Here is a 144,179-nt window from a genome sequence, read left to right as displayed (position 1 = left end):
TCTAAGCAAGAAAATGTAATTAATATCCAGTTTGATTCATTGAAAGTGTTGTTAGCAGGAGGCATGTTTAAATGTCTGTCAGGAATGCCCCTTCAAAAGTCATGACTGTCATTTCTTAAAGTGCCTATAGAAGATAATGGGTTAATCAAAGAAGTAATTTTGTTATTCTAGATTGCAAACATGTTTTTTAGTTATGAAAAAAAAGCGCATTAGTTGATCAAAGTTCCCTCTTATACTTTTGATAGAATGTTGCATTGATTCTGTTAAGTTGGCATCTTTGATTTCTATCAATGTCCGACACCAAACCTATCTAAAGGTCACTTAGTCAAATTTGGTTAATTAAGGAATTTGTAATGTATGGTATATGCAGCTCCTCCTGCCTCATATAAAACCATATTTCTTTACTTCTTAATGTGGATTACTTAAAACAAATACAAGGGCAAAGATTCAACTTCTATCCGACACCAAAACGAATATTTTGAAATATGCCCTAATAGAGATAAATAAAACTTTATTACAGTTTCATTTGTTTTTGATGAGTTAGAATAATTGAGCTGACCACCAAACAATATTTTCGTTTTCAAAATGGAAACCATCTTGGATTTGATCATGATAACATCACCACATCAAGTTCTTCCATAGACAGCAGTAAAGGCTAATTATTTTTGTAACTTCTTGCCAATTTTCATTGACATAGATTGACTACAAGTGACCAAAACCTTAAATGTGTTAGCCCTACCTCGTATCCCAGTGAATTTTAGATAGGTTTTGAAGCCCTGATGTCAGAGTACTGTGAAGACAATTCCCCAAGCCCCAGACATGGGAACTGTGCTTTTTGGGACACTGTGGGGTGTACTGATTCAGAAAAATCAAGAATAATTGTCCATTAAGTTTCGCTCAAAGTATGTTCATTTTGAAATGCTACAACCAGACTAACACGGCTCACTCAACCTAGAGCTTCTCAGCTTAGTTTTGGTTTTACTTTTAACACTGGGATTTACGGCTGCATGTTCTTGTATTATGCCCAAACGTATAATTTCGTTCAAGTGATTTACAGTCCGTTTGTGCGTCAAAAGGGGACCGATGAACTGACGTGTGATGTGATAACGAATGACGTTAAGATTCCTTTAAAAGCGTATTATTAAATTTTAAATTCTTACTAACTCCCAAAATAATTTTTACTTCAAAAAATCTCTGTGCAAATAATTTAAAATATGGGGGGGGGGGGGGGGTCTTAAATTACATTTGTGCTATCAAATTTTAAATACGTTAAATATATCCTTTTTAAATAGAGAGATGAAGGCATCTAATAGAACAGCCTTTAACGCAATTCCACGTGCAGTTCTACTACTGTGTTATTGATTACTAGAAGCAATCCGGGTGAAACTGCATAGCTTGGCTGTTTGCACCCCCGTTCACAAAATAGCTGCCTAGGATTGCGCTCGCTTGATGCCTGGTCGGTTCGGGGTCGATCCTCGTGAGTGGGCTCATTTGTTTTATTTCTCGCTCCAGCCATTGCACCACGACCAGTACATCAAATGTTGTGGTATGTGCTATCCTTTCTATGGGATGGTGCATATAAAACATCCCTTGCTGTTAATCGAAAAGAGTAGTCCATGATGTGGCGACAGCGGGTTTCCTACCTCAATATTTGTGTGGTCCTTAACTATATGTCGACGCCATATAACCGTAAATAAAACGTGTTTCATTTCCTTTCTTCTTTCCTACCAATATTTTACAATATGAGTATTTTTTTTATAAATAATAAGAGAAAACTTAATAATTGTAACTTATTTTAACCTTCCTAGCAAATAGGGTAAATAAGCGGAAGAAAGGTTAAGATGATGTAATGGTTTTCGCGGGGGGGGGGGGGGGGGGGGTTCTGTACGTCATTTAGAACATAATTAGAATAGTTAAAATAGAAAAAAAAAGTAAGGAAGTGAGCGCTCAATTGATATCAAAACGTGTGCTATTAATCAAATGGTTCTTGTTCACTGGTTTTAACGTTGTTCGTAGAGAGTTGCATACCAATTCATCGGTTCCCTGTTGACGCAAATGGACTATGTCGCTATTTTATTTAAGTGGTTTATCGCATTTTGTATTAGACGCTGCATGATAGAAGCTGGGTTCGTGTCGCGGTACTGCCTTTCCGCATTGTATCACCATTTACTAATGCAAAAACAACTAATTTTAATAATCTTGTCTTACGTTGATGCCAACGGTTATCAACAAGTGCTTTATTAAACCATTTATGTCTGTTGTCATGTTTAACGATACAGCAGTATAGAGTCTAGCTATAGCTTCTGAATGATGAATGGCAAAAAAGTGTAACGAAGAACGGGTCATCTATTGTAAGTGATTAAATAATAAAACTATTCTAAATAAAGCAGCTTCAATATACCTTATAGTCGGACAGCCCGAGTAATTGAGGTGCGTGTGCCCAGAGTAGCGTGCTTGAATCTTGATTAACAGTAAGTATGAAAATATACTAATCAACACAAGAAACACGAACATTTTAATATGTGTTTTTGCATGATAAAATTAATTAGGTAAATAGTAAAAATAGCCCAAGCGCTTTCAATTATTCTCAATATATTCAGGGTCGGAATTCAGTTCATAGACTCAGTTTTTCGCCTCTTAGTTTGTAGAGTGACATTGGTATTAAAAAATAGTAACTCATGTGGAGGCAGATGGCTTCTTTTTTACGCTCTAGAACACGATTTTTAATTTCTGCACTTAAGAAACATAACGGATGATGATTTACAATTTGCTAAATGTATCATTTAAAAAATTAAACAATAATTCATTTCCGTTATGTTTTTATTTTATTTTGGGAATGGTTGGGAAATTGCTTGGTTGGTTTTGCTGTTTTGATTGTTCGGGGTTAGTTTTGGCGTTTATTTTGTTTGTTTTTTGTTTGCTTGGGTGGGTGTTTTGTGTGTTTTGAAAATTGTACTGCATTAGTGTTCTCTGTGTAGTGCTTAACGTATAAATTGCACAGGTTAGTACGAGCACACACGTGTGTGTGTGTGCGTGTGTGTATGTGCGCGCGCGCGCGTGCGTGTGTCAATATGTGACCACTGATTGCATGTTTATTTTAAACTCATTTTTGTGGTGTTTTGCCTGCAATTAAATTGGTAGACATTATTGCTTTCTATTACATTAACATTGCTGTGCTGTTATAATGTATCGCAAAGGTGGGTGTATTCTACTTAAACCTTAATGTACTATTTAAAAAAAAAAATACATTTTTAAAATTTGAAAACGAATTGTTTTATCTTTACTATCAGTGTATGAAACTGTGTCATATTATATTATATTACGTTCATTGTCGTGATATATAAATATACCAGTATTGTAAAACACATTCATTAGAGAGGTAATATTTTCATAAAGTTCGAACATTCCATTCGTATGATATTCATGTAAAACTCGTAATATAAATGCTTGAAATACAGTGTATGTTATTAAACGGAATGAATCAGTAGTAAACTAAAATAAATGTATTTTCTTTTATAGATATGTAGAAATTGTTAGATTTATACAATAGGCAACGCTCTTCCGAATTGGATTCCAGAAGGCGTAACTCGTAAATTGTTCATTGTTCTCTATAAATGCAAACCATTATGTTTTCAAACATTTCAGGGTCGTACCCAGGCAACAATAACATGCCGGGGGGGGGGGGGGGGGGGGGGGGCAGCAAAGAAAAGTATTTGGGTACTTTAACGTGCATGTTCCTTTTCATTAAAAAATGGCATATCAAAACTGGAAGGTCACTTTTCATACACTTCTTCCCACACCCCTCTTTTTACGACCCTGTAAGCAAACCTAAAATCGATCAGTATTTATAGCCTACATTTCCATCATAATGACAACTGTATTCGGGGTTTTTTCCAGAAGCACAACCAGCTTGTATCGACCGTGCAGAATGGGCACGTGCAACCGCTACTCCGATACCCGCTCACGAAGCGAACGAGCGCCAGCGCCAGCATCCGACGTCAGATCTACTGGGACGACACCATCGACGACACCACGGTGTGCCAGGCGGCGCGAAGTGACCTTGTTTCAGAACAGCAGATATAAAACATATTAGTGCACTTTGGCCTTAGACCATTGGCGCCTGTGTCTAAGTGTAGGCCAAGGACGCCTGTGTTTAAGTGTAGGCCATTGGCGCCTGTGTCTAAATGTAGGTCAGAGACGCATGTGTCTAAGTGTAGGCCACATATGCCTGTGTCTAAGTGTAAGCCAGAGACGCCTGTGTCCACGTGTAGGTCAATGGCGCCTGTGTCTAAGTGTAGGCCAGAGACGCATGTGTGTAAGTGTTGGTCAAAGGCGCATGTGTCCAAGTGTAGGCCAAAGGCGCCTGTGTCCAAGTGTAGGCCAGAGACGCCTATCAAAGTAGGTTAATTAAAACGCCTGTTTGTCGGCCTGGGCCAGGGTAAGTTGGGTTAAAGTACGCATTCAGCATTAGCCTTGATTGTGAACAAGAAATGTAAAACATGTGAGGACTCTGGTTTTAGATCATATGAAGCCTGTTTTTTGCGAGTGAAGGTCAGTGAAAAACATCATATGACATTAACGCCTGTTTGTCGGTTTGAATCAGTGATGCTTTTATTGGTGTAAGTCGGTGCACGCAAATCTGCATTCAGCTTTAGCATTGTTTATGAAGGACCATTGTAAGAAAATTGTGGAGGCGTAGCACTACTGGAACGCCAGTCATCAAGAGTGCAACATCAGATTTCGATCAGTTCTACCCTGGTGTTGTTGGAACTCCACGTCATCTTTCAGTGATTTCGAGCGGCTACAGGTCAGTGGCAGGTTACGACGTTCAGTGATCGGTACAAACCTGTAAACGCAGTTAATGTTAATAATCAAAGAGGAATAAAATGGCATCAGTTGTTTCCATGGTGATATACTAGTATTGTAGCTGAATTAAGTAAAGTTGTTATATTGTTTTGTAAATTCTGTTGCTTTCATCTGTGGTCTAACGTTAACAGCGTGATCATGACAGTACACCGGGGCTGTTTCAAATGAGGACATGGGTGTGTGGATGAGGGACAGATGATTAGTTTTTTAAACAAGGTAATCGTAAACAGCCTGTTGCGTTGTTGCATCACGGTTATCGACATTACATGTAGCGTGTTTGTGGCAACGCCAGCGGTATCGTCTGGGCCCGTACCCAGTCTAAATTAACTAGTAAAACAAGAATCGGGACACAAATGATATTTTAAAACTGCCATCCCCCTTCCTTCCGTTACGTATGACCCTGTTGACAGTGCGGGATTGGTGTCCGGTTGTTTATGTTAAGGCGGTTTCCGTATAATCTGTAAGTAAAGTAAAGTTTATTTTGTTTAACGACGCCACTAGAGGAAATTGATTTTTTATCTTATCATCGGCTATTGGACGTCAAACATATGGTCATTCTGACAGGTTTTTTTAGAGGAAACCCGCTGTCGCCACATAGGCTACTCTTTTACGACATGTAGCAAGAGATCTTTTATTTGCGCTTCCCACAGGCAGGATAGCACATGGCCTTTGTTAAACCAGTTATGGATCACTGGTCGGTGCAAGTGGTTTACACCTACCCATTGAGCCTTGCAGAGCACTCACTCAGGGTTTGGAGTCGGTATCTGGATTAAAAATCCCATGCCTCAACTGGGATCCGAACCCAGTACCTACCAGCCTGTAGACCAATGGCAAAACCACGACGCCGCCGAGGCCGGCAATCTGTAAGAAGTCGTCAAGTGACAGAGGCTGAACTAGACGAGGACATCTTTAACGGGAACACAACTCGGGCCAGTGTTCCACAATTGTACGGTCCTGTCTGTGGTATGGTTAGGTTTATATGAAAGAGGCCCTGTTGTTAATCGAAATGAGTAGCCCGTGGCGTGTCGTTGTGTGGCGACAGCGGGTTTCCTCTTTCATTATATGTGTGGTCCTTAGCTGTATATCCGACGTCATATAGCCGTAATTAATGTGTAGACTGCCCCCCCCCCCCCCACCCCCACCCCCACCCCCACCCCCGGATTGTCGCATAATCGTAGCCGTTGCCACAAAAATATTACATGTAATTATTAGTCTTTAACAGACTAACTTTTAATAACATAATTTAATATCATTATAATAATGAATATCTTTCATAATGTAAAAATCGGTTTCGGAATATAAGTAATGTTTATATGTATGAAGTTATGAAGTTCTGTGTTTTAATATGCATTTATTTTTCTTTCCATGTCGAAATTGTTTTAACATCAGTTGGCACCACAGTTCATACATCTCAACCTTCTTTCTCCAATCTGTCTCTCTCTTTCGTTTTATGTCTCTCCCTGTCTCTGTGTGCCGGTCTCTCTCACCCATCTCGCCTGTGTATATCCCCCCTCTGTCTCTGTCTCTGTGTATATGTATGTAACTTCGTTTCCCTCTTTTATTGATTTTCGTTGACTGTGATCCGAAATGCCAATATATATGTAGTCCACTGAATTGCTCAATGCATTTGTATTTACTCGTTGATCATTTTCCAAGTGCTATGTACATTCTGTCTAGAACTCACATGTAAGTGTACGGTTTGTCCCAAACGGTGATATATTGAACTTACTGATACGTGTTGTAATTTTTGTTAATCTATTCACTCTCACGTGTACTACATTCCTATGTAAGCAAGTATGGTGATATTTGTATATCCTTGTCAAACTAAATGTATGTTGTCCGTTTAAAAGCAAGGATTAAACTACCATGTTTTGTTATGTACAGATTATCAGTTTACGGTGAGACAAGCAAACGCTGGATTTACTTTGGACCCTGTGTACAAAGATGATCATTGCACAGTGGTCAAGTACAGATCTTTGGTCGTATAGTGCTTACCTTACCGGACTTCGCATCCCGGAGTTCGATTCCACAGGCCCGTAGGAACAGTATCGGTGGGTGGGGCATAATTTCTAGTGCGGGGGTGGTAAACCAGATTTGTATCTTTATTTATATAGAATAGGTGGAACTTATATTTTCGTCCTCAAGTGGGTACAGTCCCTCTCCACCCCCCATCCCACCCCCCACCCCCCACCCGTTCCTACAGGCCTGTCTCCTCTCAGCTTAAAATGTACAGCCACTACACCAACATATCTCTCACTAACCACAAACAACCACAAACAACCACAGACAAACACCCAGATAGCCACGTGTGTTCACAACAGTGAACTAGAAAAGTTGACAATAAGTTCAAAAATGAAGGTACGGAGTGAATCCTCATCAGTGATGTCAATATAGGTTGCTAGACTGGAAACATACCTTGCTATCCAGTGGTTGGTAGACTGGAAACATACCTTGCTATCCAGTGGTCGGTAGACTGGAAAAATACCTTGCTATCCAGAGGTCGGTAGACTGAAAACATACCTTGCTATCCAGTGGTCGGTAGACTGGAAACATATCTTGCTATCCAGTGGTTAGTAGACGTAAGGAAGATTGTTTTTTCTCCAGAAAAATTGGTGATACTTTACTCGCCAATAAAGCAATAAAACAATTATCATTATCATTATCTAGCATATTCATTCCTCGGCACAAGCCTGATTCCAAAAGACGTTATTATAGAGTTGTGAGGGTATTTAGTCATGACTCACTGTCAGGTGCTTTGTCTACAAATGAGAGCTTATTTTGTAGGAGGACTGCTACTTTATCACCGGCCTCGGTGGCGCAGTGGTTAAGCCATCGGACTACATGCTGGTAGGTACAGGGTTCGCAGCCCGGTACCAGCTCCAACCCAGACTGAGTTCTTAAGGACTCAGTGGGTAGGTGTAAGGCCACTACACCCTCTTTTCTCCCATTAACCACTAACCAACTAACAACTAACCCACTGCCCTAGACAGACAGCCCAGATAGCTGAGATGTGTGCCCAGGACAGCGTGCTTGAACCTTAATTGGATATAAGCCCGAAAATAAGTTGAAATGAAATGCCACTTTCTTATTGTTGTTGAACGTGTATATGTGACATTGATCGGTAATGCCACTTTATCTTATTGTTGTTGAACGTGTATGTGTGACATTGATCGGTAATGCCACTTTATCTTATTGTTGTTGAACGTGTATGTGTGACATTGATCGGTAATGTTTATAGACAGAGAGTTGTTATTCAAAATGGTTGTTATACCAGGTTTTACTGTTAAAGAATGCACAAATACATTCAGATATTCTAATGTGTCATTTTATATTACTGCATTCATCCGTCCTAGCATAATTTAAATATAAATTCTTTAAAAATACACTTACGTTTTATAAATAAAGATTAGTATCAGAATGGGTTTCTTTAACGCTACAGTTATGTATTGGGAATAATACATATTTTACGCAAGAGTCTGTCGCCCTTGACATAAATTCGCTTGGATTTAATATTTAATGCGCAATAATCACCAACATTATACGTCAGGTATTCCTCGACACAAAATGTATTTTGAAATGAGTAAATTCTTACGTTCGTGATCAGTCCAAGAGTCCCGAGGTGTCTACAATTCCCACTTCAACAGAGTGTATTTCTAAAAGAAAAAATGAAAAAGAGGAATCCACCTACAAAACTCGGGATCATCTACATTTCGACATGTCAAAGAGGCAAATAAAACTAAATATCTTGAACATTAGAACAACTCTGTCATGGCGAAAGCAAGTCGACATTGGGTAGGCTGACTGAGATCGAGGGCGAAAAGCAAATTTTTTAGGGGGTTCGGGTGTATGACCCCCCCCCCCCCCCCTCCCCCTCCTCTAAAATTAGCCATGCTTCCTGCAAGAGAAGAATGCAGCTTTAAAACTCGTTTCGTTTGTTAACTGCATTAGAACATTTATTTTAGTGATAGTTTCTCCGTCCAGTCAAAGTGGTCATTGTTTTGGGGACTTTTATCATGTTTTTATTCACATAAATTTTAACAAAGTTTTTTTGTTGTTAATGTACTGTTACTATTCCAGATCGAAAACTGAACAAATCTGTAGAGTGTAGCAAGAACGTTATGGTAGATTCCGCCATATCAAGCAAGCAAATCCATATTCAAAAGTGTTAACTAGTAATATTCACTCAACATTAGTTCAATTAGCGACTTGAATTTGTGGAATTTTGTATTGACCAATCGCAGCCACGTACATGACACATAACACATGATTCATTATGGCGGAATTTGAATTGACCAATCGCAGCTAAGCATATATCACTTACCATCAGATTCACTGAATGGACCAATCACATCCATATTTATATGTTATTGTTCAGACTGAAATCTATGTTCTTAGTGTTATTGTCCACTACAAAACGTGGATACTGTGAATCCGAAGAAAAAAAAATGTATATATGTTTGTTTTGTTCTTGTGCGAAGTAAATACTGCAGTTTGTTTTGTACAGTTTCGAGTCATTGGAACGAATACCTATACTGAAGATGGTTACGTATAATGTTGTTGCTATGTATACAATAAATAAATAAAAATAAACTTCTATTTGTTTCTTTTGTTTGTTTTCATTTGTTGCCACCATCTTTTCTTTAATTTTTTTCTGGTAAATAAAATGTGTTGAGTGCGTCGTTAAATAAAAAATTTCCTTCCTTCTTCTTTTATATATATATAGATAAAGATTATTATACGAGCTTGTGTGTCGTACATATTTTACGAAACGAGTGTCAGGATTATTTTATTGCCCAATCGAGAGCGAAGGTAATGCATGAATCCTGACACGAGTTTCGTAAAATCAGTACGATTCACACGTGAGTGTAATAATTTCTTTATTATCTACATTATCCAAACTATTATTTTTATGAATAACAAGCTAGGGCCATGTCAAAACGTTTCAAACGTAACTAAAGAGAGATGACGAAACGACGTCATTTTGATAAGCGTTTACACAGATGAGATTGGGGAGGCCGCATTAAGTTATGACATCGCTTCACAAAATTACGTCATTCGTTGTGCACGTGAAATCATTATGACACGTGTGGGTCATACTGGTTATATTTGAACTATGTGGATAATAAACAGAGATTATTATACGAGCTTGTGTGTCGTACTGATTTTACGAAACGAGTGTCAGGATTATTGTATTAGCCGAGCGAGAGCGAGGGTAGGCCTAATACATGAATCCAGACTCGAGTTCCAAATATTATTTTCATGAATAACAAGTTAGGACCATGTCAAAACGTTTGACACCCAATAGCCGATGTAATATTCGTGCCGGGGTGTAGTTAAACATTTATTCATTCAACCGCTTAATTTTTGCATATATCATAGTATGACACCCAATAGCCGGCAATATTTTTAGTGCTATGGTGTCGTTAAATATTCATTTATTCAGTATTCACACTCTGTTGGAAGCGCAACTAAAAGATCATTTGCTGCTAATCGGAAAGAGTAGCCCATGTAGTGGCGACAGCGGGTTTCCTCTCAAAATCTGTGTGGTCCTTAACTATATGTCTGACGCCATATAACCGTAAATAAAATGTGTTGAGTGCGTCGTTAAATAAAACATTTCTTTCTTATTCACACATAGGATAGCACGAACGACGATCTTTGATATTCCAGTCGTTGAACATTGCCAGTGGCTGCAGCAAAATGGTACTTGAGCAACCAAGACTTAACTGAATAACCGAAAACGAGCTCGAGTGTACTTCACGATGTCGTTCGTATCAATCTAGCGGTGCTGGAAAATAGCGCACAAAAATTGCAAAACGTGAAATCAAAAGAGAAAGCCTAATCAAGCGTGTCGCGTTCAGATGGAAATCGATAATCGTCTCAGCTCCCAACTCGATTCCCAGTTACGAGATTACTTGTTGGATCACGGCGGTGATTTCTGGTGAAAACTCATTTACAGCTATAGACACCCGCATTTCCTTGCGATTGTTCATAGCGTTCAGTTGCCAGCCACTGGACTTCGTACGAGTGTTCATAGCGCTGAGTTGCCAGCCACTGGACTTCGTACGAGTGTTCATAGCGCTGAGTTGCCAGCCACTGGACTTCGTACGAGTGTTCATAGCGCTGAGTTGCCAGCCACTGGACTTCGTACGAGTGTTCATAGCGCTGAGTTGCCAGCCACTGGACCTGTGGTTGGGTGCGCAATTATTAATTCGCTTTTCAACTTGGGGGCAACGTATCTTCTGGCCACATCAAGTTGACAATTGGGGGTTTAATTGTTTGGGATTATGGAATGTCCCGTACTCTGACTGAAATCAAATTTTTACAGGGTTCCAGTGACCTCATTGCACACTTCATGCATGGCCAGGTTTCATTTCCATAGTTAATGTACAATACTGGCAAGGTTATTAAATGGTTTCATTCATTCTTTATTATCCAAAGCCATCCTGGCTATAGGCGCGACATAAACATCAATATTATTATCATAGTAACAGTTGTGCATATATACATAGTGTGATATTTAACAATCAAAATTACATGAATAGAGTATATAAAATGTCAATAGGAGGGTAAACATAATATATTAATTTTTAATGAACATTTCCCTTCTTAGAAAAGCCTTGTATAAATATTTTCCAAGATTGTTTAAAGTTTTTATATTTTCCGAGTTCAATAGTTTGATTAACTTAAACACGGAAGGTCTGACGTAGAAGTATTTCTTTATGTAATTTATTCTTAGATCATGGTAAAAAGGACAACTCAGAATAAAATGGAATTCGACTTCGATTGTTTCATTATCACATAGTGTACATAATCTGTTTTCTCTTGGGGTATTTTGGCGTCTCCCGACTTCAATACAAAGGCAATGGTCAGATAATCGTATTTTGGTAATCAGTTTGCTGTATACAAATTCAAGGCGTTTTTTTAGATAGTTCTTAAATGGAAAACGTAATGGTTGTAAATATTACATCAGTGTTTATGAAACGTCAACATTTTTATAACATTTTATAAATTAAAAAAAGAAGTTTGTTTTGTTTAACGACACCACTAGAGCACATTGATTAATTAATCATCGACTATTGTATGTCAAACATTTGGTAATTTTGATTCGTAGTCAACAGAGCAAACTCGCTATATTTTTCCTAATGCACCAAGGGATTTGTTATATGCACTTTCCCACAGACAGGAAAGCAAATACTACGGCCCTTGACCATTTGTGATGCACAGATCCACTGAGGTGGTTCGATCCTGGGACACAAGCACCTCACGCGAGCATTCATCCGTTTGAGCTAAATCCCACCCCATCATTTTATCACTACCACCACCACCACCATCATCATCATCATTAGTCATCATCATCACCGCCATAATCATTACTATCGCAATCATCATTTTTACTGATCACTTAGTCTGCAAAACAGAAGATGGGCACAAGTCGAGTGGATATCGGAAATCAATGGCAAATAATTACGATGTAACACGAACACGAATAGGTTTATTTGGATTGCCGATCCATTTTACAGCGCTTCATACCAAAATACATTACAATATACATCTAATTAATAAATAGTAATGATAATAGTGTCAAAGTAAGTAATACAAACTAAATGACAACTCTTAGAGACGGAGAGAGAGAGAGAGAGAGAGAGAGAGAGAGAGAGAGAGAGAGAGAGAGAGAGAGAGAGAGAGAGAGAGAGAGAGAGAGAGCTATAGGAGACAGACAGTGCCTTTGAAGTAAGAAGAGAGACATATATTAAACATGCTGCAGACACACATTCTAGGAATATTTCATATACACCATGGGCGGATCCAGGAAATATTTTTAGGGGGGGGGGGACCAAAAAAGAAGGGCACATTGACTCGTCAAAAGGGCACCTTACTACAAGTTTTGATATTTACAATTAATATGAATTCCTACAGTTCTACGTCATAATATACTAGCAATAATGAAGTAAATTGGCGTCACTCGCGTTAGAACCTCAATGGGGCCCCATTGAGACTCAATAACACAGACACATATCTGCAAGCTTGCGCATGTACACGAAAATCTTGATTTCATTTATCTACAATATAATTATTGTTTACTTAAAAAAAAAAAAAATTCTACAAACAAAAAGGGCACTTGGACATTTTGAGGGCACTTGAACAATTTTTTTGGGGGGACGCGTCCCCCTGGTCCCCCCCCCCCTTGGATCCGCCCATGTACACTATAAAAAAATTACAGCTTTCGATTCTGTCTTGTAGTTGGTCTTTAACAGACGGTTTTTGTTTGTTCGTTTGTTCGTTTTTGTTTTGTTATTATTATTGTTGTTGTTACTTTCGAGTAGCCAGCATGCAGCACTAAAAACCTTCCTACGCGCGACTGTCATTATTCTCAAGTGACATAATGCAAATCTATCGCTGCCGTTTCCAGCCGTAATGCATCATCATGACAGCCGCCTTCTTCAAACTATCATCTTTCAGTCCACAGTAACTCTTAGCTTGTCGTAAAGGAACGCAGATCTCTTACAAAATTTAATAGTTAGCGTAGTTTCATCTAAAGGTTAGTTTCTTGCTTGAAACAGTAAAAACACATTTACATTAAAGCGATCACATTTATGTCTGAGTGTATAATCAACTACGGATTATTTCAATACTCCACAACCTAAAACTTTCAAATCGTAGCTGCCACTAGCGTAGCTAGGAAGGAGGCCATGGGGGCATACCCCCTCCCAATATAAACACATACACCTCCCTCCCCCTTCCCACGTCTCCTTTTGTGTTTGTCTTTTGCCCCATAACACGACTTATAAAACAGTGTGGGTGTCCACCGCCCCCTCACCAATATAAAATCCAGTGATGTTTGTTGACTAGTAAATACTTATGTTCGTGGTTAATGAAATGTTCCGAATAGTCACACGAAGCGATCTTAGTGCAAAGATCACCTCCAGTGAATAAGGTAGTTAGGCAATTAAGGTGTTATTAGGGCTAAGATTGTTTCGTAGAACGGAGCTCAGGGCCCCGTTCCACGAAAGAATTGTAGCTAAGGTTAATTGTAGTGACTTACAGTGAATTTTACAACTGGCCCGTAAACTTTACAGCCGTTCCACAAAGCAACTTTAGGGTAGTCGTAAGTGCCCCTTTAATGATTAAAATATTCTTTACGAAGAAGTACGAATTAGTTAAATAATGAATTGGTTACCGACTTTTCGGAACATCTTAGATGTATTCATTGGTATCGGACATCCATGAAGTAACTTTGTCAGTTTATTACATTTTGCATAGCGATAATTGCCGAATGCATAAGACATGAGAGTTATCTCCAGTATTTTCGTGTAAAAGTCGTATGGCCTAGAATGTTTTTTAATCGAACGCCGCGTTTTATAAAAGTTATTTGCTATATATTAGATTCACTTTTATACAAAAAGTTAGTATCCTTCTTAGAAAATGACAAAATCATCGTTTAACTGCCATTTGACAGCTACGTTAGTGGCTTACAACTGCCTTGTACCTATTGTAAATTTTCACAGTCAATTGTATTTTCATATTCGCATGTTGTATGTAAAACAAAATACTGGTTAAGACCATTTGTTTGGAAATTAATACAATTACTGTCTGTTCGAATAGAAAACAACTTTATAACATTGGAAAATATTTGAAATGTGTATTGCATTTAAGATCGCAACATGCATACATGTAACTGTCCATTCTCCAAATACACATCCACGTGTTTATGTTTATGCTGATGATTGTTTATATATGTTTAACAATATTGTATATACGTGTATGCTTATGAGCTACAAGGTGCTTTCTCAAAGCCAGTAGCATCAATATTATGGCACGTGCTAACAGATCACAAGAAAATGCTTCTGTCTTACGCTTCTGTCTTACGCTTCTGTAGAGATTGACAACGACGGACACACCGGATGTAAAGAAATGACTATTCTCAGCAAGAACCTGTGAGTTTCAACTACTAGGGCCATATAATAAATGTAGGGGGCCATATACATGTACCGCTAATAGGAATACTAACACGTATAGGTTTGTTTGGATTGTCCTGTTACCGGCAACGGCCGGATGGCTGGTACTCCCTTGCACCTGCCAGTACTGGCGGTCCCCCATCCTACCCACCCCACGCCTTACCTGTCCTGGACGGAAGAGCCGACCGAGGTCGACACTTGTGCCAGGACAGGCGTGCGCTACAACTGCTTGCTCTGAATGTGCACGTTAAACACTTTGGTCTTGATCTTGGATTGCCGATCATTTCACAGTTGTGTTCAATATAAATATATATCAGTTAACAGTAATGTTAAAAGTGAATATAAAATCAACTTGTACCAATTAAATTACAGCTGTTGTCAAATTAATGATGTATACTATTTTGTCTTACTATATGAACCTTAGAAATAATATTTACTTAAGTCAGTACAATCGTGTATATTTGAAGGTTTAGCATTAGTGAACATAATTTAAGTTCATCATGTATGGCAATCGTTTGTGTATGGTTATATTTAATGATTAAGTCTTTTAAATATAATATTTCTTAATTCATGAAATTTACTATAATGTAGTAAAATGTGCATTTCTGTCTCAATCATATTTGGACAACCGGAGCAATATCTTTCTTCTCTTGGAATTTTGGGATTTTTATATCTTTCAGTTTCAATATTTAAATTATGTGAGCTTGTTCTTAGTTTTGCAATTGTAGAATGTTTATATTTTGTGGGTAGTAAGTAAATAAGTAGCACTTGTAAAAGTAGTATTATATAGGTTGCTACATATTGTCAACTTTGTATTTGGTGCCGCCTTTATGTAATACGTTTTGTTTTAAAATTCCTTTTGACAGTATTGTTTAGTTTTGTCATCAAATAATATTATATTTTTGTTACAGTTAAGATTAATGTTTATGTATTTTTCAACTTCAAAATACTGCCATATCACAATTTATAATCATTCATATAGTTATTTTCATCAAAAATAAAAGCTTTTTTTAACAGAATTCTATTAGAATTCTAATTCAGCGATGTAGACAACAAATGGGATGAAAATGGCGTCATGAAGAGAAAACCAAAAAGGAAACTATATGGAAAACACACTCATAATATTGTGTTCGTCCACCGCTGTTATGTGTCTAGCATATAGTAATTGCGACAACTATACTTATATATTAGAGAAAAAACCCGCTTTGATGATGCATGGATGTCACGGGGATCCTATAATACCCGTTACTGAATGAAACACGATTATCAAAATATCTCTCCTAACTGTATATCTATTAGATCTCTCTATAACGGGCGGTTATACCCTAGTGTGGCTCGTCTAGGTATGATCAGAGATACGATCTTATATAAAGTATATATAATATAGCACGTTTAGTTCACTAGAAAACACAACAAAAACACAATACACTTTGGAATCTGTATTAACCTACGCTGACAAATGTACTGCCGCAGTAGTTAATTAACAACAACAAATAATAACAACCCAGAACTGATCACTTAATTAGTTAATCTCTAGGTGTCTAGTTTACACAATAAGCTAATCACTTCACCGTGACACAACACCCACACGTGTGATAATTGAGAAACGCTTCGAGGAGAACTTAATTAATAAAGGAATTACAACTCTATTCCTAACTGGTTAATTTTTAATTAACCCTTACTACTCGTTCAGTAACGTGTGATAATTGAGAAACGCTTCCAGGGGAACTTAATTAATAAAGGAATTACAACTCTATTCCTAACTGGTTAATTTTTAATTAACCCTTAACTACTCATTCAGTAACCTTGTAACACAGAATTAATACTGGTACCTATCACAATAAAGACAATAACCTACAGTTTACCTAGGTCCTCTAGGATGACTGGATAAGCTTTATATATATAGAACAGTGAGCCTACAGTATTACTGCGTCAGATGACCGGCAGCACCGTCTAAATAATATTGGTATAATATGGTATTAAAATATTTAAAGTCACATCAATCACATCAAGGTTATACAACAGAGCAGAAAATATATAATTACCAAGTCCAAACGGACTAACGTTCCCCCTGGACGCCTTCCAATATGTTTCTCCCCGATATCTCTAAAACCCTAGCTATTTATTTTTAAAAATCCAAATATCGCCTGGGGGTACAAGGCGGTCCTCCCCCTATCAAGTGATATTCCACAGCGACCAACACGGCATATCTTTCTCTTAGATCGCCAGACTCAATGACGCCTAGTCGCCAAAATCACGTTTGTAAAAACCGCACTCGCGGAGGTATTACGTAACTACTGGCCACATGGCCTCCACACCTGGACTAAGTGCATATTGGGATGCACGGTCGCGCGAAGGTATTACGTAACAAGGTGCCCACCTGGGCTAAGTGCATATTGGAACTGCACACGGCCCTCTAAAACAATTAATATCGCCACAGGCGAAAAGAAATTAAGAGCATGTACCGTCACAATGGATTTTATCGTTTGAATGAATGAATGGATGAATGGATGAATGGATGAATGAATGATGTCTCAGGTGTTGGGCATCATACAAAGGTAAGTGTATGAATATGACTATTGGTTTTTTTATTGTTATTTCAGGGGCGTAGGCTGGGGGGTTCGGGGGGTTCGGACGAACACCCACCCACCCACCCGCTGAAGCAAATGGTCCTCTTTCAGAACTAAAACATACAGGTTTTTACATATGGAGTTTCTGGTGGTGCAAAATCAAAATAGAAAAAGGGTCCACTTGGTTCATATTCGAACCCCCCCCCCCCCCCCCCCCCCCCCACACACACACACACCAGGTCCAGGTCCAGATCACGCTACGCGCCTGTATTTTGTTTATGTCTGCATCCCAACTGCGTGTTTCCATGCACTTCAGATTTCCCTTCAACATCGTGTTTATCATAAGTCCTGTTAGTTCATTTCAGTTCACTTGAGAATGGCCAATACAGCACAAAATTTAAGTTTTGAGTAAAATTCAGTATCCGTAAAATTCTGTGATATTTGTGTTTTTGCACAGTTCTTTACACTGTTCTTTACACTGTTTTTGTTTAAACCTTGAATTTTTATATTGATGTTGATCATTACCATAGTTTGACACCCAATAGCCGATGTATTTTTCGTGCTGGGGTGTCGTTAAACATTCATTCATTCATTCATTCATTCATTCATTTCAGTTCACTGAACTTTAACTGCAGATTCTGCTGCATGTTCTTCTGTCATCGCTGTTCGTGAAATGTATCGTCTCTCCGCAGGGCACGTTCACCTGGGAGTTTGGTTACATCACAACTACTTCATCTAAAGACGCATTGGCTTTCTGCTCGTCTGCGACCGATAGCGCAACACGCGGCCACTTTAATTAATGGCAAATGGATCTTTGCTTGGTGGTCCTGCATTAATGGGGCCATTTTACGTTGCCTCTTGCCACAGACATAAACCTCCATTATGCTCGTCTGTAACAGGCTGACACGTTAAGACAGATGCATTTTATATGGAAATCCCGACGACGTCTGAGCGCGATATTTATTGTTGACTGTTCGTGTGAAAATGGCAATCTATAACTATAGCCTTTAATGGCAAAGGGGTATGTATGTATGTACTATTGTTGGCTGTCCGTATAAAAAAGGCACACATGTCAGGCGCGGAACAAAGAGGCCTAAAGTTAAAGTTTGTTTTGTTCAACGACACCACTAGAGGACATTGATTATTAATTATGTCATATACAGGCCTTTCTCCAGGATTTTTTTTAAGGCGCTTACATTTTTAGCATCAGTATAACACAAATCAAGCCAAAATAAGTGGGTAATGGGATGAAAAGAGTTAAGTGTTTGCCTTCAATCCAGCTAATCATGCTCTTTTTTAAAAACTTTCTTTAAAGTAACCCATCAATTCCCCACCCCCAACAATTTCATAATTTGGGCCATGTTGTTGCTGTTGATTTCAGCGTCGTGTTAAATGCTTGTTGTGATTTCTGCTTGTAAAATACCTCAGCTAAGATTGCCCGACTTCACAGTATATTCCACTTATAAAAAATAAAAATAAATAAATAAAATAAAAACCGTTAATAAAATTAAAATTTACGGTCTTTTTAAAATCCAGCTAACTTATTAAATGTCACCTCACAGTCTTACAAATATATATCAAATATTATCTAACAAATATCATTATTGTAAATTAATTCAGTGTACGTTTAACTGCAATTTGTATGAAAACTGCATGTTCATTTCCCGCGATCTCTCAACCATATATATAGTCTTTATTCCTCTAAACCGAGAGTTGTAACATATAAATACATTTCATTACATACATACAAACATACAAGAATACAATAAGTTAATAAATAAAACTATGATAAATGTGGGTTAAGTAGAGCATGCATCGAACCATGAGTACATAGTGATTCAAATACGAGCACATAAAGTTTATGGGGTGATACAATTATCGCTTGCTATGGTAGCTTCAAAGTATTGTTTGCTTAGTAGATGAATGTAATAGATAACGGTTTCACAGTAAGTACTTTCTATCGAGTCATCAACATTAATTGGAGGTTTACAAGATAATATCTTAGTAATAAAAACAGAATCGGGAAGATTGTGAAGAACGACACTGAGTTCTACTGGTCCGATGTCCAGAAGAGATATCCAGAATTCGTCTCTAATTTCAGATATAAATTGACAATGACATATAACATGTATCAGCAAATCAGAATAGATTAAGTGACAGAGGGGACACACTCCTTCACATGACATAGGTCGCCACGAAGCGCATACATTAATTACATGATGTGCGTGTTCTTTTAACAATGGGTTCACACGAGAAATTTGTCATGGAAAATGGCTGATGTCTGGCGAAGACGAGATTTGTGTTTGCCACTTTAATTCTTCAAAATCAAACACGCTTTTCTTAACTAGTCGTTTCCATATATGTTTCGATGGAAATATTGACGTATTATAGAAATCAATCAGATGATTTAAAAGTTTGTATTTACACATAATCTTGTGTATATCTGTTATAAAACCTAAAGGAGTTGTAACACATTTGTTTTTTAAAACATAGCAGCCTACTGGTTATAACTTTATGTACCAAGGTCCAAGTTGGGGTCCGTAGGAGGTGACCTAGAAAATATAACTTGTGCATGTCTATTATTGCTTCAATAGAAGTGATACCAATCAATCCCAGGCAGATGTCTGTTTGAGTTCGTTTAGGCAAACCCTGAATATTCTTAATAGAGAACCTAAATGCACGTTCTAATGCTAACAATTCATTCCTTGAAATATCGTTCCATAATTCGCATCCATATAGAGATGTTCCCAGACATAGTACCTTTACGAGTTTTACACTTGTGATTGGGCTGAGACCAGATGGATGACAGCCGAATTGCAGGAGGGCCATGCTTGTAGATTTTATTGTTTTACATGATTCCATTGTCCTTTCCCAGTCATCAAAGTGTTTTTGGACTGTTATACCAACATGTTTAATAGACGTTGTATTTGGAAGTTGTTTATTATAAAGAAAAAACACTGGATCAGGTTCTTTGGCAAAGTTGATGACTTGACTTTTCTGAGACGAGAATGTAAATCGCCATTTGGAACTATACTGTTCACACATCAGAAGCATGTCTTGCATGTTACGAGGGGAAGGAGAAATGAGGGCAATATCGTCTGCTTGTGTTGGACACGATATATAAACATCCATAATCATTGATCCTTTCTTTGACTTACTTAATTTCTTTAGTAAATCATTTATATATAGCACATACAATTTTGGAGCAAGCATGCTACCCTGACACAGTCCCCTAGATTGTCTGAATTTTCTTGAATAAATATTGTTTACCAGGACAGAGGATTTGGCGTTACTGTATATACTGTCCAATATTATCCAGATTTTAGGAGAGAGTCCAATTTCGGACAATTTAAACATTGTCAAAAGCTTTCGAGTTATCCAAAAATGCAACACTAGTACAGTCACTGCGTTCTCTGTAGTGATTAATGGTTTCTTGAAGCACGAACGACGTGTCCAGACTTGAAAGACCGCATGGGAATCCGCATTGATGATTAATAGGATACACTCTAGTTGCTTTTAACTGCGGCATTAAGGAGTCCAGAACACTTTCGAATATCTTAAAGATCACAGAAAGAAGTGTAATACCCCTATAAGAGTCACAGTTTAATCGGGACTTGTTATGCCCCTTGAATATGCAGACAAGGACACCAAGGTGCCATTCATCAGGAATACAATTGTTGTTAATAATAAGTGAGAAAAGTCGTGCCAGGCAAAAGAAGAGATAAGAGCCTCCGTGTTTGATGTGTTCATAGAGTATTCCGTCGGAACCACAGGCTTTATTGTTTGGCAGGTTAGAGCATATTTTCTTAACTCGAGAGGCAGATATACAGAATTCTTCATCTGAGGTTAATGCGTGCCGTTTAAAATCGGATACCTTTTCTTCTAAGTACGATTTGAAGTTGTCATCAAAATAGTTTTCTGTCGTATCACTAAATACATTGCTAAAGTGATCTGCCATGGCATTGCAAATATCTTCGGGGTGAGTAATTGTTTTGTCGGCAATATTGAGAGACATGATAGAACTACTTTTCTTTTTGTTCCTCAGTTTAGCCCAAAGCGACTTATGATTGAGATTACACGCCTCATCTAAGGTAGCATATGTTTCTGTCTCGTGGCTCAAGTACGCCTTGTTTAGATTTGATCGAAATATGTCTTTTGCTTGCTTGTACATCTGAAAGGTGGAGAATTGCATCCCACGAGGTCTGCCTTCAGCTAGCCACAGCCTCATACGAAAAGACATTTCAGCATGGCATTCTTTAACTGTCTTAGTCCAGTAGAGCTTGGTGTGTTTATTAAATTTGACAGTAGGTATGGTTTCTAAAGCTGCACTTTTTAAAATATTAATAATTTTTTCATAAAAAATAATAATTTCAGCTTTGGTAGCGTTCTGTTTTGGAATATTTAATGGCCATAACATATGAGAGACGGCGAAAATATAGTCACTTATAATGTTTAGTCTCTTGGTCTTTTCCCACGATGGTTTTCCTTTTTGGTTGGATTGAATGCATGGTAACGTACTGGCTGATACTGAACATATAACTGGTTTATGGTCTGACAATGAGAGAGAACATTCATTATCTACAGTAGCATATATAATTAATGGAATTAGGTCACATGGAACTAAGATGTGGTCAATTGCCGACGATGGACCACCGGTATATGACTCGTTTGTATAAACGGGCCCTTTGCAAAACGTTTTGGACGTTGACAGATAATAGGTTATGTTTGCTAATAAACGTTTTGAAATTATCACTTCTTTTGTCTACTATGAACACATACTTGGGTCCTGCTATTTTTACATTCATATCACCAATGATCACTACAGTACCAATTAAACTGTATGCAATGTAAAGCTCCTCCAACATATCCAAATATTCACGGAATAAATCGTCAGATAAGTTGGAAGAGGGGAGATAAACATAGAATACGTAAACACTTGTAGAATCACTAAGCACAACTTCAACACCTATTATGCGGTCACTATCTATTTCTAATAAGCTTGTGCAATGAATCACGTCTTTACGAATAAGAAGAGCTACGCCGCCTTTGTTCACGTTGCGGTATAGCGTGGGGTCACGTTCTGTGGCACACTTTGTAAATGCACAGTAATTGCTATCTATTGTATTTAAGAAGTTACTGTTATAAAGCCGTAAGTGGTGCTCACTAATACCGCAAATATTAACGTTATATTTATTTAAGCAGTTGACTAAATATGGAGTGGCTGACATTACACCACGGCAGTTCCAGCACATAATGTTAATATTCTTCTGAACCATTGTCTGAGTGGTAGTTGAATTTGCTGAGAAACTTTTGTTTCGACAGCCATGGTTTAACATATACACCTTTAGGCCAGAAGTTTTTATTTTCGATAATTTCGCGATATTCGATATTTATTGTTGACTGTTCGTGTGAAAATGGCAATCTATAACTATAGCCTTTAATGGCAAAGGGGTATGTATGTATGTACTATTGTTGGCTGTCCGTATAAAAAAGGCACACATGTCAGGCGCGGAACAAAGAGGCCTAAAGTTAAAGTTTGTTTTGTTTAACGACACCACTAGAGGACATTGATTATTAATTATGTCATATACAGGCCTTTCTCCAGGATTTTTTTAAGGCGCTTACATTTTTAGCATCAGTATAACACAAATCAAGCCAAAATAAGTAGGTAATGGGATGAAAAGAGTTAAGTGTTTGCCTTCAATCCAGCTAATCATGCTCTTTTTTTAAAACTTTCTTTAAAGTAACCCATCAATTCCCCACCCCCAACAATTTCATAATTTGTGCCATGTTGTTGCTGTTGATTTCAGCGTCGTGTTAAATGCTTGTTGTGATTTCTGCTTGTAAAATACCTCAGCTAAGATTGCCGACTTCACAGTATATTCCACTTATAAAAAATAAAAATAAATAAATAAAATAAAAACCGTTAATAAAATTAAAATTTACGGTCTTTTTAAAATCCAGCTAACTTATTAAATGTCACCTCACAATCTTACAAATATATATCTAATATTATCTAACAAATATGATTATTGTAAACTAATTCAGTGTACGTTTAACTGCAATTTGTATAAATACTGCATGTTCATTTCCCGCGATCTCTCGACCATAGGTACAAAATTAACAAAGACAAAGGAATGAATGAATGAATGAATGAATGAATGTTTAACGACACCCCAGCACGAAAAATACATCGGCTATTGGGTGTCAAACTATGGTAACGCAAATAAATAAAGTGATGATCAACATTAATATAAAAATTCAAAAACAGTGTAAAGAACAGTGCAAAAACACAAATATCACAGAATTTTACGGATACTGAATATTACTCAAAACTTCAATTGTGTCCTGTATTGGCCATTCTCAAAGAGAATGTTACACCCCTGCACCACGGTGAGGTTACAGCACGCGCAGGGGAAAGACAAAGGAAATAAATACAAAGGAAATAAATGAAACTGCCGTTAGATATTCATTGATGGAAACAACTATTGTGTTTCTACAAATTTACATCAATATTTACTTCTGTGTAATCGTATTGCTCACCGGCCTCGTGGCGTCGTGGTTAGGCCATCGGTCTATATGCTGTTAGGTACTGGGTTCGGATCCCAGTCGAGGCATGGGATTTTTAATCCAGACTCCAAACCCTGAGTGAGTGCTTCGCAAGGCTCAGTGGGTAGGTGTAAACCACTTGCACCGACCAGTGATCCATAATTGGTTCAATAAAGGCCATGGTTTGTGCTATCCTGCCTGTGGGAATCGCAAATAAAAGATACCTTGCTGCTAATCGGAAAGAGTAGCCCATGTAGTGGCGACAGCGGGTTTCCTCTCAAAATCTGTGTGGTCCTTAACCATATGTCTGACGCCATATAACCGTAAATAAAATGTGTTGAGTGCGTCGTTAAATAAAACATTTTTCTTTCTTTCTTTCGTATTGTTCAATGTCCGCAACGAAGCCTCTTGACATGTGGATGTAAGCTGACTCTGAAGCGTGACGTATATTCGCGTCGAGAGCTTTCCTCGGTTCAGCCATCGAACGTTCTAACGTTCGCGAACTATTTGATTGGTGTCCGTCATGTCCATTTGGTTTAATGTGAAGCGCACAAACCAATGTAGCGAACGTTTTGTTTTCGCTCGATCTGGCTGAACTCATCTCTTGGGATAGCCTACATGTCTATCGGCCCTTAACTGGCATGTGCATTCAAATTGACACGCATTGTCGGTTTGTTTTTATTACTTTAGTTCAAAGACTTTACAAAGTTAAAACAACAAGTTACAGATGTTCCAGACATTGAATTACTGTCACGTTGCTGTCATACATGTCGAATGCATGCCATTAAAACTAATAACAATGATTATTAAAATAAACTAACATCATAACGCCTACGCTGTATTCTGGATTTTCTCGTTACCGGTCGCGAGATCGCAATTACGCTAACTGAATATTTGGTATTATTATTATGTTTGAGCTGTCGGATAGATTATGTAACCGTTTGTTCACATCAGAAGATAAAAAATGATTTAGCAAAAATTTTAGCCACTTGCAAATTTTATTAGCCATTTTCTTAAAAACAATTTTTAATTAGCCAATGGCTAATTTGGCTACCGACAGCGCGAGCCTTAGATGTTTTCAGTGTGTGGGAGTTTTGGGAAGGGGATGTTAGGATAGAAATGATTGATTGCCAACTTAACTGTACTTTTAAAAAGTGCTTCACCTATCGCTTATTCAGTTAAATGGTACAGTTGATTCTGTCAATGGGCATCTTCTTTGATCGGCCTTGAAGCTTGATTGCTCGGCATGGGAATCCCGTTAGGCGTAAGCGCCTTCCTGACAGATTAGCGGTCCCAGTAGATGTGGTAAAATTACTAAACAACAGTTGTGAGCAGACGACTGGTCCATTGTTAGGTATTTAGGAAGTGTTTTACCTGTCATAGTAATTAGGTGTGCTTGATATACTGGTACAAAAGTTGTATGCAACAGGTAGTCGACTGCCACGCTCGTACTTGTGAAAATTGTTTTTCTAAAGCACTTCAAATTAAGGCGTAGCGGCAATTGATTTAAGGCGCTCCCATGCCGTCAAAGCGCTTACTTTACGGACCAAGGCGTGTCGGGCCGCTACGCGTAACGGCCCTGGGAAACCCCTGATATATAGTCTTAGAGAGAAAACACGCTACATTGTTTCATTAGTAGCAATTGATTTTTTTATATGCACTTTCCCGCAGACAGGACAGCATACGTCACGGCTATTGGTATACCAGTTGTGATGCACGGGTTGGGACGAGAAAAAATTAATCAGAAAATGGGTCCACTGAGGTGATTCGATCCTATGACGTAAGTACCTTAGGCGAGCGCTCTAACGCCTGAGCTAGATCCCGCCATATAAGTGTAATGTAATCAATAATTTATTTACTTTTATTTGTGACATGTAGAGTTTTATTTGGAGCCGGGTGTATGCAGCATGTTAGTGTACTCTGGACTAATGTAAGAACCGTGTTCTTTAAATTGCACAACAGTCTCTGAAACAACTCTATACTCGCCTCTGCAGGCTATGACGTTCAGTGACAATAGAAAACAAATGAATGTATGTTTAACCACATTTTATTCAAGTAACGGGTGATCATTATTTTTAAACACTATGGCGTATTTTTCACTATTAGAGCCATTTTTTATCATTGAAATCTGACATTTCTTAGATTTTATTATTTATATTATCCATTTCCGTGCATTTCTCGCTCCAACCAGTGCACCAAAGAAAAAGAAAGAAAGAAATGTTTTATTTAACGACGCACTCAACACATTTTATTTACGGTTATATGGCGTCAGACATATGGTCAAGGACCACACAGATTTTGAGAAGAAACCCGCTGTCGCCAATATATGGGCTACTCTTTCCGATTAGCAGCAAGAGATCTTTTATTTGCGCTTCCCACAGGCAGGATATTACAAACCATGGCCTTTGATGAACCAGTTATGGATCACTGGTCGGTGCAAGTGGTTTACACCTACACATTGAGCCTTGCGGAGCACTCACTCAGGGTTTGGAGTCGGTATCTGGATTAAAAATCCCATGCCTCGACTGGGATCTGAACCCAGTACCTACCAGCCTGTAGACCGATGGCCTAACCACTACGCCACCGAGGCCGGTCGCCGGTGCACCACGACTGGTACATCAAAGGCCGTGGTATGTGCTTTCATGTCTATGGGATGGTGAATATAAAAGATCTCTTGCTGCTAATCGAAAAGAGTAACCCATGAAGTGGCGACAGCGGGTTTCCTCCCTCAATACAGGCGCGTGCGGGGGTGGGGGTGGGGGTCGAAACCCCCCTGCTCAAGGCGAAAAAAATATATCTGTGTGGTCCTTGGCCATATGTTTGACGCCATATAACCGTAAATAAAACGTGTTGATTGCGTCGTTAAATAAATCATTTCCTTCCTTCCATTTCCGTGCATTCGAAGTGTTTCTAATCACCCTAGTGTTTCTTATACCACAAAATGCATTTTTGTTTTTAAAACCGGAGATACGTCTAAGAAGTAACGGTTACGAGTTCTGGTCTAGTTTAGGGACATTTCCCCATTTGAACGTCATAGACTCTTGTATCACTTTATTGCAACCTTATTCAAATGTGTTATAGGTTTGTAGATTAACCAAACTTAGTGTTATTTTAACGGATTGAAACTTTAAACTACCTTTTGGTACCTAACATACGATCACCGTCTGCAACCCATCACACTTCGGGCATATTGATCTACCACTGACCTATAGTTTTTTTTATGCCAGATGGCATGGCCTAAAGTTAGTGATAGGGGTTTTAGTAAATTTATTTTACTTTATATTTTTCTTTATAATCTTTCTTTCTTTCTTTTTATTTATTTTTTCTTTACAATAAATCAATAATGTACTGGAATCCGTTACAGTAATGATGTATATTTCAATCATACAAAAAGTGACTTTGCAGACATAGTAACGCGGTAATTGAACAAATAAGGAATTTTAAAAATCTCCACTACGGCATCATTTACTGAACGCAAAAAACAATCTGATTAAAATTAGCTCTACTGGTCTCACCAGTAGATCTAACAGCATTGCGTGGACTCCCATGTCCAGGTGACATTTCATCTATAAATAACAATTTAAATATCGACCAATTACACTTCGCCTTTTATAACGTTATTCGGGAGCATACAAAGTCTAAAAATATCGGTCGAGACTATTTATGCAATAGGCGAACTTGTTGGTCTATTTCAACATTGAAAACACAGGGAGGAAAGTGCAGTAATAAACTCTGGATTGTAAACTAGTATAAACAGATTTTATGGCTATACCATCACGGTGTGGGTTTTTTCGTCTTAAAACTAATTTTATATAAAATGTTATATTGAAATTAGTTTCCGGCATACTTCGTAATTCACCCGAATCATTTCGTATACCCTCGGCATAATCCCGAATGTTTTCAAATTCTTTTCAAATCACTGGCATGATTTTGCAAGTAAGGTTTTGATTGGTTGAATGAAAAGTCAACTGGACATGAGCTCCAACGGACTGCTGTTAGATCCACATGTATTAGTGGAGCAAATTTTAATTAGATTGCGCAAAAACGACATTTCAACAACGTAATCCATGGCAGGAACGGATATGATCTCCACCTGTGTTCCTCGCAGCAGTGTGTCGTCATCTGGTGGTTCTTCTGATGACACCCTGTACAGGGGTCTCCAGTTACTGGGGGTTAATGGGCGGGGCTTCATTACAAGTCACCGGTCATCTAGTCTGAATCATGTTCGACAGGCGCTAGATATGGGAGATATGGTGGCGATGATTGGACAGGATAGTAGGGCCTCCACGAGTCCATAATATTGGACTCGAGTACTCGAGGGTCAAACTCGACCCGGACCCGAGTACCCGACACGTACACTAGATGATGATGAGACTAAGGAATAAAGTTAAATAGAATTATACATTTTAATTCCAGGGCTGAACATGGATGCCAAATCATGTCATTGTATTGCATTTAGAAACCGGTTGATATATTTAGTGTTATGGTGGATGGACGGCCAGTTTTAAAAAAGAAACTAGCGCATGATCTTATAATTATTGTGTCACTTATATCGTTGATTATCTAAGCCTGAAATTATTGTCCTACATTGTCCAGTGTATTATAGTTGATTCCACCTTGTACGGGTACTCGGGTCCTGTGAACGGACTCGAGTCTTGCTAGACTGGACCCGTGCCCGAGTACTCGAGTACTCGTGGAGACCCTACAGGATAGTGTTTTGCCGATGTTTGAAGTTGATGCTGTATTTAATGGTCTGATCTCGTGCATGATTACGTCATGAGGTTGCAACGCCACCGAGTAAGGAACGACTGTTTCGGGGCACCATATTCACGTATGTCTGAGTTGTAACTCGACCATGAAAGACGTGTAGACGTATTTTTCCAAAAAAATAGCGGGGGTGGGGTGGGGGCGTCACTTCCCTCTGTTTGGTTCTAGACCCTGAAATTGTCTTACACTTATATTTGTCAAATAAAAGTATATGTTAGTACTATATATTTAAAATATAGGCAATTTCCAACATTTGCCATGATGAGTTTTACTTGTAGAAAGAAGAAAAGTGCATTTTAGAACATCGTCTTCATTAAACATTGGTGAATCAACTTGTTCCGCGGATGGTGGCCGTTTTCCATACCGGCCTCGGTGGCGCAGTGGCTAAACCACGGACTAGAGGCTGGTAGGTATAGGGTTCGCAGCCCGGTATCGTCTCCAACCCAGAGCGAGTTCTTAAAGTAAAAAGTAAAGTTTGTTTTATTTAACGACGCCGCTAGAGCACATTGATTTGAGTTCTTAAAGGGACACACCCTAGTTACGGCTATTTGTTAACCATTACGGCGTTGTTTTTCGCTATTAAACCCCATTTTTCACAAATAAAATTGCAATTTACTTACATTTTATTATTTAGAATACACATTTCCATTCACCTGAAGTGCTTTTTGGTAATCCTGATGTTTGTAAAACCACGAAATGCATTTTTTTTCATAAGACGTTCTGTCGAGAAAAAACCGTTAAGCAAGCGAGGTCCAATCTATTTTTAGAGGGGATATTTCCATTTCAATGTCACAGACGTTGGTATATCATATTGGTTCGGTTTGTTTTCTCGTGCACGGTTCGCGCAATCAACATCCGATTTGTTGTTGTTCATTTGTGAGATTTTTCTTCACAGTTCGTGAACATTTTCAGTAACAATAAAGTTCAGACAAGTAAGTGTCTCAATACAAAACGTTACAAACCCTTAAAACCAATAATTTTGTTAAGTCTTACGATATCTGGAGAGGGGATACAACCAGGACAGAACAGTTGGAACATGTCCAGGAGAGGTAAAACGAACGCACCCCAAGTCTGTGAAATTTGTCGTGACGTAGGCATTGTTGTGCTTCGAGCGACATCTACCGGTGACATCAGAATACTAACTTTCAAAATTATTTCAAGCAATTGGGACATGGGGATTCCCATGGTATTTATCGATATAAAACCTGCTTTTTCACTCCATTTGATAAAAACGTGATCTAAGTGTGTTACAGGTTTGTAGATTAACCAAATTATAATTTATTTTCGCTGGATGGAACTAGGGTGTGCGGCTTTAAGGGCTCAATGGGTAGGTATACGGCCACTACACCCTCTTCTCTGTTACTAATCACTAATCAACTGTGTGCCCAGGACAGCGTGCTTGAACCGTATTGGATATAAGTTGAAATGAATTTTTTCCCTTGGTGTTGGATTGAACGTGTAAATTAAATCAGACGATTTCGGTCTGGGGTTGTGACACGCCATTGTGACAATTTAACTTTCTCGTCGCTAAACGTGGGAGCAATCAAAACAGTGCAATGCTAGTGTCCTGTCTCTCCCAATAAGATATAAATTAATAGCGGCAACATGAAAGTTATAGCATCCACTACATGAAAGAAGACGACGAAGACAGAGGAGGGAGAGAAAGTTAAAGGACAAAAGGGAAATAACTTTTACAAAATACATAGAATAGCAGTCTAAAATGAATTACATCCCTTGAATTACACATCGCAGCATCGAACTTCGAAATAACAGTGGGAAAATGTGCGACTAAAACACACACACACACATAATGATCGGCCTTAGATCCAACCAATGATTCAAGACAGGTTTAACGCTAATCATTAGCACTGGTTGCGGAAGCTCTAGTTTTGTTGTTTTCTTTGGGTTTGCGTTTGGGGGAAGCATTAATTGCACAATGTGCTGGGGGATATGATAGTATCATGACATTAAATAGACAGACTGGAGAGGAATATTTCTGTAACAAAACCTCTGCAACATTATGAAAATGACTATTTGACGTCCAAGATAGTTAACATGCATCACCACTTGAACATGAGATGAGAGAGAAAACTACTGCAATGCGTTAGGTTTAGCCTATGTGGGGGGCAGTTAAAGTATCTTTCACATGCACATTCCCATCCCCATTCACAGTACATACCACAGACTCTGAAAAAGTCCAGACAAATTATACAAGCCGTATCCCCAGCAAATGGTCTGTCACCGAACTACTCTTTTCCCTGTGTCATGATACTATCATATCCCCAGCAAATGACCTCACTGAACTACTCTTTTCTCTGTGTCATGATACTATCATATCTCCAGCAAATGATCTGTCACTGAACTATTCTTTTCCCTGTGTCATGATACTATCATATCTCCAGCAAATGATCTGTCACTGAACTATTCTTTTCCCTGTGTCTGTCACCGAGTACTCTTTTCCCCATGTCACGATGCTATCATATTCCTCAGCAAATGATCTGTCAAGTATTCTCCCTTTTCCCCCGTGTCATACTATCATATCCCCCAGCAAATGATCTGTCACTGAACTATTCTTTTCCGTGTCTGTCACCGAGTACTCTTTTCCCTGTCACGATGCTATCATATTCCTCAGCAAATGATCTGTCAAGGACTACCCTTTTCCCTGTGTCATGATACTATCATATCCCTCAGCAAATGATCTGTCACCGACTACTCTTCCCTGTGTCTGTCACTGAACTACTCTTTCTCCTGTGTCATGATACTATCATATCCCCCAGCAAATGACCTGTCATTGAACTACTCTTTCCCGTGTAATGATACTATCATATCCCCCAGCAAATGACCTGTCAGTGAACTACTCTTTCCCCTGTGTCATGATACTATCATATCCCCCAGCAAATGACCTGTCAGTGAACTACTCTTTCCCCTGTGTCATGATACTATCATATCCCCCAGCAAATGACCTGTCATTGAACTATTCTTTCCCCTGTGTAATGATACTATCATATCCCCCAGCAAATGACCTGTCACTGAACTACTCTTTTCCCTGTGTCATGATACTATCATATCCCCCAGCAAATGACCTGTCACTGAACTACTCTTTCCCCTGTGTCATGATACTATCATATCCCCCAGCAAATGACCTGTCACTGAACTACTCTTTCCCCTGTGTCATGATACTATCATATCCCCCAGCAAATGACCTGTCACTGAACTACTCTTTACCCTGTGTCATGATACTATCATATCCCCCAGCAAATGACCTATGACTGAACTACTTTTCCCTGTGTAATGATTCTATCATATCTCCCAGCAAATGACCTGCCACTGACTACTCTTTTCCCTGTGTAATGATTCTATCATATCTCCCAGCAAATGATCTGTCACTGAACTACTTTTCCCTGTGTAATAATTCCATCATATCTCCCAGCAAATGATCTGTCACTGAACTACTTTTCCCTGTGTAATGATTCTATCATATCCCCCAGCAAATGATCTGTCACTGAACTACTCTTTTCCCTGTGTAATGATTCTATCATATCCCCCCAGCAAATGATGCTGTCACTGACTACTCTTCCCGTGTAATGATTCTATCATATTTCCCAGCAAATGATCTGTCACTGACTACTCTTTTCCCTGTGTAATGATTCTATATCTCCCAGCAAATGATCTGTCACTGACTACTCTTTTCCCTGTGTAATGATTCTATCATATCACCCAGCAAATGATCAGTCACCGACTACTCTTTTCCCTGTGTAATGATTCTATCATATTACCCAGCAAATGATCAGTCACTGAACTACTCTTTTCCCTGTGTAATGATTCTATCATATCACCCAGCAAATGATCTGTCACTGAACTACTTTTCCCTGTGTAATGATTCTATCATATCACCCAGCAAATGACCTATGACTGAACTACTTTTCCCTGTGTAATGATTCTATCATATCTCCCAGCAAATGATCTGTCACTGAACTACTTTTCCCTGTGTAATGATTATATCACATCTCCCAGCAAATGATCTGTCACTGAACTACTTTTCCCTGTGTAATGATTCTATCATATCCCCCAGCAAATGACCTGCCACTGAACTACTTTTCCCTGTGTAATGATTCTATCATATCTCCCAGCAAATGATCCATCACTGAACTACTTTTCCCTGTGTAATGATTCTATCATATCTCCTAGCAAATGACCTGTCACCGACTACTCTTTTCCCTGTGTAATGATTCTATTATATCTCCTAGCAAATGACCTGTCACTGACTACTCTACCCTATGTAATGATTCTATTATATCCCCCAGCAAATGATCTGTCACTGAACTACTTTTCCCTGTGCAATGATTCTATCATATCTCCTAGCAAATGATCTGTCACTGACTACTCTTTTCCCTGTATAATGATTCTATCATATCCCCCAACAAATGACCTGTCACTGAACTACTCTTTCCCCTTTGTCATGATTCTATCATATCACCCAGCAAATGACCTGTCACTGAACTACTTTTTCCCCTTTGTCATGATACTATTTAATATTTAGTCCAAAACCTTACACATTGTGATTATTGTATGGCAATCTAATTAAAATTAATAGACCAGTAGAGTTAATTTTAATCAGATTGATCATGTGGCCAGGGAAATTGATGTATTGAAATTATATACAAAAGTGAAATATTTTCTATTTAAACTTTATCTATTGATATTATATATATTGTACATAAGGCTAAGCAAATACCTCTCTGCTAGGCCAAATACCCTCAAATGGAAACATTTACTAGTATTTATCCAAAGCGTCAACTGTTTTTTAAAGATTAGGAACTGGGACATAAGAAAATCTGTCAACCATCAAATTAATATATACAAAAACTATTATTTATTTTCTCTTTAAAATACAATATCAGTTTTAATAAAATTTATGTCACAACAAGTAACCAAATGAAAATTAATTAATATTTAAAAAGCAAAATGATTACATTATGCTTAGGATAAAAAATATAATCCTTTCATTTGGAGTACAATATAAGCCAATTTCAGACATTTTTATGATACATGATAAAGTCTTGGAGCCTGTATGTAGTATTAAAACAAAATGGCAAACAATCCTGTTACACTAGCTTCAGAACATTAAAACATCTTCATTACAGGCACCAAGACTCACAAAGAATATAAATTCAGTGCATATAATAAATATAAAATTTTAAATTATGTACTGCAGTTATAGAAGAAAAACGAAATAAAAATGAAACTTTTCATCCCAGCAATATAAAAACTCATAATGTTAATAACTCATCAGTAACTCATACTAACGCTAAAAAAATAATGGTTGGGTCCTGAGTTCATTACACATAACATAAAACATCTTTATTATCTGGCCCACTCTTTAGACATAGCCGCACGATCATTTTAAGTTCTTCACTGTATGTTTTTTTGTGTGTTTTTTTATGGATGTGGTAAAATGTATAGAATCAGACATCTGTCAGTGTTTATTTTGTTTTCATCACATAATATGTCAATTGGTTAACTGTTGTGGGGAATATTGTTCCACTCTTTCCAGCAGGGCATCAGAATATCCAGGTGAATAGTATCTGAAATAAAAGAAAACAAAAAAATGTAACTGAAACGTTTATTAAAATAAATAACACTGATCCCAACACTTTTTATAAAATGCACTGATTGGATAGGCAACCACACAAACACAGACACTGATAACATAGTATGTACTGTAGAATGGATGAAAGGACTTACACTAAATGCAACATTATACAAGTAAAAACAATATCACATTTGAAAAATATGTTTTTAAAAGACCCAGAGTCTTGCCTGGCTGGATATTCACAAAAAGCCATAGAAAGAAAGAAATGTTTTATTTAACGACGCACTCACCACATTTTATTTACAGTTATATAGTATCAGACATATGGTTATGGACCACACAGAGTTTGAGAGGAAACCCGCTGTCGCCACTACATGGGCTACGCTTTCCAATTAGCAGCAAGGGATCTTTTATTTGCGCTTCCCACAGGCAGGATAGCACAAACCATGGAATTTGTTGAACCAGTTATGGATCACTGGTCGGTGCAAGTGGTTTACATCTACCCATTGAGCCTTGCGGAGCACTCACTCAGGGTTTGGAGTCGGTATCTGGATTAAAAATCCCATGCCTCGACTGGGATCTGAACTCAGTACCTACCAGCCTGTAGACCGATGGCCTAACCACGACGCCACCGAGGCCAGTCAAAAAGCCATAGGTGCATTTTCATAGATAGTTTTTGAACATCAATGATGTCCCTTGCTCATATATAGATTCAAAAGTTCCATTCACAACAGGATCGAACTCTGCGCATCCAAAGCTAGTCCCGTAAGCCATCCATTTTGCAATATTACACGAAACCCACTTCAACTATTATCATGATGATCAGGGTTTAAAGACAGTAACTGCGAAGCCGTACAATAGGAGTGCCTCTTATGAGAGTAACCATGAGAATAGCCGATTGTGACAAGATAACATTACAATTTCATCAGTTGCTATATCTCGTAGGAGGCAGTTTTATCGTATGGTGTTGCCTTAGTGAACAGTGTACAGCTACAGAGTGTACATACTTTACGATTTCCTCTGGGTAGCAGTTGTTGATTGTGTTGATATATTCTGCAAGGGCTGATCCGGCCTCTGCCTTGATCTCCTGTATCTTCTTGAGCCCCCCACTGGTGACAAACAATCGCCTGGCCTTCGAGTCATGCGGCAACACCTTGCTAAACTGACCGACCACGTGCTTCAGGATGTTGGGCGGGGCGTCGTGTAACAGCGGCTCCAGGGCCGGCAGGTGCACACACTTCTGTAGGATGTTCTTCAAAGCTTTCTTGCTCTGGAAACAACACAAACAGTTTAAATGTTAAGACGGAAAAAAACATGAGAACTACGACATGGAATTGTAACTTTGCTGAATTTTATAAATGTTTAATTTAGTATCTCCTTTTGGAGTCTATAACAATGTGTTATTAATAATTGTTTTAGTTAGTTATGGATGGATGGATGGGATGGATGGATGGATAGATGTGGGTTCTTGGGTGGGTAGATGGATGAAGGATAGATGGCTGGATGGATGGATGGATGGATGAATGGACAAGTTAACGAACAAATAAACAAATGACTAGATGTCAAACAACAGGGCTCTGTGTTTGCAACATCTCAGGAAAAGAAACAAATATTTGTTTAACGACAGCTCACCATGTTTTATATTACAACTATTGGGTGTCTAATACATTGTCATTTCATATTTGGTCTAGATTGTGACAGAAAACCCTCTGTTACCACTCAAGCTACTACTACTAAATAGCAGCAATGGATCTTTTACATGCACTTTCACAGATAGAAACACTCATATGACAGACCATGATGTACCAGTCGTGTGACCATGGGCTACATTTCAAACACCCTCGCCTTTTTACATTAAAGTATGTGAATGTTAATGAGTACATCAGTCTGTGTTGCAATGCCAATATGATTTAATAATTTAGAAAAACATAAATGTTATTAGCGATCATGAATAATATGAAGAAAACCTTAAGTGTCAATCTTGTACAAAATGAGTTAATGCCTTAATTGTGGTCTTTTAGAGCACACATCAATCTAATATAGCTAGATATCAGAGCAATGCTTTCCTGGTTCCTTGACTTTGAGACACAAAAGAGTTTAACAAAGCCTTTACTAAACAAATATAAGACACAAAAAAGTGATTTCCTCAAAATTGTTATTTCACCAAAAATGCATTTTGTATTAGCAGGGCAACAAAACCCATAGATTAGTGACTGAGGTTAAAGTAAGACAAAGGTCTATAACACACACATAATCTTCTATCTGGAGTTCGCCAGCACCTACCTTTGTCTGTAAGTCCTCGGACACATCGGCTCTCAAGTAGCACTGCAGTAGTTTGGGCAGGACGTTGGCGACAGCAACGGCCTTCGAGTGTTCGGGCGTGTGTCGACCAATCTGACCGAGCGCCCAGGCCGCCGCTGCCTGGATGTGGTCCTCCTGCTCCTCCGACAGCGCGATCGCCAGCTGAACTACTCCCTGCAAGACAAAACAAACTTAACATGCACTGAAATAATCACATTAATAAAACCTAAAAGTATGTCTTAACACATACATGGATGGATATGAACATGTCTAGAAGTACATCTGAGAAATGTTCATACCCTGACATAATATATCAAATTGTGAATTGAACATAATTCTGTGCTTCTGCAATACTATAATATCTATATTACATGTATATTATTTTAAGGTTCTGGCAGAATCCTAAAAACAAATCTCTAAATCCAAAGCCTGTATATTTAACTGGATGGATAGCATAATTGCTGTATCATATTTTTCTTTCCCCCAGCTTAAATCCTGATCCAAAGACTGTTCTATATAAAACTGTCAAATTCTGAGTAATGGTAATAACAGAAATATATTAAATACCTTTGACACGATAACAGCCATGGCCAGATTTTCCGAATGAGCTGCCACATATCCTAGCATCATGATGCCCGGTAGTCGAACGGTTCCCTTTGATTCTCCAACGTAGTCGACAACCGCAGCCACCCCACCAGCATTCACGATCAGCTGAGCAAGCTACAATATACAAAACAATACACATCAATTATATCTTTACACAGATCTAAACAAGCATATTTTGTGAAAAAATATTGTGATGATCTGGGTAATTTAATTTGATAATTTAATTAAATAAGATATCAATCAAGCTTCCATTTTTTATTAAAATGTATGTCCACTAAGCAGGTACATGAAATCACTTTTATCTGTCATAAACTTTAGAACATTATTTCATGAGGCACATAAACTTGATATCAAACAGCAGTTTAATATCCTAATTATTAACCTGTCATTTGTCTGGTGATTGATCATTACAAAACCTCAGGCAATCGCTCTATCCTAATCCATCCCCCCGCCCCATATATGTAAAACATATGTTCTTTAAAATGTACATGTACTCCACCTAATGTACCTCACTTTTATCATTTTATACATCATACTATTTAACAGCATTAATAAGATGATACCTCTGGTGTGTGTTTTGCTATTTCTCTGATCAGTGTGGCCACGTTCTTCTTAACGTATTCGTCAGGGTCTTTCAGACACGTAAGTACAGCCGGGAAGATTTCTGCCTCCACAACCATCTCCGCTAGATCCACCGAGTGTTTGGCAATCTGGCTCAGAGCTGAAAACACTTGTCGCTGTAAGAACAAGAAAAGTCACTTATATATTTAGCAAAATGCAAAATACAAAGATTTTAATTTTAATTATAATACACAAAACAATGGTAAACTTTATATTTCGAAAAGTATCGGGATACTGTGACCCTTTTCATCAAAGAACAGGGATAGAAAAAAATATCCTGAAAAACATGGGAGGATTTTCGTTTCTGGTAAAGGAATACAATAATAAACCAGTACGTTTCTTGTTTTGCAAGAAATCACGATAGACTATTCAAGCAGTTTTGACATCGGTTATTAACCATCAAATTCATCAGATGGAAATTTTAAATGGATTTGGAGCCAGTGACATACATATGAATTAAAGTTTTAATTGTTGCAAAAGGAAACAACAAATTACTAAGGGGTTCTGGGAACAAAGAGCTACCGAAGATATTTTAATTCTAGATGCTGTTAAGCACATTTTGGAACATTTCAAATTCACAGTTCCAGGTGTGGTTCTGAAAAATTTGTATAACTGAACAATAGACTAGAGCAGAGAAAATACACACATTCAACCCCATTACACAGATGAAATTTAAAGTCAACATGATGTATTTAACAAGTAGTTTTAAGTCAAAACAACATTAAATTGTTACGTCTGCTTCAATGACAGACAGCATCTGTATGGCGTGACCTAAACACTTATAACACTAAGTTCTGTGATCACCTTCAGCTTGGCATCTGGGTTAAGTATCATCTGTGCTAGGTGAGCTATGGCCCCAGCATCAACCACGGTCTGGGCGAGTTCCGGCGAGTGCTTACAGATATCGCTCAGTGCTGAGGCCGAGATTCTCTTCAAGGACAGTTCCGGCTCCTGGATGCAGAGCACAAGAAGTGGAACTGCCCCTGCATCCACCACAGCCTGGGCCAACTCTGAAAACAGACAGAAAACTTCATTACTTTACTGGTGACATGGTGTTGCTCCATAATTCACATGGTATGCTAATCAAGGCCGTTCCTAGCTCTGAGGGCAGTAAAAAGGCAATCAGGGCTCAGTAATAAGGGTTTTCTCCAGCTACACAAAAAGGGTACTCTTAAACCAAAAACACTATTGCCCATATTTTTCGGGGGGAGAGGGGGGGGGGGAGACAACTCACCCACCTCCTCCCGGTATTTTCTCTTTTGTGTCGATACTCTAAAATAGATCTTAATTTCCTTACCATTGGATCGAATCAGCTAGCTTTTATATTGGAGTAGAAAATTACCTTGAATCTTTCCAAAACAATTCTCCTTTACAAGTGTTGGTCTTGGCCTTATCTTTATCTTACAACAGTAAGAGATTCTATTATTATTACTACTACTATTATTATTATTATTATTATTATTTACCTGCATTGTGTCTGGCGATATAACCTAATGCCCATGCTGCCGATTCTTTTACACCAGGATCAAATTCTTCCAAGCAAATAACAAGGGCATCAAGTGCACCACAATCCACCACAGACTGAGCCAGCTGGGGAGAATGTTTGGCCACTGCTCGAAGTACAAAGGCAGCTGCTTTCTTGTAAAACCGCTACAGAAAACAATAATATCAAACAGGTCAGGAATACATTCAAAACACACATAAACATTTTGTTTTGCTGTTTTACAAAATGACGGACATATAAAACCAGATTTGCTGTAAACTGATAAATATCAAGTTGAAGATTTCTGTAACTGTCACTTGTATTAAATTCTAGGTCATGTACTTCTTTATGTTTACTTAGGTCTTACTACACAGATCACTTCCGGGTGAGAGTTCATTCATCACGGTCCTCTATAGTTCCTAATTGTGACACAAGTTGTGGTTCACATATTCACTTCTAGGAAATGGTGAAGAATGAGAACAATATGTGTGTTTAATGGTAAGCCTTCTGGCTGTATTTTGCCCATGTTATTTTGTAATATTGTGCATTTACCTTTTGGGACATGGGTGCAAGAGACAACCGGAGTGAATCAGTTAATGAACCACCTGTTCGGACCAGTACTACAGCCAGATGCGGTCATAACAAAAAAATGAGATGGAAATGTTCTCAATTTTGGAGTGAAAATAAATGCTTATATAATGTATGTTCACAATGGTGTATGTTGTTAGTGCCAACGAGAACCCGTTCTATTGGCAATCTTCATTTGAAGTTGGGCAATTTAACATGGGTTTCAATGGCAGATGACATCTGTGTAGTGAGACCTTATTTTGAAAACATTTCAGTGAAACTGAATCAATCAATACTGCATGAGTCAGTATGTTCTATAGATTTTATCCCGCTATGAAAGCCTGAATAATACGAGATACTGGTCAAATAATCATATTGGTAATTCATTCATTTCTTTTCATTATAAATGTTCATGTTCAGGTATGGTTTAAGCATGCTGTTCTAGGCACACATCCCTCAGCTATATGTCCAGGACAGCCGCTGAAGGGTTATGAGAGATTCAAGGTGGTATAGGAATCTTAAAACAACGAAATGAGACATGCACTCACTCAACACTAAATGTGATGAGTTAACCTTTCACCGCATCATCAGGGTCATAAGCATACGAGACAGGGGGCAGAACCTCAAATTAGGACATGAATAATACAGATATTTGGGGAACATAAGACCGTTTAACCATGTATTTCATTCATTCTATCCTCAAAATTAGTTGTAATCCATGCGTAGTAATTTGTTTGCAACCATATAGGGCTTACAGCTGTTTGGTAGTAATGCTAATATGAATAAATTCAGATTCAGGCATTTTCATCTAATTCTGGTAAAAGCCAGCCTGCCCCCCTACAAAAATGGGAGCCTGTACGCCTATAGTCAGGGTTGGGTATAGAGCTGGGCGGTATTGAAATTTGAGATTTGATATCAATATCGGTATTTTTGTGGTGATTTACCCCGGTATCGGTACGGTATTCGGTATTGACACGATTCCGATATCGAGCGCTATTTTTGGTATACTCGGCTTTAAACGCATGCCTGTGTTAAAGCTCCTTCGCTAATTTCATCTAAATACAATTAAATTCCATACACAAGGCTCTCGTCTGATTTATACCAACCCATTTTGCGTTCGTCAGATATATTATTAGTGCCTTCCGGGAAATATTTTTCAATTCCGAAATTTCGGTATTTTGAAATTTGCTCGGTACGGTAAATCGGTATTAACATAATACCAATACCGAACGGTATATACGGTATACCGCCCAGCTCTAGTTGGGTACATAAATTATAATTCAGGGGGGTTACAGTTAACATATTAATTTTAAAATCAATGACTACTTCCCAAGTTGCATTCAGTTTTTTCTTTTGCTTACAACAAATATGGAGTTACTACAAACGTAATTTATAATGACCAAAACTATAACGGAATTGCCAAAATTAACAATTAAAGTAAGTTTTTTCAAATAAAGTGCCATATAATAAAAATAAAATGTTTTAATAGCTGAAAATATTTTACACTGCCTAATAACTATGGTCAGTACTTTTAACGCTGATCTGAAAGGAAATATATAAGTATATATAACCGGAAACTAACGTTCTGTTCAGCAAGCGAATACACCAGTTGTGGCAATATGTCTCCCTTGACGACCGCTTCAGCCAGGTCATCATTGTAGTTGGCGAGTCGACCTAGTGCTAGTGCAGCTGTCTGCTGGATTGTGGGAACGATGTCCAACAATAATGGCCGAAGTAATGACATGACACCAGCATTTTGAAGAGTTTCAATGTTTTGTGGACGTGATGCCAATTCAGCCACAGTCTGCACAAACTGTGTCCTACTTTTCTGGTATTGTTCAAATACTGAAAGTGATAAACAAAACATTACACAGTACATACATATGTACATGGGCATACAAATGGTCAACACTCCTCCATTGTTATTGTTAAACAGTCTAAATTAGATTCAAATCCATAGCCGTTGCTAGATGGTGCCCCATTGTCTGCCTGAATACTGTGTCCTAATACTAGACCAAGCATTTGCATCATGGATAATCACAGATGGACATTAAGCTAGGTAAACACTAATTACCAATATTCTATGTCTTATTCTGACTAGTGTATGGTCAAGATGAAATGTGTCTTGTTTTGAAATGTCTCCAGTGACGTATAAGAACCATTTGCAGTTTAACTGAGAAATTAAACAAAATCACTAGTCTACCAGTTAGGTCTTATCTATCATTGATGCAACGGAGCCTGGCGATCTCGCCCCGTGTCGATCTCGCCCTGGTGAAGTCGCCCGAGGCGAGTTCGCCAGGACTTATTTTCATCGTTAGGCGAAGTTATCATACATATTAGACTTGCTAGAAGACATATATTACAACATATATTATAGTATATATCTACTGTCATTATCAGCATGTTTTTGTGCCAAAACTACAGGGATATACCACTTATACTACTAGTTTTGTGTTGGGACACGCTGTGGCGAGATCGCCATATTTACTTCCGTGTTGCATGTCTGTTTAGCGAAGTCGCCAGTACATTATAACTCAACAATATTCAAGTTACAAGCTGTTTTATGTTTACTTCATTAAGTAAATACATGTGCAGTAGTCATGGTTGGATTTTCTTGTTGTAAAATGTAATACATTGGTAGTTTACATTTCTGACGATTTCACTTGCAAGCCGGGGCGAGATCGCCAGGATTTTTCTTGTTTAAGTTTACAGTTTATAATAATAAATACACGTAAAGTACACATTTATGGTTTGTTTCATCATGTAATGTAACATTTTTTAAGTTTACATTTCTTATTATATCACTTTTTCAGGCTGTGGCGAGATTGCCAGGATTTTCTCAGTGTAGCATTTTTATGTTGGGTGAAGTTGTCACACGTTACTACGCAACTATTTGTCATAAGTGCACACTTTAACGATTATTTGATATATACTAAATATATATATATGTGTGTGAGGTATGTCCATGTATGATGTCAAAAGGTCGGGGTGGTATTGCCTCCAGTTGAAATTGATTTTCAACTACGTAAGTAGCCTGTAAAAAAACGGAACTCACAAAACATGCCTTGTTCTATTAATTACACTGCTGTTTTAATCAGTTAACGTTGTTAACCTCTTAATCCATTAACTTTTATAAAAAGCTTCTCACAAATATGCACACATAAATGTGTACTTTACGTGTATTTATTATTATAAACTGTAAACTTAAACAAGAAAAATCCTGGCGATCTCGCCCCGGCTTGCAAGTGAAATCGTCAGAAATGTAAACTACCAATGTATTACATTTTACAACAAGAAAATCCAACCATGACTACTGCACATGTATTTACTTAATGAAGTAAACATAAAACAGCTTGTAACTTGAATATTGTTGAGTTATAATGTACTGGCGACTTCGCTAAACAGACATGCAACACGGAAGTAAATATGGCGATCTCGCCACAGCGTGTCCCAACACAAAACTAGTAGTATAAGTGATATAACCCTGTAGTTTTGGCACAAAAACATGCTGATAATGACAGTAGATATATACTATAATATATGTTGTAATATATGTCTTCTAGCAAGTCTAATATGTATGATAACTTCGCCTAACGATGAAAATAAGTCCTGGCGAACTCGCCCGGGGCGAACTCGCCCGGGGCGAGATCAACACGGGGCGAGATCGCCATACTTCGATGCAACTAAACAAAAATTGTGGATTAAAATTTAATACAAAGTAAATATTATTGGCAAATATTAAAAGAGCTGTTGTTAGCAATTAAATGTTAACAATTCTGGATGGCCGAATTTTAAATAATAATTATTATAAATATTTAGGAATCATGTAAAGTGTCTGTGCTAAACGCCTTAAAAACAAAAAAGATTGTCGAAGTGAAAATCAAAATGTGCCTTTGGCTTCACGTTCGTATCGTGATTAATTAATTAATTACAAAAATACAAATTCATGTATATTACCTTGTAGTACTTGTCTTTGACTCATTGTGTTTTTGTGCACTTCCAACTAGGCCTTTAGAATATTTTTGACACGTTTCCCTGTAATATTTTCAACACTGATTTTCCAGAGAGATGTTGTTGCTATTGGCAATGACAACTGCCCTGATCCGCACTAACTGACGTGATCATTTTTCATTGGCCATTCTTTGTTGTAAACATAAAACCAATAATCATCCTTAAACCAAATGATCGTGTCATTTATTATTTTTATAATACTTCAGAGGCATACATATAATTACAATTTGTTTTATTTTCAAAAACAAAAATAATTGTCTTTTGAGCTAATGTCCCAGACGACACCGGTGACTCCTCGGTCGATTCCATATGAATCATATCATGGATAAATCTATGTATTTGGCGCATCAATACCATGACAGCTTCTGACGGATACAAGTCAAAACATACCCAAATCAAAAAGTACCTAACACAAACGTATCCATATTTGGTCAAAACGTACCTATACAAAAAGTACTAGGAGGGAAATCCTTTAGACCTAGGCCCTAATTAATTTATCCGATACAGCAACATGGCGCTTCCCATGAAACTGAAATACTTTAGAAATTTGCAGAAAAAAGCTAGTTCATTTGTATTGATACAGGTATTTACTATAGTTATAGAAAACGTATAGTAATACAATGTGACTTGGAAATACTGAGTATTTAAAATATACCATTCTCTTTAGGAGTATGCTAATTATAATATACTACTCTTCGTATACATGTATCTTCGATAGGAACCTATAATCGAGTCATTTGACAGAACTTTACGGTTAGACCAAAGATTCAGTCGCTGCAGTTTCCAGACGCATGCTAAAGAAATAGTACTGACCAACGTTTTTTTTAATATAAATTACACATTAAAATAAAATGTGTTTCTTCCAAATAATTTTTCTTATGCTTGTTATGTCAAGCTAAATAAAAATTATTAGCTTTTATTAGTCTGGAGGGACGTAGTAAGTGTGGTTCTTACTACATCCGGATCTTGTTACATACCCAATATATAGCCTGTATTCAAAACTTGTGGCACCATGTTTCAAACTGAAATAGTACAACACATGGACACACAAACCCAAAATTTATAACGTACAGTACTCACAAAACCCCGATTGAAGTACTTGCATCATTATTAACAAAATAAATCTTTAACGACAACCTTAAAAAATATCCCCTCAATTTTAAATTGGCAAAGTAGAGGGAAGCAACTCGCCGTGCACGTTAAGAAAAGTATTGACTTAATGTGCCCCGTGCACTATAACGTTTATTAGTTTTAAACTTTTAATGGAGGCTGATTGTAGTATTATTCTTAGTTTGGGGTATCATTGACGTCCCTAACTGTTTTAGGCTTTAAATTCCATTAGTTTTGTTTCTACATGCACCGATCTCGCAATCTTCCAATATCACATTTGTTGTCTCAGGGTTTCTAACAGAGGGTACAAAGGGTAAAATTACATACCCTAAGTTAAGGTCGCGATGGTGCATGTAAATATTTGTGATGATAGTAGTGCAAAGATTGTTTCAGCTTGACCCAAAACTGATTTTGTTTTCTAACAACTCGCCCAAACTCTACTGTCCTATAAAAACTGTTTGTACATAGTTAACTCACATACACACAAATTACTAATCCACTCAAGTGCTTAGTTATGGCTGAATTTTGTAGAGAATGACCATATGTTAAAGCATCCCTAAATTTAGCAGCAAAGATAACAAAACAGTTATTGCAATTTAAATATTCAAATTGTAAAAAAAGAACTAAATACGATAGTATACATGTATGTACAAGTGTATGTATGTAAACACATGTATGTAAACTTAGGTGGTTTTGTTTAACGACACCACTAGAGCACATTGATTTATTAAACATTAGCTATTGGATGTCAGACACTTGGTAATTCTGACATATAATCTTTGAATGGAAACCCGCCTACATTTTACCATTAGTAGCAAAGGATCTTTTAGATGCACCATTCCACACACAGGATAGCACATACCTCAGCCTTTGATATAGCAGTAGCAGTTATGGTGCATTTGCTGGAATGAGAAAATAGCCCAATGGGCCAACTACGGGAATCGATCCTAGACCGACCGTGCATCAGGCTAATACTTTACCAGTGGACTTCAGTACTGGCATGTGTGATAATGTTAAAGAAGTTGTAGTATACCTGTTCACTTTGAAACAATGACTGCTCCATGTTATAACTAAAAGACAATGACAATTGTTCAAACACATGTTTATGCAAACTTTTTTAATGATTTGTTGAAGAAAATTTGAGGTAACAAACACCACATATTAAGGATGAGAATGGGAGATATTTCAGTTCAATATTTTGTGTAAATGTGTTCTGTTCATTGCTTACATACTTTTAAACCAAACGGCAACAAAATTTGCCATTACCTATTGTGGTATTTTTGTATCCTAATGGATTATAGTCAGCTGTATATAGTGAATATGTTTTAGCAGACCCAGGTCATACCAAGAATGTCCAGGTCATGTTATTTGGGGGAAAGATTGGTCTTCAGTAGTAAAAAGTATTTATAAAACAGAGTATGTAATAAAGTAATATAGTACATTTAAAACATTTCCATTCATATTCTAGGGGAAGGAAGGTGTATATATTTGTATATCTATACAATGTATAGACATTCACTGCGTCTTTAGTAGGTACAGCCTTCTGTTATGCATATATACATATATATATATATATATATAGCTTTAATTTAACATTAAAAAAATTGTCTAATTTTTACAGCGTAGGTTTTTAACTCCTGATGACTTGGCTGACGACCCAAAGAGGAAGAAGCATGTAGAGGAACCACAGTTTCCCGATGAGTACTCCCTCGATGGACCTCCAAAGGGAAAGAGCTATGACAAGAAGCCATTTAGCATGGAGCTCACTGCTGGGAAGAGATATTCATGGTGTTCTTGTGGCTACAGTCACACTCAGGTATAGGCATCTGATGATGACATGGTTTATACGGATCACTGACATTAGGGGTATCATAATATATCTACCTCATAACATGTAACATATCACAATACATAACTTTTGATACCGTACATGTCATAATACCAGATTCACAGTGTTGGTCAAAATATAAATCATCGTTTGATACACATGCAAAGGTATCATGTATAATATTATCAGCAGTGCTATCGTGATGCATTGGTGTATCCCCTAATGCAGGGCACAATATTTCATGCGAACCGCCGTTCTGTTCGCGTGTCGGTTACGCAAAATTAAATTTACGCGAACCGCAAATCGGTTACGTCATGACCTGTAAACGTTCAGAAATTAAAACTTGCAAACTTCACGATTACAGGAAGTTTATTCATGCAGACATACTATTGGTATTCCGACAAATGTTTTAGACTGATTTTTAGATACTTGATGCGCAGCAAACCAGTAAACAACGTTATATTGCAACAGTTGTAACTTGCGACCAGTCTACAGTTTAAAAAACTTTTAAGAAATGTGCTCGGACCGCTTGGGACGGCTAAATTTTCTGCTGCTATTTTATTTCTAAAGGAATATATGTAGACATACTATTGAATTGGCTATAATTTTACATATGTTAAAAATGGTTTTAACGTAAACAGGAATCCAAAAGTGTCACAATTTTTTTTAAATACTAACATCGCATAATGAGCTTTAAAAAAACAACGTTTGGAACGTCACTGTAGTATATAAGTACCATCGATGAAGTGAAAGTAGAATAGCCACCGCAAATCGCAAAAAGGAATCCCTACAAATGAGTATTTATCTATTTCAAAGGCGTAGCGCCCATTACGCACAGTACGCATGTGCGTAATGCAAAAACTAAATCCGGGAATAGGTCGAGGCTGTCTGTAATTGTTCTATAAAATATCATCTTAAAATTGACTCGAAAACAGATTTTTAAAAATGCATCTACAGCTAGGGCACGCCTTTGGCATGCGTAATTCTAAGAAAATGTCTGGCTACGACCCTGTATTTTGTTTCAGTACTGGGGCTAATATTCAGTTCTTTTCTAATATTGTTAACTTTAGCAAGCATTAAAGACATTTTTTTATATTATTTTTTGTAAAATGTTTTCTTTTGTATTTGTTTTAACTTTATGTTTCAGCTAAAAACTATGTATTTAAAATATAATTTCAACGTAATTTTGAGGTAACCGATCAGATAACCCATGGGTTACGCAAATATAATTCACGTAACCGAACAATTGGTTACCTAGGTAAAAAACACGTGAACCGACTTCCGGTTACCTCAGATTTCAAAATATTGTCCCCTGTAATGGACATCGTCCTGGAATTTTCCAGTGTCAGTTTCCAAGCCTAGAAAGTCATGGAATTTTGAATTGGGCCGTGGAAAAAACTATTGGTTGCTAATTTATTTTACTCATTACAAATAACCCAGCAAGAGGGTCAGATTACATCAAAATGTTGAAATATGTTGTTGCTGATCACAGGAAATCCTTTTTAAGTTTAAACCATTGGAAGTCATGGAATGTGGTTCATAAAGAAGCTAAAGAGCAGATTGATTTGTTAATCATCAACTATTGGATGTTAAACATTTGGTAATTTTTATATATAGTCTTAGAGAGGAAACTACTACATTTTTTCATTAGTACACTATCCCACAGACAGGATAGCACATACCATGGCCTTTGATATTCCAGTTGTGTTGCACTAGCTGGGAGGAGAAAGTGGTTCAAAAAGTGTATGAACTGTGTACGTATGTGCTGATCTTTATTCGTAGACTACAGGTTTAGTGATTAACAGACCTCTGAGAATGGAAATTGGTGTAAACTAGACTTGCATCAGTGATATATGAATGAAACTATCATTCTTACCGTTTTCACACGTCTGCACTAACAACTGGTATATCAAAGGGAATGGTATATCCTATCCTTTCTATGGGAAAGTGCTTACAAAAGATCCCTTGCTGCTATTCAGTTGATGTTGCCTACACATGTATATGGATGCAGCTGTCTACTTTCACATTCTAGACTGTCATGCCATGAGTGACCGAGGGCAGTTAATTCTGTTATTCCCCAACAGAAATAACAAACAACAAAATAACTAACGGTATATGTATTCTCAGAATTACAAATAGTGATCCCAAGGCCAATTTAAGGTTTAAAGTAAATTGTAATAGTGTTCTTTGAGAATTGAATACGAAGCACTGGCACACACTACATCATGCCTGTACGCAGGGGGGGGGATGCGTCTGCCGAGGTCCGTCCGTGGATGTGTAAAAAATATATTTGACATATTTTGAGACAAAGAAACATTTCAAATTTACTTCCCAGAATGCAGGAAAATGCATCTCCTGCATTCTAGATTTAAAACAATTTCGGGGGGCATGCCTCATGTCGATTACGCACCACCCCATATAAATATTTGCGTATGGGCCTGTACATACAGTTCAGTTTCAATCACATCAATCTTGAAAGTTACTACACCACAGAATTCCTTCACATAAACACTTGAAACATCAAGTAGATGTCGAGGTCTTTACAAAGGTCGCTCAGCCCTTGAAACCTGTTAACAAGGTCGTTCAGCTCTTGGAACCACCGTCAAGGTCACTCTGCCCTTGAAATCAACAAAGTCGCTCTGCTCTGCCAATGAACCATTAGAAAGGTAGCTTGACCCTTGAAACCTCATCACAGACGACACCATAGCCCCATTCGATAATCGGTCATCCATCTCCAAGCTTCGGCGACACCAAAAGCTACTGGTAACCCTCACACTATGTACGTCACCAGCTCAAACCCACAAAATTACCTATTAATAAAAAATATAATAACCAATACAATTATCAACATATGCCACACTGACTATGGCTGACTGAACAGCAGCCATCATGACTTTCTTTGCCATTCATAATACAATATACATATCCAGTAACATTAAATTCATTGTTGCTGCATATATAACATCAACAGTGTACAAATTCCAATCAGTATAATTACTTATACTATTTTTTTTAAATATTAATCGATGTTAAAACTGCTATATCCCCCCCCCCCCAACACTATCTATAAGCATGTCTCAACAATTAACATTGATAATATAGTCTACCTATAAAACTTTTCCAAAAGTACACTTTAATTTACAACAGTTTTCATAATATACAAATTAAATAAAATATACTTACAATATAATGCAACTCCGAGTATATATCATGTAACACTGAACATTCACAAATAACCCAAAACAAACTTACCCCAGTTGTTCACGGCAAACCTTTTCATAGCTTCCAAAACCAGTGTCCACTCACAGTTCAGCTCATGCATTCTGTGTGACGCAGTTCTAGGTTTCACATTGACAAATTTCATTTCATTTCAACTTATTTTCGTGCTTATATCCAATTAAGGTTCAAGCATGCTGTCCTGGGCATACACCTTAGCTATCTGGGCTGTTTGTCCAGGACAGTGGGTTAGTGGTTAGTGAGAGAAAAGAGGGTGTAGTGGTCTTACACCTATCCATTGAGTCATTAAAACTCGCTCTGACTGGGAATCGGTACTGGACTGCGAACTCAGTACCTACCAGCCTTATGTCCCACGGCTTAACCACGACACCACCGAGGCCGGTTCTGACAAATGGGAATGGGACATTTTTTAACGTGCACATTCAGGGCAAGCTTTTATAGCGTATGCTTGTCCTAGGCACAAGTACCGGGAGTACCAGCAGTCCAACCGTAGTTGGTAACAGGTGGGGGGGGGGGGGGGGGGGGGGGGTATGGTGCTATGTAATTTGGAATGTCCCATAGGATTACGCCAAAGGGAAATGAGTGCGCATTTTGATGAAGGAAGTTTGGTGCAATTTTGATGGTCATTCTAAAGAATAAATACATGTGTAACCATGTGCAGAAACCAGATAACCTAGTTTATGTAGAAACCAGATAACCCTAGTGTATGTAGAAACCAGATATCTCTAGTTTATGTAGAAACCAGATAACCCTAGTTTAAGTAGAAACCAGATAACCTAGTTTGTGTAGAAACCAGATATCTCTAGTTTATGTAAAAACCAGATATCCCTAGTTTATGTAGAGACCAGATAACCCTAGGTGATGTAGAAACCAGATAACCCTAGTTTATGTAGAAACCAGATATCCCTAGTTTATGTAGAGACCAGATAACCTAGTTTATGTAGAAACTAGATAACCTAGTTTATGTAGAAACCAGATAACCCTAGTTTATGTAGAGACCAGATAACCCTAGTTTATATAGAAACCAGATATCTCTAGTTTATGTAAAAACCAGATAACCCTAGTTTATATAGAAACCAGATAACCCTAGTTTATATAGAAACCAGATATCCCTAGTTTATGTAGAAACCAGATAATCCCACTTTATATAGAAACCAGATATCCCTAGTTTATGTAGAAACCAGATAGTCTTAGTTTATGTAGAAACCGGATAACCCTAGTTTTTGTAGAAACCAGATAGCCCTAGTTTACATACAAACCAGATAGCCCTAGTTTATGTAGAAACCAGATAATCCTAGTTTATATAGAAACCAAATATCCCTAGTTTATGTAGAAACCCGATAGCCTTAGTTTATGTAGAAACCCGATAGCCCTAGTTTATGTAGAAACCAGATAATCCTAGTTTTTTTTATAGAAACCAGATAATCCTAGTTTATATAGAAACCAGATAACCCTAGTTTAACACATGCTGAGATGTCATTAAACAAAGGGGGGAGGGGTTAGAAAAAAAAGATGTTTATACTTTGAGTAATTTTTGTTATTCATATTGGGTTTTTTAACTTTTTCAGCCCATGTGTGATGGAACACACAAGACTCTGTGGGGTACGGCTGAGAAGAAAACGATGCCCAAAGCCCGGCCAATTCGCTTCCAGGTGGATGAGACAAAGAACTACTGGTTGTGTAACTGCAAACAAACATCAAAGCGCCCGTTCTGTGATGGCACCCACAAACGACCTGACATACAAGAACTAAAACTCTGACCTTTAGTCATCATGGAATTATAGCTTGTAAATAGTGACATAGTGTTATATAGGTTTTAGAAAGATGGACTTTTACATCCACATTTTACAACATTGCTTGCTGATACAAAACACAAATATAACCAGTTTTAATCAATTTGAGTGTTTTCGTTATCAGTGGATTTTGCTATTGGCTTTAAAAAAAAATTAAGTTTGTTTTGTTTAACGACTCCACTAGAGTATGTTGCTTTATTAATCATTGGCTGTTGGATGTCGAGCATTTGGAAATTTTGCATATAGTCTTTTGAAAGTAAACCTGCTAAAATTTTTCATTATTAGCAAGGGATCTTTTATATGCACCATCCCACAGACAGGATAGCATATTTGATATACCAGTCATGGTGCCCTGTCTGGAATGAGAAATAGCTTATAAAAGATCCCTTGCTAATAATGGCAAAATGTAACAGGTTTCCTCTCTAAGATTTGTATGTCAAAATTACCAAATGTTTGACATCCAATACCCTATGATTAATAAATCAATGTGTTCTAGTGGTGTCGTTAAACAAAACAAACTTAAACTTTAAATTATGATGGAGCAGTAAAGTATTTCTTTGTTTCTAGCCCCTGATAGGAGATACATTCTTTGAGACCCGGTGAGACCCGGTGATGACATGTAGATTGCATTAAATGACTATACACCTAGTTCTCTGATAGTTCACTGAATGGTGCATTATGAAGTACCATTTAAACAAAGTGTTTCACATGTATGTATCTTACTCGGTTTATCAAGTTATGTACAACTATGCTTTACTTTACTGATATATTCATGGGAGTGCTATGCTTGAAGGAATCTCAGTATTAAACTGTTGACAAAGGTAAACGGACTTGTCGTCAATCAAGAATTAACTAGGTCTATTCTCCATATTAAATACATTGAAAATTACTTAGTTAATTGTCGTTCAGCGTTGTCTGAGAACTTAGAATACCAGGGGTCTAATTCACAAAGGTCTTTTAGGCTCTGCTAGACAACAAAGTATCCTCTTTGCAAGTCTTTTAGCATTGCACTACGAGATTGCAAAGTTACGAGAGTTTAGTGAATTAGGTCCGGTGTCCTTCGCGACATCACTGTATCAGAATTAAAGTTTAGTTCGGCAGATATATTTTATTATTAAATTGCCAAAGAGCTGTTAAATATAATGTTTTCAAAGAGGTTTTTTTATGTAGTATTTCGTCTGGCCCACTGAAACATTAATTTTGCTACAGTTTTTCTTACCATATTTGCCAGTATTATTAATACTTTTTGGGTATCCAAATTAATTCACATGGTGGGGTCAAATTTTAAACCATGCTGCTGCATATATATATATATATATATATATATATATATATATATATATATATATATATATATATATATATATATAATGTAATAAGGAATGGCATTTAATTAATTTTTTGTGTGTGGATGATTATTTTGAATTGTTTGGGGGGGGGGGGGAGAGTTGGTACTGACAAATGAAGAAACTGGACTATACAGACATTATTGAATATACCAGCTAGTGAGCGAATCGTAATCGTCATTCACGTACTAGTATGTGAATTACGGCATCCATCACACGTTTAGACTTTTATGTATATTTTGGTGTATTACTGGTGAGAAGGGCTAGATTAACGCAAATTTCCGGTGGGGGAGGGGCTTTCATGTCCTGGGTGAATAGAAGTTCATTTTACTGTTGACACAGACCTAACGTTCTCGCCACAGAAATCACCAGACTACTGGTACCACGTATCCACGCCAGGCACGTGTCTAGGAAATTGTGAGGAGGGTGGTCTGTACTTTGGCGAGTGAGTTTTTAGAGGGGGTTGTAGTTATGCAACACAGAAAAATATATATTGAAAAATGAAAATTCGTTTGGACCAGGGGTTTTCGACCCCGAACCCCACCCCCTCCACGCATACACACAATTAGAAACTAGGCCTACCCTATTGAAAAGTGCATTTTGTAAATTATTCCTAAAATCATTTCAGACCGACTTCAAAATAAGTGTACTACTACACTAATTAAATGTTGGGCTTTTTTGTTGGGGGGGGGGGGGGGGGGGGGGTTCTAATTATTTTTTATATTATTATTATGTTATTTATTTACGAATTATTAGTAATTATCGGCTGCTGGGTGTCAACCATTTAATAATTCTGACATAGCCTATATATTATAGTCTTGAGGAAACCCACTACTTTCTTCCATTAGCAGCAAGGGATACTCTGTCAAAAAAGAAACGCATAGGTGATAGGGAAAGAAGAAAAGTGTTTGATTTTACAGCATGCCCAAATGCACCCTAAAACAAATTTAACACACGCTGTGCGACAATTGCAGGAAATCGGCGTTAAATGGTCAGATTTTGGCAAATGCACGTGAAACTCGGGGGAAACGATTGGGGTAGTGATGGGTATTTAAAGCTCGCAATGATGCGTCATTTCCATTTCGACGTAGACGAGTTACAAGATCCCAAGACTAAGCCTGCCGAATCGAAACATTGCAATAGGCCGCCTCCAGTTAGGTGACTTACAGTCAGCAGTCGCACACCACATGAACGTCCATCAGAGCACCATTTCACGTCTCTGGGACAGGTACCAGCAGTTTCAATCAGCTGAAGACCGGCCCAGAAGTGGAAGACCTCGCATAACAACTGCAGTACAAGATCGCTACATCTTGGTTCTGCACTTGAGTCACCGAACTGCCTCAGCAACGAACACTGCTGGACGCATACCTGGTTTGAGAAGGGTGTCTGCACAAACCATTCGGAACCGACTTCGAGAAGCTGGTTTACGGGCTAGGAGACCGTATGTTGGCTCTGTCCTGCGACGTTAACATCGACATTTACGTGTTCGCTGGTGCAAGAATGTACAGGGGTGGAACTTGGGGGAAACTGGCGGCGAGTATGGTTCAGCGACGAGTCACGTTTCCTTCTACAGTGACGTGATGGACGACAATGTGTTTACAGACGCCGCAATGAATATTTTGCCAGCAACTGCGTCGCCCAAGTTGACAGATATGATGTGGGGAGCCATCTCATACACCGGCAGAAATGAACTTGTGTTCGTACAAGGCAACCTGACAGCTGTACGCTACCGGGATGAAATTCTTCGCCGTCACATGCTTCCCATTTTGGATCGACAGAGAAAACTCTTTCAGCAGGACAATGCTAGGCCGCATACGGCACGTGTAACAATGGATTTCCTACAGAATGAGAACATTAATGTGCTGCCATGGCCATCAAGATCGCCAGATCTCAACCCCATTGAACATCTATGGGACGAACTGGACAGATGTGTACGCCAGCGTGACCAGGAGCCTCAGATGCTTCCGCAATTGTCACATGCACTGCAGGAAGAATGGACTAGGATTCCACGTGCCCGGATTCAGAGACTCATTCAGTCTGTGCCAAGGAGATGTCGCGCAGTGATTGCTGCTGCTGGTGGCCACACAAGGTACTGATTTCAGCGCCCTCGTGTGACGCTGTTTGGTGACGAAAATGCCTCCATTGCCGTCAGTCCATAGCAAGAACATTGTCACATACTCATGTCACATTGACTGTGATAAGATCATAAATAACGAAATTATGCCACTTTGTATTGAAGAGATAATTCCATGAATATTTCGCCTATGCGTTTCTTTTTTGACAGAGTATATATAGTTTACCCACAGACAAGATAACATACCAGAATCAGTCATGGAGCTGGTACGGACGTGGAGTTGGGGTGGTAAGGGTCTACGGGGGTGTTCGACCCTCCAGCCCAAGCAATTCTAGCTAGATCCAGCCCCAGGTCTGTACTGTATAACGCCCTCCGAGATAGGGTTTACAACCCAGATATAGCTTACAACCAATAAACACAGGACAATTATTAGGCTAACGGGATATGTGCTGTCCTGTAGGTGGGAAAGTGCATATAAAAGATCCTTTCCTACTAAGGAAAACAATATAGCGGGTTCGGGCCCGTACGCGGTCTAATTTTTATTTTATCATTATTTATTTATTTTTGTTTATGCGTTGATTCTTATCTTCAGAATTTAGTAGAGACTGTCTGAACTCAGAGCTTACAAGTTATACTTTACTTCTACAATACTGCGCTTTAGTCTAAAAGAAATTGAGTCTTAGCCATTGTTGGTCCCATCACGAGGAATTCGCGCGTGCGCGCATGCACACCGTTAAAAATCCTTCGTGCGGGTCTGAGGTTTCCTCACCGGGATTATGTTAGAATTACCAATGTTTCACTTCAAACGTTGTTTTCTTACTACATATTTGGTATGTATTGTAATCTTATATACGGGCGGGACGTAGCCCAGTGGTAAAGTGCTGGTTTGATGCGCGGTCAAGGATCAGTCCCCGTCGGTGTGCCCATTGGGTTATTTGTCGTCCCAGCCAGTGCACCACGACTGGTACATCAAATGTTGTGGTATGTGCTATCCTGTCTGTGGGATGGTGCACATAAAAGATCCCTTGCTACTAATGAAAAAATGTGGCGGGTTTCCTCTCTGTGACTGTGTCAAAAATGACCATATGTTTGACATCCAATAGCCGATGATTAATAAATCAATGTGCTCTAATGGTGTCGTTAAACAAGAAACAAACTTTTTATTTATTTATTTATTTATTGTCTCCTATCACACGTCTCATTGGGTTATTTCTCGTTCCAGCCAGTGCCCCACGACTGGTATATTAAAGGCTGTGGTATGTGCTATCCTGTCTGTGGGATGGTGCATATAAAATATCCCTTGCTGCTAATAAAAAAGAGTAGCCCATGAAGTGGCGACAGCGAGATTCTTCTCTCAGTATCTGTGTCCGACGCCATAAAACCGTAAATAAAATGTGCTGAGTGCGTCGTTAAATAAAACATTTCCTTCTTCTTCCTATCACACGGAAATAGACGAAGTATTCCGATTGACAGGTGCTTGGAGTTATCGTTCCTTGGCGGAAATAGTAATCTTTTTGTGACGCAAGTTCCAGTCATCTGTGTTTGTAAACATTGGGGGAGATTTTCATCAGCAAACAAAGACGCTGTTATTGATACCAATACTGCATGAAGTGAACTATTCAGATGGCAGTTGTGACTTTTAAAAAGCAAAAAATATATATATAGCATGACTTTCTTTTCAAAATGTTATTTGATTGAAATATTGGACGTATAAAATGAGCCAGTTTTGGTAAATTTCTAAATGAGGCCAATGAGTGAATGACGTACCAGTGTCATTTGCGTACTGGAAATGACTCGTTACTGAGTTAGCTGTTCTGATGTCATGATCACTAGAAATAGCTGTTATATAATTGATGTTGGAATGCAAGGCTGATCAATCCAATGTTTCTTTTGTGGGTTATCGCTCTATTACAAGATGAATGCAAGATCTCAAATTTTTGAATTGGTAAGATGATATTATTTATTCAGTTATTGGTATATGTATGTCACCTTAAATTTGTGCCATGCCATGATTTTAAATCAATGTTTAAAGCATTATTGTTATTATTATTATTATTTTAATTCTTAAATCTCAAACAAATATTTGTTACTGTGTGAATTATGAATACAATAAATGACTTCATTATGATCTTAATTATCAAAAAAAGAAGAAGATTAAAAAAAAATTATATATATATATATATATACTTTATAAGCAAGCATGTAATACAACAAACTAATTTTGAGTAAAGGTTTACATCAAACTATTATCAAATATATATTCATTTACTTACTCAAGCAGATAATTACACGTAACACTGAGCTCCAGTTTTTCTAATTAAATGAGTTACCCCCAGTCTTATTCTAGCACCAGCAACAAATTTGTCTTTAAGAGTCTGTATTCGAGTTTAATTTAAAAAACTAATCAACACAACTTTTACCCTTATACACAAATACTCACTCAGAGAAATAACAAGCAACATGATAAAAGCAAGGGTTATAGTTAATCAATTGCCAACCAATACACAAAGACTAAAAAAGAATGTAGATCTAATACATTAAATGGAATAAATTGCCTGGTTTTATAAATAACTTTAAAGAGAAATCAGGCCCTAATCAAGAATTGAAAATGTAGGAGAAATGACTTCTCTCTTCCAAGAAGAAAGGGGGAAAAGTTTGATAAAAATAGGTGAAGTGAACATTTATCAGTCATGGCTCACCCTGTATATTGCCAGATTAGCCAATTGATCATTTTTATCCAAAGTGGCTACAAAATTTTGATTTTGGCTAATAAAATTGTCCTCAAAGTAACCACATTGTAATAATTTTCAAGGAAATGCTACTTATTTCTGAAAATTGGCTAAACCAAAAAATATTTCCAGCGTGAGTCCTTGATCAGTACATTTCGTAACATTTCACCAATTTCCATGTTCAATTGGGAATTATTATTTTTTTGCACTCTGTTCTAATCATAATATTTTGATATAAAATACTACTTCGGAGTTCCGGTAATAAAATTTAAACAAAACAGTTGTATGCTTCATTAAAAACCTGATATTATTAAGTACTTAATAATGTGCCATTATGTTAAAATCAAAGTATTAATTAGTATTTTCTGGTATTACTGAGATGAATGTGGGCGAGGATTAACAACGCTTGACTGGTCACAGAAAACAGCGCAACATGTGTCGATGTACAGTCTTGCGCCAAAGTTAAAATACTGTGCCAAGTGAGCTTTGCCACTAAACAAGTCAGAGTCTTAACATCTGTTGTGTGATTTCGTTTTTGAAATCAGATTAGGTCCAAAATATTCCGACGACTGTAGTGGTGTTGTTAAACAAAACAAACTTTAATTTTTTAACTGCATTATGCCTAGGAATAATGACTAAATTACGGTACATAACTATATCATTGTTTTAGTTCTAAAATTACTTGTAATGAGCAGAATGTTCTAAATGGGGAACAAATTATAGCTTTATTTGACATTATTTGTGTAACCCTTTGTGTTTACAGTCTGTTGAAGGACGCCAGATAGAAGAAGTTGTTCAGAGTAAGTAGACCTACATGTATACACAGATTATTTCATTAAAGGGACATTCCTGAGTTTGCTGCAATTTTAAAGATGTTATCGACTAACAGAGACTTTTTAACGATTGTAATTACATTTCAAATATATTGTTCTGCATAAAACATTAGTGGCTGTATATTAAACGTGTTTCTGATCATTCAAAAATTTGTACTAAGTTAAATTTAATTTTATTTCCTAAAATAATTTTTTTTGTACGTTCGTAATTATTTGAAGACAAAATCCAGATTGGGCTTCTTACAAATATTAAGACGACCAGAAACACATTAAATATACAGTCACTGATATTCTAAACAAGAAAATATATTTAATATGTAAGTTTAATCGTAGAAATGTTTTATTAGTCGGAAACATCTTACAATGCAGCAAACTCAGGAATGTCCCTTTAACTTCTGGCCTGTATACTTGTATATAATTTGTATATTATACAATATAATGTGGATTATTTTATTTCTAAAGAAGAACTCATGAGAGAATACTACATGTACATGATTGACAGATTATTTTTTGAGAGTCAAAACTTGGTTTAAGCAATATTTATTGCCATTCAAAAACAGTAGAAGCCTGGGGATTGGCCAACAGGTGTTAGGCTATATTAAGGCCTCTCCCAACATTTTACAACATGAATATATTAAAAGCAATAAAATAAAACATGATTATAACTTGTTCCAAATTTACTAACAAAGACGGGGAAATAGAAGGAAGAAAAAGTAAAGAGAATGAACAGGTTATTACCTTTAAGCGTTTTACTTTACCAGTATTTAGAATTAGATGTCTGAAGAGAAAACGAATGTGACTGGTTAATTAATCTGAAAATGTTTGCTATTTATAATGAAGTTCTGGACACATTTGAATATAGCATTATTTTCTAGGAGACTAAGGTTTGGGTCACCAAATAGTAAAATATTACAATTAAGATTATGATAATCTGACAAATGGGCATTTCGAACAACGTTGTGTGGTGGACAAAAACATAAGAAGTGTTCAGCCTCTTCAATTAGGTGTCTGCAAAAACAAGATAGATTGTCACTTACGTATCGTGATAATTTTTGACCATTTAAGTTACTATTACCCAGGGTCAAAACTTGATAATAACTTAGTAATAATTAAATATGCAAAAAGCTGTCTAATATAATTTTAATTTAAGACTTCAGTACTGACACGGTCAGAGCTTATTTATGCATACACTAAATTGCCCCGGAACATGGTATGTTATAGTAGGTGATACTTTCTCAGTGATAAAATGTGTTTTTAAAACATTTGTTATGGATTCCTGCTTGGTTAATATAATAAATTAATATGCAGTAAACTGTAAATATGATGCACAGAAAGTTTGTAAAAATGTTATGCATGAATCACTATGTTAATATCTTAAATAAAAAATAAAAACAATTCTTGTTTTTTATTCCCTGCAGGTATATTCCACACACTTTTGATGCACAGAACTCTTGGAAAGGTGAGATTTAATTCTTCAACTCAACATACACAGTAATTTGTTAACCTGAAAACTAGTCTTTGTGTGTTTTTTAAAAAGCTAACTTCAAACCCATGTTGTGAACATGAAAGACATGTATGGTACCTGTGGCTGCATTTGTGTTCAAATAGGAATATTCAATGCACTATAGTACTCTTTTGGTTAAAAAAGTTCTGCCTTATCAACGTGCAGTATATAAAGCATATGACAAACACTATTATTGATATGTATTAAGCATGGTTCTTGGTTAAATTGGTTAATGCCAGTTACCAGCAAAGTTGCAATTGTTTTAGCTCTTTAACGAGGTCTCAGCAGCCTGATTTCTATCACTGTTTATGTTTTGCTAATGTCTATTTTATCGCCTGTACTTTCATGGCTTTTTGTGGGGGTTTTTTTCTGTTTTAGACTTTGAAAACAAGGTTCTGTTCAACTTTTGATTTAATAATACTAGTATTTTTAAATTCTGAAACTGACTGTTCTTGGTGTTACAATGTGTATATATATGTAGTCTAGTAGTAGTAGTAGTAGTAGAGTTCTGCAGTGTGTACCGTATTTGTTAAATATTATTGTCTTCTTTCTTTCAGTTTCACTACAAGCAAGAACATAGCTATTCTATTGGAACAGTTGGAGTGGTTGATGTGGATTGTGATTTCATTGACTTCACTTATGTATGTTTGTTTGTTTGTATTATCTGTTCATTCACTTACATAAAAAGGCAACTGTTTTCTATATCATTACGTTTTAGAATGAAATTTGTGTGTAGTACAGAGTACACTATATATATATATATATATATATATATATATATATATATATATATATATATATATATATATATATATATATATATATATATATATATATATATATATTATCAGCAACAAAAAAACTAATATGTAGTCTATTTGTTGTCAAATGTCACACTTTATTTGCTCTAGGTCATGTATACAGTAGCTACTAAGCTAGAGTTTGTACCTTTAAAGAGTACTAAGGGTTTATAAGGGTCATGGAAATCCTGGAAAGCCCTATTAATTGCAAATGTTATTTTCCAGGCCTGCATAGTTTTGGAATTTGGAATTTGGTCATGAAAAGTAATAGAAAATAAATATTGCTAACTAATATATTTTTTTTATCAATGTAAAATAACTCTTGAACAGATTGGCAATATGCATTTTAAAAGTCATACTGTTAAATTAATAGATGGCATTAATGATTGCATGAAAGTCTTTGAAAATTCTGTTTTTAAAAAGGTCAGGAATAATGTCATAGCAAGTCATGGAATTTAGTACACAACAAAGTGTGTAACCTGACAAGCTGCTTCTTAAAGATGTCTATTAGTACAATTATTTGCGCAGTATGTGTTTAACCTACCACATCTCTTTGATTGTCAGGTACGCGTGGCATCTGAGTATCTTGAGAGCTGTATCCGGCGAGATGTCAGTATGTTCCGCGATGCTCTCAGAAGTACGGAGGAACCACAGTCTGGCCAGGTAATGTAAAAACTGATGGTCATTTTATTGCTGAAGGGACTGTTAAACAATAACATAATGGTCTAGATGCGGATGGGGTATCTTGGGGGTGTACCCATCACCCACTGTGTACCATATTTTCTCATGTATTATGCACACCGGTGTATAATGCGCGTGTGCACCCCCCCCCCCCCCCCCCCCCCCACCCCCACCCCCGCACCCCCACTATACACACACACACACTTTGAACGTTTATTCCAAGAAAAAATACATAAACCATGATATAATGTGCACCGTTTTTTTAAATCACAAAATGGACGGTGAATGCAAGATGTACTGTTTTCCCCGTCACCAAAATTCACGAAAAACGAAAGCAGTGGTATTTGTCAAGAAACAAAACTTAAGTTAGGTACTTGAGTACATAGACCTACATGTCACATTAAATATAGGCTAGTACTTTCTTACTTACATGTCACAGACTCACACATGCATAAATCAAAACAAAATTATATACCCATACTCTGTAAATGACTAATAATTAAATGAAAACAAAAATATAGCATATTACATTTGTTTCTCATGGCTAATGTGAATGCGCGAGATTTCTAAAGTTATAGTAGTGTGGCACATTTCCGTTTTGACTGATTGCTGGACATTTTTAAAAGACAAGTTTTTTCTATTGTTATGTATAGTGCGCACCCCCATTTTTAACCTGTATTTTCTGAAAAAAAGTGTGCATAATACATGGGAAAATACAGTATGCAGCAAACCACTTGGCATAAATCAGTAGTTACCATACCACTTGCCTCTCCTAAACACCCACCTTCACCCACCTCCCCCCATGGTGAATTCTGGAACATTCAAACAAATTACATTGGAATAAGGATGCTACACTATGAGGAATACTAAAATAAATTTTTATGACAAAAAGTTAAATCAACTGTTTCTATATTTTAATTTCAATTATGTTTGCTAGACATTTTTATCTCTATACCTGTGGAAAATATAATGCTTTAAGTTCCATATTTTGAAACTTGACTGCAATACAGAATTCAAAAAATGTATCTGATAGATTTCTCATCCAGTATATCAAGTTGGTGAATACTAAAATAAGTGTTTTCTAATCACTCTTGCAGTGAGAAATGCATAGAAATACAAAATCCAGTAATCTTTCTTAAAAACAGATTGTTAGAATGCATTGAGTAGATAACTGAAAATAACTCTTTATTTATATTTGTGTTGTTATTGGAGCAGATAGCTCTGGAGTTTTTCCAGAAGAAGAGAGCAAGATGGCCGTTCCAGGCTGAATGTATCCCTTGGGAGGTGTGGACGGTCAAGCTGGACGTTCTCACACTGGCCAATGAACATGGTGAGCTATATGTCATTATTCTCTGGCAATCTGAAAAGGTGATTTCCGTAATCTATTCCCATAAATAAAAATCATAAAATCCAGTTATATTTCTATAACATCAATCTTAAAATTACAACAAGTATCAACCTGTATTCTGACATCCAGTGTTCAGACAGTGTCTCTTAAAAATGTATAAATTAATTGTCTAGACAATATTTTAATTATTTATTAGCATTAGATTTTGTTTTATTAAGAGTATTGTAAAAAGTCCATGGAACAAATTAGATTCTCCTCGAGTCCTGTGGCATAATGTGGAAATCTTGAGTGGATTCTGGTAAAAAGTGACTAAAATGGATGCCCGTCATCATTATTGTAAGCAATTGTAGAATACACCTTTAAATATAAAACAATGTTTATTGTGTGTTTTAAACCATTTTCATTTATTTGTTTTGTTATAACAACACCTAAACACCTAAATTTATGTAATTTATTATTGTAAATCGAATGGGTTAGATTTACAAGAATGGGACATATTTACAACATGCAGCAGAATGTTGAGAGTTCAGACTACAGTGTTCGAGAAATGTTGCTTATAAACAGCCATAATATAAAATGAAACAGCCACTTCACAAATGTACTGCATAGCACAATATTTGTTTTGAACAGAGGAATAATGCATCAAAAATGAAAAAGAACGGCCTTTCAAAAACAAGTTAAGCATTAGATTTAATATGATTTTAATTTATAACTTTTTTTCTCACTTCATTTAGTCACCATGGTACAAGAATGACAGATGGAAAATGCTAAATATTATGTTTTTTGTTTGTTACAGAGCGACAAGTGTGTCGAGAAAAGGTTGGAGAAATGCTGGGAGATAAAATCATGTACATTGCCGAGATGATGAATCGACACGAATATGTGCCAAAAATGCCTGATCAGTCCGATTTGGAGTTAATCTTTGATACTGTCCAATCAGATGTACAACCATACCTGTATAGAGTGAGCATTCCATTGTGTATTGATATTACAAGCAACAATCACACTTCAGACAAACACTCTTAACACTTCTCACTTCCATTGTGTACTGGTATTACAATCAACAGTCACACTTCAGGCAAACACTCTTAACTCTGTGCTCAATCTCACTTCCATTGTGTACTGGTATTACAATCAACAGACACATTTCAGGCAAACACTCTAACACTGTGCTCAATCTCATTTCCATTGTGTACTGATATTACAAGCAACAGACAAACACTTTAACACTGTGCTCAATCTCACTTCCATTGTGTACTGATATTACAATCAACAGACACACGTCAGGCAAACACTTTAACACTGTGCTCAATCTCACTTCCATTGTGTACTGGTATTACAATCAACAGACACACTTCAGGCAAACACTTTAACACTGTGCTCAATCTCACTTCCATTGTGTACTAATATTACAAGCAACAGACACACTTCAGGCAAACACTTTAACACTGTGCTCAATCTCACTTTCATTGTGTACTGATATTACAAGCAACAGACACACTTCAGGCAAACACTTTAACACTGTGCTCAATCTCACTTCCATTGTGTACTGATATTACAAGCAACAGTCACACTTCAGGCAAACACTAACACTGTGCTCAATCTCACTTCACCAGGCAGATACTTTACCACTATGCCATACCCACTAAAGACTTCTGCAATAGAACCAAAACCAATACTGCTACGATTTTTATTTTAATGTCTTTAATTATCCATAAACTCATATACATGTATATATTAATTATGAGACTATGATTTGAATAACATTTTGTCATTCTTTCATATAGAATAAAACTAGGTTATCTGGCAGCAGTTTTTTCTTTTTTCCATAATGATGATTGTGAAAACATTTCAATATTTTTACTTAAACATTGTTTAGAGACAAGTTGTGACATCTGGGCTATTATACTCTTCAAAAAAAGTAGGGGAACCTGAAATATTAATGTTAATGTCAACCATTAGACCGAACATACGTTTTGACCACAGACATCCTAGTAAAGAACGTTCAGGTCCGTTTATCAACACACTAAAACACATTCCATAGTTTTCACATGCATCACGCAGTTGCCTCGTACACGTGCGTGGGGTGTCATTTTCGATTTCGACAATTTCCAGGAAGGTCCATTAATCACTGTGGAACATTATTTCTGTCAATCTTTTTCATTCTGTTGATCATACAGTTTGCGATTTACTAATAAAAAAAAGAGTCAACTTTCAAAGTTCACTTCTGACCCCAATCGTCCTTCAAGATCTTTGGTGGTCATATAACCTACTGTAATACTGAACTACCGGTTGTAATGTTTGCCCAATTAATTCACTATTATCATATAACCATTCCCCACAGCTAATATACGTTACAATTTTGGCAATTGTAAATTCTTATGAGAGTTCCCCTACTTTTTTTGAAGAGTATATAATAATCTGAGCATATTTAACACAGTTCAAAAGACAAAATTCACTTTGGTTTTGTTGTGTATTTAACAGATTTCACATCAGTCAACGGGACCGTCTTCTGCTTCAGTTGGAACAACGATGCGAAAGTTCCTCAAGGATACTCTGGCTTTGTGATACACGGACTTGTCAGATAGATTGATGATGCCCCTAGAGACAGACAGATGTGGAAACCATTGGTGGATACCTCTTTTATATCATTGGAATGGCTGTTGCCGGTGGATGCCCACTTTGGTTGATGGATTGGGTTTTCCAAAGTGTTCAAAGATTGTGATAAATGAATTTTAAACAATTGATCATGATCATGGAAAGTGTTCTGAAAGACATTGGGTTGTTTCTTTTCTATGTGATGCAATTTTCTGCAAGATGTGTTATTTGTAACCATGCAATAGATATGTGCAAAAATGTGTGTTAGATTGTCAAACAGGATAGACTGCAGTGTTCGACCGACCAATGTTTGAGAACATCACTAGCCTTCACAGCAACTTTGGCTGGTGCCTTACGTATCATAGTAAAACAGTTGATAATTTTCTCTAGCCCAAACCATAAATTCACAGCCTGGACATAGAATTCAAATTGGACTTCAGTAAGTGATTGTAGCGTCATCCGGGGACTGACAGTCTACCCTGCATCATGTAATACTCTAATCAGAAGGATTTTCATTTGATCAGACTAAAAGCAAACCTTTAATAAACCACTCACCTCTAGTTAAATACATTAAGTGGTCTCTTAAAGCAGTTGGTTGTTGAATACAGGCCTAGTTGTGGTGTGTTGGATGATTTGTCAAAACTACAAGGCATCCTGTCTTTATCAAACCATTTATTTGCTTAATACATACAGTTTGTACTATATTGAGAGATATGTGAGGCAGGTAGGGTTAATCATTATAATAAATTTCTGCTTTATAGAGTGCTTGTTTTAACATGTTTGCTTAAACATCTAAAAACATACTAGCTGCAAAATGTGTTAGAATATGAAGTAATAATGTGTTTAGGCTACTGAAGTTCATTTTGGGATACCAAATTCCCATGGTCTACTAGATTTTCACATCTGCAAACTAATACACTACGAGAGACTAGATTTACCAGTGTCTAAAATTCACATTTCCTGTTTAAATTATATTCTCGAAAAATACTTACATGTGTAAAATACTACCTTTCCTATAATGCTTGCCTTTGATCCATTAATTGTAAAGTTGTATAACATCTTAAAAAGAAAAGTGAAGGCCATTCAACATTTATGTAAAACAAAAATCTGGCCATTTTGGTACCTCCATCCTCCATATATAATCATTCGTATTCACCAAGCACTTTTCTTCCTCCTCATTGTGACGTAACTGATCAATTTTGGGTTCAATATTTGTATTTTTAATTTGTTTCTTTGATACAAGCAATGATAAATATTTAATACTTATTATCATTATGAAAAAAGCAGCATTTATCTTAAAACAATTAAGGGCTACCCCCCAAAAAAGATGGCTACCACTGACAAATGTTAAGGTCAAGGCGTATATTAACCTGTTAGTTAAAAGATTGTTTAGTTAATTAAATGAATGCCAAAGTAACCAATAACTGAGCTTTGTACTTTCGTATTGTGTTCATGGAATGTGCTCTGGTGTTGAAGATCATATTATGTTTAATTTGTTACTAGAGATTGGCATTATTTTAAGTCTTCCTTTTGATCAGAAAGTGAGAACCATGCAGTGTGTCTAACTTGTGTCATGATGGTAATGTTAGTGAAAGATGCAGTAACTTTGTCCCGTAGTGATTCATATGGTAGTTCACTGGTATTAGGATTATAATGGTTTTGTTGGTTTCTAGTTTAGACTGTTGTAGGTTTGTGGAGATCTCATTCTGACTCTCCTGATATGATTTAAGCAGATTAATGTTTAGCTTCCCTCAGCATGTTAATAAACAAAATGGTACTACAATATGATTAACTGTCAATGCTCAGTATGATAATGTCTTTAATGGCTGCCCATAATCTAAGTTAGGGGAGCAGGTAATCACTGTAATCACAGGGTTTGTTCACAGTGAGGTCTGTACTATGGGATGAAGCTAAGCTAGCTATAAACACGGTGTTGGGAGACAAATATTATGTGATATTTTATACTAAAGGTTGAATTACATGTATTTCCAGTTTACAATCATAACATTTAGAATCCTAATTTGAAAATGTGACTAGAATTAATGATCAATTGCATTCATTGGATGATATCTTGTGCTGGATCAAATTAACATCTAAATGATGCATCACATTTAATCATTCATATCAGTCATCCACTGATACTCCTTATTCAGGATCCTGAGGTACTTGTAACTTGATCTAAATGGAAATTCTTATGAGTGTATATCTATAAAAATACGATTCTGCGTGCTATGATCATTTTGACTTTTAGAAATTAAAAGAAATGATAGTTACAAGAAGTTCAGACTTGTGATTATGTACCTCATTCGGTTGCCATGATTTAGCTACCAAGTAAGCGGTCAGTGGGGAAAGTGCTGAATTATGCTTCAACTTAGTAAGTGCTAGTTATTAACAAGAGATTCAGACTTTGTGGCTAAATAACTTACTGTTTAACAAAAACTATGAGGAGACAGCTTCCAAAAAATACTAGTTGGAAGTGGATTTATGATATATAAAAAACAGCATGTTTCAGGACAAAGAGTGAATTGTTTTATGACCAATGTTGTTTCTCGGAGTGTTTTTTTTTTTTAAATTAGTTGATTGGAGTATTTGCATGCTTTGATGAGTATGGCAAAGAGTGAGGTAGGATAACAGGTTGTGGCTTGTTTTTATAATTTGTGTGTTATTTTATGCTACATATAGTGCTTAGGTGGAAACTTGGATACCCTACAAATCGGATTCATTCCACTTCCCAAGTAAAGTGCCATACCATTTGACTGTCAGAAGTTGCTCATGTGTGATCTGGGCTTTTGTAGTCAATCTGAATGAGATATATCTCTTAGACTCTTAACAAGCTTGATGCACGACTAGCAGTCGGTAAGATTTTCTTTGTGACACCCTGGCTTAGGGACCACTAACTATATCTACTGATAATATCTTTGATGTTTGGAGGATAATTTCCAAAGGAAATTAGTATAGTATTTTACCCAGGATACATTGCCAGCTCTGTCTACAGGAAGGTTTGGTTGTAGTTACTTTCAGTAAGCAGCAACACTTACTATAAAACATAATAAAGATTTGTGGAGGGTTTTTCTAATCTTTGAGTTGTTTTATTTCCAGTTTTGCCACACTGTTTCTTGCCATCCAAGTCCACATCCCTAGTCCTTGTTTATTGTGTTTCACCATCACCAGCTTGTTGCTAATGTTTTGTTTTACGTTCTTTTTGTTGTTTGCCTCTGACAATGATTGTGACTGTTTGTTAAATGATTGTCAAAATCTGTACTTTATTATAGGTAGATTGTAGTTGTCTTTATTACTGACAGTATTTTTGTTGGTATTTATGTACTGTACTTTAAATTATTTACTAAGAAAGGCAACGTGTGCATAATGTAAATATTTCATATGGGGTTTTTTGTGTGTTTTTAATGTGATTTTTTTACTCCAATCATGTTGTATGAATTATGGCAGTTATTTTATTGACATAACCTTCATTTAAAATGTGTGTTTGTTGTTCAGGTAACTGTAAGTTAATGTTAGAATAACAAATAAGTGGACATTGTTACATTACTATTGATGCTTATGTGTTCAGGTATTTTGATATTTAAGTAACTTTCAAATATGAATGTTGTATATAGAGGATCATTTAGTATGTTTGTTTTATGATATTGTGGTGGAAGCAGCAGATTGGTACCCTGTAATCAAAGTGGAATTATTGATTTGAAACCATGTTGAAACTCAAAAAAATTAATTATATTTAATTTGTATTAGGTTTGTTACAGACATATATAGTATGTGTACAATGTGCCTGACCCAGTCCGTTTTAAGTTCAAAGTGACACACTGTATTTGAAATTTATTGGATAATGGGTAGTATATACATAGATACAATTATAGTTTTTTTCAAAACGTTGAAACCACCTATTTCCACATTTAATTGTCAGATGTATTTGATGAGAAAAACTAAACAAACAACAACAAAAAAACCCAGTAAATAATAATATACAATAACAGGATTTATTTTTCTTGGACTGGTTCCATGGTCCATGATTTATATGATGACATGGTATCGGTGTATTCCTTAAATTTTAATGCCCGTTGAAATTAAAACAATAACTAAAGACATGTACATGTAAAGCTATGAACACACGTTTTATAAACTGAGATTGTCAAATACTTCATGTATATGGTTCGCTTGAAAACAAAGCAGCAATTTTAAAAAATGAAAACATTGACAATAGTTGCTGAAAATGCATGTTTGAAGAACAGGATAGATGAAAAGGAAACTTTTCCCGTAACCCACCATATTTGTGGTTTTTGTTGTGATAACTGATATGTCACAGAATAATGTTTTTAATTACCTTATCAAACTGCAGGATTTTATAAGTTATAGAGATGGTTATTATTTATAGTCCACATACTAATGTCAGAGTTTCATATATAATATGTTGTATAATTTTAGCTGTACTAGGTAATGTTTCACATGAATTAGTCTGTGATTTGCAATAGTTTATTATACTAGAGGAAAGTCAAGCACTTGTTGGAAGTTGGAAAATACTCTGCTTGAATGTTTGTTTTGCATCATCATCATTTGATTGATATGTCCAAGTATAAATAAGTGGACTAGACAATATTGTATTTTATTGTGGATATTGTCATCTGTAAAATAATTGTGTTACAATAAGCTTTCTATATTTATTATTGTTTGCCAGATGCAAAGTAATGTGTATTTAGTTTTTACAGGATTAATTCCGTTATTTACATAACATTTTGAATTTGTTTGAATGTTATTGTGTAAGAAGTATGACTGTGTTTTGGGTTAGGAAAATCGGATTTATAATATGATGTTGTGTGTATACGTACGACGGGAGTGAGAAAAAATAAACCATTTTAATACAACGTTTTTATTTATTAATCACTATTAACAGTATGTAGACTGTGTTTACCTACAAACTGACAATCATCAGTGTCAGGATTTTATATTTTGGATAGGTGGGCAACCACATTGTCTATGAGTTATGGGGCGACAGGATATAATATATAACATGGTATGGGGAAAATGTGTGATTGGGAGGAAGGGCATTACTATTTTGCCTCCCCCCCCCCCCCCCTAGCTACGGCCCTGAATGTATATACAAAATACTTCATACAGATTGTGCATTCCATTATCGTTTGGAAACTATTTTCTTTAGTTTTTATATTTGGAGAAGGTGGATTTAAGAATGCAACAAATTTTAGCATAATAGCACCAGTTTGTCATATCATTCTTATTTCTCACCAACATTTATACTATTCTTCTGCACATTTCAATACAAACGTTGATTAACATGATCAAATATGTCTTGGCACCTGTGTTTGCTGGCCAGAGTGACCCTGTCTAAACCGCCAGCGTCACCATCTCCGTTAATGACCACACTCCACAATAGAAGGACGGGTAGCGGCCCCACTTACTCCAGCTCTATCTGCAGTTTGCACTGGAGGCGTCGAGACGGGGGATGGTTTAGCGGGTGGGTAACGTGATCACGGAGAGCCCGGATTGTCGTAATTAAAGGTGAAAGATCCGCCAAGATGGCCAGGTACTGCCTCGCTGATTGTCCTCGTGTTTACCAGATGAAACGAGGACGTCCCATTGCTTTGAAGTGTCGCAGTTTCGAGCAAATAGACTCCACAAATACATGCAAATGAGCAACTAATTGAGGGATGATGATGGTCAGCTAGTACGAAGTGGAAATAGTGGTTTAATTCCCTCGTTCTGGCTTTGTGTACGGTTAACAGAAGACATGAAGGGGAAGTTCGTCTGCTGTTTTCTAGGTAAGTTGTAACTGGCTGACTTTCGGTTTTGAAAACATTCAGTCCTCTGCGATAAATCGCACTACTGCCAAGGAGAAAATCGTACTCCTAAAAATAATCGGTGTTAAGAGGGGAAAGCGGGGAGGATTCAAATACCCTTCCCAAGATACCCTGACTGACCCTTCCCAAGATACGTATATTTTGTATTCCGTATGTGCGTAAAATGAAATCCGAACTATTACAAACGCCAAGACAATCGGAAACGCATTGAATTTAAAAACGAAAATTGATAATGTATAATGACAAGATACTTTTACTTTTATGGTAATTGATCAAGTTGACGTGCCTATATTGAATTCTGATTCAGTTCATGGTGCCCTAGGGACACGGCTAGTCCAGCATCATGGGTTGCCTCTCCAGGACAGAAATGGGTGGCTTTAATTGTTGATTAAGGCAAGCGAGCTTTAGTGGATAAGACCAAATTTATAAATGTTAAGTTTATATTAACCGTTCGAAAACTTATTGTAATTGATTTGAACGACAGCAGAGATATTAATACAGAAATCAATTAGGCCTAAAGAAAAATGTTTGCTTCCGGAGAACGTGCCGAATTTTTTTTTAGGTAAGGTAGGTAGGTTTGTTCTTTTATTTATTATTATTTTATTTGTTTAATATTGTTATTATTCATATTATTATTATTTTAATACATTCATCCCAGATGAAATGTTATGTTTCACCTACGTATTGATGAAAAAAAGAGAAAAAAGAACCAACAATATACTGAACTTTGTGTTAGGGTCATCTCTTATATTTCTAGGTTTGGTCGGGTTCCCGGAAATACATAATTTTGAGGGGCCATATTGTCTTTGTAAGTTATTTTCATTTAATAGGCCTTTCAGACCCTGGCTTTCAATGACTTCTTAACACAGATTTGACTTATATATATTATCTTCAGCTGTGCTGCTTCAGTTGTTGTCTGTCCGTGGACAGAACAACCCGTGCGTGGACACAACTGGCATGGTAATGATGGCGGGCTCACAGTGCGGACAGTTCCACGCCTGCTACAGCGGAATTCTCTACAAGACCGTGCTATGTCCGGAGGGTATGGCGCTGAATTCCACCAGACAGAGATGCACAGTGGACGCCTTCGACAAATGTGTCGCCTGTAAGTATCACAGGATAATAAGCCGACGTCTGTATCATATCAAGTTTATGTCCTTAGCGAATAACGACTATTTGACGTCATATCATTCAACTTTTGTTTCCCAGCGATACTGAACCACATAACTACAACTAGTTATACCCCCATTGACGGGAGTAGGTGTGTTGCATACATAATGGGATATTGTCATGAATCATCTGTAATAAATGTTAGACACAGAAATACCTAATTCTCGAACAGTGCTCATTTTACTTTTTTCCTCTCTGTTCTTTTTATTCATTAGCTATTTACCTGAACCACAAAATCGTGATGAGCAGGGTCCCGTTCCACAAAGCGATCTTAGCGCTAGGATCACCGTAAGTGCATATGTTAGCTGTGCTGTTACGGTGATCTTAGGGCTAAGATCGCTTCGTGGAACGGGACCCAGGGCCGTATCTCTGCACAATGCAGAGTCGAATGGGCATTTCACAAAATAGTGGATGCTTCCATGAATCCCTTATCTAGTGCCTTGTCTGTAAGAGGACAGCCACTCCCGAGGAGATCCTTTTCTGGAGATTATATCCCTTTTGCACAACAAGAGAGGACTGCCACTACCGGTCTAGTTTACTAAATCAAAACTAGCACCGGACAGCTATAAGTATAGCTGTGATGACATGAACTTATTAGTTTTTCTCCTGGTCAGACTAAGACGAGTTACAATGGACTTCAAGTCTTGAATAAGTGGGTATAAATACAAAAACAACTTATCTCTGATTGATCATTATTTCTCTTACAGCGATGACCAGGTCGTTTCAGTATCCGAGAGACCTGGAATGAGCATTCTACACTGATTATTCTGATTGATCATTATTTCTCTTACAGCGATGACCAGGTCGTTTCAGTGCCCGAGAGACCTGGAAAGAGCATTCTACCCTGATTATTCCCTCGGCTGCCCAACACGGAACTTCTTCTCGTGCAGGTATGGTGAGATCGAGACAGGCCACTGTCCGTCTGGGAAAGTTTACGACGAAGGCACGGACACTTGCAGCGCCGAGGTTACATGCAGCAGAGCCGCCCAGTGCGACTCGACGACGACGTTTGCCATATACGCCGACTACAACTCCGGCTGCCCTCCAACGGGATTCTTCGTCTGTTTGTCTGGAACAGTGTTCGCCAACACCTGCCAAGAGGGACTGTTTTACAACGAAGGTGTGAAAAATTGTGACTATGCGCGCAATATTCCCTGTGCGCAAAATGTGAAACACTGAACCTTTTTGGTATGTGCGGATATATCAGCAACCAATGTCTATTTCGTCCTACTTTGTTGACTAGGTCCCACTAAGAAGTGTTGGCAGCCGTTCGTCACTTCAAAACCTAGCTATCGTTGGATATGAATATGTGCGTTGTCAATTGGCCATATTATTTAAATTAATATTACTGGTGATAATTAGGATATTCGTGAAACATGCTACCATTTAATATGAAGTGTAGCCTATGTCTCTGATTAAATATTTTTCATTTGTCACGCGATAGTGAAGCTTGTGAAATGAAAACTTCGACATAAATTTGATACGAAATTGAAGCCTGTTAATTTAGTTCACAGGCACAGATTGTTGGCGTGGGTGTTAAGGTTTTACACCCATTCACCACTTATCTTGGAAATATCCCCAAAAGCTAGCGGTTAACGGGTGAATATTTAATGAATGCATAATATGCACAGTGTAATTTAAAATATTATGAGGTGTCTCGTTGCGAGTCACTTTGGTTAATGTCATGTTGATGTTTTGTTTAGTTCACAATCTGATTAAAATTAGCTCTACTGGGTCTACCACCAGTAGATCTAACAGCATTGCGTGGACTCCCATGTCCAGCCGACATTTCATCTATAAATAACAATTTAAATATCGACCAATTACACTTCGCCTTTTAATAGTTTATAGAGTTATTCGGGAGCATACAAATTCTAAAAATATCGGGCGAGACTATTTATGCAATAGGCGAACTTGTTGGTCTATTTCAACATTGAAAAAACAGGGAGAAAAGTGCAGTAATAAACTCTGGATTGTATACTAGTATAAACAGATTTTATGGCTATACCATCACGAATTTTATATAAACTTTTATATTGCAATTAGTTTCCGGCATACTAATTTACCCGAATCATTTCGTATACCCTCGGCATGATCCCGAATGTCTTCAAATTCTTTTCAAATCACTGGCATGATTTTGCAAGTAAGCTTTTGATTGGTCAAATGAAAGGTCAACTGGACATGGAGCTAATTTTAATTAGATGTTAAGTTCATATATGACCACATTTGCATTTGTCCTTTGTTTACAGACAAAATTAAATTTGTGTGATGTATATGCAGAATTCTATTTAGTTTAAGCATGGTTAAGCTGCGTTATGTTCGGTTAAAGTTTCTCTATTTGCCCATAACTCTTGAATTGTTTAATGAATAACTTTCTTTATTTGGCAAAGAGGCGACACGTAGCCCAGTGGTAAAGCGCTCGCTTGATGCGCGGTGTCGGTGTGGTATCGACCCCTGTCGGTAAGCCCATTGGGCTATTTCTCGTTCCAGCTAGTGCACGACTGATATATCAAATGCCGTGGTATGTGCTATCCTGCCTGTGGGAAAGTGCATATAAAAGATCCCTTGCTGCATTAGGAAAGATGTGGGTTTCCTCCGATGACTACGAATCAAAATTACCAAATGTTTGACACCCAATAGTCGATGATTGATTAATGAATGTGCTCTAGTGGTGTCGTTAAACAAACCAGAACTTTATTTGACAAGTGATAGTGTTTCAAAATGCATACTCCCAGCCCCATGAATGTGACCCCGGGGCAGGTTCAAGGTTATTTAGAGACTGATTAATGTTTTGTTATCGAGTGAAAACAACCATGTCTATTAGATCCCATACTGGGACGTGCCAGCTGCCGTTGCTGTGACATTAACACTGACGTGATCCTTAAAATACGACCAAAGCATTTTCACATCTCAGGAAAACATTTTAAATTTTACAAGCACTGGTTGCATGTTTTCTTCAAGTAGTTATTACATTGTTATAACGCATGTATACAATGCCAATAATAAATAGTTAATTACAGTGGTTGGTCTAAGTCCCACCCACTCCCAAGGGGTTGGGTTGGGGGGTTTTTTGGTTTGGTTTTTGGGGGGTTGTTTTACGTTGGAGAATCTGAGGAATCCCTTCGAGAACGTTTGTGGCCTTTGACTACATGAAATTGACCCGCCCCTCCCCGAATGGATTTTCTTGATCCGCCACTGAATTATATTTAGACTAAATTGTTCTTGGAGCCTATACTTGTGGCGAGTTTCAGTTATATGTTACTAGAAATAAATAAAACCACAATATTTACTCTTCGTTTTGTTTTGTTTCATTACAGAACTTTAAAATATACTCTCCTTAGATGTAGACCGTAGCAGTGCATGGAAGAAGACCGATTACCTAAATCCACCTCTCACAAATATTGTATTTCTATCACTCGCTGAACATTTCAGTATATCTATAAAGTATAAAATACAATGAATCATAACAATACAGTAGTTTTGTATAATCTGACAGACTCATAAAAGTAAAACCGACATCCCCACAGCCAACAGATGTAATAAACCTATCAATATACTCCTCGCTGTAAGATACCGATGTCCGTTGTTTTAACTTACAATATAAAGTAAAGTAAAGTTTGTTTTATTTAACGACGCCGCTAGAGCACATTGATTTTTTATCTTATCATCGGCTATTGGACGTCAAACATATGGTCATTCTGACACCGTTTTTTAGAGGAAACCCGCTGTCGCCACATAGGCTACTCTTTTACGACAGGCAGCAAGGGATCTTTTATTTGCGCTTCCCACAGGCAGGATAGCACAAACCATGGCCTTTGTTGAACCAGTTATGGATCACTGGTCAGTGCAAGTGGTTTACACCTACCCATTAAGCCTTGCGGAGCACTCACTCAGGGTTTGGAGTCGTTATCTGGATTAAAAATCCCATGCCTCGACTGGGATCCGAACCCAGTACCTACCATCCTGTAGACCGATGGCCTGCCACGACGCCACCGAGGCCGGTAACTTACAATATAACCAGCAAATATTAGGCATTAAGCCTAGTCTACACCCCCAATAACATTTTTTTTTTGTTTAACACCATATTGATCAATTAATCATCGGCTATCGGATGTATTTTGTAATTCTGACAAAAAGTCATCACAGGAAATCCGCAATATTTTTCTATTAGTAGCAAGGGATCTTTTATATGCACAATCCCACAGACAGGATAGCACATACCACGACCTTTGATTTATCAGTCGTGGTGCACTGGTTGGAACGAGAAATAGCCCAATGGGCCACCAACAGGGATCCATCTCAGACCGACCGTGCATAAAGCCAACGCTTTACCACTGGGAAACGTCCTGCCCACCCCCCCCCACCCCACCCCCCTCAAGAACAATTATTAATGACAGTGCCAACAGACCAGCCCTGTGTTTACATTATCAGTTAATGCCATCTTTATTTAATCTCTGCTTTCTTACACACCAGTTGGAGGAACAAAAAGAAAGAAAGAAATGTTTTATTTAACAACGCACTCAACGCATTTTATTTACGGTTATATGGCGTCAAACATATTGTTAAGGACCACAGAATTTGAGAGGAAACCCGCTTTCACCACTTCATGGGCTTCTCTTTCCGATTAGCAGCAAGGGATCTTTTATTTGCGCTTCTCACAGGCAGGATAGCACAAACCATGGCCTTTGTTGAACCACTTATGGATCACTGGTCGGTGCAAGTGGTTTACACCCATCTATTGAGCCTTGCGGAGCACTCACTCAGGGTTTAGAGTCGGTATCTGGATTAAAAATCTTGCCTAACCACGACGCCGAGGATGGTCAGTTGGAGGAACACGTCAGATATCTAGTATCACATAACCATCTCACTAATGAGATATCAATTGGACATCAGATTGGCTGCTTCGCGGTGATGACACGGTCTGACGGCCAGTATGCAGTAGTGCTACATTCAAGAAAATTGGGTTTGAATGTATGGTCCCACTGGTTATCAAACGTGTACCATGCTTGTAACATGTATACTTAAAACAAGAATTCTGTGCAATTAAGTTTCTCCCATCATATATTTCTTTTATGTTGCCGACAGTTGCATGCAGATATTCATCTCAATACACTTAAAATTAAAACAATAAACTAAGTTTCATAAACGCAGGACTTAAAAAAAAAAAAGGTGACTAATGGAGCTAAATATGAGACATTTTCATCGAACTAAATGCAAAAGTTGACACCATTGTTGCCAGAAAGGTTAAGGACAGACAAGTATGGCTGAAATGACAAGAATGAGCAAGTTTTAGTCACTTATGTCAATTTTCCTGGCTTTAAAAATCTTATCCAATTGGCTTTGGAGTAATGGTTCAGGCTGTGAATGATATTCTGTCCACATTATCATGTGTAACTAGTCTGCATTCAGCCAGTGCACTATACTAGTCAACGTGCTTCAAGTTAAACTATATTTAACCACACCAAGAAATCAGGTTTTCAAATGTTAGCGTTGCTTGCTGTCCGTATCACAATTAACATCGTGGAAAGCAAATCTTATAATGGAAGAAGTAAGGAAATGTTTTAATGACACACTCAACACATTTCATTTACGGTTATATGGTGTCAGACATAGGGTTAAGAACCACACAAATATAGAGAGGAAACCCGCTGTTGCCACTTCATGGGCTACTCTTCAATTAGCAGCAAGGTATCTTTTATATGCACCATCCCACAGACAGGATAGTGCATACCATGGCCTTTGTTACACCAGTTGTGAAGCACTGGCTCCTAATAACGGAAACTAGCATAAAATATGACAAACAAAACTGTGTAGTGTTAATTACTTTTTCAGTTTATTTAAACAAGTACAAAATTAATAAAGGTGTCATGTTATTTATTAAACATCATTCTTATCGCAAAGTATTTAAAGTGTGAATAACACCAACCAGCAGCATCACATTTTTTCCACAGTATTTTGTTATTTTAAAGTTTGACCACTGAATGCAAATCTATTAAAACTGAAAAATGTAAGAAAACCTTGAAAACTGAACAGATTCAAACTTGTCTATAAATACAGGTCTCTTGATTTAGAATTAGTAGAGGAGCAATCCATTACTATTCTGATAATTCCATGCGAGAAATTTAAAATGAATAGTTCCAGAAAGAAATGAAAAAAAAACAGAAGGAAGATATATATTGTTAATAAAGAAAAATTATTAAACTGATGAGAACCTTTGGAGAAACAACTTTTTTTATTTATATATTGTAATCACTGTTAATTTTAAGAAATATTAACCAAAAAATGTTTTAAATGACAAATAACAGAAATATTATTGAAGCAGTTCAATAGATTAAAGCACATACCCTATCATAAAAGGGAACATTTCCCCCCTCAGACATTATAGATTTTTTAATAAGATCTTTTCTACTCAAATTACTAACATAAAAACTGAACCAATTATAAATCAACATTAAATTGGTTTTCCATTATTCAATCTTTTAAATCAATTTTAAAATGTATTTTCACAAAATTTTGTGAAAACACATTTTAAATTTTTGAAAGAACTTATGTAAACATTAAATGAGAGCTCAGCTCCGTAGTCTCACGACTTGACTGAAGCCACCCAATGATCTACTCAAAACCGTTGTAAAATAAAACCCTGAAATGTCCATTTTCTCCAAACACATTTACACAGTATATGTACAGATTCTTAGCACTTTTCACTTTCTTTTTATCTCAAGTTAACATATTATACACCGCTCAAATGACCAACTACTCAAAGTAATTTGTATGTCAAAAAAATAACCATCCAACTGACTGCCCAGCACCAATATATGAAAAACAAAAAGGTTACAGCTTAAGATATAGGTTTTATCATGCAAAAATAAGGGTGAAAACCATGGTTCTTTTCCAAATGATACTAGAACATATCTTAAGATACTAGTCACAAAGTACATTTCATAAACATATTTTATTACATTCAATACTTATTGTTTTACATTGTTGAAATTAAATTAGCTGATAATGAGTAACAAAGTCTATAAACATCAGCTTTTCCTTCACATCATTGTTCATCTAAGTAACTGTAACAAATATTAACAATAAACAGTGTTGTGCGCTTTCATACATACAATCAACTATTGACAAAAGCATTAAATGCAAAAGTGAGGTTTTGTCATGTGACAACAGTAATTTCAATTGTTTTCATCTAGCACCACATTTCAGTGAACACACAGTGGTATGGCAGTGAGAAGATAATTGCATAGATACAAATTCGAATCCATGTCCACACAAACTGGATACCCAAGTTAAGCACATACACACACATACATACAAAAATATACTTGAAAACTGAAGCAATTAATTTTAGGGGATAACAGTTTCATCTACCTTATGCACTTAAGGTGATCCTAGTGCTAGGATCGCTTTGTAAATGGGGCCTTGTATTACAAGTTCAACTGTTACTATTAATTATTAACCCCCTCCACCGAAAAAAGAAGAGGATAAAAACACCAACCTAACACCTAAAATGCTGCTTATTGCAAAACAATATTGTATTAAGTGGCTAATCTGAGAGATAATGGGGGTTTTCTTATTGTTATCAATACTCATTCATTGCTAGCGTACATACCGTTGATGAAATTATGATTGGTTCGTATGATTTAATCATTCTCAGTATTAGTTTTTGTCTTTATACAGTCAAACACTCTGGGTATCTGTTTCCAGTTTTTGAGCATTCAATATTACAATTCACCATACATGACATCATACCTGGAACACATCAACTTTTGACTTCAATAATGAACATGCCATTTTACAGTATTCTTTAATCGTATTAAAAAATATAGAATATATATGCATTATTTTCCAATAGCATGTGTTTACTCCCATGTTTCATGGGTAAATAAAATACCAAAAAAACCCTCATTGTAATAGAAGATGTCAGTTGAGAAGACAAAAATCAGGAATGATGTTTGTGTGGAACAAACTAGAGAAGAGCACTAAGTGTGTTATTTCGAGTATTCTGCTGAAGTAACACCACCATGTTGGGTTTTCCTGCGGAATGATTCGTAAGCACTATGATTGACTTCATCACAATAAATGCAGGACGAGCGAAATCACAACTAATCTTCTTCATCACTGGCCGCATCAAACATCTGAAAAAAAGTGAACAACATTCAGTTAAATAAAAATATTAAAACAATATTTCTACAATATAATATTACAAGAAAGAAAACACTATGGGCTCTTTACATGATCATAGCAACACACAAGCCAATGACCGTTCAAACTGTATACGTATGTGACAAAAACAGCCAAATTAAATGCAGACTTTAGACAAGGAATACAATCAGAATCTGTGAAAATCACATCAAACATAAGGCACAAATTGAAAGTTGTCAAAGTGAAGATCGGTTCTTTGCTGCACCATATCGCTGTTGTTAAAATATCCCTTTTATATTTATATAACGGTAAACATTTACTGTGGCCGCTTAATACAGGTATTTTAGCAATTTGGGATCCGATTTAAGTGGCCAATGGCCGCGCTAGACAGGTGACCGCTTATTACAGGTGCATTTATATTATAAATCATTTAGGAAGAAAAAGTGGCCGCTTAAGGCAGGTGACCGCTGATTACAGGCTTGACCACACACACACACACACACACACACATAGAACACACACACACACACACACACACACACACAGATATACACATACACACAGATACACACACGCACACAATCCATAGTGATCACATACACAGACACACTCATGTATGGAGAAACATAAATGGAATCTACTCAATCTATTTGCATAGAAAGTGACTGACCAATTACGTTATGTATTACATATACGTATATGCATATAGATTATGGACAAATGGAAATTGCGTTCAATGGAATGTTACAAGCTGTTATCAAAGCTAAAATTCTGGTGATCCTATGTTTTCAACTTCTAAAGATTTTAATTCAACAGTTCACCACATAATCCCTTGGTGGTTTCGGGTCAAGATTTAAAGTTAAAACAACAAGCAACCAGAATATGCGTTTTAAAACTACTGGACACCGTTGTACACCATCGACTGACATGCAAATGGAATTTTTATACTTTTGGGCATATTTCGTCATTTGTTGTTGACAATGAGCTAGACTATTGAAATATGATTATTATGAAACATAAAACTGCATGGGTGACACCGTATAACATTCCATTACCCCTGATATGATATTTAAGCCCTTTTTAAGATTATGGGCTGAATTTACAAAGCCTGTTTACAACTTACATGCATGTAGCTACACACTCCCATCAATCGAATGTGGTGCAATTGTTTATGAAGAGGGGGAAGATATTGTGAATATATTGAATGATTATTTTATTACTCAAGCTAGAGTTGAAAATCCGGATAAAGATGTACCAGATAAATATAAAGCCATTAATAAATTGAGTGATATTTCAATAAAAGAAGAGTCAAATGATATATTGAAGTCATTAGATGTAAGAAAAGCTAACGGTCCAGATATGATTGGTAATAGAATTATTAAAATGTTCGGAAAACATTTAATCAAACCACTTACAAAATTGTTTAACATGTCTTTAATGTATTCCATTTTTCCTGATGTTTAGAAACAATGGTTTATAATTCCAATCCACAAGAAAGGCAGCATTCACTTGTGTAATAGTTACAGACCAGTGGCTCTCACCAGTTGTTTATCAAAAATATTCGAAACGTGCGTCTTAAAATATGTATCCAATTTCTTCTTGGACAACACAATATAATATCTAATTTGCAATCTGGATTTAGGTCTGGTGATTGTACATTGTATCAATTGACTGATCTTTATAATTTTATTTTACAAACATTGGATGAGGGCAAAGAAGTCAAAGCGGTATTCTATGATATTAGTAAGGCTTTCGATCGTGTGTGACATAAAGGATTATTATATAAATTACAGACTAAGGGAATTAGTGGAAGACTTTTACTGTGGTTTGAAAATTACTTAGGAAAACAAATGCAGAAGACTGTGATCAGTGGGTTTAAATCTGATAATAAGCCTATTTTGGCAGGAGTGCCTCAGGGATCAGTGCTAGGGCCACTTTTATTTCTAGTTTATATAAATGATATAGTGGAGAATATTGAGAGTGATATTAAATTATTTGCAGACGACACTTCTTTCTATGCCAGTTTTAGATGGTTATCAAGTGGGGTGTCGTACAATAAATTCAGATCTTAGTTTGTTATTAAGCTGGGCAGAGAAGTGGCAGGTTAAATTTTCACCAGAAAAAACAGAATCAATCACATTTTCTAGAAAGATCCACACACAGATCCAACCAGATATATTCTTAGGGGATTCAAAAATAACTGATGTAAACAATCATAAACATCTTGGTCTTACATTCCAAATGGACGGCCAGTGGCATTGCTACATAGAACAGCTTGTTTATAAAGTTAGCCCAATGATAAATTGTCTCGTAGTTTAAAGTATCGTCTAAAAAGGAAAACACTGGAAACATTATATAAATCTGTTATTTTGCCAGTGTTTGACTACTTGGGATAATTGTATAGAAGCCCAAGCAAATATATTAGAAACACTTCAGTTGGACGCCCTCCTTACAATATGTGGTGCTGTTAGGGGAACAAGCCATGAACAAATTTATAGCGAAACTGGATTCAGTCCTTTACACCAACATAGTGTATTTCATAAAATATGTATCTTTTATAAAATGGTTAACGGCATAACTCCACAGTATTTATCATCGTTGGTACCCAACAGTTTCTGAAAATCACTCAGTCCGTAATGCTGACCAATTGCAATATATTCAAGCTAGAACAGAATTATACAGGAAATCGTTTTTACCCTTAGTAGTTCGTGAGTGGAATAATATTGATGAAAATATAAGACAAATAGAATCTTTTTGAAAATTTAAAAATTGTATATCCCCGCTGATAAATGGGTTAACTAAGACATTTTTAGAATTCGGATCACGCTTAAATAAAATAATTCATTGTAGACTTCGTTTAGAATGCAGTGACCTCAATGCTCCTAGATATACAAGACATATTTATGATAATTCCATTTGTAGTTGTGGGCACCCATATGAAGATACATTACATTTGTACAACAATGTATTTTTATAATGGTGGTTTTGATCTCCATACAGTGCTATATGGTAATAATGATTACCCTCTGGACCTTAATTTACGAATAGCAGAATCTATTCATAACTTTTTCGAATTGTCAAACGCTTCACGTTTTAACTTTTTAAAACCATTTATCCTATATCACATTGTCACTTGGAAGTTTGGCTGCTGTACTGTGGGCAGTGGGCGAGAATCACTGATGTAAGTTAACCTTAGGAAATCTGGTATATTTATGTACGTGGGTATGTGTACGCATGGACAAGTATATTAATTTAATGGTCTTTTAAGACTTGTTTTTATGTTTGAGTGCAAATTATGTAATTGTTTCTAATTCTCTGAAGAACATATCAACTGATATATGTGTAGATTATAAATTGTATGTAACAAAGTATGCGTGGATAGGCATTAAAGGGACACGCCCTAGTTGTTAACCATTACGCCATTGTTTTTCGCTATTAAACCCATTTTTTCACAAATAAAATTGCACTTTACTTACCGTTTATTATTTAGAATATACATTTCCATTCATCTGAAGTGTTTTTTGGTAATCCTGGTGTTTGTAATACCACAAAATGGATTTTTCGTATTTCTAATCTATTTTTAGAGGGGATATTCCCATTTCAATGTCACAGACGTTGGTATACCACGTGACCGTTATCATTTTGGTTCGGTTCGTTTTCTCGTGCACGGTTCGCGCAATCAACATCCGATTTGTTGTCGTTTGCTTGTTGTTCATTTGTGAGATTTTTCTTCACAGTTTGTGAACATTTTCAGTAACAATAAAGTTCAGACAAGTAAGTATCTCAATACAAAATGTTACAAACCCTTAAAACCAATAATTTTGCTAAGTCATACGATATCTGGAGAGGGGATACAACCAGGACAGAACAGTTGGAACATGTCCAGGAGAGGTGAAAGGAACGCACCCCAAGTCTGTGCGCACTCTGTGAAATTTGTTGTGACGTAGGCATTGTTGTGCTTCGAGCGACATCTACCGGTGACATCAGAATACTAACTTTCAAAATTATTTCAAGCAATTGGGACATGGGGATTCCCATGGTATTTATCGATATAAAACCTGCTTTTTCACTCCATTTGATAAAAATGTGATCTAAGTGTGTTACAGATTTGTAGATTAACCAAATTATAATTTATTTTCGCTGGATGGAACTAGGGCGTGCGGCTTTAATATAGGCCAATGGCCTGTTTGCCAATCCATTTCTTTTGTGAAATAAATATTGTTTAAACAATGTAGCTACACACGTTTACAATGCTTAAATACCTGCATTTAAAAAAAAACAGGCTTCGTTAATTTAGCCCTATATTTCTAGCAATATAGTATATTCCAAGCTTTGATCAATATATTATGTAGTTATTTGGGGGTTTTTTGTTTGGGGTTTTTTAACTTCACATTTTAAAGACATTTTAATCATTCTAATGACAAAATGAGTTGCTAGTAGTTTACAACAGAACTGATGATGAAGTATGATGTGTACGAAAAATGTACAAAAACTGGCTACAACAACAGAATATAACGAACTATCGTACCCCAAGTAGATTTTTCGGTTCAATGTTGTTCTTAGCTTCGTCGTCTGTGAAGATAATCTGACTCGGAGAGTGATCGGTCAGACTATCGATACTGCTGTCAAGTATGGGTTCCGGACTACATTTTCTACTAAAATCAAACAAATTAAATTCATATAGTTAAAACCTGCAATGCAATTAAAAGGTCATACACAGCTGATTAACACACGTTTGAATATCTATGACGACACAAAATCCAAGACAAAAAAAAGAAGAGGTTGACACATCCTTGTCACTGATAATAATTTATAGAACTAAAAATACTTTTGTAATCTTGATGACCTTCATATACAACAACAATGTTAAACAGCCCCACAGTAACCTGATGCGATGAGAAACCAATATTACGGCAGGTAAAAACCTATTACTTACAGGTTGATTCCTGGTAGAACGGGCGACGAACTCATGGGAAGTGGCAAATTTGGTGGCCGTTTTCTTATAATAGGAGTCGTGAAGGCTCGTCTTGGTGGAGGTTTGCTGAAAATAAAACCTTCATGTCAACCACAGGGCTTTAACGTAGCGGCAGCAATTACCGTCGGTGAAATATAAACTGCTGTCGGTCAGGGGCATCACCCAAGGCACTTTTGTGCCACTGGATACAAATTACTGCCATCAGTAAAGCTCCTCACTGACGGCAAAATATATAAACATGTATGAACATTATTTGCCAGTATTTAACACGGGCGTTTGGGTCCTGGTTGGAGTTAACGGTTGTTTAGTTAGTACCATAGTGGCACTCGATGTTTGAGCCGTGAAACCAAATCCAAGTGTTAGAAGCAGGGCCTCTTGCTGCTGCCTATTGGTCGTAGTGTTAGAAGCAGGGCCTCTTGCTGCCGCCTATTGGTCGTAGTGTTAGAAGCAGGGCCTCTTGCTACCGCCTATTGGTCGTAGTGTTAGAAGCAGGGCCTCTTGCTACCGCCTATTGGTCGTAGTGTTAGAAGCAGTGCCTCTTGCTACCGCCTATTGGTCGTAGTGTTAGAAGCAGGGCCTCTTGCTACTGCCTGACACCAGTCATTGTTACATCCAACATCTAGACCTAGTTATCAATCTTTCTAGTAAAATCTGAACGGATCCATGCAGTTTGTACTCCACTGTCACACATTTAAAACTCCAGTCTTTGTTGAATCCACACTTAAACATTATGACAAGTCATCAGAGGCCAGTTAAAACAAATTGTTACTGGACATTACCAAAGTTCACTAGCCTCAATAAATTGCTTCAAGCATTTTCATTATTGAATGTAATTTATATTGAAAAGATACATTTTACTAAAAGTAAGTCGCCCAGTGACCAATCTTTGTAAAAGTCTGTTGTCGTGTCTGATTATGGCACCTGCCAATTTTCAACCTTGCAGTACTATTTTACTGCTGTTTTATAAAAATCTAATTTTTACAGACAAATCAACTTAGTTCACTTATGCAAAATAATGGAACTACTAGTTAACTGCATTCACCATTGTTATGAGATGGATTTGGATATACCAGTATACTTACAATGGTATGGCAAAATCGTCAGAAGACGAGGACGTATCCAGTGGAACTCCAACAGAATTATTTGTGATACTGACATCATCGTCAAAGCAATCATCTGGTAGGGAAACAAAAGTTAAAATAATAAAAATACAATTATATTTTAACTGATATGCCCACCTAATCCCTATATACTGCAGGGGTTCACGAATTTTATAAAATTCACTTGCCATAGGGCTAGTTGATTTGATAACTCACTGGTCATGGTGAAAAATTCATGTTTAATCAACTTGTCAATTTACACAACAGATAGGTTCATTGGGCATACTTTATGGTTTGCATAGAAAAATATATGTAAATAATTTTCATCAGTTTCGAATAAAGTTACCTATTAAAATTTTTAAATAATTGTTTCCATTAAAACGACCTAAGTTATGAGTAATTGTTCAGTGTAGGTACTTTGTTAATTTATCTATTTCATGATATTGTGTTCCTAAATTGTTGTTTTTTTGTGTGTTTTTTGCAATTTATGTGATATTTTATAAATTAAATTAATAACTTACATATTTAAAGTTTTACAAATGTAAATGGTGACATGCAACCTTTAAAACTAATAAAAGACTGGATATCGTTTTGCATATTATGCTTTCACTGTACTACTATTAGTATTACTACTATTAGTTTTGTTTACACTTTACAACTTGAATAAAGTTACATCGGTAGGTATACTGATGTCATGAATGGGTAAAAAATTACTGGTGGCCAACTATTTGTTAGTGAAATATTGAATGTGACAGCAAATCGAAAGAGGTGACTTGTAGATTGCAGTCTTGTAGATTTGTGGGTTTTTTTTACCACTTTTTGGATTGTTACTTATAATTACATTTGAAACATACTAATAATAACACTAAAAGTTCATATTTCATATGACGTTGGTTCTTTTTTTTTAACGTTCAATGAAAAATGAACAAAATTGCAGTGCTACGGCTGGACCAATGGGACGACGTTAAATCGTAACGAATGTAGCTGAAATTTAATTATTTACATCTGATGCAACTTTGTGAAGATGTCATTTGAGTGCAAGTTTTACTGACAATACATGAAGTGACAAGACTACCATCAGAAATACTGTGATCCCCGGAGGTTGTGGAGTGACTGGTGTCGCTAGGCAGACACATGCGAGAAACACTTCGTCTTTTCCAGCACGTCACCGGATACAGGAATACAGCCAAGATGAGGGTGATAAAGTGCACTATAGACCATAACGTTGATCGGACCTGAGATATCTGTCAAATAAAACAATACATATTAATGTTACTGTCCAGTGTAGTAAACCCAGACAAGACGAGGGTGAGAAAGTGCACTATAGACCATAACGTTGATCGGACACGAGATATCTGTCAAATAAAACAATACATATCAATGTTACTGTCCAGTGTAGTAAACCCAGACAAGACGAGGGTGAGAAAGTGCACTATAGACCATAACGTTGATCGGACACGAGATATCTGTCAAATAAAACAATACATATCAATGTTACTGTCCAGTGTAGTAAACCCAGACAAGATGAGGGTGAGAAAGTGCACTATAGACCATAACGTTGATCGGACACGAGATATCTGTCAAATAAAACAATACATATCAATGTTACTGTCCAGTGTAGTAAACCCAAACAAGATGAGGGTGAGAAAGTGCACTATAGACCATAACGTTGATCGGACACGACATATCTGTCAAATAAAACAATACATATCAATGTTACTGTCCAGTGTAGTAAACCCAGACAAGATAATTGAGAAAGTGCACTATAGACCATAACGTTGATCACACACGAGATATCTGTCAAATAAAACTATACATATCAATGTTACTACCCAGTGTAGTAAACCCAGACAAGATGAGGGTGAGAAAGTGCACTATAGACCATAACGTTGATTGGACACGAGATATCTGTCAAATAAAACAATACATATCAATGTTACTGTCCAGTGTAGTAAACCCAGACAAGATGAGGGTGAGAAAGTGCACTATAGACCATAACGTTGATCGGACACGAGATATCTGTCAAATAAAACAATACATATCAATGTTAGTCCAGTGTAGTAAACCCAGACAAGATGAGGGTGAGAAAGTGCACTATAGACCATAACGTTGATCGGACACGAGATATCTGTCAAATAAAACAATACATATCAATGTTACTGTCCAGTGTAGTAAACCCATACAAGATGAGGGTGAGAAAGTGCACTATAGACCATAACGTTGATCGGACACGACATATCTGTCAAATAAAACAATACATATCAATGTTACTGTCCAGTGTAGTAAACCCAGACAAGATAATTGAGAAAGTGCACTATAGACCATAACGTTGATCACACACGAGATATCTGTCAAATAAAACAATACATATCAATGTTACTACCCAGTGTAGTAAACCCAGACAAGATGAGGGTGAGAAAGTGCACTATAGACCATAACGTTGATTGGACACGAGATATCTGTCAAATAAAACAATATATATCAATGTTACTGTCCAGTGTAGTAAACCCAGACAAGATGAGGGTGAGAAAGTGCACTATAGACCATAACGTTGATCAGACACGAGATATCTGTCAAATAAAACAATACATATCAATGTTAGTCCAGTGTAGTAAACCCAGACAAGATGAGGGTGAGAAAGTGCACTATAGACCATAACGTTGATCGGACACGAGATATCTGTCAAATAAAACAATACATATCAAATTCAATGTTAGTCCAGTGTAGTAAACCCAGACAAGATGAGGGTGAGAAAGTGCACTATAGACCATAACGTTGATCGGACACGAGATATCTGTCAAATAAAACAATACATATCAAATTCAATGTTAGTCCAGTGTAGTAAACCCAGACAAGATGAGGGTGAGAAAGTGCACTATAGACCATAACGTTGATCGGACACGAGATATCTGTCAAATAAAACAATACATATCAATGTTACTGTCCAGTGTAGTAAACCTAGACAAGATGAGGGTGAGAAAGTGCACTATAGACCATAACGTTGATCAGACACGAGATATCTGTCAAATAAAACAATACATATCAATGTTAGTCCAGTGTAGTAAACCCAGACAAGATGAGGGTGAGAAAGTGCACTATAGACCATAACGTTGATCGGACACGAGATATCTGTCAAATAAAACAATACATATCAATGTTACTGTCCAGTGTAGTAAACCCAGACAAGATGAGGGTGAGAAAGTGCACTATAGACCATAACGTTGATCGGACCTGAGATATCTGTCAAATAACACAATACATATCAATGTTACTGTCCAGTGTAGTAAACCCAGACAAGATGAGGGTGAGAAAGTGCACTATAGACCATAACGTTGATCGGACACGAGATATCTGTCAAATAAAACAATACATATCAATGTTACTGTTCAGTGTAGTAAACCCAGCCAAGATGAGGGTGAGAAAGTGCACTATAGAGTGAAATATGCTCCTCTAGTTAAAAAGTTTGTTTTGTTTAACGACACCACCAGAGCATATTAATTTATTAATCATCGGCTATTGGATGTTAAACTTTTGGTATTTTTTTTACTTGTTGTCCTAGACAAAAACTTGCTACATTTTTACCATTTGCAGCAATGTATCTTTTATATACACCCCTTACAGGATGGCACATACCACAGCCTTTGATATACCAGTCGTGGTGCACTGTTTGGGGGTCTCTGCAAGAGTAAGAAAACTTCCAAATCAATACAGCAATACTGATGGTAACCTTTAAACTGTGTGGTGCACTGTAACCCGATCACTGTAACTCCGTTATCTCAGACACACGTTTTTGTGAAGTATTATCCTCCATCAGTTCAGTTTTCACTTTGACCCTTATTTCACGAAACCACACTTAAAAATTTTAACTTTGCCATTTTAATGATTGACAAAAATCTCAGTATTCAGCACGATGTAACTCTGTACAGTTTTATACACTCACAGCATTCTTGATCATGTATTCACGCACTCTTCGTTTCCAGACTTTGCGCACACACGGAAACGCCATCAGCTGGTCGACAGTCGGTCGGCTTCTTGGGTCTGGGTCCATCATTTGCTGAATTACGTACTTTAAGTCAAATGACTTTTCTACAAATTATAAGTACAATGATATAAAATGATATAAGCTATCATTAAAATGTCAAGTATTTGGCAATACATGTATCTTAACCTTTAATATTACTCAACAGTGTAATGGAGAAAAAATTAATAAAGCAAATTAATTCTGAAAGTTTAATACATTTATAAAATGTAAGTGTCAAAAACAGTGTTACAGGAATTTTTCCCACTTATTCTCACTAACAAATTTTCAACACCATTAAACAATAAATGCATATATTCACAAAGATATTCACAACTATAGATAAATCTTTCGGTTTTATTCACAAAGAACATTAAGTGCCTCGTCTTGCTAAAGGGGCATTCTCATTATGTGATTAGTTGCAGACTTGATGGCCTTACAAAAATCGGAACGTATAAGACTAAAATTGTTCCCAATTAGGTTTTCCCATAGTACGATTAAATCGCATGCGACAAGTCATAATGAGAATGCCCCTTAAACGTAATATTTATGTTGACTAAATTATAACACTTGGTCTCCTTTACTACTACAAGGTAGAAATGTTAGTTTTTGTTCGTGAAATGGATACCTGGGCCCATATTTTCGAAGCCATTTTAGCGCTACGAAATCGTAAAACCGCTGTAGGTTGTGATGTCACTACAGCACACGCCATAGTGACGTCATAACTTACGATGATTTTACGATTTCGCAGGCTAAGATGGCTTCGAAAATATGGGCCCAGGTTATGAAAGACGTACTTCTGAGAAATTCCTCTGGTATTTGACCCCTACGGAGGATGTGCCACCCTTCGCCACCGCGCGGCAGGTCAAGGTCACTGGCCAGTTCCAAAATAGTCATCCCCAAACTGAAATTTAAACAAGGTACATCATTAAACTAGGGAACGGTGCACAATACTCCTGCTTAAAATACAATGTTCAAGTTTACATTCATAAATGACATCAAATATGAAATTACTTTTTAAAGTCTTTATTGTAAGGAGCCATAGTTCAAAATGAGAGTTGTTAACCTAAACTAATATTCAGCATGCTATTTCATGGATGTGCACAGCAAAACTAATATATGCATTTCAATTTACTCTTGCAATATTTAAAAAAACAAAAATAAAATAAAATTATTGATATGTATACACTCAACAGATTTATGCACAGAATACAACTTGTAGCCAGTTGCACGCAGTTGAAAAAGATAGGGGAAAATAGACGGAGGGAGTACAAAATCTCCCATACCTGAATATATCGGCCGGTTTGCCAAACTTTCCTTGCATCAACTCTGGAGCAAGGTATTTCGGATCTCCTTCCTGGGCTTCAGACAGATCACTGGACTTCGACAAGTCCAACACAAGACCGAAATCTCCAAGTTTACAGACCCCATCGATAGACACGAAGATGTTGTCGGGCTTGATGTCCATGTGTACCAGATTATGGTCATGAAGGTGCTTCACGGCCTAAAGTAAACAATTATCATTATCATAAAACTCAAACGAAATGATGTATATTTTTCTATAATATTGTGGAAAAAGAATTTGTTTGAACCGAGTCAATTTTACATCTGAATGAAACAATCCAATGATTGTTACTATTTGAAACAGAATTGCAGTCCTCAAAATTAGACTATCTTGTGACAACAATTTGGTACAAAAAATAAAGTAATATCAGATGATAATAAATATGCCATTGCAAATACATTTTTGGCTTCATGAATTTTTAGGGCTGAAAATGTGATTTCAAAGGATCTGATAAATCAAAATTTAGTTTAGATAACAATTTAATTTATTCCTTTAAAATAGAACCATCTATTATTTAGAATATAGGAGATGATAAATAAAACAGCTTAAACTAAAACATCAAAATATAATTTTGATAAATTTCTGAGGAAGCAATAAAATCAATAGAAGACATTTGTTCAGGTTCACGTGGTAGTTAAATCACCCGCACTCCAGTGTAATGTGATGTACAATGACTTACCATTAACAAATCCACCAGATAGTTCCACAGAGTCGATTCAGAGAAATCATGGTAACTATACGCCAGGTCACACAAACTGAAAATAAAACATTCCACATTTAAAGCTTTGACTTACACATGCTATCACAACCATCGCAATGCTGACACATATTACTGAGAAAAAGCCTTCGACTGAGGTGTGTAATGGCAGTTCTGGAGTTTAACTTATAATAATTGGCTACTTTCGGTGTACATTAGCATGCACAAGTATTTTTATTCTGAATGCCACCTACTGGCATAATTCATAAAATGGTCATGAAAGTCACACAACTTTAACAACACCTCTAGAGCACATTGTTTTATTAATCATCAGTTATTGGATGTTAAACATGGAAATTGGTCATAAAATTCTGAATATAATTGTGCAATCTCCATTAACATCAGCTTTTTATATTTTAAAAACCACATTCTTTTGTTTTCAAAGACTCACACAAACCCTTTTTCTGAAATATGATTGAAACTATACAGGTTTAGGACTGTACACACCATGACTGGCATAGTTCAGTTTGAATATAAAGGTGTTGTCGTTCCTCCCATGCTTTATACAGCCGCACACAATTTGGATGACGAGGTAAAATTTCATTCTTTGCCACTTCTTCCAGTTTACGTCTCCTAAAAATAAACAAAATATGATCAATAATTATATTTAACACTAATGGTTCAATATGAAAATACAATAATAAAACAAGTTGAACACATTACTCAGAACCCCACCCCAACAAACTGACATTTTCCTTTGAAGAAAAAAGAAGAAAATGAGTTATCCATAGTAGTAAAAGTATTCTTAGATTTAAAATCACATCAATGCTTGCAAAATAATGGAAGAAAATAACTGTCGCAAAATCATATGGTCAAGAAACCAAAGTTCCTCTTTATCTCCTGTGATGTTTGTTTTCTAACTACTGCAACAGTATAAATTCAGCCACCTGTCCGACTCTCCACGAAATCTTTCCTGTGATTTTTTAACTGCATATAGCTGGCCATCTTCCCGGCTGCGAACTTTGAAAACCTTAAAATACAATAAAAATTTGCATTTATTTACCCAATAATATGGTGGGTTTTTTTGTTTTAAGAACTGCAACATAAATTTTCTGAAACATTAATTACTAGTTGCTAATTTTCAAAATGACAGCAAATGTTGCTAATTAATTAATTAATCAATTTTAAAAACAAAATATTCTCCGAAATCAATAGCCTAATTAAACTTTCAGGTAGCCAAACACACAGAATGGCGGTTGATCTAATAGGATCACATTTTTGATGAGCTTTTTGGCACATTTATGATGAAATATATTAACCACATTTTATCACACACATAGCTACAATACAAAAATTGCTCATTTGACCTCTAGGTCATCGTACAATGTGGCTGAAATAATAGATATAATAGCTTTCCCCCATATTTTTTATGGTCTGCAGGATAAAGATAACAACTAGTTAATGATGTTGGATATCTGCTTTATCCTGTTCAGGCCGAATGAGAAATTCCGCTCGGCAGAATTTCCCATTTTTACCATCACAGGATAAAACCGATATCCGATGTCATTAACTAGTTACTGTCTATTTAATTTTAACTGACAATTGACCAACAACAGCTTAAACCCTGATACATGTACGAGCTGTGCATTGTTAATAAACGATCATCAGACTAAAGCTCACCTCGCCGAATGATCCTGCTCCAAGTTTACTGATCACCTCAAAACACTGATTGAAGTACAGGTCTCGACTTTGCTCATTGTATCGCTTGCTCAAAAAGGCTTTTCAAAATTTAAGGAAAGCTCAAATGTTTTGTTATAGGACACTGGATACAGTACTTACATACATACATGTACATGCATGCTAAAATGTTCCAACTAGTACATCCTGAACACCAGTAAATTTGTGTTAATATGTGCATATAGTTATATGTGGAACTGCTTGGATCCGATTAGTTACTTAATGCCTTTATTTCTGGTTATATATTGTTACCACTAGAAGTAGAAACAGCATGTTTTGACAAAATGGAGTTCCGTAAACTTTAATTTGATCATGTTTTATGACATTCTAACTAAATGAAGGATACAGTTTTCCGAGCTCCTGAAAGACACCACTTGAGCTCTCTGTATTGGCCGATGTGGGAAAATTCTACTGACAGGAGGAGCACTCTTTACAGGTGGCCGGGGTGGTGCCGAGTCTCGCGGTGTTCCTCTTTGCTGCAAAAACAAACACACAAAAATCAGATATAGGTAAAATAATGTCCCCCAAAAAGCAGTAATACATGTCGTAACAAATTAAACACTTCCAATATATATATATATATATACAGTATTGGCCAACAAGCATACCGTATACGCAAATATGTTCATGAATAAAAAAATTACATTTTGCATTAATAGAAACCATGTTAGAGATGTTTACTTCACCCAAGAATTTTTTTTTAGACTTGTATTTTTGGATACATGTACATATTAAAGAGTGTGATGGACGTGACATCATTTGGACACATGAAACTTTTTTTGCAAGTTCAACCTATAAACTCTGCCCTCCTATAACTTCTATTTTATATCCCAACAATTATTTTGTTATGTCACTATGTTGTTTTACAATAACATGCAGAGAAAATAAATAGACAGTTGATATAATTTAATAATCAATTATTAATCAATAAAGGTACTGTGAAAGACGTGACATTTTGTCAAGAATCAAAGTTACCTCATAAAATGATAGAAATCTTGATACAAAACATGATGACATATATTCTGATTAAACTTTATAATGTACAAAAAATCATAACTATACATTATACTAGTAGAATATCTCCTACAGTGTAAAGACAGTCTGGTTGAAATTTATTATTCAGACCTAATTTTCTGAAAAAGCCATGCTATAAAGTAAAATTAAAATGAGCAGAAATCACATATTTCCTGTAGTCAATCCATGCACATTGAAATGAAAAACTGTAAATGAAATCACCCACTTTTACAATGAATAATGTGACTAAAAAACAGTTGTACAGAGGATCGTAATACATTGATGCATTTGGTGTCAATGTAACATAAATTTGTACAATAAAGCCTTTTTGATGACTAAATAACATACTATTATTAAAGATATTTTCTAGTTTGGAATATTAAACATACACAGTGTTTGTACAAATTGTAGTAGCCCAAACCATATTATTATTTTATCTTCAAATAATTTTGTATACACAAATATATATTATGATGTAAAATAACTAAATAGTAATTGATACTTGTAAACATTAGCACATGAGTGCAAGCATACTGGAATTCTAAACAAGAGCTCTGATATAGTCAGTTTACTTCTTACAATGACTGCAAATTCAAGACAGTCCCTTTAAATACCTGAACATCAATAATTTTCTCGAATTTGCTGATACTATAGTAACAAATATTTTATACATTAATCACTTCCTTTGAAAAAAAAGTGGGGATCCTGTCAGGTTTCTTCCTGTAGTGTGTGCACATATCAGTGATTAATATGTGAAAATATATGTTATTAGCAAACTTGAAAAGGACTGATGTAAAGGTATTGAACATTAGTCATACATTAGCGTTCGAGATTTAAAATTTTGGGCAGTATCCCAGTTGGATACTAACATTTCAAAATCTGGTATCCCACCTGAAAATTTAGTATCCGACTTACATGAAATTCATAAATAACATCGCAACAAACTTGGATGACACTGTGAATTACTTAACTTCACCAGTAAATTACGATTTTCACTGTTTCAGCGAAAAATAAAAATGCAGGATTAAAAAGAAACAACAACAATATATGGTATATCGGTGGGATATTGGGCTATTGAAGTTTGGTATCCAAAATTAAATTCTGGTATCCCCGGGATATCGGGATACTGGTAATCTCGAACACTGTACATGTATATATAGTGTGGGAATTCTTACCTAATTAAATTGGCGATTATTCTGTGTTTTCATTACAGAATTGTCAGACCATAAAGAGAAAATCCTATTTACCGTTGGAATGTCAGTCTACATTTAGCTCTCTCTACGTGGGCTACACATACTGATAAATGTTAATTTCAGTTTTCACCTATTTTTAATTAAATTTCTGCCATTCTCCCGGGAATGAATCTGGGTCATTTCAGACACACACACCCGCCCCACCCAGAGTAGTTTTCCCTTTCTCTTAGGTTGTTTCACTCTAGTTTTAATTAACACCAGGGTGTGCACTTTACGGTCGCCCGATCGCGAGTCAAAATAGCATCGGGCATATCGCCCGTGGCCGAAAATTTCCACATATTGTATTATGTATCAAAATGAAAATAATTAATGTTCATAAGAGATCAGAAAGTTATTTTGTATTTATTGTTTTCAACTGGTTTCCTATTAATATCTGCGTAACCAAACCCATACAAGACATAATAGCGACCACTTCCCCAGTATATGGAACAGTCTAAAACCATTCGGAATGCCTTAGCCGGTTTTGATTATGTATACGTATTCGGAAAACCTTGGCCACGTAAATGTATTCGTAGGTTCAATCGGAACACCTTGGCCATGTCCGTCTTTACTTTCCATTTAATTACAATTGGAACAACTCGTCACATTGATTTCAACAACAGCAATCATTGCCTGTGCATGTGCGAATGTTAAATAGAAATGCTGGTCAACTTGCCCGAGTGTTTGGACAACTCGCCCCAAACTTTACTGTCCGTAAGCAATTGTGACAAAATTAAAAATCAATGTCTACAACATTGGTGTCATTTTATTTATTAATATTACAGTGAAACTCCGCTATTAGTATTACCACCGCTTATTAAATAGTTTTATATTGGGGAGATCTTAACATCGGATAAATAATATTCTATTACAATGAACTGTCAACCCTAATTTAACGACGTTTGTGAGTTTGTCCCTTATTTCCTTAAAGGAATGATCAGGCAACTTTTGAACTCCCGACTGGTGTGCATATTCAACAATATTTAATGCACATTACCTTAAAATGTTGGTATATTAATTTTTAAAATGGTAAATATACGAGTTGACTAAACAGTGTCTGGCGAGTTGACCAACCACGTTGGTTTTGCGGCAAGTTGACCTGCTCCAATTAAATAATGATAATTATGCCTTCAACTTGTGTTGTATGTTGATTTCTCCAGTGGATGTTGATCGTTTGTATAGATTGCTGTCAGCGTAGCAATTTTTTTAATTCCTCGTCATACGGTCATAAAAGCACCTTATTCATTCAAAGACCTAACCTTGGTAAAACATTCTGGATGTTTGATTGTGTGGGTCCTGTGACAACATAATAATTAGAATTTAATTACAACAGTTTGTAATAAAACTAAAACAAGTTCTGTTTCCTTCTTTTGTTGTTACTATTGTTTGTATAATATGATAACATGTTTTTAAAGTGCAATTTAAGTAAGTTCATTTGAAAAACGAATTTCGGTCACGGGCCATTCAAAAGTTGTACGGGCGAGTCAAAGTGTAGCTGTGAGTGGCCCGATTGGCCAGTCAAAAAAAAAACCCTGTAACACTATATATGTAGAGGTGAAATGACCTGACTTTTAAGATGGAACAATGTGAACAAATCAGGCCCTAATGTTGCCGGTGAAATGAATGTTTTCTTTGTTGAAAGGTGGCTCAAGTCGCAGAGTTATTAATAGACTAGTAGTGAGAAGTCAAAAGTAATATTTTGGACCGAATATGATTTTTAAAAAATCACACAGCAGACGTCAAGACCCAGACTAGTTTGGTGTCATAGCTCACTTGGCACTGTGTCACTGTATATTAGTCCGTGTTTTTACTTTGGCGCCAGAATGTACTGTGACCCATGTCACATCATTTGCTGTGACCAGTCTAATATTGTTAATCCTTAGCCACATTCATTTGAATGTGGAACATGGTAAAATGTTACAAACTGTACTGATAAATGTTCACTTTGCCTGATTTAATAATAAAAACAATCCTGGGAGTGGGAAGGAACAAGTCACTTCTACTTTTGCGAATGTAGATTAGTACCTGGCAAACTGGTAACAATGCCAAAATTACCGTATGAGAATGGATACTTGGTCACTTCAACTTTTTCAATCTGGACCTGTACGATTTAAAAAATAAATTTAAAAATTCTGGAGCAGTTGAACGGGCATGAGTTCGACCTGTATCGTCAATGTCCCTAACTGCGTTATGCTTCCAACTCCTTTCACTTTGTTTTCTTGTGCACTGTTCATGCAATTAACATCCGATTTGTCTGCTTGCCATTCATTTGTAAGGTTTTTTCTTCACAGGTCTAGAACATTTTCAGTAACAATATACTTCAAACAAGTATCTAAATACAAAACTTTACAAACCCCAAAAACTATTAATTTTACTACGTCATTTTTGTTTATTACTTAAAATTACCTATATTGGGTCCTATATTGACTTGTAGAAATCAACTTAAAATGGAGGAAGATAAATTAACATTCGATGCGTGTGACATGACCTCACATGTGCCAGATGAACAAAGCTAAATCATTTAATTTGTATGATTTTTAAGCCTCCTGATGTTAGAATTGTTTTCAATTATTATATTTGATTTGCAAAAGGTATGCCACATTTTTGTGCTTCTACTGTAGGGAATAGTATTCATAATCCATTTTATAACAATTGTAAATAATTTTCAGTGTATAAATTGTGTTAATTAAGAATCAATTCATTAAAAAAATTACATTTTACAAACTATTCACTGGTGTCAGTATTGACATCAAGTGTTAGCGTTGGGTGTTGGTAAAACGTGGACTGGACCAGAACGCTTGACAAATTGATTTTTTCCTTTTAAAAAAACATTAAACAAACTGTTCGTCAACTGTGCATAGTTAAGAAATATATACTTTTTCATGTAGTGGCCTTAAAAACAGAAAATGATGATCGCAGATGCGGTACGATACTTTTTGCAAATGCATGTGCCTGAACGCAGTTACTAGTACTACTGAGTTAGAAACGTCGCACTCTTTCCTGTTTATCGGAGGATGTTTCACTTTTATTTACTAGAATGGATTTGTTTTACGTCCACATTGTTGATCTTTTATGTTAATTGATTGCAGTCTATTTTGTTTCACGTATCGTAGCTGGAAAATGTGGAATATGATAATATTTCCGTAAATATCATATTCGTGTTTTTGTTGTTAGGTGAACACAGTGAAGTATGTCGATCTCGCCCCGGCTTGCAAGTGAAATCATCAGAAGTGTAAACTACCGATGTATTACATTTTACAACAAGAAAATCAAAACATGACTACTGCACATGTATTTACTTAATGAAGTAAACATTAAACTGCTTGTAACTTGAATATTGTTGAGTTATAATGTACTGGCGACTTCGCTAAACAGACATGCAACACAGAAGTAAATATGGCGATCTCGCCACAGCGTGTCCCAACACAAAAATAGTGGTATAACCCTGTAGTTTTGGCACAAAAAACATGCTGATAATGACAGTAGATATATACTATAATATATGTCTTCTAGCAAGTCTAATATGTATGATAACTTCGCCAAACGATGAAAATAAGTCCTGGCGAACTCGCCCGGGCGAGATTGACACGGGGCGAGATCGCCAGGCTCCAACACAGTTTGGGATGTCGATGGTACCCACTTTCAATGGTTAGGGTTAGTTTTAAGGCAAGGCTTAGTCTTACAGACTTTGATATAGAGGGGTACAGGTCAACTCTTTCCGTTGAAAGTCTGTCCTAAAATGTATATTCCTGGTACAGTGGTACCGTAGGCCTACTATTCATTTCCTTTTTGGCACGAGTTTTATTCATTTCCTTTTTGGCACGAGTTTGACCCGTAACCCCCTAAGCATGGTTAGGATTAGGGTTAGTCTTTAGAGCCTTTGATATACTGGGGTACGGGTCGAACTCTTTTGCTATTTTATTTTTATTTATCAATAAAACAAACCTTTTTTGTGGAAAATGTATCCACATCTTTGAAGAAATGGGGTGTTGGTCGAGGTGTTGATAACGAAGAAGCGTCCATCTTTAGAAATCACGTATTTCCTTTAAACGAGTCACTTGGTAAAAATACCAAGGACATTTTGCTAGATGCATTAAAATGACAGATCAAATCATGTTATCGGAGAACAAAATAAGAAAATGTAAGCTGTAAGTGTAACGCACTTGTCCAACCAAACTGACACTTTGGCGGTCTTTTTGTCTTTTATGTATTGTGCCTTTTGGTTGGTTAATGAAAAATAAATACAACGAGACCTTTTTGCAATTTATAAAGAATTAGTTGCACAAAAAGATGAACTAATGTTTGAGGTAATAATACTAATGTCACCCTGGATTTACACTATATCAACTTCTACGTCAACTAAACAAACAACAAACAACAATTACAAATCAACAAAATGCAATAATGCGATTATCCAATCAAAACCACTGTTACATTTTAGCGGTTTGTACGCAAATTAGATACTATTGCACTATATCCGGGACCTAATACATTCGTGAAATAGGATGCAGTTGAAATGAAATGAACGTTGAAACACAGCGTTTTAAATAAGTAAAGCAGACGTTTGTGTTCGAGTTTAGTGGCCCGTAGAGGTTGTGTGTTTTTTTGTGTGGTTTTTTTACTGCTTTGCTTTTCAAATAATTTTATTTCTCATAATTTGAGGCTAACTGGGACCATGTTTAAAGTGCGTGGTTTTTTTATGATTGGGTGGGTGAGTGCGGTGGTATGCTATTTTATTCACCAAATGTCAACGAGGCAGTGGTTGTACATTGAACTTTTGGAATGTGTTAATAAATAATCTTGCTGTATGACAAACGAGTAGACATCAACTTTCAACAGTCAGTTTTCCCTTTATGTCGAGCAATATACATTCTGTTCCAGCTTCTGGTGTCTACATATCACAACTTCTTAGATACCTCAGGACATGCTCATTGTATGCAGATTTCAAATAACGCCATATCATTCTGGCACAGAGACTCCTGAAGACATTCAGAACGTTTTATGGTAGACATTTGGAAGCTAGATCTACTCAATACGGTGCACCACTGGCCAAAATGATGGCTGATGCTATTCCATATTTTGAACGTTTGCATACGTTTTCATCTCTTTGGTGAAACTCTTTGACATTTATTTTTTCATTGTTTTAGATGTCAAAGTGACATATTTGACAGTTGTGGTGGCAGTACGCATAACGGGTGCCACCGGTAGGGCAGAATATGCTCAACTTCCGCGAACACCTGCTATCATCACTATTTTGACAGTGATTGTTGAGTGCATGTGATCACAGCTGTACTTATTCCAATATGAGTTTTGTCTTGTGCTAGTTTTGATTTAGTAAATTAGTCTGGAATGGCAGTCCTCTTTGTGGCGTCCAGGGATGAAACCTCCAGCAAAGAATATCATTGGGAGTGTCTGTACTCTTAGACGCTCGATAGAGATTCGTGGAATCAACCACTATTTCGCCAAATACCCATTCCACTCTACACTGTGCAGGAGGCGGGACGTATCCCAGTGGTAAAGCGTTCGCTTCATGCGCGGTCGGTCTAGGATCGATCCCCGTCGGTGGATCCATTGGGCTATTTCTCGTTCCAGCCAGTGTTCCACAACTGGTGTAACAAAGGCCGTGGTATGTACTATCCTGTCTGTGGGATGGTGCATATAAAAGATCCCTTGCTGCTAATCGAAAAGAGTAGCCCATAAAGTGGTGACAGCGGGTTTGCTCTCTCAATATCTGTGTATTCCTTAACCACATGTCTGACGCCATATAACCGTAAATGAAACGTGTTAAGTGCGTCGTTAAATACAAACAACAACAACCAACAATAACAACCAACAACAAAAATCATATTTTAATCCGAGGCGTAAATGTGATCAACACCGTTTTCAAGGGTGAGAACTCTGTACACTTTATTTTCATCCACATGAAAAAAAGAAGAAAAACAATGTGAAAGAAAAGTGTTTTGTGGTTTTAATCAGTTATCAGCTTATTTTCATAATTGAAATAAAGACACTCTACATCTAATAATTTAAATTACGGTGATATAAAAGGTATGAGTTAAATTAGAACTAATTTAATAGTTTCGTTGTTAGGAAAACAGTCCAAACTTATTTTGAGTCAAATTGAGTTTGCCTTCACTAAAGTCTACCAGATGCAGGAGCTGTCAGCAGATATTAGTGATGGCTCTCATGTGTTGCATGTTTTCTGCCCGGTCTCACTGAATGTTGATACATTTACCATCGACGTCCCAAACTGCGTTCACCTAATGACAAAAACATGAATACGATATTTACGGAAATACTATTCTACATTTTTCAGCAACAATACGTGAAACAAAATAAACTGCAATCAAGTAACGTAAAAAAAATCAACAATGTGGACGTAAAAGAAATCCATTCTAATAAATAAAAGTGAAACACCCTCCGTTAAACAGGAAAGGGTGCGACGTTTCTAACTGCATTCAGGCGCATGCGTTTGCAAAAAGTATCATACTGCACATGTGCGGTTCATCATTTTCCATTTTTAAGGCAACTACATGAAAAAATATATGTTTCTTAATTATGCACAGTTGCCGAATACTTAATCTATTAATTTTTTTAAAGGAAAAATTATATTTATCAAATGTTCTGGTCCGGTTCGCGTTTTATCAACACACATCGCTCACACTTGATGTCAATACTGATAAGCATTACGTTCATACCTGCGAATAGTTTGTAAAATATAATTTTTTTAATGAATTGATTCTAAATTAACACAATTTATATACTCAAAATTATTTACAACTGTTATGAATGGATTATGAATACTATTCACTACAATAGGACACAAAAATGTAGCATACCTTTTGCAGATCGAATATAATAATTGAAAACAAATTCTAACAACAGGGGTCTTAAAAATCGTAAAAATTAAATTCTTTGGCCTTGTTGATCTGGCACGTGTGAGGTCATGTGACACGCACCGAATGTTAATTCATCTTTCTCCATTTTAAGTCAATTTCTACTCATGTGGACCTGATATCGGTAATTTTAAGGAATAAACAAAAACGACTTCGTAAAATTAATGGTTTTAGGGATTTGTAAAGTTTTGTATTTAGATACTTACTTTTCTCAAATTTATTGTTTATAAAAATTTTCCTGAGACAACATATCGGATGTTGACTGCGCGAACCGTGCACGAGAAAACAAAGTGAATGGAATTTGAAGCATAATGCAGTTAGGACGTTGACGATATGTCTTACAATTTCGATCAACATGTTTTCGATACATTTTAACTGCATGTATTGCGAGATATTATGTTACAGTGCTATCCAGTGTATCAGCACAACTAAGCATTCAAAGAATCCATGACGTTTTTCCCCCAAGGCAGTTCGCCCCAAGTCAGTTCGTCCTCAGTTTGACCTGTTCGTCTCATGTACCAGTTCGCCCCCAAGTCGATTCGCCCCCGTTTGCTTGTTCGCCCCCAACTATTTGTCAGTTTGACCCATAGGGGTTGAAATTTAATTTTTTACCACTATCCCAAAGGAATAGTGAATTTCAGAAAACACTATTCCGTCTAAAAATGTACTATCCCTTCAATTATTAATGTACCACTAGTTTTCCTGACTGTGCTACGTCGCCCTGTACAACATTGTGTAACAAACAATTGTTTATATACCAGTCTATGCATTACTGCGTACTAGCTGGAATTACAAATGCACTGACTCCAAACATTAGTCTCGATCAAAAAGATCAGGGGTTCAAAAATCCCGTGCCAAGTGGAATTTCCATGCCGGGCAAGTAATTATGTTAACTGCATATGCCCGATGACAAGTGACTAATGTAACACCTAAAACATTTTTAAAATTTTGTTACAAATCTTGGTAAAAACTTTGGAAAGAGTTCCGACCGTACACGTATTTATATAGCTCTGAAGAGAACTAACCCTGACCCTAAATGCTGGAACTATCGGAACTCTTGCCAATGTGTTGACACACCAAAACGGAAAACAATGTGTTGAAAAGTTCGATAACAACTTTAGAATTATTCCCCTTTTACTATCGACTAAGATTGGTAATTTCAGCAACTGAACGTTCAACTGAATTCATACAAATAATCGGTTGATGATCTTCAGAGAAATAGCGTTCAATACGCTTTATAGCTTATATAAAAATAAAAGTATACATGTACATGCCGTGAGTGTGCAATCATAATGTTTAATCCTTGCAAACATGGTAACTGAGGTGGGATACAGTTTAAAATTGTTATATTCAAATTAAATTAGACGTTAACGTGGTTCCGGAATCTGCTCTTTGCAAATGAACGGGGACGTAAAGCAAATTTATAATTTCCAAGTTCACTTGAACAGAGCATACATATTATGAACTGTATTTTTATAAAAGTTGCAAGACATTTTAGTTTAGATATAATAAATCTTGTAGCAGAACATACTTAATGTTTTTTTCAGTACTTTATAAATTTAAATCTACGTTCATGTAGGTGAAGTTATTTTTCATTAGCCCTACGTAATAATCGTGATAAGTCAGATTTCACGTCATAATCGTGATGGTGCGATGCCCTCTAAGCATACATGAATATATTCATTGTTTCTGCTTTATTAATAGTTTTTAACAAATAAATTATGCTCAATAAGTTAAAAATACAAGGCTGCAATCGATGTACACCCCCTCCCCGGCTGTTGTTTACCAAGCCTGCACTATTTAAAAACATTTCCAAAGTAAGAGCTCATGTTTACTTTGAGCCCAGCTACGACTGTTTGCAAGAGACTTTTCTCAGCTATGAACAGGGTAAAAACACCTCAGAGAAGTGTTTTGGGGCAAAAATAAATAAATAATATATACACAATGACACATGGGCCAAAATCCCTAAACGTTTTTGAACCAATGCCATCCATAAAAGGATGGCTCATGAGTGGAAAGGGATCTCACCACATCCACGACCATACAAGTGGTCACCAAGGCATACATCAACACAATAATTATATTTAGATGAACAAGTGGACACTACCAAACAAATAACAAACTTTAAATCAACAAATAGACAATATTTAAAAAAATAAAGTTTAAAACAACAAATAAAGAAGACAGTTGATACTACTGAACAGACATATACATTTAGTACTTCCTGGGTAAGTGTTGTAACCTATTGGCAAAATTCTTTATTTGTGCAATTGAACCAATTACTTTCAAGATTATTACACTATTAAGCACTGTATTAAATTAAATAGGAGTAACACAATTGGTTACCTTAAGAAGTATAGGCAAGTGGAAAAATATATAGGGCAAGTGAATATCTGATTGGCACTTGCTCTATGGCAAGTAATTTTTTGGAAAATGTTTGAACCCCTGAAGATGTTTATTTTGTACAGGTAAGTGCATGAGAAAAGTCTTAGTAGCGCAGAAAAATGTAGCTGAACAAAAAGCGTAAGGAATAGTCGCAGGCGATTTTCGGTATTCCGTGCTTTATTTTCACTTTCATGATGGAATATTGGAAGAATTGTTTTACTATTCCATTACAAAATTTACTATTTGCGGAATAGCGTAAAATTCGACCCCTGACCCAACTCTCAATTATTTGTTACTTTTAAACAATTATTGTATTGTTTCTTTAGAGACATGTTAAACCGTGTGTGTGTGTGTTTCTTTTCTTAGAGGGGAGGAATTGTTGTCATTCCACGATTTGGACGGATCATGAGTCAGTCCGGTCACATTTGATATACACACCAGTTTAATTAATTAATTAATATATATATATATATATATATATATATATATATAGAGCACTTTTACACACATAAATCACATCATCAACATTTATTAAAACATCCATTCCTACCAGAGATAGGATCTGTTTTAAGAATAAAGAAATAATTTGAGTAAAAAGAATTATGAGCATCTACAAACTATCACAAATAAAACAATATAAACTTCCACCTTATTTGATTTTAAAACAATGGTTAATCAGCTACATAACATTGATGCTGATTGTGCATCTTCGACTAACACCTAAGAGGGCTTTGAACTGCAATGCCAATTCGATATGGCCTTTTCTGATGAGCGTTATTCTAACTGAGGGATTATCTTTATGGTGGTGAACTGGTACCTTTGTGGGGGCTAACTGGTTAAGCACGCGGGGGCGAACTGACATCTAATTTGGGGTCGAACAGACCTGGGGGTGAACTGACTGGGAGCGAACTGGCTTGGGGGCGAAACGTCTGGTACCCACATTCAAAGACCATTTTCTGTGTGAACACTGTGAAATACTTACCAGGTAATAGAATATTTCTCTAACCAATGAAGCAGTGCATAATCTGAGATACACTACACATTATTTTATGTCTGTAGTAAATAAACATTTTAAAATTGTCCATAAATGTAGACACCCCCTTGTATCCAAAACGATTTGCATATCCGGTGATTCGGCACAGCTAGTAGATGTGGATCGGTGACCCCACTATTTATAAACTACCCATGACCTCACTTTGTAGCCCACACAGACAACATGACAACTTCCAAAGCATACTTAAACTCTGGGAGAGACCTTAATATAGGCATCGCCTGTTGGTCAGTCACAAACGTTAAACGTTAATAAATATTGTTTAAAAAAAATACTTAAACTAAAGCGGCATTCTCATGTTGCGATTAGTCGTACCGATTTGTCATATGCGATCGAATCGTACTGTGAGAACGCCCAAATAGGAACCACTTTAGTCGTATACAACAAGATGTGTCAGAATCGTACCAATTAGAACTTGTTCTATTTCTCACGACAAATCGTATGGTTTCAACCAATTGTGTTACAGTAAAATAAATGAGAAGAGTTCTGTCCCTTGTTATCTCTTTGCCTTCATGTTGCGGAAACGTTTCGACTTGAATCAAAGTGAAACAGAAAGATTTATTGGGTACTACTTGTTACAGGAAAACTTGTGGAATATCGTCACTAGAAAATCCATTACAAGAGTTTAATTGAATGAATGCGAGAAGAAATCGTAAGTGATACAAAGACCCTAAATATCTTATCGTTCCGATTTTTGTAGGGCCGACAAATCGCATATGCGACGAATCGTTAAAATTAATTGCATCATGAGAACACTGTTTAAGCAAAATACCTAGTGTGCTGAATCACCGGACATGCCGATACACCTGGCGAGTAGAAATCCCTGGGGGCGAGTACTACTGGGCAGTTGTGATCCAAATTCATGATGCAGAGAGTCAAACTATTTTGCCAATGAAACCTGTTAAACATACAGACTTTAGATGTATTTCATCAAAATTTGCCATGACAGATTGACAAAGTCAAAAGAATTGCAGTTTCGTTTGGTCTCAATAAATCTGGATATTTACTGCAAAGACAGTCGGAACTTTACAGTTTTTGTTTCCGAATTCCGAAAATTGTCGTAATATTCCGATTATAGATGAGGCATGTTCGGAAGGAAAAATGTTTTTTTATTTTGTGTGTGTGTTGGTGCCTTGTATTCCTTTCATCAGTAATAAATTCAGTCTTGAATTAAATGCATTGTAATAGATCATGTTGGCATCGATCGATTTTAATCAGCTGCTTCCAAACATCTTGAGTGGAGAGTTCCGAGTTTACCAGTGGACATCCAAGTGTATTAGGACAGAATAAAATAATTCAGTAACATTAAAGATAATTCCTGAGTTTTATGACTTAATATTATAATTGCTATTAGTTTTTGTAAACACCCCACCTTTGCTGCCACCTTTGTGGGGGGAGGGTGTAATTAAAAAAACAAAAACATTTACTGGATGATGACAAAATATGAAAATTATCCACAAATGACAACACATTGGAAACTTCACTTTTATTCATTTTATTATGGATGTCCATTATATTTGCACCATTAAAGATAAAGTACAAGCAACACAGTAATGTGTGTTTAATTCTTGAACAACTTGCTGGATCCCATATAGGTTTCATCTTCTCAAACTGCTTCAATAATGAAGTGGGGGTGGGGGGCTAGTGATTTTTCCTGGGGACTAGTAACTTTCCTCAGCAACTAGTCCCCTGGGCCAGTGAAAATATTTCCTAATTTCTACCACTGGTCTGCTATGCTGACATTAGACCTGTCAAAGTTAAATAATATGACACATGATCCTAACTGAACAATAAAAATTATGGTCTACTAGTTGGGTTACCTCTAATGTCATTCACCACAAAGTTCTATTCAGTAATTTCTGGTGGGGGCCTGTTTACATGTACATTTACATTTAGTACAAATCAAAGTGGTTTGGTGGTGTTACATTTTATGAAAATATATAGTTGTCTACCTCTGTCAGAGTACTTAAGGTAGAACAAGAGGATTAGACATTAACCTATAACATAATGTAAATGTGTTTTCAGTGAACACTGTTTATTGATCTGAAAATTATTTAATATGTTTTACAAGTTACAAACATTTTATGATTTTATTTTCAAAAGAAGAATTTGATGAAAATTATTGAGTGTAGACCATACACTACCATAACAAGGAAAAAAATAGACAGCCAATGAAACTATAGAAAACATATGATGTTTGTCAAAATATAGCGGTAACCAGACCTTATCTTTTAAGATGCGTGAGTGCAATCAGGCTCGTACAGCACACATATTTTCAACCTGGTGAGTGTGAAAAATAATACACATTACACTTAACAAACAGCGCACATAAAATAATGTTGTATATTGATTGCCACTATTTATCGTATGTAGCTGATAGAAAGACCCGTTTAATAATACCAGAAAAATAAAGAATGTGACGTGAATGGTAGCATCTATGCAAGCTTTTAATATATGACTAGTACTTATCTTTGCTATACAAATAGGAAAACACTGGTTTAACAGACATCTTCAAAGATGTACCAATTCGATTAAAACTCCTTTACCTATTTAATTTATTATTAATTAGAAATGGTCCACTTTTATTAGGTAATAGATCACAACATCTGATAAGGCTAACTCATTTATACTGTTCTTATACATGTAGTTAAGAAAAGAAAAAATGGAATTGATTTAAATAGTACACAAATGAATTTGTTACGGAAATCAGCGAAGTTGGTAAAATTGTCTTGATTAGTTAATAACTGTTAGCCTACAAAGCTTACGTGAGGTCCTGAAAAATGGTAAGGGGTAACTTTCTACTTTCTTTAAAAAAAAAAAATATTTAGACAAAGAGAATTCAAAAGTAGACGGAATAATAAAAAGAAGGAAAAGAAATGATCATAGGTTTGTAGGAATAGGCCTAGGTCTAGTTTACAAATTTTAAAAATCTTTTTTTAAAGTATTATTTTTCTTTTTTCATCTTTAAAAAAAATCAAATAAAACTTCATTTAAATATTTTTTATTTCAACCATAGGTTAATTAATGTACATCTGTTATTTGTATAGTAACAGTAATCAATGATCATAGCCGACTATTTAATTTTTGTTTGTTTTAATACGTTTATTTGTTAGAAAGTCACAGACCATGTGACTGAAACATGATTATGTGCAGTACTCTGTGTCGTATTGACCAATCAAAGCTATCGGGGTCAAATTATTTTTACTCTTGGAATTCTGGCTGCACACACACGCTGGTCTACTTGACAATTTGTTACGCATTTATGATGGTGTCTAAAAGTATGGTTTTTTTTTTAGATTATCTTTATTATGGCATCCCGTGTTTGGAATTAAATCCTTTGTAATGACAGATTTTGTCGGAGTTTGTATATTTTTGTTATCAACAACATTGGGACTGTTTTAGATCAATAATGTAACGCTGTTCGTAACTGGTAGTGGTAGGTCAAATGACGTGTTACAAAATACTGGTTGCGTAATTGTTGAATTAAAAATGCCAAGTGAATGTCAATGCTTCAACGAACACTATCGTTTGAACTAATTGTAGTCCTACATTTAACAAGTTATTTAAAAAAATAAAATAATATGAGGGATCTAATTCAGTCGGTAGTGCATACCTGAGATGCTTGGGTCGTAGTTCTAATTGAACCACTTCCTCAGAACCAGTGGGTTTTTCCCATCCCAACCATCCTAATTATGTTTGTTGTACATAATAATGAAATTCAAGACACGTTGATTCCTACACATGTTTAGCTGCACGTTCATCAAACCATCTAACACTGAAAAGGTATCTATAATTGTGTGCATCAAATTATCTGAATAATACATATTGTAATTAAAAAATCAAATTGCATCAGAGTATGTCATAATTATATTTCTATAGCACTGCTCCTGAATTTGTTTAATAACTCCATTCCTGAACGGGAAAAGAAGTCAGACTACACTAATATGAACCAAACAACAAATTAGAAGAAAACGTTATTGGTTTATTGGTTAATTTTTGCAACATAATGTATGTGACTACATTTACATGTACTGATTACTTAATCAATTAATAATGCTTGGTTTTCACTCACCTAAGTATTTTGAGGGGTGCAATTTTTCACTCGCCATGTTTTTTCAAAAGCCAAGGACTGGGAAACACCTGTATGATTTAGGGCTTGTTTTTTTTGAGGAAAACTTGACATTCATGGAAGATTATCACTGTTTTTCACAATAAACTAATGTGACTTGAGATAGGTAAAGTATTATTGTATTACAAGCATTGTTTTTATTATATTTTAATTTTTTGCTTATCGTATCAAAAAAACATGACACCAGGATACCATTTAAAAAAGAAAATAATATCGAAATAAACCGCGGAACGCAAATTGGAAAACTGAGATGAATGGTCCCATCCCTGGTATATGTTATATATGAAAGAAATAACCTGGGAGAATTTTCATAATTTAGGATTGTACATGTATGTAAAATCTGTTGTGCCAGTATCTAGATTACTACTGTATTTTACTGTATAACATTTGTAATATTTTTTGTTTAAAGTACTTCAGAAGTCATAACAGCAGAAGACATCTGGACCGTTAAAGATGGCGCTACCCATGTTGAAAGTTCCTATCCAGTCGACGGCTGGTGCTATCACTATCCGCAATGAAAAAGGTAAGATCGCTCATCTTTGCATATACATGTACCAACGAGGCTTTAGGACTCACTGATTTTGGCACAACAGGGACTTTTATCATTTCTGAGTGCAGGAAGGTTGTTTTAGTTCAGTACTGTCATTAACAGAGCTCTGCTGTAGAGTTATCAATATTCAGAAATGCATTTCAAGTTATTTTAATCTAATTAACCTTAACATTTCAGTGGTTTTGAGGTTAAATATTTTGAGGTCAGCTGGTCTGTAGTTTATTTGGCATATATGTATTTATGGCACAACATTTAATTGCCTTGACAGTGATGCAATCTTGGGGCGGGTCGTAGCCCAGTGGTAAAGTGCTCGCTTGTTACACGGTCGGTCTAGGATCGATCCCTGTCAGCGGGCTATTTCTCGTTCCAGCAAGTGCACCACGACTGGTATATCAAAAGCTGTGGTATGTTGGTAAATATAAAAGATCCCTTGCTACTAACTGAAAAATGTAGCAGGTTTCCTCTCTAAGACTATATGTCAGAATTACCTAATGTTTGACATCTAATAGTTGATGATTAATAAATCAATGTGCTATAGTGGTGTTGTTAAACAAAACAAACTTTTAACGTTTTGGTGCAATCTGAAGCCCTGACCAACTACACCTGAACATGAAACACATAGTTAAATTCCACTTCTGTCATCTCAACAAAATGTATACATACATGTACATCATACATGTAATAATGTTTTTCAGTAGTGAGTTTATTTTTTATTTTTTATTTTTTGCAAAATTTATTTAAATATTAAAAGAAATGAATTGTGGTTAAATGTTTTGGGGTTTCTTAAGCAGTTTTTTTTCTTCTGCAAATTCTTCTTGAATGAGAATCAGCAAGCACCGGCAAGCACTCATGCAATTAACGCTGTGAAATTTGTTTTGAATATAGTCCACAGCTAAAAAGCTGTCGTGGAGAATTAAAAATTCCATGGCAATCTCCACAGCATTACGGATTGCCATGAGCAACTGCAGGGTCTGTTTTTGCGTGCACATTATTCCATAGGGGCAGGACGTGGTAAAGTGCTCGCTAGATGCACGGTTGGTCTAGGATCGATCCCCATTGGTGGGCACATTGGGCTATTTCTCGTTCCAGCCAGTGTGCCACGACTGGTATATCAAGGGCTATCCTGTCAGTGGGATGGTGCATATAAAAGATCCCTTGCTACCAATGGAAAACTAGCGGGTTTCTTCTCTAAGACTATAGTCGAAATTACCAGTAGCCAATGATATATAAATCAATGTGCTCTAGTGGTGTAGTTAAGCAAAACAGTCTTTAAACTTTAATTATTCCCTTGCAGGTGACTTGACTATGGAGAAGGTGAAGGTGAGCCGGTACGTGACGGGGAAGCGCCCGGAGTTTGCCCCGGAGAGTGATAGTGATGAGGATGATGAGCCGTTTGAGATGCAGAAGAAGGCTGTGGCGACCGAGAGGGCAGTGGAGGATGAGGAGGCTGACGGCGACGTGGCTGACAGACGGCTGCGCAGACTCCGCGACCGCAGAGCTGTCGACAGCGACGATGATGAAGACGAAGACAGGTGAAAACTGAAAAATCACATACAGTCCATAAGTATCGCACACAGTCAAATATACATGCAAAACACATAATGTAAAACTGAAAAATCACATACAGTCCATAAGTATCACACACAGTCAAATATACATGCAGAACACATAATTTACAACTGAAAAGTGTTTTCACAAAACTTATGTCCAAAATTGGAATAAAGATGATCACATAAACTGCTTGTTCGATATATACAGTGAATATATATACAGTGAATTTAATCGGTGATTTGCCATTTCTCCAGATTAAGTGGAATTTGGTGAATGTATTTTATTATTAAATTTCAAAAAAGCTTTCTTGAAAATTTAAGAAATACAATTCATTAAAGAGCCTTTTTTTTTTCCTCTGTGTGTGTTTGTGTGTGTGTGTGTATGTATGTATATATACTCTGTCAAAAAAGAAACGCATAGGCAAAATATTCATGGAATTATCTCTTTAATACAAAGTGGTATAATGTTGTTATTTATGATCGTATCAGTCAAATTTGACATGAGTATGTGACAATGTTCTTGCTATGGACTGACGGCAGTGAAGGCGTTTTCGTCACCAAACAGCGTCGTACAAGTGCGCTGAAATCAGTACCTTGTGTGGCCACCAGCAGCAGCAATCACTGCGCGACATCTCCTTGGCATAGACTGAATAAGTCTCTGAATCCGGGCACGTGGAATCCTAGCCCATTCTTCCTGCAGTGCATGTGACAGTTGCGGAAGCATCTGAGGCTCCTGGTCACACTGGCGTACACGTTTGTCCAGTTCGTCCCATAGATGTTCAATGGGGTTGAGATCTGGCGATCTTGATGGCCATGGCAGCAAATTAATGTTCTTATTCTGTAGGAAATTAATTGTTACACGTGCTGTATGCGGCCTGGTATTGTCCTGCTGAAAGAGTTCTCTCTGTTGATCCACAATGGGAAGCATGTGACAGCGAAGAATTTCATCCCTGTAGTGTACAGCTGTCGGGTTGCCTTGTACGAACACAAGTTCACTTCTGCCGGCGTATGAGATGGCTCCCCACATAATGACATTCCCTCCACCGAATCTGTCAACTTGGGCGATGCAGTTGTTGGCAAAATGTTCATGCGGCGTCTGTAAACACGTTATCCATCACGTCGCTGTAGAAGGAAACGTGTCTCATCGCTGAACCATGCTTGCCACCAGTTTCCCCAAATTCCACCCCGTACATTCGTGCACCAGCGAACACGTAAATGTCAATGTTGACGTCGCAGGATGGGGCCAACATACGGTCTAGCCCGTAAACCAGCTTCTTGAAGTCGGTTCTGAATGGTTTGTGCAGACTCCCTTCTCAAACCAGGTATGTGTCCAGCAGTGTTTGATGCTGTGGCAGTTCGGTGACACAAGTGCAGAACCCGGATGTAGCGATCTTGTGCTGCAGTTGTTATGCGAGGTCTTCCACTTCTGGGCCGGTCTTCAGCTAATTGAAACTGCAGGTACCTGTCCCAGAGATGTGAAATGGTGCTCTGATAGACGTTCATGTGATGTGCGACTGCTGACTGCAATTCACCTAACTGGAGGCGGCCTATTGCAATGTATTGATTCGGCAGGTTTAGTCTTGGCATCTTGTAACTCGTCTAAGTCGAAATGGAAATGAGGCATCATTGCGAGCATTGCAGCTTTAAATACCCATTACTATCCCAATCTTTTCCCCGAATTTCATGTGCATTCGCCAAAATCTGGACCATTCCATGCCGATTTCCTGCAATTGTCGCACAACGTGCCACAATGTGCATTAAATTTGTTTTAGGGTGCATTTGGGCATGCTGTCCCATTCCAGGAACATTAACAAACATGGTCATTCAGCAACATTGTACGAAAAAACTATATTTTGTAAAATAAAACAATTTTCTTCTTTCCCTATCACCTTTTTTGACATAATGTATGTATGTATGTATGTGTGTATGTGTGTATATATGTGCATGTATCGGAGGACACCTGGGCACCAGACCTGTCAACCTTTAGTCAAGAGAAAGCAGGAGGTGTGTGTTGAAAAAGCAGGAGATTTTGTCAAAAAGCAGGAGATTTTTTAAATTCACACAATTTAACCCAAAATCGCAAGATTTAAAAAAAACATTATTACAATAAGTTATATGAATACTTTATAGTGTCATATATACTTCTTAACCTTAGATCTTGGCATTAAAACAAATATATATATATTAAATTTTTTTTTTTTTTTTTTTAAGTTTAAATATTATTATGATTTAATACATATTTAAAAAAAAAAAAAATATTTTATCCAAAAATGTTAAGAACATGAACAAGAAATAAAAAATTTAATTAGTACATTTACGGTATTACACTTACAGCCTTACAGGTTGCGTTACATTATCATTTGTGGTTAGTGTACCCAAGTACCAAAGACAAATTTATATAAATCTTAAAAATTAATATTCAGTTTTTACTATAATGAGGAACGGTGGCGTGGTACTTATTTAAAATCATTATAATGATGCAATAAACATTGTATTTTGATTAATCATAAGTAAAACCTCATTACGGACATCGTGTGAAATATACCGGAATTATACCCATTTCCGTGAGTAACTTTATGTCAATGTCAAACACAACATTTTTTAATTGTACAAAAATAATTTCTTGAAGTGTACCCTTATAACCAACATTTTACTGCACAAACATACAAAATTAACTGACACAAGTATGTTTATACATCTAATTGGTATTTTCGTTGTCTTGCTGTGACATGTGATTTTAACATGCATCGTGTGTATCGCTGTCAACTCTGAGACTGGCAGTTCAGATTCGTCATAGTTGCATTATGTAATCCAGTGGGAAGACATTTTACAATTCAGAGGTGTTATTAGAACTAAATTGGATAGTTTTTGGTTTTTTATATGGCAACACTGAATGTCAATACACAGCCTGTTGAATTAGCGGCAACACGCTTCGTAGCCATTACGATGACAACAAACATTATAATAACACATCATTTTATAAACTCCATGTGCTTTTTTAACAATATGAATAGGCTATCCCACAATTCTCACTTCGGCAAAAGTTAAACAGTCGGGACAATTCGGCCTGTTACATTCTCAGAAACAGAAAGTAGTCGACATTTTCCGAATGAGAAAAAAAGGCAGAGTTACTTCCCTCTGTTATTTTGACAAAAGAGGATCGATTTTTTTTTATGCTTACAAAAATGTCATTTAACAGGAGAAACTGTCTCCCGCACAGGGGAAAGGAGATTTGATCAAATACCGGGAGACTCCCGCGGAATCCGGGAGGGTTGACAGGGTCTGCTGGGCACATGTGTACGTCTTTGTGTGTGTTATATTATTATTATTATATGTACAGCAGTGTTTTAGGGCTCCCATCCCTGACATTGCTGCAATGTATGTGTGTAATCTGGGACAATAAAATTAAAACAAATATATAAATAGTATATATATTTTTTTTTTTTCCTAAATTGCTAGCAATGTTTTTTTTTACTGTGATGGACCTCTTTAGTCTGGGCACCAATATGTTTGGTCAGTTTGCATTTATAAAGTAATTTGTATTTTATGTTGGGCTGGGCTCCAAATTGACCTGGTGAATATATTAAATTTTAAACTGATGGACAAATGGAATACTCAGTACAAAGACTCATAATTATATATGTTTATTGATGATTGTCAGCTGGTAGTATTTATCATGTAGTTTTTGATTAGACATTCATGTTTCGAAATATGACTTATCTCCCTTACATTATTAACAATGAAATCCGCCCTTTAAAATGTTATATTTATGTGATTTCTAACCAGTCTTTGCTATTGAGTATTTGAGTTTGGGTTTTATGAAACAGCGGTACAGAAAGGAATGATGGTTAAACAAGAAAAAGTTAGGTTTGTTTACCACACCACTACAGCACATTGATTTATCAATCATCGGCTATTGGCATGGGTTCTTTTATATGCACCATCCCACAGACAGGATAGCACATACCATGGCCTTTGATATACCAGTCGTGGTGTAATGAGAAATAGCCCAATGGGCCCACTGACGGGGATTGATCCTAGACCAACCATGCATCAAGCGAGAGCTTTACCACTGGGCTACGTCCCGCCTGATTTTAAACAAAGTTAAACAGCAGTGTATTCAGTTGATGCGATGGTTCTGTGGTGTTAAACGGCAGTGTATTCAGTTGATGCGAGTGTTCTGTGGTGTTAAACGGCAGTGTATTCAGTTGATGCGGGTGTTCTGTGGTGTTAAACGGCAGTGTATTCAGTTGATGCGGGTGTTCTGTGGTGTTAAACGGCAGTGTATTCAGTTGATGCAGGTGTTCTGTGGTGTTAAACGGCAGTGTATTCAGTTGATGCGGGTGTTCTGTGGTGTTAAACGGCAGTGTATTCAGTTGATGCGGGTGTTCTGTGGTGTTAAACGGCAGTGTATTCAGTTGATGCGAGTGTTCTGTGGTGTTAAACGGCAGTGTATTCAGTTGATGCGGGTGTTCTGTGGTGTTAAACAGCAGTGTATTCAGTTGATGCGGGTGTTCTGTGGTGTTAAAGAGCAGTGTATTCAGTTGATGCGGGTGTTCTGTGGTGTTAAACAGCAGTGTATTCAGTTGATGCGGGTGTTCTGTGGTGTTAAACAGCAGTGTATTCAGTTGATGCGAGTGTTCTGTGGTGTTAAACAGCAGTGTATTCAGTTGATGCGAGGGTTCTGTGATATTAAACAGCAGTGTATTCAGTTGATGCGAGGGTTCTGTGGTGTTAAACAGTACTCACTGGCCTGGTTTTAGGACATATATTCACAAGTGATAGGGTAAGGCATGAACTGTTTTTCTGGGTGGCACATCACAGGTGACAAGTAATGTTAGCCAAGACATGGGGATGAAAATGCACATATAATGTTAGTGGATATTGTGACCGGGTTTTGTGTGTATTTTTTCAGAGTGGCCCGTCACCGGCGAGAGGTTATAGAGCCAGAGGTTATTGAGGAGGTGTCTGAGGAAGAAGATCGGTTCAAAGGTAAAGATGAGGAAGAATCTAGCGAGGAGGAAGAGCTCGATGAAGAGGTTAGAGTCAGACTTTTTTTTAACCTCACACTGGAAATATATGTAGAGTAATGTCTGGAAATTATTAAAAAGTGGTTAATTAATTTTTTTTTTTATTATTAGCCAAATATTAAATGTTGTAGTCACTTTGTATTATGTAAAAAAAAGCTATTGACTAAATCAATGGGCAGGGTGAGTGTGATTTACATGTAGTGATTCCATATGAGACAACACTATTACCCATCTCTTATTGTGTAAAAGCTAAAAAAGAATTATTATTCTTTTGGTTGATGTAGAAATAATTCAGAACCGTGTACTTGTTTAAACAATTTTAAATTATTATACATATTTTTTTACACCTTTATTTAGCAAATATCAGAGGCTGTTTAATTTTAATTTCTCTTTACGACAGGAAATTGAGAGGAGGAGAGTTATGCTTCGTCAGCGAGCTCTTCAGAAAAGACATGAGGAGGAAGAAGTAAGTTGTCATCTCAGTCAGGGAGAATCCACAGGGTGGGGTGGGGGCTAGATGATTTATACTTAACTTACATTGAATTACCAAGGATCAGGAGGAGGAAGAAGTAAGTCATCATCTCAGTCAGGGAGAATCCACAGGGTGGGGGGGGGGGGGTGGGTGGGGGGTGGGTGATGATTTATACTTAACTTACATTGACTTACCAAGGATCAGGAGGAGGAAGAAGTAAGTCATCATCTCAGTCAGGGAGAATCCACAGGGTGGGGTGGGGGGCTAGATGATTTATATTTAACTTACATTGAATTACCAAGGATCAGGAGGAGGAAGAAGTAAGTTGTCATCCCAGTCAGGGACAATCCACAGGGTGGGGTGAGGGGCTAGATGATTTTTTTTGATTTTTTTAAAAATGATTTATTGTCCCCAGATCACGGGCAATGTCAAGGTTGGGGTGCCTTGAATCATTGTCTTACATTTCATAATATTTACATATAGTTATACATACGTAGTGCATACATACATACATACATACATACATGCACACCTACATACATACATACATACATACATATGTATACTCATATTACATATACCAATACTTAATATATACTTTCAAAACATAGTCATACCCTATTAATGTATATGTACACCCATAATTATCTGAAATGATTTTGATCTGAGAGTCAAAGATAAAAAAAGAAAAGAAAAATAGGGAAGAAAAGGAAAGAAAGACAGAAAAGACAGAGGGGGGAAAGAAACAATTTCTTTATGGGGTTCAGGCTAATTCAAAAACAATAAAATAATAAAATTTAATAAGCGAAGCAAAATAGTGTCTACCAGTTAATATCCACACTTAATGTCGTATAGAGAAGAAGCAGTTATGAGTAGATGTGGTGGATGTAAGATTCATAAAAGAGATAAATCTAGAATTGTATTTGCAAACAAGTTATGGTGTTTTTGTAAATAAAAAGCAATAAGCAAAGAAACCAAAGGAAAGGGTCCTAACCTATAGTTAAACTTAAAGAAGATGGTGTTTTTGATGTTATTAGTCAATACTGAAAAGGTTAAACCACTTTCCTCAGCATTAATTAAATTTGTCATGTTCACAGTTTTTAAAATAAATGTATCTTTCTATTTGAAATTTATTTTGCAATATGTTTTTTATAACATTAATATGAAGACTCTTGTTAAGTATTTTCATACTATAAAAGTAATATTTTATATTGATTAAAATCCAGTTAACTACATTGCTAAACTCACCATTTATCATACCAAACATAACTGTATGTTTATTAAGTGGAAGTCTGACTTCAGTTTTGTTAAATATCCATTTCTCCAACTCTTTCCACATATGTTTTACTTTATTACAATCATAAAACAAATGTAAGGTTTTAGGAACATTTTTACAAAAACTACATTTATTTGTATACATATTTACTTTTATTTTTATTTACATAATGAATCATATGCAGAAAGGTATTAGTATCTAGGATTCTATGGAGCAATCGGTATTGAAACCATTGCAAGGTAGTATCTTTTGTACATCTAAAGGGTATAACATAGAACTGTTTCCACATATAACAATCAAATGCTAAACCTTAGATGCATATTTTTTTGTGCCTTTGGTATTACATGATTATTATTCAAAACATTGTATATATCTTTACTTCTAATATTCTCATTTAGCATTAGATGATTTTAAACTTTACATTGAATTACCAAGGATCAGGAGGAGGAAGAAGTAAGTTGCCATCCCAGTCAGGGAGAATCCACAGGGTGGGGTGGGGGGGGGGGGGGGGGGGGGGGGGGCTAGATGATTTATACTTAACTTACATTGAATTACCAAGGATCAGGAGGAGGAAGAAGTAAGTTGTCATCCCAGTCAGGGAGAATCCACTGGGTGGGGTGGGGTGGGGGGCTAGATGATTTATACTTAACTTACATTGAATTGTGAGGGATCAGGATTTGTAATGATCCAATTTACTTACAGTCTAACAGCAAAACAAATGAATACAGTCAGACTGCAGTCTCAACCTCTGTAAACGACCATTTTGGTCAACATGAACTGGTATTGTGAGACTGGTGTGAATCTGTTCACACTGAGCTTATGATGTGTTTTAGTTTTAGGTTGACTTATTGTTTCTCTGCTCATATGTAAACATTTTCCATGAAATCAGTCTAGGATTAGTTTTGAGTTGACCATTTGTTTCTCTGTTCGTCTGTAAACAATTTCCATGATATCGGTCTAGGATTATGATTGAGTTGACCATTTGTTTCTTTGTTCATGTGTAAACAATATCCATGATATCAGTCTGGGATTCATTTAAGCGTTATGTGTAACACTAAGCTGTAAAGAACTCGCCTGATGCATGGTCAGTCTAGGATCAATCTCCTTCAGTGGATCCATTGGGCTATTTCTTGTTTTAGTCAGTGCACCATGGCTGGTATAACAATGGCCATGGTATGTGCTATCCTGTCTGTTGGATGGTGCATATAAAAGATCCCTTACTACTAATAAAGAATGTAGCGGGGTTTTTCTCTTAGACTATATTACCAAATGTTTAACATCCAATAAATCAGTGTGCTCGGGTGATGTCGTTAAAGAAATCAAACTTTAACTGTATGCTTTCCAGAGCCCGTGCATATAAAACTTTTAGAGTCCAGACTCAATCTCTAATGATGTCACACGCATACAATTTGTATGGCGTTGCCATGACATTCATGTCTCAGACTCTATTAGAGTCTCAAGTTTAGACTCTAAAAAGTTTTATAAGCACCAGGCCATAAGTCCCTGTTTAATAGTAGGAGTTAAATACCTGAGATCAGAGGCTGTGGTCAGTTGTGAGTTCTCTACGTCTGAGCTGTATAAAGAGCAGGTGTAATGAAGACACGTCTCTACCTCTGAGCTATATAAAGAGCCGGTGTAATGAAGACATGTCTCTACCTCTGAGCTATATAAAGAGCCGGTGTAATGAAGACACGTCTCTACCTCTGAGCTATATAAAGAGCCGGTGTAATGAAGATATGTCTCTACCTCTGAGACTTCCTGGTCCGGAATTGGTCACTGGCGAAGTCAGAGACTAGGTCCAGGGTGGACGTGCCTGAACCTATGTGGATATGGGCACGTAAATAGAGTTCCCATCCCATCCCATCTCTACCTCTGAGCTATATAAAGAGCCGGTGTAATGAAGGTACGTCTCTACCTCTAAGCTATATAAAGAGCCGGTATAATGAAGATACGTCTCTACCTCTGAGCTATATAAAGAGCTGGTGTAATGAAGATACGTCTCTACCTCTGAGCTGTATAAAGAGCTGGTGTAATGAAGATACGTCTCTACCTCTGAGCTGTATAAAGAGCTGGTGTAATGAAGATACGTCTCTACCTCTGAGCTGTATAAAGAGCTGGTATAATGAAGATACGTCTCTACCTCTGAGCTGTATAAAGAGCGGGTGTAATGAAGATACGTCTCTACCTCTGAGCTGTATAAAGAGCTGGTGTAATGAAGATACGTCTCTACCTCTGAGCTATATAAAGAGCTGGTGTAATGAAGATACGTCTCTACCTCTGAGCTGTATAAAGAGCGGGTGTAATGAAGATACGTCTCTACCTCTGAGCTGTATAAAGAGCTGGTATAATGAAGATACGTCTCTACCTCTGAGCTATATAAAGAGCGGGTATAATGAAGATACGTCTCTACCTCTGAGCTGTATAAAGAGCTGGTATAATGAAGATACGTCTCTACCTCTGAGCTGTATAAAGAGCTGGTGTAATGAAGATACGAAGATACGTCTATACCTCTGAGCTGTATAAAGAGCCGGTGTAATGAAGATACGTCTCTACCTCTGAGCTATATAAAGAGCCGGTATAATGAAGATACGTCTATACCTCTGAGCTGTATAAAGAGCCGGTGTAATGAAGATACGTCTCTACCTCTGAGCTATATAAAGAGCTGGTATAATGAAGATACGTCTCTACCTCTGAGCTGTATAAAGAGCCGGTGTAATGAAGACACGTCTCTACCTCTGAGCTATATAAAGAGCCGGTGTAATGAAGATACGTCTATACCTCTGAGCTGTATAAAGAGCTGGTATAATGAAGATACGTCTCTACCTCTGAGCTATATAAAGAGCTGGTGTAATGAAGATACGTCTCTACCTCTGAGCTGTATAAAGAGCTGGTATAATGAAGATACGTCTCTACCTCTGAGCTGTATAAATAGCTGGTATAATGAAGATACGTCTCTACCTCTGAGCTGTATAAAGAGCGGCTGTAATGAAGATACGTCTCTACCTCTAAGCTATATAAAGAGCCGGTATAATGAAGATACGTCTATACCTCTGAGCTGTATAAAGAGCCGGTGTAATGAAGATACGTCTCTACCTCTGAGCTTTATAAAGAGCGGGTGTAATGAAGATGTGTTTTGTTGTTTCAGGAGGTGCTACGTGTGGAGGAGGAGAAGTCTGATGGGGACAGTGAGGAGGAATCGTCCGAGTATGAAGAGTACTCCGACTCGGAAGAAGAAACTGGACCTCGACTCAAGCCCGTATTTGTCAGAAAGTTGGTCAAACATTTACTTGCTCTCCTCCGTCCTAACTAAACATGTTTGTTTGCTTTAACCCAATCAGTTAATATTTGAAAACATAAACTTATGAGCTGGACAGTAGCCCTCTCTTCTTATATTAAGGAATTGAGAATGTTTCAGGGAAAAGACTACTTTTATCATAGATTTATCTGATAAATTGTATTCATTCGGGTAGAGGTGTTACTGTTTGAGGTGGGATAAGTTCCTGCTGAAAGTGAGTGGTGTGTATAACTTTTGTTATTTTTTTTATGCTACAGAGTATCCTCGTTTAATCGAAAACCGTATGACTAAGAGGAAATGGCTGGTGCGCGTGCTCAATCATGTCAGGCTATCAATTTAACGACATTAATGTTTACCATGTTCAATTTAGAAATAAAATGTATAAAAAGGTAAGTACGCACATGTTATCTCTGTTCCGTCAAGAATTGCACCAGGTGCTAAGAAAACGTCATTTTAAAAGCATTATCGAAAACCGTACGTTATCATCGTAATGGCAACAACATAAAATCGGCTTTTCCCGCGAAAAGAGCAACATGACAGTCACGTGACCTGAAAGCGGCTGTCCGGTAGTGACCAGTCATTACTTAATTGGCAGTGCTAGCAGACGTGTTTGATTGTGTGGATTCCATCGTGCACCTTTTGCTGTTTAGGGATGCATTGCATTCAGTAAGATTCCAGGGTGCAAATTTTTTAATGAAATTTGTTTTAAGAAGTTGTTGTCGTATCAACGATCGAACATGCGCAGATATTATAAAATACCCGGAAGTAAAATAATACAGTTTTCGATTTCATACAGTTTTCGACAATTGGCGATGCATCATAATAACTTTCCATTAACACGATTCCATGCCTGTTTCATTGTGTGAGTTTCAGCACACGCAGAAATATGCTTTTTTTAGTGCGCTGAATACCTGCATATGGAATCGTGAATATGGAAAAGGTCCTATGTAAATGCAATGTTTCAATAAACTCGCTCGGAAACTTTGTGTTAATGAAAAGTGGGCCTACATCTCACCTTTTTTTAGACAAGACTACATGTTTGTAAGACTGTGTGTTAATGTTTTTCTCTGTGTGTAGACGAGACCGCGTGTTTGTAAGACTGTTAATGTTTTTCTCTGTGTGTAGACGAGACCACGTGTTTGTGATACTGTGTGTTAATGTTTTTCTCTGTGTGTAAACGAGACCGCGTGTTTGTGAGACTGTGTGGTAACGTTTTATCTGTGTGTAGACGAGACTGCGTGTTTGTGAGACTGTGTGTTAATGTTTTTCTCTGTGTGTAGACGAGACAGTGTGTTTGTGAGACTGTGTGTTAATGTTTTTCTCTGTGTGTAGATGAGACTCCATGTTTGTGAGACTGTTAATGTTTTTCTCTGTGTGTGTAGACGAGACAGCGTGTCTGTGAGACTGTTAATGTTTTTCTCTGTGTGTAGACAAGACCGCGTGTTCGTGAGACTCTTAATGTTTTTCTCTGTGTGTAGACGAGACAATGTGTTTGTGGGACTGTGTTAATGTTTTTCTCTGTGTGTAGACGAGACAGCGTGTCTGTGAGACTGTGTGTTAATGTTATTCTCTGTGTATAGACGAGACAGCGTGTCTGTGAGACTGTGTGTTAATGTTTTTCTCTGTGTGTATATGAGACAGCGTGTTTGTCAGACTGTGTGTTAATGTTTTTCTCTGTGTGTAGACGAGACTGCGTGTTTGTGAGACTGTGTGTTAATGTTTTTCTCTGTGTGTAGACAAGACCCCATGTGTATGAGACTGTATTAATGTTTTTCTCTGTGTGTAGACGAGACCGCATGTGTATGAGACTGTGTGTTAACGTTTTTCTCTGTGTGTAGACGAGACCACGTACATGTATGAGACTGTATGTTAATGTTTTTCTCTGTGTGTAAATGAGACAGCATGTCTGTGAGACTGTGTGTTAATGTTTTTCTCTGTGTGTAGATGAGACCGCGTGTCTGTAAGACTGTGTGTTAATGTTTTTCTCTGTGTGTAGACGAGACAGTGTGTTTGTGAGACTGTGTTAATGTCTTTCTCTGTGTGTAGATGAGACCGCGTGTCTGTGAGACTGTGTCTTAATGTTTTTCTCTGTGAGTAGACGAGACCGCGTGTTTGTGAGACTGTTAATGTTTTTCTCTGTGTGTAGACGAGACCATGTGTTTGTGAGACTTTGTGTTAATGTTTTTCTCTGTGTGTAGACGAGACCGCGTGTTTGTGAGACTGTGTGTTAATGTTTTTCTCTGTGTGTAGACGAGACCATGTGTTTGTGAGACTGTGTTAATGTTTTTCTCTGTGTGTATAGACGAGACCGCGTGTGTATGAGACTGTGTGTTAATGTTTTTCTCTGTGTGTAGACGAGACCGCGTGTGTATGAGACTGTGTGTTAATGTTTTTCTCTGTGTGTATAGACGAGACCGCGTGTTTGTGAGACTGTGTGTTAATGTTTTTCTCTGTGTGTATACGAGACCGTGTGTTTGTGAGACTGTGTGTTAATGTTTTTCTCTGTGTGTAGACGAGACCACAGTGTTTTTGTGAGACTGTGTGTTATTGTTTTTCTCTGTGTGTAGACGAGACCGCGTGTGTATGAGACTGTATGTTAATGTTTTTCTCTGTGTGTAAATGAGACAGCATGTCTGTGAGACTGTGTCTTAATGTTTTTCTCTGTGTGTAGACGAGACCACGTGTTTGTGAGACTTTGTGTTAATGTTTTTCTCTGTGTGTAGACGAGACCGCGTGTTTGTGAGACTGTGTGTTAATGTTTTTCTCTGTGTGTAGACGAGACTGCGTGTTTGTCAGACTGTTAATGTTTTTCTCTGTGTGTAGATGAGACCGCGTGTTTGTGAGACTGTGTGTTAATGTTTTTCTCTGTGTGTAGACAAGACCCCATGTGTATGAGACTGTATGTTAATGTTTTTCTCTGTGTGTAGACGAGACCGCGTGTGTATGAAACTGTATGTTAATGTTTTTCTCTGTGTGTAGACGAGACCGCGTACATGTATGAGACTGTATGTTAATGTTTTTCTCTGTGTGTAAATGAGACAGCATGTCTGTGAGACTGTGTGTTAATGTTTTTCTCTGTGTGTAGAAGAGACCGCGTGTTTGTGAGACTGTGTGTTAATGTTTTTCTCTGTGTGTAGATGAGACCGCGTGTCAGTAAGACTGTGTGTTAATGTTTTTCTCTGTGTGTAGATGAGACCGCGTGTCAGTAAGACTGTGTGTTAATGTTTTTCTCTGAGTGTAGACGAGACAGTGTGTTTGTGAGACTGTGTTAATGTCTTTCTCTGTGTGTAGATGAGACCGCGTGTCTGTGAGACTGTGTCTTAATGTTTTTCTCTGTGAGTAGACGAGACCGCGTGTTTGTGAGACTGTTAATGTTTTTCTCTGTGTGTAGACGAGACCATGTGTTTGTGAGACTTTGTGTTAATGTTTTTCTCTGTGTGTAGACGAGACCGCGTGTTTGTGAGACTGTGTGTTAATGTTTTTCTCTGTGTGTAGACGAGACCATGTGTTTGTGAGACTGTGTTAATGTTTTTCTCTGTGTGTATAGACGAGACCGCGTGTGTATGAGACTGTGTGTTAATGTTTTTCTCTGTGTGTAGACGAGACCGCGTGTGTATGAGACTGTGTGTTAATGTTTTTCTCTGTGTGTATAGACGAGACCGCGTGTTTGTGAGACTGTGTTAATGTTTTTCTCTGTGTGTATACGAGACCGTGTGTTTGTGAGACTGTGTGTTAATGTTTTTCTCTGTGTGTAGACGAGACCGCGTGTGTATGAGACTGTATGTTAATGTTTTTCTCTGTGTGTAAATGAGACAGCATGTCTGTGAGACTGTGTCTTAATGTTTTTCTCTGTGTGTAGACGAGACCGCGTGTTTGTGAGACTGTTAATGTTTTTCTCTGTGTGTAGACGAGACTGCGTGTTTGTCAGACTGTTAATGTTTTTCTCTGTGTGTAGATGAGACCGCGTGTTTGTGAGACTGTGTGTTAATGTTTTTCTCTGTGTGTAGACAAGACCCCATGTGTATGAGACTGTATGTTAATGTTTTTCTCTGTGTGTAGACGAGACCGCGTGTGTATGAAACTGTATGTTAATGTTTTTCTCTGTGTGTAGACGAGACCGCGTACATGTATGAGACTGTATGTTAATGTTTTTCTCTGTGTGTAAATGAGACAGCATGTCTGTGAGACTGTGTGTTAATGTTTTTCTCTGTGTGTAGAAGAGACCGCGTGTTTGTGAGACTGTGTGTTAATGTTTTTCTCTGTGTGTAGATGAGACCGCGTGTCTGTAAGACTGTGTGTTAATGTTTTTCTCTGTGTGTAGATGAGACAGTGTGTTTGTGAGACTGTGTTAATGTCTTTCTCTGTGTGTAGATGAGACCGCGTGTCTGTGAGAAAGTGTTAATGTTTTTCTCTCTGTGTAGACGAGACCGCGTGACGATCCAGGAGAAGGAGCGCGAGGAGCTGAGACAGAAGGAGATGGAGCTGGAGAAGAAGAAATCGGTGGAGGACAGACGCAAACAGACACTTAAGGTACACGGTCGTCTCATCTGCTGATCAATAACACAGTGGCACCTTCTTAAACTATGGCTGTTTGATGTCTAACATATTCACTGCTTGGGACTGACACCAGATATTGCTATCATTGTTTGATGTGTAACATACTGGTATTTCAGTAGTTGGTAAAAAAATACAGACAGAAAACCTCCTGCTGTCAAAAAAAAAAACAAGTTAAAGTTTGTTTTGTTTAACGACACCAATAGAGCACATTGATTTATTAATCATTGGCTATTCGATGTCAAATATTTGGTAATTTTGACATATTCTCAGAGAGAAACCCTGCTACATTTTTCCATTAGTAGCAAGGGATCTTTATATGCAACATCCAACAGACAGGATAGCACATAACCACAGCCGTTGATATATCAATTGTGGTGCACTGGACTGCTGTCAAACATGCTACTCCTACCAAAACAGCAGCAAAGGAGGATCTGTTGTATGCACTTTTCTATAGACAGGACAGTACATACCATATTTGTTGACATGTTTGGGATGTGATAAATCCCAAGTTCATTGAGAGCAATCAATCCTATGTCCCCCAGTACCTCGGGTGAATGCTGTACACACAAACAGACCTATATCCTACCCCTGTCAAATTATTAAAGTCTGTCCCTAGTTTCAAAGGTATAGTTTACTTAAAGTATTAAGTCATGAGGCCTGATCAGGAGGCTAAGTGCTCGCTGTTGCTAGCTAGACTGCATTTAACATGTAATATTACCTGTGATGGGATAGAACAGAATGGAATCCAGTCAAATTATTTCATGTTCACAATGAATGACGTAATTTTGGGAAGTGACATAACATAATGCGGCTTCCCCAGTATTAGCTCTGTGTAATCACTGAACAAAGACCAGCCTCGGTGGCGTCGTGGTTAGGCCATCGGTCTACAGGCTGGTAGGTACTGGGTTCGGATTCCAGTCGAGGCATGGGATTTTTAATCCAGATACCGACTCCAAACCCTGAGTGAGTGCTCCGCAAGACTCAATGGGTAGGTGTAAACCACTTGCACCGACCAGTGATCCATAACTGGTTCAACAAAGGCCATGGTTTGTGCAATCCTGCCTGTGGGAAGTGCAAATAAAAGATCCCTTGCTGCTAATCGAAAAGAGTAGCCCATGTAGTGACGACAGCGGGTTTCCTGTCAAAATCTGTGTGGTCCTTAACCATATGTCTGACGCCATATAACCGTAAATAAAATGTGTTGAGTGCGTCGTTAATTAAAACATTTCTTTCTTTCACTCAACAAATGTTTTGACATGGTCCTTGTTATTCATAAAAATATTATGGCTAAAAGAAATGATTAAACTTGCGTGTGAATCGTATTAATTTTACAAAACTCATTGCAGGATTTATGTATTATCCACACACTTGCTTGGGCAATACCAGAATCCTGACACTCGTTCTGTAAAATCAGTATGACACATAAGCTTGTATAATAATCTTTATTTATTCTCTGTGACACAGATCGTGGAGGATGAAGCTCGTAAGGAGTATGAAGAACAGCGGAGTATTATGGATGCGGCCGACCTGGTCGAGACGGATGATGAGAACGATGAAGAGGAGTATGAATCATGGAAGGTTCGCGAGCTGAAACGACTCAAACGAGATCGCGAGGAGAGGGAAAAGTAAGCACACTCTCTTGTTCTCATCTTCACATACACACAGTTTTCGGGGGTTTTATAAATAAAAGTTTCCCCAGTCCATTAACACGAAGATGACTCATACCAAGAAATCATTGTGAGTGGTTTAGATCCATCAACTATAAAAAATTTAATATATGTCTGTATATACTTGTAATGTGATATGGTCTACTTCTGACATGAGAGAGAGAGAGAGGGAGAGAGAGAGACAGAGAGAGAGGGAGAGAGGGCAGGGAGGGAGGGAGAGAGAAAGAAAGAAAGACTCTGAATGTGTGAGTGGATGAAGAATGAGTGAGAGTACACAAAACACTATTATTGGTTAAGTGGTATATTTTATAACATTGAAATGGAGATGGTACGACAAATTCAATTCAGCTATATACATAACATATGACCATGTAAACTGTAACCATAAGTTTTAAAATCAAGAAATAGCAGTTACAGAAGTGCACCATTGGTTACTATCACCTCACTGGAGAAACATTTGCTTTGTTGTAATTCAAGTCATGTTTTGCCCAATTTGAAGAATATTTGAAGACTGTGATTATGTTTTTTTGTTTTTTAAAAAGGACTGAGAAAGAGAAGTTAGAGATAGAGAGATTGCGAAACATGACAGAGGATGAACGACGACAAGAGTTCCGACAGAATCCGAAACAAATCACCAACAAAGCACCCAAGGGCAAATACAAGTTCCTGCAGAAATATTACCACAGAGGAGCCTTCTTCATTGTAAGAATTAAATTATTGCTTGCAGTATCTTTACAAAAGTGTTTATTGTTGGAACACATTGTACTGTAACATGTCCTTGAACCTGTTTCATATTTTACATTCCTTTCTTTTTCAGATTATTTAAAAACATATATATATATTCCCCAAAATATCCATCACAAAACAAAAAATTTACACAGCTTTATTGTGAAATAACTTTCTGGAAAAGAAATTAATTTTTTTTGATGTTCTTATTTAGCGTAGATTCATTTCTTACAAGTTGTTTGTCCATACCAGTATTTGCTTAACACTTTTACAATCTGTTGTCAAGTTTCCATTTGGTTGTCTGGCCTTGTCAGTATTTGCACAAGATCTTTACCCTTTGTAATCTGTTTTTGATTTTCAAGAATGAAAATTGTAATAATTATTTGTATTCACAAGTGGGGTGTAGCCCAGTGGTAGAGCAGTCACCTGAGATACACAAAGTCGCAGGTTCTATTGGCAATAATTCCATTTGATGATTTCAGTTTTTTTCCATCATTTCATTTCAACTTATTTTCATGCTTACATCTAATTACGGTTCAAGCGTGCTGTCCTGGGCACACACCTCGGCTATCTGGGCTGTCTGTCCAGGACAGTGGGTTAGTTGTTAGTGGTTAGTGAGAGAAAAGAGGGTGTAGTGGTCTTACACCTACCCACTGAGTAGTTAAAACTCGCTCTGGCTGTAAGTCGATACCTGGATGCGAACTCTGTACCTACCAGCCTTATGGCCGATGGCTTAACCACGACTCCACCGAGGTCGGTTTTTCTCCATCCCAACATGTGTCTAACAATTGGGATATCAAAGGCTGTTGAATGTATTATCTGTAGGAGAGTGCATACATAAAGATCTCTGCTTGTTTAGTGTCGCTAAATATTTGTCCCCTTTGTCCTGCAGGATGAAGATGACCAAGTGTTCAAACAAGACTTCTCGTCACCTACTCTGGAAGATCACTTTGACAAGACCATTCTACCCAAGGTCATGCAGGTAACACATCTTGCTTTTACTACCATCTTTGTCGTGAGAGGTACATAAAAACATTGTACAATACTTCTCATTGAAGTTTATCTTGCTTACAACCCTCATCTGTGTTCTGTGTTGGTCTAATGTCCATAGAAACTCAAGACAGTGGCTTACTGTGATCATTTGGTGTTGCACCAACATTTTAATTAACCTTTTTTTTAAAGTAAATTGAAAAATCTCTTTCAGCATATTGATTTTGGTTTGCTGTGTGAATACTTTAAAACAATTTAATAAAAATGCACCGGATTCATGCATTCAGTGTTCATCTGTATACATGGACTCTGGACTTCTACTGTGTATTAAAAACTGTTCTGGTGCAGCGAACATCTTCCTAAATGTTTCGAAAAGACGAGAATATCTCAAAATCCACACTACCTCACATAGTGGTGTCACAGGTTCTCAGTCGTTCACCACCACAGTTTCAAATACACGAGTAGTGATTTCAGGATTTTAAACCATTTCAAGTGTGAATGGTTTGAAAGTATGTGAAAATGCACCGGATTGTTAGTATTTATGCTTAGTATGATGTAAAAATTATTTCACAAAACCGATTTGGAGAAAATGTTGTCAAATTGCTTTCAGTGTGAACACGGCATATGTTTGATTAGGTTTGTGAATCGGTTTCTCTGCTGCATTTTCACTCACAGAGACACACACTTTACAGACATAATAAGAAATTAGCACTTATTTTCTAATCGTGAGGATTGTGTTGACTGGTTCGAACTGTGAATTGCATGCTCAGTGGAATCCGATACATACTAAATATGTTGATCAATTTTACTTCTTCAAAACAATTACTAAATATGTTATCTCCTTAAAACGCACATTTCTGTACATTGTCATGCACATGACGTGGAATTACAGTCTAAGCTGTTTGGATTTGAATACTTATTTTCAATTAATTTTGCTACATTTACTTTCTCTTTGATTCAGGTGAAGAACTTTGGACGATCCGGCCGGACCAAATACACACATCTACTTGACCAGGACACGACCCAGTTTGATTCCCCGTGGATCTCGGACACCGCACAGAACCTCAAGTTCCACACAGCGAAGGGCGGAGGAATGAAGCAGGTGTTTGACAGGCCGTCTGGCAAACAGAACAGAACATAGTGGCATAACATGGTGGCAGCATGCTGGCATAACATGGTGGCAGCACGCTGTCATAATTAGGGTTAATTAGGGTTTCGTTAATACTATTAAATGAGGCACCCATTTTATGTTCGTGACTGCCTGAAAAGTTATTAAAAATTATTTTCAAAAATCAAAATCCCTTATAGTTCACTTTAATTGAACTGGTCCACTTGGAAGTATACTGGTGGTTTTACATAAATAGATACATTTAAAATGTTCTACAAACTGTACTAAAGTATACAAAAACTAAAATGGTTATCAAAACAAAATGTCTCATTTAAGGATAAAAAAAATTTAATGTGGGGATTTAGTGGCAGCACACTGTCATAACATGGTTGCAGCACGCTGTCATAACATAGTAGCAACACAGTGTCGGTGTATGTGGACAAGTACGAAGATTTCAAGTACTTGAGAAATGGCAGCATCAGGAGAACTATGTGTATGAATGATTGTGGCTTGTGGAAGGTGTGTTGTGTGTTATACTGTATCCTTGTTTGAAAGCCGTGTGGATGAGATCTTCGTTTATTTGACAGGGATATGAACTAGCATGGAGCTGTTTGAAACTGTAGAGTTTCTTTTTATGCAGCTTCTTGCTTTCTCACATGAAATGTGAGACCCTGGTTGCAACGTTTTAAAACGGTGATTGTAATATTGATTTATGACAACTGAAATGCATAAAGTAAACATTGTGTTCATTATCATCATCAACAAGAAAAAAACATTTATGGCATGGTAGTTCGCAGATTTCAGATGTTCACTTTCAAGCAGATTGTTTGGAGAAAAGAAAAATATTTCAGTCACATTTCGGGAGATATTTGTGATAATGAATAACTTAAAATTGAAATAAATGTATTAAAGATTTTATCATGTGACTTCGTGTTGAAGTGCTTATTTGTGTCCTTTCTGGACTAGCACATAGGGTTATTATTAGCTGTATTCATTAAATTAGAGCAGTAGGGTATGTAAATGAACCAAAACGGTGGGGAATATGACTACTAAGCATCTTTGGACAGAGGTAACACCCCATGCTGAATTGTATACAATTTCTTAATTCTCATTTGTATTTTCGTAATGTACCAATCGCTATAATGACTATTGTTTCAGGCCCAATTATAAGTATGTTTGATGATTGGGACGCAGATCTGATAAAAATTAAGCTAAATGATAAAAGTCTACGAAATGCCACAGTGGTCGCAAAAAAAAGAAGGCTTTACCGAAGAAAAATGTAGTAAATGTATAGTCCATATACTTGTGAAATCATTATAGAATATTCACTATTGTTCCCACAAGTTTTCATCAAATATTCAGCATGTCAAATCATTAAAGTTCACTGATAATACTTGAGTGTTTGCCTCATGTTTTTATTTTTGGAAGACCACGTTCCACTCTTCGCTGTTATTTACGTCTGTCTTCTGTAAAAAAAAAAATTTGGTGATATAATATGAATATTATTATACATATTTAAAACCCCTGGGTAATAGTAATACAAACAAATATTCAGTAGGAAATGTAAAATTACAGAAATATTAAATATCCAAATGATAAAAAAATAATTAGCAAATGTAATTTAATTTTAATATACAGGGTTTTTGTTTTTTCTTCGTTTGTTTTTTGTTTGTTTGATTTCACATATTTAAAATCTTAGGTTTTAATCCAACTTTTCAGCAGTTACATTAAAAAAGTCTGTTCTAATTTTATCTTTATTTATACAGAGTAGGTAAAAAAAAGATTTACCCAAATACTTACCGAATACTACCGAATACTTACCCAATACCACTACTAACTATTATATCATCACGCAAGAACCCCTAAACCTGGATATTAGTTACACGTGTTTAATTATTATATTGATATTAACAACAACAATCATATTCATATTTGAATAATTAACATATTATTTATCGAATGTTTGCTTAAAACGCACTCCCACTTTTCGTCTTGGGAACATAACAAGAGGGGTGTGGATTTTGAGCACAATCACAAATAATTTCAATTTTTTCGTCAAAGTTTTAAATTTTTTAGAATATCTTTAAAAAATATTTTTAGACTTGCCCGCTCAAAAACTGCATCTAATAAACTGGTAATGTAAATATATAATATCTAATGACTAAAGGTCTTGTACCTGATTTGTCCATATAATCAAGATTAGAATTATAATTTTTTTTTAGTAGTTAGTAGTATTGGATAAGTATTGGGTATTATTACCCTCCTGGTGAAGATATAGCGGTGTCGTACAAATTTCGTACGCTATTACAAACTGTATTTTGATTTGTCAACGGAACAGAGTCGATTTCGATTGGTTGAACAGCGACCTTATTAGCATAACGGGACTATTTTTTTTCATTCACAATTAATGTCAAGGTCAGTAACATCCCACAACTTTTACTACAAATGTCATTCACCGATTCAGCAATGTCAGTCATTAAAAGTTTATGTAAACTGGACCGCGCGAGAAATATTCTTAAATAAAAAATAAAAATAAAATAATGAACAGGACAATAATTCAACATATTTATTTTATTTATTATGTGGATTTTTGGTCTACAAATTGTTATTGTCAGTTGTGATTTGTGAATTCATCATTATTAGCATAACCAGTGGGGTAACGGGAACATTTGTTTCTTGGGGGCGTTTTGTTAAAATATGGAATTATGCATTAGTTTTACCCATTTTTCACCCAATGTGAAAATAAACATATATTTATACATGTACCTTACAGCTTTTTTTAAATTAAAAAAAGAAACCCGATGGAAATTTATGAGGAAGTACGTCTACACCATTCCCATGAAAACGTCACTGAGAAGTAGCGGAAGTACAACGAACTATTTCTCAATGCAGAAGTACGTAGTCGTGCACCGGCTAGTTATGCAAATCAACCTCCGGTCTTGAAATACAAAATTGATTGATTGATTTATTCATTTTTCATAATTTGCGTGATTTAAAGGAGGGTAATAAATAAAATACCACACTCGTTTTCGCTAGATACCATTTTTCGTTCGGTCAGATACGTTTGGGAAGTTAACTCGTTTCGTACAAATGATATCTAGCGAAAACTCGTATAGTATTCTATATGTATTGTGTAGTAGGCCTATGGGTAGTATTGGGTAAATCGTCGCACCGCCCAGGGGACAGACTTTTGGTTACTTTGGCCTTGTGTAATTGTCAGATCAATGCTACTCCAACAACAGCTTGCATATGCAATAGAGTTGCACGTCAGTACTCGGACTGTTAGAAATCGTCTCCTTCGAGTCCATTTGAGAGCACATCGACCATGCATCACTGTTGACCTCACTGCCAGACATGGACATAAACAGGGGCGCGTTGGTCTCGTGTAGTGTTCAGTGACGAGTCTAGATTCATGCTGGACTTCAATGATGGTTGTCCTGGTGAACAGTATCAACAAACAGATGTGGTTCCTCCTAATCGTTATGGGAGAGGTTCATTGATGGTGTGGGCAGGGATCTTAGTTACTGGAAGAACTGGTCTCCATAGTTACCAAGCCCGAAGGGCAAGTTACTGGTCTATACTACTCGGACATCTCTCACGTTATTACATTTGCTATATAGGTATGGTCTGCTTTTGGTTTCGAACACGACAGTTGACGAGCTCACAGTGCGCAAATCGTCATCGAGTATCTTCCCAGTCTGGAGCTCCACGCGGTAAGACGTGTTTGTTTCGCTTGTGCACACTGCACGTGCTTTCGTGTGCTCGACTTGGGGTCCTACATTTCGTTGTTTTTGTCAGCGAAATGAAGTTTTCTACTGGGATGTATGCGGCCATTGGAACTGATTGAACGCTGGAACGCTTCTCGTTTCGACAGTCTGCACCACCAGGTTGGATTCTTTTTTAGCGAGATTCCTTGCCTCCACGTCATTTCTCCGTCTGACTGTCGACTTGTTTTTGTCGTAACTTGTATGACGGCCATTCTGCAGAACGCCACGGTTGTTCGCGTTTAGTCTCTACATGTCCGAGCCTGTCCTAGCAGCACTGGAAGATTGACCGCCCCACTCTAAGAAGAAATAGGAAGCGGGGTCGGCCCCTACTATTTTTTCTAAACTTTACCTTGCTTTATAGTGATACCATCTCGTATCCTCCGGAGTCGGGCCCGTCCGCACCACTATACCAACCCATGACGACTGAACTATACCCTAGTCTGATACTCTCTCTCATTCAGACGGATCCGGCTTCTCAAGATCTGTATTTCAGTACAGCACTACACCTTCGACGTCTATCGACTGTCAGTCTAGGGGTTTTCTTGACGGGATGCAACCCATCTCGTCCCTTTAAGCTGTGCACCCAAACGGCCTTAACAAGGCCACTCGCGTGGACATATCGATCGGACTTTAAACTTTTAGATCTGCGTTCAAAATTTTATGTCGAAATTACTTTTTTTTTTAAATATTATTAAATAGTCCGATCCTGTCTTCTTTCTCTTATTTAATTTTGGACCGTCCTTCTAAAATGCTCCAAATTATATAAATATTCGGCCGAGCAGTCAATTCTTTTTATTTTTGGCTTGTAACATTTTTATTTTTTAAATTTATTTTATTAACTTTTTTACTAATTGCTATTTTTTGAAAATTCTGCCCATTTTCACCCTCCCCCCCCCCCTCCCCCCTCCATCCCGAGTCAGGCCACCGATCTTATCGGAGGTCGGACTCGGGATGGGCGTGTTCGAAACCCTAGTGGTATATGGGCACATTAAACTAGTTATCATCATCATCATCATCAAAGACGTCAAACTCAAACAATTATGGCAGTTCATGTATACAGACCTATTGCCGATAAAACACAAACATTTGAGACGTTGAATATACAAGTAATAAAACAGACACCAATAAAGCTGCAGGAACTAGGCTTGACCATCCAAGAAGGGTGGCGGGAGATTCCACAACTGACCATCGGTCATCTTTTTCGGAGTATGAGACATCAGTGCAATGCCGATATTGATACAAGAGGCGACCGTTTTGCGAACTTTAATACCCGACTCATCGAAAACAGTTAATTTTTGATGCCATGCTCATATTAACACAGTTTTCCATTAAATATATTGTTTAAATAAACTATGCTAACAATATTATAATAAATAATATTACACCCTCTCTTAAGTATACAAAACAATATCCCCTATTTTTCTTTAACTATAGGTTAATAGCTCCTTTGGTGATTTAAAAGTATTTCAGTTAAACATTTAGTACTGCTTTCTTCTTGGACATCCTCTTGAAAATCAGCGGACATTTCATCAGGAAATCACACTTTCTGTAGAGCAACATTTTACAGGTGTGAGCAGTACTAGTTTCTGGGAAGCTGGACAGAGATGCCAATAAAATTAGATGGACCAAACTGGATGCATTACTCTGTCTCTATCTCTGTCTCTTTATCTCTCTCTGTCTCTTTATCTCTCTCTCTCTCTCTCTCTCTCTCTCTCTCTGTGTGTGTGTGGCTGTGTGTGTCTCTCTCTGTCTGTCTCACTTTTCACTCACTCTCAATCTCTCTTCTCTCTCTCTCTCTCTCTCTCTCTCTCTCTCTCACATCTCGCTCTCTTTTGTTAAAAATGTGATTAGGTATCGCTTTATCTGATACCCAGTGGCCGATGTGTGGTTTTGTACTGAGGTGTCGTTAAACATTCATTCATTCTCTAAAAGAAATGCTCCTTTAATTCTCGTACCATACATTTCGAGCCCTGAGTCTCTGTTATATATGCGACAGTCACAATGTACTTTCATTAAAGTTAAAACAAACATGACATTAACCCCCCCCCCCCCCCCCCCCCCCCCCCCCCAGTAATTTACTTAGTTGCTGCCAATACATTAGTGGCACAGAGCTCGAGTTTCCTGATCTAATGATTACTTACGTTACAGAATTTGAGCTGTTCGCGTCACAGCCGCGTCATTGGAGTTAATAACCCCGCCTTCGTGTTGGTCAAACTGGGAACGCAAAACGTGAATAGTAGTCTACGTCTGGTAGTTTATCTCATAATCAGTCCTAAGATAGAACCGCGTTATAAAATTAGTGCAGCGTAAGAAGACAATTAAAAAAGGAAAATCAGTCTTTGTTAAAGTTAGTCTCTGGTTACCATATTATAACATCATGTACAAATATGAAATACAAGCTCAAATGCATTTTATAAAAACTTGCGTGTGTTCGCTACAATCTAATTAAAATTAGCTCCACTATTACATGTGGATCTAACAGTAGCCCATTGGAGCTCATGTCCAGTTGACCTTTCATTCGACCAATCAAAACCTTACATGCAAAATCATGCCAGTGATTTGATGATGATGATGATGATGATAACTAGTTTAACGTGCCCATATACCACTAGGGTTTCGAACACGCCCATTCCGAGTCCGATCTCCGATAAGATCGGTGGCCTGACTCAGTATGTGTGTGTGTGGGGGGTGGGGGTGGGGGGTGGGGTGGGGGCGAGGGTAGTTTTGAAAATGGGCAGAATTAAAAAAAATAGCAATTAGTAAAAGTTAATAGAATAATAATAAAAAAAATAATAATAATTGACTGCTCGGCCGAATATTTATATAATCTGGAGCATTTTATAAGGACAGTCCAAAAATAAATAAGAGAAAGAAGAGAGGATCGGACTATTTAATAAGATTAAAAAAAAAAAGAAGAAGTAATTTCGACATAAAATTTTGAACGAAGGTCTAAATGTTTAAAGTCTGATCTATATGTCCACTTGAGTGGCCTCATTAAGGCCGTTGGAGGTAAGCCGGACCTGATTTTCCCGATCTGAACGTTCCAGACGGCTTCCGAGTCGGAGGGTGAAGGTGCGGGTGTTGGAGGAGGCCGGGCCTTGTCAGGTTGGTCGCTCGGCCGAGCGACGGCCTTCCTCTTTCCAATGGCGGCTGATCGGGCCGGTGGTTTGACGACTGGCAGTACCAGGGATACCGGCCAGTTCTGTCTGGGCCACGTAGTGGTCGGCGATGGAGGGCCTTTACGGGGCGTCTCACACACCGCGGTGTTGAGTCTGTCCCTCTCGGTGGTCGACGGTTCCGGCGTAGCTGGTTTCCTCAACTCAGGCTAGGCTGGGGGCGGCGTCGCAGAAGGGACCGCCTCTGGCGGTTAAGTCGCCAGTTTTGGTCCCCCCCCCCCCCTCCCCGTGCCTTTCCTGGCGCGCTTTTTCTCTTCCTCCATCTCCTCTTCTTCTGTACGATCGCGTCGCCGTACAGCAAAGTCACGGAAGCCCGTGACCCGGTGTACGTGACGTGATACTCAAGTAGCTTCCCGTAACTCAGTAAGAGTCCCCCCAGGTGGGGGTGGGGGTAACTCGAGAGTACATGGCGAGACGTCTGTCCTCATCGCAAGTTAGCTTGGAAGTCCAGTGATTTAAAAACATTCGGGATTATGCCGAGGGTATACGAAATGATTCGGGTGAATTACGAAGTATGCCGGAAACTAATTGCAGTATAAGATTTTATATAAAATTCGTTTCAAGACGAAACAAAAAACCATGATGGTATAGCCATACAATCTGTTTATACTAGTATATAATCCAGAGTTTATTACTGCACTTTCCCCCCTGTTTTTTCAATGCTGAAATAGACCAAGAAGTTCGCCTATTGCATAAATAGTCTAGCACGATATTTTTAGAATTTGTATGCTCCCAAATAACGCTATAAAAGGCGAAGTGTAATTGGTCGATATTAAAATTGTTATTTATAGATGAAGTGTCAGCTGGATATGGGAGGCCACGCAATACTGTTAGATCTACTGGTAGACCAAGTAGAGCTACTGTTAATCAGAATGTGTCGTAAATTACTGCTTTTGTTTACAGTGTACATACAGGAGCTGACGTCACTTCGCTCCAACCTATAGTACCGGACGCCTCGAAAAGAAAAGAAAATGGCTGCCCCCAGTTAGCAGGAATAATCAAGTTTTGTTTTTATTAACACTAAAATTACGCGTTTTTCATTTATTAAAATGTCAGTATGTGTTGGTGGTCCGGGTATGCATCTTTCCAACACATAAGGCTCATGTTTTAGTTTACTCTGCCTTTGAATGAGAGAACAGTGGTTTATCAAAGATTAGCCTAGCCGCTCTTTTTTTGGGGTAGCTTTATTAATCTGTCAACGTATGTTTTACTGCAGCGACCCCATGTTACTTACCTTTAATCAAATATGGGAAGAATATATATATATGCATTATAGAATAGAGATTTTGATTCTGAGGTGAGAAGTTTGCTAATTCGTATCAAGAGAGCCAGTTTAGATGAAACTTGTAAACAAATATGATCGACTTGTGTGTTCCAGCTAAGATTTTGATCCTAAATGTTTTGGCAATGAGCAGGTGATATAAGATTATTATTGATACTTAGGCTAATTGCAACTGACCAGTGTGGCCTAATTTTTGCTGTGTACCAACTAATATACATGTAGTTTCAGATGGGTTTATAGACATATTATTAGACAAATCTTAGATGCCGTAAACGCTTGGTGCATCAATAATATTGATGCACCAAGCGTTTACGGCATCTAAGAATGAATGAATGAATGTTTAACGACACCCCAGCACGAAAAATACATCGGCTATTGGGTGTCAAACTATGGCAACGCAAACAAACAAAGCGATGATCAACATCAATATAAAAATTCAAAAACAGTGTAAAGAACTGTGCAAAAACACAAATATCACAGAATTTTACGGACACCGAATTTTACTCAAAACTTCAATTTTGTGCTGTATTGGCCATTCTCAAAGAGAATGTTACACCCCTGCACCACGGTGAGGTTACAGCACACGCAGGGGACGGCATCTAAGATTTTTTGTTTGTAACGTAGCCTCTGTTACGGACAAATGTCTGCCAGATGTGTGTAATGTCGTGTCATCTGCATACATATCTACACTGATATTTTGGGTAGAATCTGAAACATCATTTATAAACATAAGAAATAAAATAGGCCAAAGAATAGAGCCTTGAGGCACACCAGGCCCGTGCTTATAAACCTTAAAGTCTAGACTTTAATAAAGTCCAGACTTTTTAACGTCATGGCAACGCCATTCAAATAGCATTACTTTAAAGTCTGGACTTTAATAAAGTCTAGACTTTAAGTTTTATAAGCACGGGGCCAGATACTATATTCAATTCTTTGGAGCTAATATTGTTAATTTCGATAAGCTGCTTTCTGTTTTCTAAGTACAACTTAAACCATTCAACTGTATTCGGCGATAGTCGGTATACCTGAAGTTTTTGTAGCAAGATTTGACGATCCACCAAGTCAAATGCTTTGCACAAATCTAAAAAAAACAACCCCAGAGCCAATCATATTTCCTTTACCTAGTTATTCTAACCACTTGTCTATCAGGGATGTTAGTGCTGTCTGACATGAGTGTTTGTCTCTAAAACCTGACTGAACATTGTGTAGTAGTTCATATTTATAAAGATAATATGTTAAATGTTTTGAAACATGTTTTTCAAATATTTAGAAATTGTGGGTAAAATAGATATAGGCTAGGTCTATAATTAATTAATTATTATGGTTTTCGATTTGAACTGACAGAATTCTTTTTAAAAACAAGGTTATTCTTTTAATACACTTTATATTTTGAGTGGAAATCAATAAATATATTTTTTCTAGAAAGATTTACTATAAAGTGTTCTGATATGAAATATTTCCTGCTCAAAGTATAATATGAACATACTAAAAGAAAATGATATTCATCTTCCACTTGATTAAGATTACACTTTAAATAGACAGTTTCATTTCTTTCTATTTCTGGATTATATCTGCTTCTCTGTACTTTTAATTTATGTAACAAACACCTAAATTTAGAAAACATTCTCAAGAAATGCTTAGGCCAGTATTTTTTAATTTTTAGGTTTACGAACAAGAACTTTTGCGCACAAAGGTAGGAGGAAGGAAAAAACCAACAACAACAACAAAAAACCCCAAAACAACCTTTTTGGGGTGTATCAGTAGGGGTGATTTTTTTTTTTAATATGGCTACTTTGATAGATGTGGATTCTTTGTAACAAAATAAGATTGACAAGGCATCTCTGTGCGCAACCGCGCGGTGCATAGAAATCGGAGCGAAATAGCGAATCGGACCGAAAGAGAGCGACCGAAGACGAATTAACAATTCGTATCTACAACGGTATATTTATTGACGAAATAAGTGTTATTTCTCACTGTTACATTACGAAATGCGCCACAATAGACTAGAATGGTAACTGGTTTTTTCTTTAGAGCTATTTGTGGAAGTCGGCGGCAAAAAAAATAAAAAAATAAAAGTGAAAAATACGACTTTTTAAACAAATTTATTTGAGCAAAATTTACGTCGGCGATTTTGTAAACCGAATAATAAAAAAAAATACTGGCCTTATATTGTGACAAATATAATATATATTTTTCTGTTTCTAGAAGAGATTTATAAAAATATTTAAAAATGAGAAGAATTAATTTTACCATGCCTGACATAAATAACTTGTTACTGCCACATTCTTGAGCAATCAAAACATAAGAAAACCCTGTTTGAAACAACAGTGTTCTTACATGCGATGCCCAATTAATTTTACCAGTTTCGTCATGACATTTCAACATATAACAATTAGCTTTAGGATATCCATTATATTTACACGAACTTTGGAAGGTGAACATGTTAGCAGTTGTAATATTAAATGCAGTATTTACTATGATCATTTTGAATAACCCAGATCCTCAAAACATTTTTTAATAATAAGAAAAATCCACACATTATTATTGACAAAAAAATCCAGCTTACAGGAATTTTGTAGATCCTTGGGTAGAACTTTGTACATGTGATTATTGCCAATATTCACCTAAGTTTGGAATTAGACTTAAACTATTGTACTTACTCGTTTGAATATAGTTTATGTTACTCGCTGAAAAAATAGCTAAAACGTTCACCTTGTAATCTTAAATATATCAGTGAGAACTTTGTAATTATTTCTGGCAATACTTCTGTGCAAACAGAACTTTGTAACTTTGTAGCTAACCCCCTCCCATAAAAGGTGGAGTTTCGTCTGTTTATAGCGTAAAAAGACAGAATTTTCTTTAAGGGTACATAACTAATTTGTTTTGTAAACAAAATATCAGTTAGAACCGTATAATTCTATGGTTATAGTGGGATAAAATATCACTATCCCGTGACCATTTTTCGGGACAAAAGTATGAGGGTGGATTTTAAGCCTTTTTGACCTTTAGAAATTGTTGCTGGTAGGTACTGGGTTCGGATCCCAGTCGAAGCATGGGATTTTTAATCCAGATACCAACTCCAAACCCTGAGTGAATGCTCCACAAGGCTCAATGGGTAGATGTAAACCACTTGCACCGACCAGTGATCCATAACTGGTTCAACAAAGGCCATGGTTTGTGCTATCCTGTCTGTGGGAAGCGCAAATAAAAGATCCCTTGCTGCAAATCAGAAGAGTAACC

The 144,179-nt window shown here is 36.9% G+C and overlaps 7 protein-coding genes across 8 annotated transcripts in view; 5 read left to right on the top strand and 2 right to left on the bottom strand.

The window, feature by feature from the left end:
- LOC121381590 (PDF receptor-like) overlaps nucleotides 1–5,424 on the top strand; it is a 53,511-nt gene extending 48,087 nt beyond the window's left edge. Inside the window, exon 12 of the mRNA XM_041510925.1 lies at nucleotides 3,898–5,424. Coding sequence (XP_041366859.1) covers nucleotides 3,898–4,083 — 186 coding nt within the window. The 3' untranslated portion in view covers nucleotides 4,084–5,424. The remainder of the gene's footprint in view (nucleotides 1–3,897) is intronic.
- Nucleotides 5,425–33,304: 27,880 nt separating this feature from the next.
- LOC121380714 (sperm-associated antigen 6) lies at nucleotides 33,305–43,975 on the bottom strand. The gene is made up of 9 exons (XM_041509667.1): nucleotides 43,840–43,975; nucleotides 41,465–41,727; nucleotides 39,299–39,482; nucleotides 38,637–38,842; nucleotides 37,775–37,948; nucleotides 37,173–37,325; nucleotides 36,588–36,779; nucleotides 35,312–35,574; nucleotides 33,305–34,296 (listed from the first exon to the last, which is right to left on the bottom strand). The coding sequence occupies exons 1-9, from the start codon at nucleotides 43,862–43,864 to the stop codon at nucleotides 34,221–34,223; spliced, it is 1,536 nt and encodes a 511-aa protein (XP_041365601.1). The 5' UTR covers nucleotides 43,865–43,975; the 3' UTR covers nucleotides 33,305–34,220.
- A 382-nt stretch (nucleotides 43,976–44,357) lies between these two features.
- Nucleotides 44,358–51,964, top strand: LOC121380925 (CDGSH iron-sulfur domain-containing protein 3, mitochondrial-like). Its single transcript, XM_041509963.1, has 3 exons — nucleotides 44,358–44,476; nucleotides 46,625–46,819; nucleotides 51,637–51,964. The coding sequence occupies exons 1-3, from the start codon at nucleotides 44,405–44,407 to the stop codon at nucleotides 51,826–51,828; spliced, it is 459 nt and encodes a 152-aa protein (XP_041365897.1). The 5' UTR covers nucleotides 44,358–44,404; the 3' UTR covers nucleotides 51,829–51,964.
- A 4,673-nt stretch (nucleotides 51,965–56,637) lies between these two features.
- LOC121380811 (autophagy-related protein 101-like) lies at nucleotides 56,638–70,648 on the top strand. Its single transcript, XM_041509793.1, has 8 exons — nucleotides 56,638–57,226; nucleotides 58,774–58,810; nucleotides 60,262–60,302; nucleotides 60,905–60,988; nucleotides 61,712–61,810; nucleotides 63,044–63,158; nucleotides 63,973–64,139; nucleotides 65,661–70,648. Exons 1-8 carry the CDS (start codon nucleotides 57,197–57,199, stop codon nucleotides 65,742–65,744), a joined length of 657 nt encoding a protein of 218 aa, XP_041365727.1. The 5' UTR covers nucleotides 56,638–57,196; the 3' UTR covers nucleotides 65,745–70,648.
- An 832-nt stretch (nucleotides 70,649–71,480) lies between these two features.
- On the top strand, nucleotides 71,481–74,531 carry LOC121380565 (peritrophin-48-like). The gene is made up of 3 exons (XM_041509436.1): nucleotides 71,481–71,560; nucleotides 72,495–72,704; nucleotides 73,563–74,531. Exons 1-3 carry the CDS (start codon nucleotides 71,530–71,532, stop codon nucleotides 73,946–73,948), a joined length of 627 nt encoding a protein of 208 aa, XP_041365370.1. The 5' UTR covers nucleotides 71,481–71,529; the 3' UTR covers nucleotides 73,949–74,531.
- A 4,049-nt stretch (nucleotides 74,532–78,580) lies between these two features.
- Nucleotides 78,581–101,419, bottom strand: LOC121380951 (membrane-associated tyrosine- and threonine-specific cdc2-inhibitory kinase-like). 2 transcript variants are annotated; one of them, XM_041509997.1, is made up of 14 exons: nucleotides 100,978–101,419; nucleotides 95,133–95,262; nucleotides 94,730–94,827; nucleotides 93,997–94,079; nucleotides 93,557–93,682; nucleotides 93,032–93,107; nucleotides 92,294–92,511; nucleotides 91,805–91,911; nucleotides 90,930–91,075; nucleotides 88,065–88,233; nucleotides 86,972–87,065; nucleotides 85,851–85,955; nucleotides 85,443–85,566; nucleotides 78,581–80,907 (listed from the first exon to the last, which is right to left on the bottom strand). In XM_041509997.1, the coding sequence occupies exons 1-14, from the start codon at nucleotides 101,053–101,055 to the stop codon at nucleotides 80,875–80,877; spliced, it is 1,587 nt and encodes a 528-aa protein (XP_041365931.1). In that variant the 5' UTR covers nucleotides 101,056–101,419; the 3' UTR covers nucleotides 78,581–80,874. The 2 variants fall into 2 exon arrangements, with proteins under 2 accessions (XP_041365931.1, XP_041365930.1); XM_041509996.1 differs by having other exon boundaries at nucleotides 85,443–85,569; nucleotides 100,978–101,416.
- Nucleotides 101,420–102,928: 1,509 nt separating this feature from the next.
- LOC121380810 (microfibrillar-associated protein 1-like) lies at nucleotides 102,929–133,640 on the top strand. The gene is made up of 11 exons (XM_041509792.1): nucleotides 102,929–103,080; nucleotides 111,903–112,016; nucleotides 113,338–113,575; nucleotides 118,509–118,632; nucleotides 119,024–119,089; nucleotides 123,517–123,641; nucleotides 128,088–128,196; nucleotides 129,688–129,848; nucleotides 130,433–130,592; nucleotides 131,509–131,598; nucleotides 132,568–133,640. The coding sequence occupies exons 2-11, from the start codon at nucleotides 111,947–111,949 to the stop codon at nucleotides 132,745–132,747; spliced, it is 1,323 nt and encodes a 440-aa protein (XP_041365726.1). The 5' UTR covers nucleotides 102,929–103,080; nucleotides 111,903–111,946; the 3' UTR covers nucleotides 132,748–133,640.
- Nucleotides 133,641–144,179: the final 10,539 nt, after the last annotated feature.

The sequence above is a fragment of the Gigantopelta aegis genome, chromosome 9 (assembly GCF_016097555.1).
Source record: "Gigantopelta aegis isolate Gae_Host chromosome 9, Gae_host_genome, whole genome shotgun sequence".
NCBI lineage: Eukaryota > Metazoa > Mollusca > Gastropoda > Neomphalida > Peltospiridae > Gigantopelta > Gigantopelta aegis.
This window is presented reverse-complemented; position numbering and strand designations above follow the sequence as displayed.

Bases quoted from the DNA above. Each gene is read 5' to 3' on its own strand.
- LOC121380714 (XM_041509667.1), bottom strand. From the start codon at position 43,864: ATGAGTCAAAGACAAGTACTACAAG. The intron at 36,780-37,172 runs GTATTTAATATA...TTTGTCTTGCAG, and splicing joins TGGCTGTTATCGTGTCAAAG to GGAGTAGTTCAGCTGGCGAT. The intron at 35,575-36,587 runs GTAGGTGCTGGC...TGTTGTTTCCAG, and splicing joins CCGAGGACTTACAGACAAAG to AGCAAGAAAGCTTTGAAGAA.
- LOC121380925 (XM_041509963.1), top strand. From the start codon at position 44,405: ATGGCGCTTCCCATGAAACTGAAATACTTTAGAAATTTGCAGAAAAAA. The intron at 44,477-46,624 runs GTATTTACTATA...TAATTTTTACAG, and splicing joins GTTCATTTGTATTGATACAG to CGTAGGTTTTTAACTCCTGA. The intron at 46,820-51,636 runs GTATAGGCATCT...TAACTTTTTCAG, and splicing joins GTGGCTACAGTCACACTCAG to CCCATGTGTGATGGAACACA.
- LOC121380811 (XM_041509793.1), top strand. From the start codon at position 57,197: ATGAATGCAAGATCTCAAATTTTTGAATTG. The intron at 57,227-58,773 runs GTAAGATGATAT...TTGTGTTTACAG, and splicing joins GATCTCAAATTTTTGAATTG to TCTGTTGAAGGACGCCAGAT. The intron at 61,811-63,043 runs GTAATGTAAAAA...TTATTGGAGCAG, and splicing joins AGGAACCACAGTCTGGCCAG to ATAGCTCTGGAGTTTTTCCA.
- LOC121380565 (XM_041509436.1), top strand. From the start codon at position 71,530: ATGAAGGGGAAGTTCGTCTGCTGTTTTCTAG. The intron at 71,561-72,494 runs GTAAGTTGTAAC...TATTATCTTCAG, and splicing joins GTTCGTCTGCTGTTTTCTAG to CTGTGCTGCTTCAGTTGTTG. The intron at 72,705-73,562 runs GTAAGTATCACA...TTTCTCTTACAG, and splicing joins CTTCGACAAATGTGTCGCCT to CGATGACCAGGTCGTTTCAG.
- LOC121380951 (XM_041509996.1), bottom strand. From the start codon at position 101,055: ATGGACGCTTCTTCGTTATCAACACCTCGACCAACACCCCATTTCTTC. The intron at 93,683-93,996 runs GTGGCTGAATTT...GTTTATTTTTAG, and splicing joins TTTCGTGGAGAGTCGGACAG to GAGACGTAAACTGGAAGAAG. The intron at 93,108-93,556 runs GTGTGTACAGTC...TTTTATTTTCAG, and splicing joins ACTGAACTATGCCAGTCATG to TTTGTGTGACCTGGCGTATA.
- LOC121380810 (XM_041509792.1), top strand. From the start codon at position 111,947: ATGGCGCTACCCATGTTGAAAGTTCCTATCCAGTCGACGGCTGGTGCT. The intron at 113,576-118,508 runs GTGAAAACTGAA...GTATTTTTTCAG, and splicing joins GATGATGAAGACGAAGACAG to AGTGGCCCGTCACCGGCGAG. The intron at 119,090-123,516 runs GTAAGTTGTCAT...TTGTTGTTTCAG, and splicing joins AAAGACATGAGGAGGAAGAA to GAGGTGCTACGTGTGGAGGA.